Here is a 114,279-nt window from a genome sequence, read left to right on the forward strand (position 1 = left end):
AAAGAATATCAGTATGAAAAAATGTAAGCTTTATACTCCACCCACAACAGTTTAATAGAAACTAACCCACCCAACTCGATTTCCGCTTACCATAATATGGTTAAACAATCTAACGAGTACAAAATAATAAAAATACTCCTGAGATTAGTTGTATTATTTTTATATATACTCGTATATTGTTTTTTTATGATAATTTACTGTTTATACCTAAAAAAAAACTATAGATCATTATGTATACTTATGTTTACTATGCAATATTATTATTACAAACTCTATACAAATTCTATAACTGGTTATCTCTGTTATCCTTATGGTTTCGCCATTAGTGCGTACGATTCACATAGCTGATGTACATACGTCATAGATTACACAGTATATATATGAACATTTTAAATTATACATAATATAGAATTCATCAAAATTTTCCAACACAGTCGATGACTTATTTTAGTAGTTATAGAAAGACTATTTATATTATCATATTTCACATGATTACAGTGGTAAAATGAGTCTAATTATTATCATAAGGAATATTCGGGTGGTGGTGCGGTAAAAGGATACGTTACGCGGCCAAATCTAGAATATCCCATATGAAATGTGTTTCGAATGGCCAATTGTCCCGAAATCAAACTTTAGTAATGTAGAAGGTGTTCTTTTATTTTAAGATGACTTTTATTGAACATTTTTAGTAGAAAAATAAAAAACTAGTAAAACAATATTATCTCGGCAAAACCTCTCGTGTGTTTGTTTGGCACAACTTTTTTTAACCCAACTTCTTTAAAGTATAAAATTGAAACTGTGCTATGCTAATTATTGATTTTCACAAGATTACCATGTGTATATGAAAAAAGTTTCAAATGAGATAAACTTACAATCTTGAACATTTCATTAATTATATGAAGTGAAAGAATTATTTTAACTGTTAATGTAATATAATATAATATATACAAGTAATATTACTCGCGTTGTGCATTTATAGTATATACATTAATGCTTACCTTGTACGCTATACACAACGGTGTCATATACCTGTATAGTGTATAGTGTATACGCTTAGTATGTATCAGGGGTGGCGAGCGAGGAGAGACTCGCGAGCCACCAAATATATTAAGAAAAATATGGAAGAGTCAAAATGTAAAAAAAAAGAAGTCATACATAAATTCATATAAAAAACTTTTTTTGTAAAAATGTTACGATAAGATGCGAGCCGCAAAAGACTATGGCGCGAGCCATGGTTTGACCACCCCTGGTATAAATGCACTAAAACGATCGCTTCACCTAATGATAATTTTTTCCATTAAAATATTGAATATTATTCTTTTCCAATTCAGCACATTTGATTTCACAATTTTTATTAGCCCGGCATCACTACACTTAGATAACATTTTTTTACTTTATTGTATATAATAATAAATAAAAAAATGAATAAAATATTGGGTTCCTGTTATTTTTTATACAGTTGTATTGTTCTAATTGATCAATTTTTTAGATTTGAAATTGATTTCATAGGGTATTATCATGATGGATTAATTTTATAGATCTCATTGGACTCATTGCTTTTCGTGGTAATTATGATAATAATTTAAATATTAGCGTATGCTATGCATAATATATATTTTATTGTAATAAACCTAGTGTATACGTTACCTATACTTGTTTATAGTGCACTAGCGGGGGAACTCAAAAGATTCTTAGTGTCCTGCCGTGGGACTTTAAATAACATCATACGTTATACTATACACAAAAGTGCTTTATATTACCGTCACGTTGCAAACAAATCAGCTGACGTTCGCCGCCTCTAGCGCAGCATTATATGATCGTTTTGCGCACAACATTTTTATGTCTATCAACTATCATTAGTAATTTGCTTAGATCATAATATATGATCTAAGGATATTTGGCGACGCGTCTGCAGTTTTTATTATGTCCGAGTGCGCGACTTAATTATATAATAACATAATAATTAGTAATCGTTTTCTCGTTTTTTCATTTTGTTTTCTATCGCAGCTTAAGCGCGTTCGTGTCGATTTATGCTGCACAAACGTTCGTGTCTCCTGGTTTCGACAAAACATTCAAGGCACGACGGTTGATGGTATAAGTGATCATAAACGAATATTAAATTATAACGATCGTCGATCGCATATTTTACCTTACAAGATGTTGATATTTTATTTTACTTGTTCATTATCATACAACATAATACGTACCGAAATATTGAAATGCTTATTTGCTGTAATCTATTTTAATAATATGTTAACATGGAGCTACAAGACTTGCGGGTATTAGTAAACTAGTACAGGACAAGATAATTTCTTGGTGCATTTTTTTTTCAAAAGTACATTTTTGTAAAGCAATTCACTATAAATTTTAAACTATCCATGTGCAAGTATACATATACGCACTTAAAATTAGTTTACTGGGTATAACTAATCAATGAGATTATATATATTTGATAATATAAAATAACTAAAGTAACTGTTAATAATTAACTCCCTCTACCGACCCCACCAAAATATAATTTATATATATTCATGTAACAATATTAATTATTTTATTCTTAGTCCCAGTTCTTAATTTGGCTTATACTCCCAATGAGGTAAATTAATAAGGACCAATGTCCTCACCAAAACAAACTATGAAAAATCTATAAAATTATCTGAATAGCTATAACACTAATGTTTACAATAAATATATATACTAAAAATTAGATTTTACTTTTAAAGTTTTTAAAGTATTTAATAACAATAAAGTTTATTTTGATTTTAATTATCTTAGAACTCTTAAAATGTAGAGGGACCCCAAAAACATATCAAATAATGATATATAACTAACACAAAACGTAATACAAGATAGTCCACTATATGGATTTTAACACATAGCTCTATATATAGAGCACAATTAACCGACACGTGACAGTCCAAACGGAAACCGCTGACTCGCCGACTTGCCCTGCCCCTAATAGAGAATTAGTCATTCGTGATCACGTATACTAGATCTTCAGCATTATTAAAATATTATGGACAATAACGGGTTGATTAGGAATATGGCACGAATTCAGTGAGTTAATATTTTACCATTGTAACGACACGAATCGTTGAATATAGCAGCTTGCACTATAAACAATAAACCTATTATACTTCGATAGAATTTTATCACCGATTAAAGTATGTATATTATGGTTTTTTTTCTTTTATATATATTCTAATAAATTATTAAGTATTTCAGACTTAGTGTTCTACTGCACGTAAATACTGCACAACAAGGATTAATTAAAAAAAAAAATTAAATATTATTAACCAACAATTTTATAATAAATTACAATTTCCTTGTATAAATAATTAATAATTGGCCTAGAAGGGTTGCAATTTTTCAAATTTTTCATTGAAATTTTTTACTACTGGTCCAAACAAGCATTGTTTGCTGTTGCTTATACATAATAATTATTATTCTAACTATTGTGTGACGAATAACAGATTATAACAGAATTACTGAACAGGTTATTTTTCTTTTTATATTGAAATTTTAACATGAATTATTTTATTAAATAACGTTGCAGTTAATAGTTTTATACTCATTATATAATAAACATTTTTATTTTCATCTTTAATTGTATCACTTGTTTTTAAATTTTTAACGTGTACAAAGAACAGGTACTTAAGTCTTTTTTTAAGATATTTTCAAAATTTAAATGTATCAGAATGATGGGTCGTGAAGCAAATTAGATACTAGAGTGATTAACTCCGCTTAAACTGTCGTAAGCATTTGCTATTTTTACCACGTTTTTTAATTATAGTTATGAGAAAATGCAATTTTTATAAAAATTCTTTTATGCTCAATATTATTATAATTTAAGTCAAAATTATTGAAACTATTTTCTATTAGGTAAATCATGTATAAGTACTATATCTATTACGACGAGGTTATATTTTCTCTTTTAAACGAAACTTACCAATAGATACCTAATTGATAAGAAAACATATTACGTTTGTAATATTTCAAAAATGTCTGAACGTAAGTAACCTGCAATAGGTACATGTAAAGTTCTAGACACTTTCCTTGACAAAAATAACAACAACACGCTGCAATATATAAGACGCTATTGTACATTTGTATGGGTATGATTTGGTATGAAGAACCAATGTTTTATGATAATAACATAATACTTGGTACATTATAGTTGGTGTATGCCAGTGCTTAATTCACAGTATTTCTTTGATGTTTAACTATTTAAGAAGGATCAGTCAACAGAACGGTGAAATTTCAGAAGAGCGTATTATGATAGTTATTACGTCTTCCGATATATTTTTATAAAACGATAAATAACGTATATGTATATCACTGCGACGAAATTCTCTGGGGATTTCGTGTGAGATTCCATTCGAGCGATTAAAAGAAAACAATTAAAAAAAATAGTAATAATAAGAGAGCACTGAGCACGGGTAATATCGCAACACAAAGGGACAATGCTGCAGTATACTGGCAACGGAATTTCAAAATGTTCAGCGCAATAATAAAACAATAACATCGAAACGTATTTTCGGTACTTACATCAACTATAATATCTACACATTTTTTTCTCTCTTTTAACGATATTGTTTTCAAAAATAATCGTCTGGACCGAAAATAATAAATTATTATACGTATTTACTGCACTGGTGGATGGACTGCAAACTGCGGATAGCACCTGCATCATTTTTCACGAAAACAACGTAAACTAAATATAAAAACGTTTTAAGTGCACATTCACGTCCATACTTACTAGTTGTTTTTTTTATTTTTTATCACTGTAGTGATTTTTGTATTTTACCTTTGTTGCAAACAAAAAAATAAAAAACAAATAATTTTTATAATATATTATGTATAGGTACTGTATTAAATAGTAGTATAGTAGTTTTATATAGGTATTAAATAATTATAAATTATAAACCTTTTATATTCACAATATATAATTGAGGTACATTAAATTATAGATATAAATGTAAACCAGACCAAAAATACCATATTTATATGGTTGTTGCCATGTATTTTTGGTACCTAGTAACCTTTGACACTTTGTATGACACTATGATGGCCACATAGGAAAAATGAAAAATGTGAGCTGTTTGTACTATTTCAGATAAAAAAAAATGTATATATTTTACATGATTATAGTTAAAAATGTTATTAAGTATTTTCAGGTGGCCATATATTTTAACTATATAGTTTGACTGTAGATTTTAAATACTAATGAGTTTATAATACGAGTAGATATTATAAATAAAATAATAATATTATAAAAATTCGAGAGACCTAAATATCTAAAGTCTTGAGCAATCTAATCTATTTCATCTTTTAAAATACATTACCCAGTTTATTTTCACTGTCCAAAGTGTGTCCGTGGTATGCAAATTAAATAATAGATACTACAAAGTAACCGTTTACCTATTAACTATTTATACAGGCTTATTATTTCGATAAATTCACACGTGAGCCGTATAATATAGTCTTCGTCATTATACGTGTTCTATCTTCTATTCCATTCATGTAAATAAGCGATTTTTTTTTTCGTCTCAACATAATGTATAAGCTATTTATATAATCTGATTAAAGAAGGGATCAAGTCACAGACGCTAAGAAATTCTGTATGTAAACCACGTTACCCAAAATATCGTTCAACTCGTGACGATTGATAAATCATTGCAACGAAACGTGTTTAGGATAAGTCGAATCTCGGATTTATAACAAATAACAATAATTCATACCCAAAGTGGCCAGAGCACAATTTGTTAAATACAACTATAATAATATTATATAATATGTGAATATTGCGTATATTATATGTAAGTAATATACGATACCGCATTAAATATTAGTAATTTAGTATGTTAGTATACTGTATTATCGTTTATTTTTCAGAGATTTTGACTGATTCGATCGACAAACATCTAACAAACATTACAATTTATAACGCGTTATAATTATTCACAATCTCTACAATCATATATCCAAATTGTATTTTAATGTAGATATTTACGTTAAATATTATATTATGCTCAAGTAACACCGCTGTATTAAATGTTTTTACGGGGCCATTTATAAAACTTGCTGATTCCAATAATACAATATTTACCATACATTTTAAAAGTGAAAAATAAGAAATTTAAGAATAATTATTATCTCATTGTTTATTTTTATTTGTATTACAATATATTTTAAAAGACAAATGAAAAAAAATCAGTATATTTTAATTTGACTACATTGTGTAATTGTATTTTTTATTTAATTTAAAATTTCATTTTACGAGCTTTACACACTCAGCTATGACATCATCGAAATTTACTGTAGAACCGATATGTCTCTATAGATAAAAGAGTAATATAAATTTATAATTGTTTTTCACTCGTTATTGACCTTTGCCACGTATTCAAGAATTTCCAAACTTATTAGAAGACGTTTTTTCTTTTGTAAAATATAGCCTAGAGGCAGGTATATAAATCTAATCAATTCTTATCGAAAATAGTTATCGTCATTACAATCAATACGGGTATCCCCCTACAGTATACACGATTATAATTTATAACTATAATGGTTAATCCGCAGTTTAAAATATCAAAATTGCAATACATATTTATTATTAAATATTATTTAATATATATCAAAATTTCAAAAATTAAATTCGAATTCGTTTAAAAATAGTCAGGACCTTGTACTCCAGCACAGCGGCCCCCGTGGGTGCCCTGCACACTACACTTTCACTTACACACGCCATTAGGTTTTAATTTTAATTTTATTAACATGTATCATACAGTTGATTAATTAATTCTGTATCATAAAAAATAAATGTATACTAGTGTCTAGTACATTACACAATTTGAAAAAATTAAATTTATTACTTTATATTTTTCTTTAGCATGCATATTATTTGATTTTTGTAGTTTTATACACAATACCTACTAATAATTTTAATAATTAAATCTTCTAATAAACATATCAGCACAAACGTTCAAACTAATGCTTAATTTACGTTCTTACGTAAAACTATGTATAACTGATCGTGAAACACAATATACATTTTTGTTGATTATATTTTAATATTTACCCTTTTTTAGTAAAGAATTAACTTCAAACTGTAATTAGTTTAATAACAGATTATACTTCTAAGTTTCACATATTTAAATTATTGTAGCGAATAAAACTAAAAAACAAATTCGATATGTTAATATTGATTTTCAATAAATATAAACGCTAATACAATAATACACACAAATCGAATGTACCTATAATATAAGTATATATATTATATTATATATTCATTGGTTAACACATATTATATTACTTATTAGGTATGTTTAATGATTTTATATATAATTTGAATATAGTTTATTGTATGTATTGATTACCTAAACATTAATTCAAACTTTATTACTCACAGTAATTATTATTTATAATATGACAGGCAAACGACTCCTAAGATCCGTATTATATTATATTATTATATAACTCGTTCAAAAGCAACTCATATACACTTGTAATTAAATTTTGCTTATTATAAATGCAGTTGTTACATAATTTATTGTTTCATTTATAAACTCGGTCCTAAAAATATTCGTTTCAACTTAACGGCTTTCCCCCAAGGACATTTTTTTCTCACTTTTGAATCTTTTATCTTTCTATCGTTCTCTTGTAATTTCCCTTTTGCCAGATTTACGTGACTTATCATATGCATTTTTTCTTTATAACTTAAAGTTTTTCGTTCTTAATAATTGTTCATTTTTTATTGTTAACATTTTTAAAATGTCCAACACCGGCAAAACCAATTTTTATATACTTATATAATATAAACAACTAAAATAATTGCTGAGATATAATAATTTATAGTTAAAATCTCATTAAATGAAAATATATATATGTATTAACAGCCCACACACTTATTTGTTCTTTACTTTAAATCTTTCTATTATATTTTTAAATACATACAAATTATATTTGATACTATTCTTAAATAGTCTTGACTTATATACTTTTACATTACTTATTATAAAAATAAAATGGTTTTTACTTTTTAATATAAGTATAGGTAAGTATATATTTATTTTTTTAAAGTAAGATTTTTCATTTATTTATACCTCTTAATCGAAGCGTAGTAATATTTTTGATGTCTTAAAAATAGTTTTGGCACTTGATTTTCAAGTATAAATTAATTTAATGTCTACAAATGATACATTATCCTTTTAATAATATTGTTCAATAATTCTCATAATTTGATGATCAATAATTTATCAACTAGTTATTAAATCTGAAATCTCGTGAACATATCTAAGTAAAACCATTTAACTGGTATTCAATTTGGCATATCTAAGCTAATCTATATGTACATAAATAAATAAGGCGTAAATAATATTCAACAATTTCAGAACATTATTACAATCAATAAATTCACCAATAGTGAAATTATTCATTTTAAATATAATATCAATTTGTGTTCTTTAAGTTGAAGTAATACAAGATAACTGTAATATTAAATAAATGTTTTCATAATCGACCAAAATTATACAAATCCCCTCGTAAATGCACTACTTTGCTTATCAGTTATCATGCAATCCCCGTTGTCAGTTTAAGCATAGCTGGTATTTTAACTATAGTTAGAAAATAAAATAAATCTTCACTAATGGGGGTGCCTTCTTTAGTTCTTTATCAAATTAAATCATTGCTAATCACCATAAGTTAATTTTTCATTCAAATAATTAACTTATTTTTTTTTTAAATATATGTATTTATTTTAGAAAATGTACATCTCTTTGACTCGTAATTACATCGATGTTGGTTATTCATTATAACTATGATTTATTTTATAAATAACAGATCGGGGGGGGGGGGTATAGAAAACCTACAAAAAATTATTTAAAAAAATACATTACTTTAATATAACATATCCCGTTTCATTAAATTGGAAAAACTAATATCAACTTGCATTAGATTAATAATACCAAGCCAACCTGAAAATGGTCTGTATTGCGTTCCTTTATAAGATAAGAAATTAAATTTGTTAGATCCTACTGTATAAACTCTTTGTCCTCCTACAAACTATTTCGGTAAGAACCTTGGAAACATGAATAATTGAGTCAATTGTTCCATAATATAGTTCACAGTGTCCCCGTTCTGTAAAAGCTATGACAAATCTGTTTACAAAACATCTAACTCGTCATAATTTTGAACATACAATAGAATAGATTATTGGTAGAATTAAACAAAAATACAATGAAAATTTAATTTATTACCATCGTATTTTGAAAACTATTTACCAACATGTATTATTACATGTTTTTTCGTTATAAGTGGTATAATAAATTTAATATTTAAATTGTTTTGAAATACATTGACCATTGCAATATTATACATTTGTAATTTAAAAACTAATTTCTAATACCCATAATAAAATATCTACATGTTTTAAAGGCAGTATTTTTAAAATTACTCGGGTACGTTAACAAAAATTATTTGCAACTTCGCAAGGATCTTTGGTAAAGGTACTATAATTATCTATATTAGCTAATAGTAATGCGTATAATAAGTTAGTTGTTTGAAAATAATATTGTAATTATTAGTGTGGCTTTTATTTCGTGCCAACGTAATACAGTACAAATAATTATTAATTATACATACAACAAATGCGAATGTAAGCGAAAATAATTCATTATTTCTTTTTTATTTCCAAAAGGATATACTGTCATTAATTCTTGGATTAATGTCGTCCACGCAGATTTGTCGAATACAACGGACCATGCTGACGACGAGTTTCGTTCATTAGTCAAAACGTTTTAATGAATGACCGAGATGAATGCTCGAGGGAAGGGGGCGTCGCCAATTGTACCCTGTGGTTGGTAGTAATCATTACATTCTGCAGCGATTGATGTTCTCGTTTTGAACCCTTTGAATAATGTGCGAAATTATTGCGATGCCATATTAGTTTACCGTCGTGTTTCGCGAGTAATTTGAACCAAATCAAATATCTAGTATGGATATACTTATGCATACATAGCACCCTATTTCAGAACTTATAATTTATATATTTTTAAAGTTTTGAGGACAACGATAAACATTGCATGTATAGCCAATTATACAAAATGCTCGTAATAAATTCTATATGCATATTATTTTTGGTTGTAATCCTCTTCGTCAATGCGTTCATCACGCTTGCACGCGTTTGGAAAAACAAAAAAAAAAAATTAATAATGTCTAGATAAGTTCGGTTCGAGTTTACTGACTTAATATGTGCATTGTGCCGCTATGTACCTACCTATGTCCCTAGTGGGTACACTCTAAACATTGAATTGTGTCGGTGAAGCAGACGGTCACGAAGTTTTCAGGATATTGCTTGTTCCGGTGTCTGAAAACCTTAGGCCTGGACGGTTCCGGACGATAATTATCCGGAACTTAACGAGTCTTCCAAGGGCGTAACTGTAAGAAAACAGTTGGCAACGCACTAACTTAACGTATGTAAATATGCAATCCTATGGAAGTTGCGACGGAACTACGTCGAGCTGAAATAGGAAGCAGAGACGTTTTCTTCGAAACTGTTACCCAATGAAAAAAAAAAAAATGCAATATTTGATTAGTACATACCACTATAATCTATATACCTAGTATACTAAAAACAATACGATAATATGTACAACTTGAATATTAAATACGTAAAAAAGTTTACACATCTTATGATAAGACTTAACTACGTCAATACGATACCCTATTTCAATGTTCGTGATCAAATGCTTTTCTTTATTTTAATATGGTTGTCATAAACAAAAGAAAAATCGAAGATTTTAAAATATTTAGTCATTTTAAGATTATTTTTGTTAGAATTTCGATGATATACATGTCTAAATGTTAAAAGCAAACCGGTAACATCATTGAAATATTATATTTTGTTTAAATTGCATTTTTGTTAGTCTGGTGAAATTAAACGCCAAGACTGATATAAACCCACGCGTAACGTAACGTACGCACTCGAGCACGAGTGTCCGACAAATATACAATCTACTACACATCGGAGTCTTAGAAAACGGCACACGATGTAGCAATAGCAAACACTTGTTTTGGTGTGTAATTAAATTCCGTTCAGCCGTAAGTTAATTGGAGCACTTTAGATACATAATATCCTAACCTTACCGAACAACGAGCGAGTGGGATGACGGTGTGGTGCGTTTAAAATTTCTTCGCAAAGTTAAATTATCACGGCAAGCCCAGGTGTTTCGGCGAAAGCGTCTCGTCGTAGATAAAACCCACTGCTGCTGCGGCGACTGCGAAGGGATCCAGTCCATTTCCCACCCCCTTCATTATGGGGACCGAATAATTTATATGTGCGTAGCGTCGTGGCCGTTATGTGTATTTGGCGAGAGGGTGCGAGTTTAATAAGGGGCCAAGCTCCTGGCAATATTCCTCCTTACAACATCCGTACGCACGCACACACACATAGTGATGTTGGTAAAGAGAGAGATAGAAAGTAAGTGCAGATCGAGAGTAGTCGAGGAAGAAATATAGAACGAGAGAAAGAGAAAGTAGTATATGGGGGTGAATGCGAGATGGATATATAGGAACAGAGAGAACTGTGCGGTAGAAATAGAATTCACGTTTGTCTGCGTCTGTGTGTACGTGCGTGCGTGCATTCCCCTCTTGGTCGCTCATAAAAGCCACCCTAAAAAGCTCCGGCGCAAGCGCCGCACAACCCCTACACTTATTTTTTCGTATACCCTATATGCCATGGGGTAAGATTAACCGTATATACCTTGGAAATATCGTTGGAAATCTACGTTATACGAAATTTCTCAACACCGAACTTATTCAAACTACAGAGTGATTGGTGTAGCGTTGGTGCACTGTTTCACATTTATTCCATCTTATTATTATGTTACGTTCTCTTTGCTTTAATGGGCGAATAGTGTTTAAGGATTAAAATCAATTTCATTTTAACAACATTTGTCTTCTGCAGAAGGTCGAAATTACACATTGATTCTTGATTTATACAATCGAGCATCGTGTGCTATGTAAAAAATATAATACACGTATTTATAAATTATATGTAGCATTATTTTAAAATGTAGCCTTTATTTGTAATATTTGATTGATCAGCTCTTTTTTTATGATAATATCTCGTTTAATATGTAACATAAAACTATTATCCGGCGGCATTAATAAGTTATTATTAATTAATACTAAAATATACACATAGTTATTAGTTATTACTTTAGATAAAGATATACACATTTTTTTTTTTTTAAATATAATAAGTATAAAAATAATTCTAAAGAATATAAGAGTATTATTTATAATATGAGTCATTTTTTTTACGTAATCCATTTCGTGTGTTAGACGTTAGTAGACTATTAATAAAAGTTCGTTTATTACCCAGTGGTATATTGATTTTATACAAACTTTTAAATTTTCATAAAATTAATAATATTTTACCATAGATAAAATAATAATTTTAATATGTACCTTTACATTACTATACAGTTATTACTGATTATAAATATTATTAAGTGTAGGCAATAATTATTGTATAGATTAAACTATGAAATATTTTATCAGATTGGTGAAATTGCAATATGTCTAGTAAGACAAGTGACGTGTTGTTTTAAAATTCAGATCAAACATTTTGAGCTGAAATTTACTGATGGAGATTTTAAGTTAGTATTATCGTCACATTTTAAAATTAAAAAAAAAAACTCTTATGAGTTTGCGTTCAAAGTAATTTGTCATAACTTATCATTTAATACATATACTTATTACTTAATTATTAAATAATTGTTATTTAAAATAATTATGTTTTTACCTTTTTGAATGACAACACATTTTTAATTTCATATTTTTAAATCAGTAAATTTTTCACAGAATTTTGATTCATAAAAATCAAAATTTGGAAGTGTAGTTTAAAAGTTATAAGAAGCTTAGGTGTGTGGAGTAGTAGACCAACATTTTGTGGTGTTAACCACAAACCACTCCACTCCTGTAACCTAAACTTTAAATACTTATAAGTCTATTGCTCATGAACTATACTCGTCTGAATTTCGATTTGTACATGTATCCTAACCCGGTTCAGAATATGAAATTAAAAATATGACTTTTTTTAAGAAAATATTATTTTATTTCGACTGCGGAAGTTGTGTAAAATGAAAAATATTTTTTAAACGTTAATACGTTTTAAAATAATAATGAGTGTTGTTCGATAAAATAATCAGCCCGCATAGAGTGTATACAGTCCGACAATATATTATACAATCACCGTGTACTATTATGACAAGTTTATAGCTGATTAGACGTTATAATGATCACTCTGTGTAAATGTGTAATGCAAGATTGTACACTTCAATGTGTGTGCACAGATAGACTGTTACGGGGAATTATAACGGTGTAACGTATACGGCACACGTCTGTTGACTGTGTACTGTGTACACAGATATAAAATATATTGTACTATTGTCGTGATAAGTTAGAAGACAATAAACAGTCTGAAAAAAATTACGCGCTACGGCCCAGTGGCGGTGCCGTGGTGGTACATAATATACTGTTCTTGGTGAACTAGCCGGTGAATAAGGTTTACGGTTTTTTTAGACAGTTGTTCGAATTGTGGCTCATATGACCCGGGCGCATCGTGTAGAAATATTCTAAAAACGGACGACAGTAGTATAACAATATTATCGTAATGTTATTACTACGCATACACCTCTATATCGACTGCCGGTAAAGAACCTTTTTCCGTGTTGATATAGCTCGGCGTTAACACGACTATAAGGGCGATTGTGTACACGATATTCGATCGATACGATTTTGTGACGCGCACCGATCAATATGCGTGTATCGCTGTACAACAGTCGAGTACGGTGCACGGGACAACCGCGGATCGGGGCGCATTTACACAATAATAACAATAACAATAATATGCCCAGTGGCCGATATTTTTTATCATCACCGTTATTGCCGGCTATATTCGTACAGTCTTTACTCACCGTGGTCGTGATGAACTATGAATACGTTGTATACAGTACGCACGCTTATAATAACAATATTATAAACGTGCGCACGGCCCGCGGGTCGCCGTGAAAAAAGTTCGGCCGCAGCCCTGCCGCCGCCGGCGGCGGCTATAGCGATGTCGGCGCGGCGGCGAGGGGACGGGATGCGCCGACCGCGTTTTTGACATTGAACTTGGGCGACGCGTCGCGCACTCCGGAGTCGTGCTTTGTGCAGTCGACACGCCTTGAGAGTGAGAAGACGTTCCGTACGCGTGATAATATTTCACTATTACTATTATTATTATTATTATTGTTGTTGTTATTATTATTATTATTATTATTATTATTGTGCAGTCGCCGGCTGTTTTATCAATCGTATCACTCTACTGCGGTTTATCAGGATTTTCTTTCGCTTTCCTTCCCTCTCCCCCAGCCGTCGGTAGTCTTCGTTAATAATCACCGTGATCTATCCTACTACTCCACCTGTGCGCACGCGCGCTAATTTTCGTCCAAGTTATTGGTATTTTTTATTTTCATCTACTTCATTGTTTTTTACTAATCGTTGATTTGCGTATACATAATAATAATATGTAACAAACTAATATAACTAATAATAAGTATACCATTGCGATTCATTACTATATACAGTTGTCCGTTTCGCGTTACCGTTTCGTCGATTGTTGTGTTCCATTTCGCCCGTCGTCGATATAGGTAAGTGTATACAAATCATTATGTCACGGATACAATTGTTGTTATTAAAATAATATTATACGATTATATGATGTATTACCAATATTACCATACCAAAACATGTAAAAAACAGTGCACGATAAACCGCTTGTTGTTTGTGACTAGGCGGGCCTGCGAGGTGGTCTCAAACGCAAAGCGGATAAAAATGTCGCGACACCGTTTATACAACGGTTCTATTATTGTATTGAAACATTTTCTACGTTTGAACTTTTTTCCGTAACTATCCCAAAATATGCGTTTAAAATGTTTTCGCCAATAAAATGTAAAACAATATCAGCACGGTCGCGCGGACTATTAATTTAACACAGGTGCTTCGATTCATCAATTATTTTGGTTTTCACGAGATTTAAAAAATGTACGAATACGTTACCGTTGATTATTGCGATACAATTACGACATAAATTTACTAGGTACCTCTGTATGTATATAGTCTCTTCCTTTATTGATCTTGCACCGAGTACAATCATACAGTGACCGTCTGTCCAACCTCCAGGTCCGCCGTCCATGTTACACCGCGCACAGAAAGATATTACAAAATATAGCGTTAAGTAACTACTTATAAGTTATAAAAGTACCACTAGTGCGAAATTGTGCGCGTGCGCGTGTGCGGGAATGTCGGGAAAGCACTTAATACCGTGTGATTGGTATTGGTCATAAAAATGAATGCAAATTGTACTTGTAAAACTGTAAAGAAAATCAAACGTTGATGCTTCGTACTATTATATTTCGTATCATAAATAATAGGTAATGCATGTCATTCGTTATCAGTGCATAATACTATCGCGCGCATAATATTATGACATCGCCATAAAGTCGTCAACAATGAATAAACAAAACGGATGGTTCATTACTCCGTTCAATTCCAATGATCTCGACAGATGTATTCCATTTATACTGCAAATTATCTTTAATTTTCATTTTTTGGATATTCAATTACGAAGAAAAAAGATAACACCTATTCTTATTATGATATTATTATGTGTTAATTATGTTTAGATTTATCATCATAAATTTATAACATCATTTTAACAACATTGACAACGCGTGTATTTTATAAAACAAATAAATTTATCTACACAGCAAAAAATGTTCACGTTTATTATAATATATATACATAGTTTCGGTAAAACATTATTCACTAATTTTCTATCGAAGGAATCATAATTATATTTTTATTACATAAAATTAAGTCACTAAAGAATAAGATACAAAAAGTGCAACAATTTAATGTACTAACGTTTTAGTACAGCATACTATTATCATTTATCTTTTATAAACCTATACATATATAATCGATAATCAAATTTTATGCTAGGATGTACTTGTAATAATATTATTTTCTATTACACGTGTTGTTTATTTTAATTGCAATGGAGTTATTTTTAATATTTCTATTTGTGGTTCCTTTTTCTATATAATATAACTTACTGCATGCGATTTTAAGTAATATATTTTATACAAGGTTAGGTACTATTATACATTCATACTTTGCCTATCCAAAATAAATGGTGCACCAAATCTATTCAATGTGCGTGTTTCGTTAGATATTATCTTAAGGAATTAAAATGTTTTATAACACTAAAATACACTTAATTTTATAGTTTTGGATTACGAGAAAGCATATTCTTATAAGTTTCAACGGTTAAAAATTCCCAATGAATACATAAAGTACCATTTTATTATTTTAATATATACGCACGTACACATCAATGTTTCATATTTTACATACACAATAAACGGTTTGTCCAGACTCCAGAGTTCATAGATTTCAAAGCTCTGTATTTATGAACGAAATAAAAAACTGAATTAAACATCGTCATATTATGTTATTTAAAAATATTTATAGCCTTCTTAAATCATCTTATCTGAAAAATAAAAGCTTGTGTAAACTATATATTTTAATAAACATTTTTCAAACTATGTTAAGCAAGATAGAAATTATTAACAAAACCATCATAAGATTCTAAAAAATTGAGAAAAAAGTTTTTTTACAAATTAAAATCTCATTAAGTACAATTAAATTAGAACTTTTTTTTTAACTAAAATAAAAACTACGAATAAATAATATTTAAAAAAATGCTTTGTTTTAAAATACACAAAGTTGTGAATACTGCAAAATATAGATAATATAAAAAATAAAATACTTGTTTAATTAATTATGTAATTTAATTAGTACCGAAATGGGTTTCGCATATAATTGGTTAAAAATATTAGCGATCTAACCTTTAAAGTTTAAACTAAATATAATCCTCAACAATATGACAATTACAAATATTTACTTACATAATTCACTCATTAACGTTTATTTTACATAATATAATATGCAAGTATAACAAAAACCTGATTAAGTTATTGATTATAATGTCTTATTTCTGCGAACTTGACACCTATTTATGGTATATAGTTACATCTTACATAACATTATAGAGTACAGCATATTAATTGTTCTAGTAATAATAACATTGACATATTATCATTATAATATATAAATAATCGATTTTCGTGGTATGAATATATTTTATAAATATGTTGATTAAATAAAACAAAACCTAATAAGTAAAAATCTACAAAAAATAAATTTCTACCATAATCATTATTTCTAAGCATATATTATGTACCTATTTAAATTGATAGATTGTGTTTTAGCCGTGTCATTCAATTTCATTCAAATATGTGTCTGTAGACAATATTCCTCTATCAGACATAAGATTAAACCGAACTAAAATGACTAACTTATTTTTACTCATTTAAATATTGTTTCAAATGTTATGTTAAATTCGTATATATCGTCTTATTATACCTAAAGCTATACTTTTGTGAATAGGTAATGATTTTTTGAAATCGGCATATATTATTGTAATGTAATTAATTAACAGTTTGTCTAAATATCATCTATGGATCGATGATAATTATATCATTATATATATATCATTATATCATCAGTTTTATTTACTATAAAAATGACATACGATAAATTTATTGTGCTCATCGGAGTAATTTATGAATGTTATTCTAATTCGTTGAAATATATTTTATATGTATTTTAAAACGCATTTAAAACGAAATTGTGTATGATATAAAACATGGTTTATTAATACTATTTGCTTCAACGACAACCGCATTCACTTATTATTAGTTATTTGCATAAGTTATGACATAAGTATTTATTCAAAACCACTTCTGCCTGTACGCGGTGTAAACGCGTATTTCATTTTAGAAGATCTTGACATACTCATACCATTCTTACCTAATTTTCAGTATAATATTTGTTTTAAACTTAGTATAAATATTTTTTTACGTTGTCTCCTTGATAACAAATATTTGTTAAATTCAATTGTTAGAAAAACAGCATGATAAACAATTTTAAACAAAACAAACCATGCCTTTTGTATAAATTAAATTTTAAAAAATGTCTGTTATCTTCTACGACCCGAAGATAAATAACATTAAAACAAGCACAATTAAATTACTTGTACAATATATATATGTACCATTAAGAATATATTTGTATTAGGTTTTTTTTATTCTTTTAAAAAATGTTAATAGATTATATTCGATAACGAGACAAATTATTTTAAAGCTCATTATCTAAACTTAAATTCATACAAGATTAATGTAATTCAAACCAGTGTTTAATTTTATTAAAAACTTTAAAACGAATTATTTGTATCCTGTAGGACTGTTGAATGTAGATATGTAATTTCATTTAAGTATATAGTAGATTCAATGAATATCGAGTTTAACAATAATTTACTTAAGAACATTAAAAGACAATACAATTTTTACAACAAACATTAGTGATTGCAATGCATTTGAACATGCTCAAACTCAAAATGATCTTTCTAATTTCGTCATTTAACGTGTTAAATTATTATTATACTTTTACATAGAGTGGGTTTTGTCGTTTCATTTTTCGTCGGATAAATCGAGTTGTGTAGCAACACAATTATTTATTGGGCCAGTATAACCCAGTTAAAAAAATGTACTTGTGTGTACAATTCTGTTATTTCTTATCACACTTTGTATACTGATTCTAGGAAAGTCATACGTTATACGGAATATATGATTTAACAGCATATGAAAAGTATTAGTGTTAATATTCAAATCACTACCTTTTTTTAATGAGATATATATGGTATTGTTTTCGATTTAATAATCTGCTTGTAATAATTATTATAATAACATCGATATTACAGAATAACATTTATTTTCAATTAAATCATTTTTAACTACACGAAATCTCTTATAACTCATAAGTGGTTTTTTAATTATATCGAGAAACGACTACTAATCGTCGTCGATTGACGCCGAAAATATAAAAACTAAAAATTTTCTGCGTCTTATAGGTACAATTCGACTAGCCCGACGGTCGGAATTCCGTACACATTATATTCTTCGCACAATATATAAATAATAATAAATAACAGAGTGTAATGCATGTGATCAGGAGTGGAAATGGTACTTCTAAAATATCATATCGAATTACACGAGATAAAATATACAGGAGTATACAGGAGTGGTTTACACAATAGCCTACCTTGGCTTTTTTCTCTACATAAAATCGCGAAAATGCTGTAATGGTAGTTTTCAATGGATATATATGATGTATATTTTTATTTTTTATCTCTTATGAATTATTCTACGGAAGTTCCTAGTAAATAAGCTAATTCAAAAAAAGCTAACTCGTTTTACAAAACATAATATATATATATATATATATAAATAAACCCCCCCCCCACTGGAATTGTCAGTATGCAGTGTACACGACACTACTATTACATGACCCAACCTGCTGGGTGAACCGGTAACGAACACGCGGCCCACGGCAATAAAGGAACTATAGAATACTGAACACCGGTAGAAAACGGTTTCACAAATTGTAGCACTTGACTCGCAAAAAAGGCCTATACTCGTAATTTAATAGGAATCTTATTTCTTTTCCTGCAAATTATCAGACCCATATTGACTGTATTAATGCTATACTATGAAATATGAAACAATTCGATATGAACAAAAAAAAATGTCGTATCACAATAATATATAAAACATACTTACCAAGTATTGATAATTTAAAAAATATATTTTGGTTTTAAAAATTTCATTAAACATTCATAAACTATATACATATGCATTGTTTTTATTGTTCTTACCTGTGTTATGTAGATCTGTACGACTAATGGCTATACAGTAAAGGCTTCGTCCGACAGTAATACTAATAATGACAATCGCATCAATTTTCAATTGGTTATTTTAATCTATATTATCCGAGGTATATCCTACACCTACGAAAGTTAACGACTTGTCCGAAATATGATAATAATAAGTGTCGTGAACGAAGATTATTATAAATTATAAAACAGTTGGTCGTCCACCGTAGTGTCGTTCACGGACGTACCTATAGTTTGGTAAAAAAAAAAAAAAAAAAAAAAAGTATACGTATTACGCGCGGGGACGCAGCTTACCGTCGGTGATCAATTTTATTTTTTATGTTTTGTACCGTACTCGTTGTGCCGCAGACTATAATATCCATGCGCCATTATAGCCTGCAGTGATAATAATTGGCCGGACGCAACTTCCATACCGATTACGATTCGGCGGCAAGTGGCACGATAATAATACATGTGTGTGTGTGTACGCTGTGCACCGCCGCGCGCAATGTATCGAACGCGAAGTGTGTGCGCGGCGCGCGCGTGTGGGACGATGGCGCGCGCGCGTATACAAAAGAGAGACGACGACCTTGGCGGCGGCAGTGGTCTTGTTTACGCGGCCGTTGCACATCTCGCGTGCGTTTTATTATCGTATAGGTACACAAATAATGCGCGTTACGTATATCGCGAGACGCGCGCACACATGGCGTTCTTTTTGTACTTATTTATTTATTTTTTTTTTTTCTTCAACTCGCCGCTGGTCATCCAACTCTGTTACCGACACCGCCGTCGCCGTCACAGCCGTCTATACGGCGCGGTGCAAATGTCCAGGAGACTGCAGCGGACGGCGCGGGGTCGACTCGCGCGCCGCGGAGATGGAGTAGACGACGGTGAGGTGAAGGTGAAGTAGTAGTAGGATGACGTGCAGGTGGAGGAGAAAAAGAAGAAGAAAATAATATAAGCTCGCGAGCGGCGGCGGCGGCGGCGGCGTTGACCGGGTTTTGTCGTGCGGCGGCTGTGGCGGCGGAGGTGGGTGACCTTGTTGCCTTGCGCGCGCGCTCTCGCTCGCACACAGCACCTTCAGCCACCGCTGTATAATAATTGGATTGGCTGCTCACGATAAATCAACCTGAGCTCTCTCACGGTCGTGACGGTGAGATCTCATTATAATACACTCGCACACGCACACACACACACACACACACACACACTCATACATACGCACATCTACGCAAAGTCAAAGACTCGACTGCAGACAATGCAACGGTGGCACGGGTTTTTCGCCGCCCCGAACGTAAACACGGTGAAACTTTTCCGTGTTTCGGTGCGAATCAGCGAATCCCCCGCGATATTGAGGAGCTGTGGGAGACTAATGTCATGGCGATATCGGCAAGACGCCTCAAACGGAGTGAGAGAAACAACACACTAAATCATATAATAATAATATCGTGTCCGCTAGTGAACGCCCGCGAAGAGGTTGTCAAGTCGACTGTCGACGTCCTGTACGTGCACACGACGAGTCGTTTACGCCATCAATGGCATCAAACCGTTTAGGAGGACAGCTTTACTGTTGTATAATTATAGCCGACGATGTTTTCGTGGATTCAAGCCACCATATTATTTTATCCGTTTTTAATGTGCTGTGCGATAGGCTGACGACTTGTATCTTGTTTGTTTATTTTCAAATAAATTAACGCGCAATAAGAAAAGATTAATCGATTATTTTTTTGACTGGAGTGGAATTGACTCATCTCTACTTGGACTAACACTTAGGTGATAAGATACAATAGTTCTCAATTTAGCACCATAAAACTTACCACTACGATATCATTATCGTGTTTCTTTTTCCATTACTTTACTATCTGTCTGTCCAAACTCATAGCAGTAGTTTTAGGTACTACATGTATCGATATCATATAACATATTTATTGATATATACATAATTTTAATTTTTAATAATTTATCATGTTTAAGGCTTAAGGTTCAAAAACAGGTGACTTAACACATTAGACATATATATCTGCATTAAAGGGTTTTAAGTTATTAAATGTTTTTTTTTATACTCACAATGTAATTTGATATTTATTAATAGTAAAATTGTACACTTAATATATATATATATTAATCTACATAATAAATTCCTATTTAATCCTAATTGTTCTCGATCCTTATTTTAAAATATATTTCTTGTTACCTTAAAATATTTATCCTAGTTTATTTTAAAAACTCGACAGAATTTCCTATTTCACATGGAAATTACGTATGGCAGAAACCGTATTTTGTTATACCCTCTTCATAAAATACGTTCTACACAATATCTATTTATATAACATACTTATATATAGATTCCTCCCAGACCCCAATACCGGCAATACCACAACTAGGATTTTATAGCCCCAGGACGGCAGACATTTTAACGCTCAAATAATATATAATCTACCCAATCACCCCAAAATAAAACTGAGGCAATATAAGTACGCAGAGCTTATTTTATACTTGATTTCGGCTACTAGATTTATCGTATATTATGTAAGGGGTGCCTTCTCTTGACAGGGTGTCGTTTTTCAGTTCATTCACTTTCTCTATCCAACCATCAACCATCACCAATTGGCAATTATACTTGCATGCGAGGACTATACTATGATAATATTAGGTATTACCAATTTATTTCAATAGAACATTTTGTTAACATTTAAACTGACATTAAAAAATAAATAAAAATAATTTATTTCAGACGTCGTATATTTTTCTCGTTGCAAGATGTTGAATACTATTCATATTAATTAGTAGCCCACTCATTCCTCCTTATCATAATAAACCACTAAAATAGATATGCTTCTTCGACTAATTTGTTCTACGTTTTATAATATATAGTATACTACCATTATAAATAATTATAATATACCTAGTTTAAACCTGTTTGTGCGCGTCAACTTAGCAGTGTTATAATAATACAAATTAATAACTATGAATATATTTTGTACAAATTGTAATAATTGATCAGTAGGTACCTTGATTTTTGTGCAATAATGTCTCTGTCTTATGTTAACTGCAATAGGTAATTTAAGTTTTTGCAGGGGACGGCATCAAAATAATCAATAATAACAAATAGATAATAAATAAATAATCAATACCCCCTCTTATTAAATACAAACAACCAATAATATTTTCTGCATAACGATATTCTAAATTAATGGGCTTAACTAAAGAAAATCCAAAAATAAATAAACATAAAAAGAGATAAAACCTTAATATAATTCACTATATAAAATAACCTACAAAATAAATAATAGATTTTTTAAAATATCATTACGTCTAACTTCTAATTTGATCTATATTTAAAGACTTGTAGTACTATACATTTCAATTTAATAAATTCGCATTTTAAATATTTGTTCAAAGACATATTATGATTATTTATATAGTAAATATTACAAAAAATGTTATAGAAAACTTTAACTTACTCCTCTCTAATAGGTATTTTCGGTGCGTATCTTTATATTCTTTATATTCTTTGTATTCAATATAATTTTAAAAGAATATTTATTATTTATTTTATTGAATTATCTATATTTGAATAAATAATACTCATTTTTGTCTTATGTAGTTATTTTAAATGGGTTTTCAAAATTAAATTTGTCAGTACCTATATATACTTACATATTATGTATATGCAGTCATGTAGATACATTTATAGTTATTAGTTGTTGGAATTTTTCGAGAAAGGAAATAAAACAAGTTTCTTTATTTGTAAAAAAAAATTTAACCAATTCATCCATAGATACACCTGTTATCTAATATATACAATAAATGATAGAATTTTCAGGGAAAACGTAATATTTCTAAAGGTCCAATTGTTATGCTAGATGCGTCGTGGATAAAAATTCAATCAAAATCCGTTCGATGCCACAGTCGTGTACATACATATACAATATAAGAAGTACACAGCTTTTCAACAAAATGTTTTGATCCTTTAAGCAATAGGATAAATAGAAAAAAAATGAATTCCTCTTTAAATAACTTTCTCTCTTTAGGTGATTTAACATAAATATATCTAAGTTTTATAACAAAAATTGCAATGTTTACTTTAAAAATTGATTCACATATTTTAATATAAACGGGTACTTATACTAATTATTATTCTCATAAATTAGTCCATACATAAAAAACACATGATTATAATTATATTTTAATAATAACGATATAATAATAATATTATATATATTATAATATATTCATGTGGATTGTAGCCTATATTGTAGTGTATATAATATATTAAAATTCATGAGATGCTTACTACTAGTATTTTACTGAACGGTTGTGTACTTTCAATAATTCTATTTTATAATATAAAATTAAAATCCATACCTAATTTATTAAAGAATACAAATATTATATTACAAAACTATTTTAATACTAATTTAAACACAGGTGTTATTAATAAAATTAATGTCTATTGATATCGAGAAAGCACTCCTTGATTATAATAAAGCATGGAAAAGAAATTGCCTATATTTTGAAAAGTGCTACATTTATATATTTACACCATATAAAGAATGACGATTGTTTATTTAAAATTTGATATTGATGAGTCATACTATCAACTACTTCTAAAACAATTAACTAAATAAATTGACGTATAAGTAGAGATATTAGTTTCGTAGCACGTAAAAAATTTAAAGTTTTATTGACATCAATGACATCTTATGAAACAATTTCATAATAAATAAAACCAATATAATATATTAGGTAAATAATATATTATACTAAATAAAAAAATTTAATTTAATTAAGTACTTCTATATAGGTACCTATATGATGATATTCTATACTTATATTTTATTTATAATTATTTAAAATAATTAATTGTATTTATACTCATATTATTCAATTCGAATTTTTTTTTAATATTAAACAAACTTAGCTTACTTATAAACCTTAAGTCTTTAATATTAATAAATAATTATTATTATTATTATCATTAATTGAAATATTTAATTATACAGTATAATCTAAAATATTATTGTGTACATCTGTATACAAAGTAAGTATGATATTAATTATGTAATTTAAAATTTAAATTATCTAACACAATATTTTGGATTTAATATAAATTTAAAACAAAAATTACTACTTACAGTTTCTTATTTTTTATATTTAAGTAAAATTAAGTTTAGCATAATTGCAAACTTTGAGCTGTTGACTTTAAATTTAAGTTTTTTATTTTATACTAATTGTTATATAGGCTATATTAAAAGTGCATATTATAATTAATTATATACAATAATATTATATTAATAATTATATTATACTTTCACGATTTAAACTGATTTGAATAAAATGTTCAATCATATATACTTTAGCATATGATTTTTTTTTTTATTAATTATAATTTATAATCTATAAACTTCGACAAATGCTTACAGATATTTAATAATATAATAAAATACAATTTTAGTGTCCAACTAAAACAATATTACATGCCTACAGATTATTCTGATTTATTCCAGAGCTGCAACCACACTGTATAATATAATAAGCTTTTAACCGGGTTCAAAATCCATTTACTCTTTACATAAATATTGAAAATACCATGTATTCAACCAAATTAAAAAATACATAGTACTTAAATTAATACATTTGTGAATTATGAATTAATATTAAATAGTAATATAATATACTAATAATATTTTATATATATATATATATTTGTTTTACTAATATTACACAATATTTCATTATATATTCTAAATGCAATTTATTAATTTATATTATTAGTTTATTAACTATTGATATTAGTATTTGAACTAACAATAATTATTGGATGCCTCGAACACAAATTAAATAAGTACTTTTCAGACATATTTTGACCATATTATAGTTACACATGTATTCAACCGTTGTAATAAAATCACTCGATTTTTATTTTATTTTTTATAAACGTTTACTGAGGTGTTTTGAAGGCCATGTTCTCATTGGCCTCAACTACCGTACTGTAGTTTAAATTTGAGGTTTTAAAACTATTTTGACCTTAGAACCAATACCAAAAAAATTAAAACCACCATAATGTCATGAAAATAGAATAAATAATATAATTTATATTTAAATTCGTAGTTAATTTATTATTTTAAAATTAAAATATCTACTGAAATAAATCTATTCGTCAAGTTTACAAAAATAGTGTTAGATTTTAAATTATTGAACCATGTTTGTATTTCTGTTATGATATGTTTCAATAAGTTTTATTTACTTACTTATAATTTCTAATCCTTTACAATTTCTTCAAATCTAAGCTTTGACCTTGCTAGTCGTTTTCACAAAGTACCTTGATTGTTATTAATCAATTAATCTTCCTGTGTTTTACCTTCGAAAATATGATTCTAATAAATGAGAACAATTAGTAAAAAAAAAAACAAAAATCGGCTGAGTGATTTCTGTATTAGGCAGTATAGTTTCACTTCACTCGATTATGGTGGAAATTTCACGGGATTTATTACTTGTCTCCTTGGGTGAGCGTGTAATTGATATATTTATATATACTACATAAAAAGAGAGAATTTAATCAATTTAAATAGTTATGTTAAAAGAAGGTGAATATTATTAAAAAATGGACATTCACAATTTTGATAAATTTGAGTTCAATTAATAATTATTATTTTAAAATCACTTATACCAGTTTTAAAGAACATTTTATAGATCAATAGATTTTTCTATAGTTTATAGTTCAAATTTCAAATTAAAAATATTTGATAATTAATCCCATTAATGTCAAATGTATTAATGTTTTATTATGAAACAGAAACGATTAAGGAATAAAATATGTTGAAAGTTATTATGCAATAATAATTATTTATTTAATTAGATGGATAAAAAGTATGAATATAACTATATCATATATTATGATATATATATAACCCATACTATATTATTTATCATTGAAATTTAAAATAAATAAGCTTTTACAAAAAATTATTCCTTTAAATATTAGTTGGATAATATTGATAAATACCAATACAAATATTATTTATACTAAATTGATGATAAAAGTTTTATTTTTAAATTTTTAATTATACTAGATAATATTGGCTATATAATATGTATAAAGTAGAATACACATACATTATGTTTAAAATCATTTTAACATCGAAAGTGTGACGTATATTAACATGTTTAGTGTAATATAATATCTCATTTAAATTTTTAAATTATAAAATAGAGGTACAAGATTTTAGAATGAATATTTTACATTGTATATTATTATTGTTGAAATACAAATAGATATAATATTTTGAGAATTTAGTTATTTTGTAAATTGTCAACAACAACTTCTTTTTCGTAAAGATTTTTTAGATTTTATGTTTCGTTTTCGTTTCGTATAATCGTATAACCCCGGAAAATATATTTTAATTACCAGTCCATTTACCTAGTTAATTTGTTTAAATAAAATTAATTTTTTACTCGTTACAAAATTATTGATGAACGAATCATCAAATTATCGTCTAAATACCAGCTAAATAAAATAAAATAAAAATTTTATATTAAGTTTGTGGCGTTTTTTTAAGTCGTCTTTCTTAATTTAAATTATAATTTAATAATATAATATATATTATAGGTAGTTAAAATAAATTGTATCGATTTGATTTTCCTTGAGAATAATTTACAGTCTTTTATTTTGCGGAAATATAAATATCGTAACTTTGACTATAATTTGATATACGTAACACCGTCATGGCGTATTTGATCCAAGTCTCAGACCAGATGAATAACGAGTGATAAATAATCGATAGGGAAGGCGGATACTAACTTAACAGACTGGTGTTAAAAAATAACTAAATATAATTTTGATTTTATAATAAAAATCGTAGTGAGGTAGTGGTACTTTTTCTTTAGTATTTTAGTCGATACAGTAACCTCGACATGAACCATCATACTTTAAGATAAAACATTTCTGCAATTTTAGAAATATTACTTTAAAAAAAAATCTAGAGGAGGGGTAAAATAATGAATTTATAATACGTCCTTGTTTTTGGCGCAAATGAAACTGAATATAATATGAACTATGAATATTGTGTAGTATTCGTAGTATACACAGTACACACATTACACAGAGCTATTACGGGAAAAAAACTTGTATGCGAAAATTAAGTCGCCAAGAGGGGTCCTTGTACTCATTCAAGGTTCGAAGACCGTGGCTCGGTTAGGTCCAAGACTAATTTGATTTGTTCAATGTCAATGTTAAATCAATTCTGTCAATAATAACTATTCCAAGTTCGCCAACAATTTTTTAATTTTACCAACGATTATATTTTATAACCGGTAGACCATATAATATACATAATTTAAACATAATATAATGTTATAATATTTAATGCACGGCTATACGTATACAGAGTGGTATACCAAGCATGTTCACCCCCTTTTTTTCTTCAATAATGCAGTTATTCAAAATATGATTTTAGAAATTTTCAAATATGCTTAAAGTCCATATTTTCAAATACTTAAGAATTTTTGTACTACGAATATACTTAGGAAGTATTCCGTGAAGAATGAAAATGCGTACTTCGGTTTTTCAAACATAATATCCCTTTTATACTAATCTTTATGTATATTTAAAATTTCCAAAAATCAGAATTTAAATAAATTATTAATTCAATGAAAAAAAATTGGAAGGGAAATTGCTTGGTGAATTCCTATATAATATATATATATGTATAGAAACACCGCTGTTATTATCTATATCATATTATTGTTGGAGTTGTTGTTGTTGTCGTCGCATATGTCTTAACAAATACAGCTAGGATCAGGAATGTGGAGAGGGTAAATATAAGACAATATCAAACGAATCAAATAGTCCATAATATTATGTTGTTTACCGCGATTTGAGACTGTGCGACCTAATCTCGTCGAAATTAAATGCACGCGCTCTCCCGGCACCCAAAACAGACCACGATAAATTAATTTAAGAACAACTACAACTACACTATTTTACTATAATTAGTAATTGTATTATTTGTATTTATGATCTGATCTAACAATTATTCTAACATATTATTATTTATATTTTATAAAAGATAAAACGTAAGTATATACATAGAATTTGTATTTGTTTGTATAGTAATAATAATAACATATTTAAGCATGATTTTATTATCATCACTTTTCATTATACTCGTCTTCACAACACATATTTTTTGAGCGACTGAAGTGTACGTGGTGTACGATGATAGTTGTAAAATGGGTTACTATGGTTAGTCGGCTAAAATCGACCATAATCAATATTATCCGGACGTCCGGCACATTATTATCGATCGATAGAAACTAAATAAAAAAAAAACTATATAACATTTAATTCATATTTTGATAAATTAATGATGACCTCTACGAGGTACAGCGTGTGACTGTACACACGATCTCAACGGGTCCGACGCCGAGATGTCTGGAAAAAAGACGATAATCAACTTACCAAACTTAAATTGTTAATACATATTATTTAAGTGTATCTACAAAGGTAAAAATCGCACGCCGCGAAGGTTACGTGCTGTGCGAGCCATACAAGCATAATACTAATTAATAATTATTTTGCAAATCACTCTGTCCATCGTAAATAATTTGAAATCGATTTTTAATTGACGATTTATAATGTCAATAATCGATATAAATTGAGTATACGAGTTTCACGAGTGTTTTTATTTATTGCCCGTTGACAAAATCGTTCGCTCGCGCACATAAAATTTAATATAATAAATAAGTACGGAAATTATTATCCGTACACTAATAAATGCGGTTCATCGACTTGAGTTCGACTTCCCACAATCGGATGTGCGTATACTCTGGCCGATATTCATTTTATAATCATTTTATCTTCAGAAGCGATTTAATTCACATTTCACAAATGACAACATTCGTTTGTGTTAAAATTATTTGTAAATTTTCATTGATATGCAGATCAAATAGTATCGTAATAATGTATTGAGTTAAGATATTTATTATTAATTCAGCAGTATTTTGAAGACATACATATCGAAATCGCACCGTTCCCCTTTGTTCTCCACCATCGACGTTTAAATAGTTGAAGTTTAATTTACGGCAAAACGTATAATATAATATATATATATATATAGGTTTACGACCGCGGCGATAAGATTATCTTTATACTTTATTAAATTTGTCTACATTTTAAAATAAGCTATATCCCTACTCTGAACGCGATCGACCTGTTTTATTATTTTTCAAGCAACCGTATGAAAAAACAATTTCTATTATTCAATTTTCACATATAAAACCAGTTAATATAAATTAATATGCGACGTGTTCATTGACCATCGTCGTGAGCTTTTCCGCTGCGGACAATAAATATGTAACTGCCAAAAATAAAAATACTATGACGGTTTAGAATTTAGACTCAACAAGACTGCGGACATTCCGTTTATAATTTATATATAATATAATAAATGTAATTTCCGTGTGCGCAAATAGTATGTACAAGCGTTGGCGGTCGACGAATATAATAATATATGTTTTATATCATAAATTTATATGTGGATCGCGCGCTCGTGTGACAGGTGGTGGAAAACGCAAGTACATAATGTATAATAATGTTGATAGTATTAATAATGTCCCCGGTGGGTCGCGGTGGATGTTGGCGAGGTTGAGGCCTAATGGAATTGAACGCATATACACGACAGGTTTTAAATGTATAGTCGTTTTTATTATTTTATTTTTTTCTTTCTATCGCTTTTTTTTCGGAAAACGTGTCCGGCGCACGGTCGATTTGGTGCGGTCGCTGAGCGTTCGAAGTTCGATTTCACCACCCGCCGAACGTGACAGTTTTCCATAAACAGTAAACACCATGCGGTCGTAACAACTATACACGATATAGGCTACCTATAGCGTGGAAACTCTTTACTAGCACACATATATGATATAATGATAGACTTTATTATTAAATATTATTAATAATAAGGATGTGTCAAACTTTAATATTATCAAGAATTGGTTATTCGCTTGAATTTGTGAATTTGGCACTCTTTTGTGATATAATAACTCGGTGGTGGTGCAAATACATCTATTTTTCCTATAGTAGATTATGACGAAAAAAATTCAAAACTTGCTAACTTGGCGAACTTCAAGTGTATGAATATCTCAAAGTCCACGAATCCTCCTCAATAATAATTATTAAATCTCTCTCTCTCTCTATATATATATATATAATTATATTATAGTCTGCTCCGGTTAGAACCCGCTACGATTATCTTGATTTCTGATTTTACGGATTTTCTACATTAAATTAATTCGATCGTCCTATGGTTAACCTTGGAAAAAAATAACGCACGAAATTGGATGTTCACACGCGTTAACGCATGGCTATTATATTATATATTATTATATACAAATATAATGTTAGATACACAGATAGTATAATATAATGTATTATATTAACCAAGTGGCGTAGACAGTATACTATCGATTTTTATATTTTTTAAATATAATTACATAATAACAACTATCATTATTGCACTATTAGAATCATGTCGATTCCTCGTCAATTTCTCGTTTTTTTTTTTCGAAAAGCAAGAATAACTTGTAGAAGTGCTACGGATGAACAAAATTACCAGCACGAAAATATAACACGCATTATTTCATTATTTTATCATATAGCTCTCTGTATACTCGAATGACGAGTGCGTTTATCTCTGACGATGGTAATTTGTCAATAGCCCACTATCAGAAATTGGAAACAAATGACCCGACATTTAGATAAAGTAACGTTGTGTACACTTCTTTATTGCCTTTGCTGTGTACCTTTACTGTTAAATTTCCCGACCAATAACAAGGTAATTTATTAGTTATTTAATCAGGTATTCTGAATTCTGATCTCAAAATAATATATTGAGTTGACCCCATGTATGATATATGTAACTTCCTATACCAGCTATACATACTTTAAGACTGCCAAACGAAACTATACATTTACTCCCATTTCGGTGACTATATTAACGCGAATATAGTATCTACAAAAAAAAAAAATTATAACGATCTTTACTCGAGTTTATTACTCTAAGATTATGTCGATGATACTTGTACATTAGCATTAATATGTATAATTTATTTGATTATACGCCTCCATTATACACAGATATTATGTGTAAATACTATTTCGAAAACATTCAGATGCGTGTAATAAATAATTGTATTCGTAAACTTGTTAAAGAAGTATTATGAAGCCTGAAGCACATCGTCAATATCAACATAAGACATTTTCATTAGTCATTTGTCGCTGCTAATGATTTTTAGTGACCACCTGCCGTCTCTTTTACTCAATAAACAACATTTAATACGAACCTAATGACTAATGAGAAGGTAATTATCATAATATATACATTATACAAGCGCTTAATTTATTTATCGGGTACAGGCAGTTGTAAAGATAATTCTATTTCCATAGTACGATCTACCGTGTTTATTCAAAAATAAAAAACAAATACAATTTTTAGTTAGTTAACCTATGTATACTGCAGCACTACTAACAGCTACTTGTACAATATTATAATAATATTATACTATAGGTCTAATAGATATATATAGCAGACGGTAGTATATTGTATGGATTATTAATCAAGTGTAATCCCTATAATTGGATTTCTATAATAATTCAAGTATACATTATTTAGTGATACTATTTATTTTAATGGTATATTATAGGTACACTAAAATATTACACATTCGTATAGGTATTATAGTATGTTTCTGGTAATGAGAATAATTTATATGCGTATTCTGTATATGCATATTTTATACAACAACAAAATACTAGGTATATAGTAATTATAATACAAAATACTACATCACAATATAATCACACTTACTAGGTAGGTATTATAAAATATAACATCGAACTCAATCTAGAATGTATAATAAAAACTAAACAATAAAACACGACAAAGAGATAAATCGATATTATACAGCCAATGCGAGTACGACGGGCACCTTTGTCAAACTGTTATAATATGATATCAGATATAGCCAATAGGCTGAACAGGGACAGAGCAGGATTTAAATACATAATTCGTTAAGGTTAATGGTTATTGCTATACAAGCATATTTAAAGGGCGAGAGGACTTTGACCACCCAAAATTATTTATGCTTTCTAAAAAAACAGGTTTTTATTCTTTGTTTCTTACAACTAGAGTAAAATAAAAAAAAAAATGTTATATTTGATCCAAGAATAAATTAAAACGTAATGAGCTTATATGAACGATGGTGATATTCGAGAAGAATAAAATTCTAAATAAATTGGTTTTTGGTAATATTTGTATTATTATTAAGATCGTTACTAAAACAATTTAAATAAATAACTGTAAAATATTGCCATCAAATTATTAATTTTTAATTCCAATATTAGGTAGCTAATCGAAGAATAGCAATAAATTTTTTTTTATTATAATAGTTACTATCAACACTTGTTTTTAAATTTAATTTATATACCTTTATGATGGTTATAGAATTAAGATTATTGTAAGTACAATTTACACACATAAGACCTAAAAATATAAAATTTTCATTTCATCAGTTTAGTTTTAGTGCGATGATTAAAAATAATAATACAAGATAAAAGTGATATAACGCCGCCAACTATTATTTATTAATTTAACCTATTTGTCAATTAATAAAATATTATTACATTATTATAAACAGTAAATTAAACTAGCGTTATCACAATATACGAGTATGTCTAATGAATACTGTAAATATATATTATATTACATAAAACATCTTTATAAATATATTAAGCATACCTGTGATAGATTATTTTAATAAATAATAAATAATAATAATTATTATTATTATTTCTAATTATTCTATATTATTCTTACATTATTTTTTGTCATTCTTATATTTTTTTTCTACTTTTTTTAATCATTCAGCAACTGAGAAATCAGTAAGATGCAGTTTTAATTAGAAATTATTAAACGCAACATGCCAACATTTATAATATTTTACATATCTATAATTTATTTTATAGTAATTATACAAATTATACATAAAATTGATTAAATAAATTAAAATATTTAAGCGTTAAATAAAGTAGTTAGTTAAAATCCTCGTCTGCCATTAAAAAAATAATGGAGTATACAAATTAAACATGAATATTTAAAAAGATACATTTTTAATACTCAAAAGCGTATACTACTTTACTTATCGCATAGTAGGTATCTACTATCTATCCATAACAGGTCAATATATTTTGCCATTTTGGTAATGTATGAGATATAATGTGTAATAAACTAATAACTAATAAGTAACGAGGATTAACTGATGAATAATTATGAAATAGATCAAAAAGTAATTTGTTTGTCTTATCCTGACATAGCTAATAATGTTTTTTATAAACATTTTTATACTAGTAATTACATATTAATACTCAGTAGAGCATATATTATTATTAATGTTATATTCAATTAATATTGTCGACCCTGTAAAGCAAGAAAATAGTATTGAAAGTACTGCTTAGGCCTTATAGATTTTAAACTTAATACATTTTTAGGTCATGAATATTGTGTATTTGATTAACAATTCGCCACATAATAATATAATATAAGGCCATCAGTATGTTTTTGCCTGCTGACAGGGAAACCATGACCCATCACAGGTGGTTTAAAGAGAATATCGATGGCTTTTTTTCATTTAAAAAACGTATGAAAAAAAATTACATTAATATTTCAGGGTGTAGGTCGAATGGAAAAATGATAGACGGTAAATACTAATAACAACATTTTTTCCTTCTTAAAATACATAACCGGCAGCATACAACTACAATTTGAACAATCGATTCTTCGATAAGTTTCTCAATACTCCGTTAAATAAAACTATTACTATTATTGTCTCTAGCGTGTCATCGAATATATTACGTGTCCGCTACATAAGTATGCTTTAAGTATATACGATATAAACGATGCGTATACATCAATATTCACTTAAATAGCTAAATAATCGTTGGAAGTACTATTTCATTCTTTGTTTAGTCACTTGTTGATTGTATTGTGAGAACACCTCAATTATTAATTTATTTTTATTCGTATGCAATACATATAAACATCAGCGATGTGAATAAATGAGACAATCTATGTGCGTTATATATAATAGCCTCGTATATAACAATATTCGAGATATAAACAATTTATACGGCAATTTAGGCCCTGGTTTGCACTGCCATTAGTTTTCTATTCATAACTTCAACACGTTTCAATAAATCTACCACGCTGCGACGGTGAGGGATTATATAGTGATTAATCGAGAAGCTACAGAAGTTGAAAAAAATATTATGCGCACTATTGTAGCTCTTCAGCTGTCATAGCTCGGAGCTAAACGATGCGGTTATTGATAACCCGGGGCACGTACATAATACACTATTTAAACGCACACATTGTTAAATCGTATTCAATAACCATAAGTAGGTATATATGTGACATTTATAAATTGTTATACAATTTCGAACGAGCGGCGTTGGTAACAAATCGCTGGTATAGATTGCAGGCTGCAGCATCTACAACAGACAATATTATGATATAAGATTTCGCCCTTTCTGTGCAGGCAGTGTAGGCACTGATATAATAATATTATAAATAAACTATATTGCATACATTGCATAATGTAACACAGCCAGAGCACCAAAACGTTCCAAACTATTATCCCCGCGCATCCAACCCGCGTTTAAATCCCTAAACCGTCGCTGCAAACAATTATTGTGTCACTGCAGTATGATCATAAGTTTACTATTCGCTCTATTACTATTTACAACCGTAGATACCTATATTATTAATTATTATATATAAGTAGTATTAACTTACAATGATATATTTATAATTCATGTGTGAAATATACGTGTGCAAGGCGCGTGCATAAGATTTATCGAGACTAAACACTAAAAACCGTCCTAACTATAAAATCTGAAAACTTCACTATTCTATTGTAGCCAGTGCCATAGATTAAACGTACTGCTCACATATATAATAAACGTATTTACATATTATACACACATATTATTATAAGTTATAATAAGTGATGAAAACGGGCAAAAAGCAAACAACTTATGGGGAAAGATCGTCTAAACGTCCGACGACGGTCGTATTACGGTGTATACGGTCGGGCCGGAACAACATGTGGTATATATATGTGGCTTGGATAGCGGAAGTACATCAAACGCAAAAGTATATCTCTTCCGCCGCCAAACTCGTGGTCCGCGCGCATACAGCATACGCGTGATAAAATCATATATTATGCATAAAAGAGGAGGGATTGTACAGTTAGTCTATGCGCCGGGTTGGGAAAATAACGAAGAAAAATAAAATACAAATATGTGAAAAAAGTGTAAAGCGCGGTGATAACCGTCGGCTGGCGGGCGGGTATGTGCGACTGACGAAGGAGAGACGGCGGCGATAAGGGGATGGTTTCGCGTATCGACCGCGCGCGCACCCCTAACCAGTCGCGGGGCGGTGGAGTTTCCCCGGCGCGTCGGCCTGCCGCGCTACCACCACCGCCGCCGTCGCTGCGAGTCCCTGTCAATCGCGCTCGCGATCGTTTCACCCTACCGCCGTTGCTACCGCCACCGCCACCGCTACCTCCCTCACCCAAAGCACCCTGCAGGGGAGAGCGCCACCAACGCCACCGTTTCACGCATGGGGGTGGGTGGCCGGCCACCGTATCGTGGCCGGCTGGTGGCAGTGGCGACGAAGGGATCCTCGAAATCGGGTATAATATGTTTCCCACCCCACGGCGTCATAGGGGTGGTCGGGCGGGCGTTCAGGCGGGCGAGCGGGGAACGCGCGGATGGACTCTTCCCCTCCGCAACGTGAAAAAGGGGTGGCGGCGGCGGCGGCGGCGGCAGGGACCCCGTCGGATAAAACAACGCCGCCGGCAAGCAGTTGTCGTGTGCGCTCACGCCGATTTAGTCGTTCCCAACGCGAGACACCGAGCGCGCCGTCCGAAAGTTGCACACACAACATTCGTCCAATAAATATATATTGTAAATTATTATTGTAAACGTGCACACAGACTTTGTTCAGATAAAAAATCATTACAACAACAATAGTGCAGTAGTCGTCGCGAGTGCGTTGTTTTCGACTCGTACGTACAAAAACGAATTATTCCGCGGTACTTATATAATATTATATAATACGTTATTATTATTTTATTTTCAACCGATTCTAGTCCCTTGTGATCCCCGTACGAATTAACACTATAGTACAATACTTTTATTGTTGTTGCTGATGTTATTGTTATTGTAAACAAAAGAGTTTTTTTATCGACCGGTATCCGTTTTTAACGTAATCGTCAAGACGGAATAGCCGCACACAATATCTTTGGAATATCGTGGTCACGACAAACGTATTTTTAAATAATATCCGTTTTTCGGCGCGCGCGCGTGCGTATTCCATCGCCAGTCTCACACCACTGCGGTGATACGGATAAACACTGTTGTTTTCCAGTCAATTTCTCAGCGTCACTCCGTTTCCTTTTGATGAGTCAAGGTGAGTGAAGAAAACACAACAATAATAATCATAATCATAATAATAACAACACCTGTTCGACGTCGTACGCGGTGGGGGAGTCGTGTGTATGTAGTCGCTGCTGCTGCTACGCGCTCGCCGGCCGGCCGGTCGTAGTCCTCCCCCCTTATCCGCGCGTCATCACTCCTCCGCCGCCACCGCTGCGCGACGCATTCTTCAAAGCAGCGTTCTCCTCCGGACTTGAAACAAAAGAACGGATAGGGACCGAGTGTCAACGACCCACGGTCCTCGGACGTAATTTTTATTTATTTTTTTTCTACGATCCGAGTTTTTATCTGTTTATATTATATTATGTTTGTGTACACACAGACTCACGTATATTATGTGATATTTTCGCTCCGTATACCCATATTACGCGTGTGGTATCCGCCGGGATTTATTATCAGACCGGAATTAATAAATTGTTATTAATTAGTCATAAGGTCATTTTAATGACATCGTTTATGAAATATGAATTCAAAAATAACAACTGCAATATAATATATTATATTATTATGATATACATATAATGTATTTCGGTGGCATACCACGGGAGTTAAATTCGAATTATACAAAATTATACAAGTAGTTGCTTAAGACTATAGGTTATATAATTTTATCTCTCACAAACGTGATTGTAAAATTATAATTTTTTTTTTTAAATATACGCTTCGAGATAAGTCTGTTTATTGTTGTTTTCTTTAAAGCGGCAATCGTTATTTGATGTAAACTAAAAAGTTGCAATTAAGTATCAATCTGATGATGTCAAAGTGCAATTTAATTATTATTTTCGTAGACTAATTTCATTGAATGTTATTCAACCACAAATGATTTAACACAATATTTTATAATGATGATTATATGTTTACCAATTTACCGTTTTTATTATTATTATGACATAATATTATAAACTGCGATATTAAAAAAAAAATTGTGTGGATTTCAAGTATTTACTAAATCTCTCTGTGCTTAAAACCTTCGTGATCCGTTGAATGTATACCATGTTTTAATCTTTACAAATAAAACAGAATTAATATTTTTAAAATATCTAATGGTAAAAACGATTTTTTTTGTTTGTTGTGTTTTAATTGAATTTTTGAATTTCATATTTCTTTATATTATGACGATAACAAAAATCTCGATAAAGGAACAAAAACACGTATAAAACACACTAATTAACTCGATAATATTAACATACTGTGTGCTTGTAAATTAGAATTTTATAAACCACTCGAAAAGAAAATAGCGATCCAAGAAAAGAAATTGTAAATTATACAATTTTTTGTTCTATAAATCAAATATCATGTTTTGCTATGTCAATAAAAAAATTATAAGTTATTTATAATTTTATTTATTAAGCCATTTTGAGTTGATAATATAATATATATAATAATTTTATTGCACTTTATGTATTTGATGCGACTCTCAACGAGACGTCAACTGGTAGGTCTCGGCCACGGATCATTCATTCGTGTGTTATTATAATGATTTGCAGTTTTCGTGATGATGATTTATGCGTCGCCACTGTACGTATAGGAAAGTTTTATAAAGTTACAACTTGTGTACAGTACGAGAAACAGTGTACACTCATAATAATATCGTACCGATATATATATTATAATCGCGTGACTCCGCAATCAAACCGACTACACCATTAGTCCCGTCTAAATATATACGATTATGCACGCAGTGTGTACAGGCTATACAGTGAGCATTTTAGGTATATACAGCGTGCCCCAATTAGTGACAAACACAATAATATAATAAAAATTATAATTGTAAATAATCGGATCGAAATACCGCGGAACATGTTATAGTATTATCATGATCCAAATGTGTGTACGTATAGTATTGAGTTATTAGTACTTAATAATATTAATTTATTAAAATATCGCATATTGTTATTGTCAGCATCCCACGAAAGAAACGGCGGTATTATATAGAGGTGTCTAGAGACGAATCGACTATAATATAGTCGTGCTCGGCGAACATCGCCGATGGACACGTATAATACAAGTACCTACAATACACGAGCTCACGTGCTTAATAATAAAATAATAATATAATGTAGCTTTGTGATTTATTACCAACGATATAATATTATGCTTTAGTAATAATGATTATCGCTATTATTATTATGTGTCTGACGTCCGTCATTGTTTCACGACGCTCGTTCCTCAATCGGTGGGAACAGCGAAAAAAATATAAACAAACAGTCCGTTTCGCGTTTTGTTCGGGGTTTTTTTTTTTTTCTGTCGTCTTACCTGTTCAGAAAACGGAATGGATAAAACGACGTCTCAAACGCCGAGAGACGTCCCGGATGACGTACGACATTAAACGACGATAATATGACGACGACGGTCGTGTTGATAGTCCCTCGTTTTTTATACTCCCGTTGATCGATGGCCGCCGGTCGAGACATTTTTTATACCTATCAAGGTACTCACATATCAGCGGTACCGATCCCTATATATGTACATATATTGTGGTCGCCATATAAGCTATGGGTGGGTGGTGGTCGGTTGTTATCTACTCTGAACCCACTACAGGGAATAAACTTAATTTTTACAGTTACACACTTACACAGTGCTCTGTATAGTCTCAAGATAAGTAATAAACTAATATGGAAGTTCGTACCTATATTAAAATATTTTAAATTTTAATCGATGTTAATATCTTGGATTATAATATTATTATAGTAATCCGTTGAGATTCAGTTGATTGAGTATCTACTATCTCGAGTTGTGCGTCTCATTTTTCGGTATTTATAACGTGGCATATATTTAGGTAATAGTTAACCTATATGACTATATAAGTTTAAACAGTTTAATACAAAAACAATACAACTTGAGTAGATAAATATAATTTTATGTTATATTTATTTAACTTTTGACAACGTTTTTTCAAGTGATTTAATAAAAGGGTTAAATTCAGTAAAGTCTTGAGGGGGCGTAGTATGTGTTAAAAAATTAGCGGTGATGGTTTACGGATGAGTTATTACTTATTAATAATTGTTTTGGCGCCACTACTGCTACATTATTTCTTACCACATCGTGTCATATGGGTACACATTATGCATGTGCTTTGTTTAAATCAATTGGTTCACCCTGTAAAGAGGCAGCAGAAATAGCTTTCGCTTTTCCGCCACCGATTTTGTTTATCTCAGGGGCAGGACGATTTGTCTCCCGAGAACAATGGAGAACATGTTCGCCAGCCTCATTAGCCGGTCATCACTGTCGGACGGACGGACAAAAGAAAAAGAGATCGTGAAAACCACACATGTGGAGCACCACAATCACGTATAAAATAAAAAAGAACGCTGCAAAGTTTTCCATCAAAATTTATGGTTTACCCCAATCCCTCCCTGCCACTGTGACGGGTGAGTTGATTTTTTTTTTATATTCACCCGAACGGAAACTTAACGGATTTATAGTCTCGTCAACCAATCGACGTTTTTTTTTTTAACTGCAGTATACAATATACATATACATAAAATATTATATAATATTATGTAGTTGCTGCGGCGTGATAACAACCCGGGAAAAATACTAAGCGATACGGAAATACATTTAACGAGACGTTCTGGGATTCTTTTTATTCGAAATGTCTCAACAACTCCCCAGACTATTTCCTTTAGAGTTACGCGTATGTGTATTTATACGTCCAAATCAAATATTGCTCGAATGCCGCATACGGCATGCGTCCCTTTGAAACCGAATGCCATAGGATCCGTGTCAATAGAAATAAAACCGCAACAGAAAAAAAATAAAACATAATATCAGAAAGCGAAATTGTTTACATGCGATGTAATAATAATATTGTATTACTGTACCTGACGTAAATGGATAAAAAAAAACTATGGCGATAAACAACGTATAAATAAATGAAACTGTAAATCAAAAATCTCTATTATATATCGTAGTACTTACTTGAACCTTACTAGTTTTTTCCTATTGCGTACGGCCATTATAATACGAGTGAAAATTCGTGTACATGTTATAAATATATTTCCAACACACGAAACAAGCTGTTTCAAAAAAGGTCAACACCAATTTTCCTTATTATGTACATATTAATATTATTGTTTTTATTAATATTATCTTCGGCTTACACAATTTTATATTCCGTAAAATGTTCATGATAAATACGATGTGCATATGGAAACAAGCGAAATGAACGTTAATACGAAAGATGGATATCGCTTTAATTATTATTATAGATTGAACATTTTTAACCCGGGTCCAGATTTTTAAATTGTTTACATATTATAATAATAGTAAATTTGATGAGATTAAAAAATGTAGGCGATTCGTTCATGTAGAAAAAGTTTTTTTGAATAATTGAAAATATTTCGGGGGTTAGGTTTGTAAATACCTAATGAAAAAAATAGATACTTAAGCATAATTTTAATTTTGAGACCTACTTTTACAAATGTTTTATATCATTTACTAATAAAATATAAAATAAAATTAGCATAATATTAAAGCATATTTTTTGATGTTCATGAATTATTTTTACATAAAAAGTAAGTGTGTATCACTTGAGAGAATATATTAATGAGAGATTGTATATTTGTTCAGTGAATATTATCATAGTTCAACTTTTGTTGAACTCAACAACCAAGACCATAATTTTATAAAATATGGATGCATTACGAAATTATCATTTATATACTTAACAAAATAAATAAATAAATAAATTATAAGCTCTACGTTTATGGTTTTTCAATAGATATGTATTTAAACTTCGTTCCCTTGTTCGCTGGAACTGCCGTGTAATTATTTTGAAACAAACCACACGTCATGATTTGGATTTATAGTTACCCCAGCAGAATCCCACATTAAATACTCGATTCTCCGTACATACACTGATTACGGCATATGTATATAGGTAAATAGCACTATAGCAGTAATATGCTAATGGCACTAAGTCGATATTGGAGTATTATTGGAATCATTTGTGAACCGGAGATTCGTTCATTAAACACTGCAAATGAAACAGTTTTATCATCGTCTCCCGTCGTGAAGACGATTCGAGTCAGTTTATTTCGTGTTTGATGTATGTTAATAATCGTCATACTCGCATAATCGCGATGTGTTTAAAAAGTATTAATGCTACTCCGCAATAATTCACAGAATTTCGATTTCACTTTACCTAATTATTTGTTTAACTATTGTTAAGTCTTCAAAAATATTACGAAGGTAATATTAACGGTGGTAACAACACGCATAACGTCACAATAATAATACATAATTTCCGTGAAAGGGGTTGTTGTTTACAAACCGAAAATAAAAGGCGTTCCACGAGATTTGTGCAAACATCGACGACGCGCCTTTGTTGTTATTATTTCGTTTACACGCGCTATGTTTCAATTATTGTATTATTCGTTGTACGACGATAAAAACACGAAACCCACTCCTTAGCACACACCGAAACTAGCAAACGACATCGCGGGTCGAGTATATTATATTATGCGCGAACGTTCCGACGGGTTTAGTAGTACGGCACACGTAGGAGAAGCCCTTTGGCGGCGTATTTTTACTGTGGAAATAATACGTTGACAATAGGGATGGACTTCTGTGATTCTTCGAATCGTGCGGTTCGACAGATTTCTGAGATATAGCCACACAACAGTCGAGTAATATTCAAAATGCACAGAAGTTTCAATATTATTCTCTTCGATTCCGAGAGTCCCCGTCAGTATATTTGCACGGTTTAACGATTTTCTTGGAATTTATCCCGCCTAAGTGTATAAAAATAATATGTCACGAGACTCATAACAGTCGTAATGTGCAACAACTACAACGTCTAATAATATTGAATATTGTCCGAATCGTTAATATTGTCGATTGGTTTTCGGAATTATATATATTCGACATTATTTATACGTCAGAAACCGTAGAAGACGGAAAATTTAAAACGAAAACGCGAGTATTGTATATTTTATTTCTCTCGTTCCCGATCATCGGCACAGCCTCATTCTCAGAGATACCCATCCCATAATTGACGCGTTTTATATTCTAGAGATTGGTTATTGACATTGATTGACGCTTTTTTTACATAAATAATAACATATTGATGGTTTTAGACTATTTTAACGATAAGTGATATATTTTTAATTTCAATTCTATTAGCTAGATAATATATTTATTAGACAATAGTTAATATATATTCTGGTTGTTTTTAGAAAAAAAATTTTAATAATATTTTTTAACTTGCATTATGTATGTACCTATTTGCTTATTCGGTTGTATTTAAAAAATGACCAATTATTCAATTTATCAATTTTGTTATGTGTAATATTTTATTTAATCTATGACTTTATGAGCGGCTCTTATATTATGGTTGGCCAATGCTTACTATTTTCCATTATCACGGAAAATAATTCTGAAATTATATCGCTAGACACACAATATCGACAATTCGACAATATTTCAGCAATAAATCACATTGTGCGCGCAAAAATATTGTCATGACTCAAATGTCACAGAGATCCGTTCATGTCGAATCACTCGACAATGATGATTTACTCATATCTGTCCATTGATCGATGTATATGTATCCGCGCTCACGTCTTCTCTTATTATTATTCAGAAACCAGATTGAGTCAACGCGGTATTTTGTGCATTTGGATTACGTCATTTCACCAGAATTCGACTTGGCAACGGTCCATCGTGACAATTTTTGTTTTTTTTTTTTTAACTCGGGACAGTCGACTACGCCATTTTGAAGAAAATAAGTAATGATAAATAATATTTACCGACACGGTTTGAAACGTTTCCGGAACGAGAGATTTCCGGCCATCTATACGCGGCGGCCCTAAATAATACGAAAGTATAATATTTGTATGTTAATATATTGTTATTTTTATTGGCACCGAATTTCAAACGAAACCGATCGCAACAAGCTATAATACTATATTAGCTGAATGCAGTGTAGTGCGATAGTCTCGTTGTCTCGTGTAGTCGTCGCGTCGTCTTGAAGTAAACATATAACACACAATATTATTTCTCGTAGTCCCTCGCGCATATTTTATGTATAGATGATATATTATAAATCACGTATTGTATATTAGTATGAAGATTGTAGGTATATGCATAGGTGAAAATAGCCAATTTTTTTTTTTTTGAGGGAAGATTTCATAAATTTATAATATTGGTTTATAAAAACACGAGGTGAAGCTACTCAACTCGACACTTCCTTATTTAGTAACTTCTGATCTAAATAAATTTATAATTATCGACATAGTGAACAGGCATACAGGCTATATACTAAATTTTGTAATTTTTAATCAAATACAAGCTATGAGAAGTATTATTAAGCAACTATTATGTAGATCAATTATTACATCATTTACATTCAATATAATATCTATTTAAAATAGAAACAGCTGACAAACACACATGGGAAGGTGGTATATGTGGTACAATATTACATAACATATTATTCACATTTTCTATCGAAAAAATTTAAACACTTATCATCGGTGTGTTTATATCACCTAACAGATATAAATAATAATGAATCACAAAAACAATATTATTATAATAGATTTTTTTTATTTTCAATGATTTTTTTGAGATAAATTTTGAAACTAAATAAAAATGATTTTACTTAAAACAATACCAACTAAATAGTAAAGTTAGTTGGTATTGTTTTAAGTCTCACCTGCCCCCTTCTTAATCAATATTAATGTGTGTGTAATATGTGCACAAAATACAATATTGTAGTCTGACACAATCTTGTACGCGACGTAGGTATGACCTAAGACAAGATATTTTTAGAATACGCCCAGACACCAGGCAATTAAAAATAAAAACCGATAATTCACCTTTGACACGCGACTCCGTATTATAATATAACCTCGACATTTCAGTAGTTAGCATGTTATCATTAACAGCCCGCAAGGCTATATATTTTTATTTTAAGGAACCAAAATATGTATTTATTTACAATAATTTTAGTCAATACTGAATTCAAATGTTGACATTTGGTTCAACTATGATTTAAAATTGTTAATAATATTTTTGATAAACGTCCTTCCAGACACGTTATTTTAGTATAACTTCAGCTTTCGTCGCGGTACGAATGTTTTTCGGCACTGCGCGGCTTTTCATACACGTATAATATTATTAAGATATATATACAATTATACATATTTTTTGCATTTCGAAACGAGTTTTTCCCCGAAACTTAGAAACGAAATCCGTTTGGCGGCGGCGGCACTCAAGATGTGACGATATTGCCGGTGTCGCGGTTTTATTATAATGCATATTATATTATATAGGTATGTCGTTTATCCGCGTGTGTGGTATAAAGTCTACGGTATATATATATATACATTATATGTTAATATATAGGTACACATATATCATATAGTCGCAGGTAGACAACGACACTGCGTGTTTCGCTTCTCACTCCCATATATACAAACGGCACATGACTCGCCGAGTGAGAGAGAGCGAGAAAAAAACAGGGTACATAAATTAACGAGGACGAGCGCGTAGACATTGTATATGGGTAATATGTGCGCATGCCACTGCGGCAGTTTAAGCGTAGACACCGTTGTGCAATCAGGTCGAAAAATCCTATTGAATCAAGGTCGGTGAAGGGGTGGACGAGACGCCTTCATGAGAAAGTAAAGATTTCGGTTCCCATTGTCGTCGGTATTTGAGGTCGAAAAAATCGGAAAAAAATTGTTCACCTCATCGTTTCTGGTCGACCCTGCAGAATGAACACCGCGTAAACGTTGTAAAAATACAACATAATAAGAACACAGTACTGTCATCTATACCTAACATATACGTTTGTACATTCGTGTTAATATTACGCGGCGCGTACAAGATCATATTTTGTTGTTTTGGTCAATTAAAAACGTGTTACAATTGAGATGTCGATATAGACATGTAGTGAATTGTTTGCACAATTGTGACTTATCAAAATATCATCATAATAATATTATTATTACTATGTTATGCTGGGGCATTGTATTATTATTATACGTATACCTTATAACATTAAAACATATCTACCTATATATTATATTATATTATATACAATAATACAAGTGGCGGGTATTATTATACATTCATCGACTCATCATTCAGTAATAACTCCCGACTTTTATACATGCGAAACCGTACATACCTTATATTATAATATATATGTATATAGTATATAATATATACGCGGCACTTAAACTGTATATAAACCCACTCATGACACACACGCGCAGTGGATCCAAAAGACCAAATTCATGCTACTACAGTAGCGGCGGGTACATTATTACAGTCGAGAGTATTTTATAGTTGCAATTTCGTGATTACTGTGACATCTCCTTAATAATATACAAGTATATCATTGTATTGTATACTTGCAGTTACAATTTAATAGTTACATTATTATATACATGTTTAAAACATCCATCATTATCCAAGTACTTCATTCAGTCAGTCGTCTTGGCATCCGTAACGGCTGTAATTCGTATTAGTATTAAGTCACCATTTCCACACAAGCTCAACTCAATTTTATTATAACTGATTTCAGCCATTCGTACCCATATTAAAATTGTGTACCCTTTTCAATTGTACGCATAAAGGAGTTTTAAATACATTACATATATACATAAAAATGTGTATACCTTCTCCCCAGAGACAATTTTAAATTCGCCACTGACAAACATATTATATAATAGTTTTTAATTTAGCATATTTATTGATATGCAATATAGGTAATATATTATAGTTATACACAATATTTTACCGATAAATTGGTGTTATTTTGCAGATCCAATAAGCCTATTCGTATGTTTCCGATGTTTTGTATAATATAGGCACGTATATAATTAATATACGTTTTGAAAAACATAATCGCTCGATTCGCTCGTCACATATGTACATAGATAATATTAAAGTGTGTCTGATCCATCATGGCTCATATATATATATAATATGTTGAATACGACCCAACGTTACGCAACAAAGACGACAGTTATTGAAATCATCTCGAATTTTTTTCATCACATTACTTATTATTAATATTATTATTATTTAAAGTTAATGACGCGTTCGATATCGAATGATTGGAAAGTGGGTATATATTCGGTTGTTCTCCCTTTAACACGATATTTTTATTCGCCGGAACATCTGTGCGTATGTAACTGGTTTTGATGGAATGGCATGGAAAAAAACCAATCCATGCGTTTGCGCTGCGTGTATCGCTGCAATTCTGTGTCAAGTCCAATAATTATTATCATTGGAGACGTTGATCGATCTGGGGGAGGGGAGTGTCCCATTGTTCGGAAATACTGTTGGCGGTATAGTATTTCGGTTTTTCGTCGACATTTGTCACGGACACAATACCCTCCACGCTAACACACTACACATCGTCGCCGTCGAAATTTTGCCGGTTTAACTGGTTTACCCCCACAATAACAATATAATAATATGTACATGTATTTATGCGCTATGCCCTCCACAGTGTTTCTGTGTCTCTACCTCCCTGCCACCCAATGGCTTGCACGGTCGTCGCGCTCGACTCTCTCGTTTCCGAATAATGACGTTTTCGATTCAACAAGCTAAACGTTTCTATTATCGACCGGGTAGAGTCCCGCTGTGCAAAGGCCCACTGCTGCGGGCACAGGGTGTCCTAATGTCGGAATTATTAATGACGCCCCGAGTGCATGCGTGTATACATATTATATTGTATACACTACCTGCGTAAACCTAAATATAATATTATACCAGTTACATACATATATATTATATACAATCGTACCTCACGTCCTTACCAATACATATTATATATTTATATGTGTGCTGTGTTTGCCGACTTCACCTGGCCGCGCCACCACCACCACCACCGGGTGCTGCAATAATTTTCTGCGTCTCCCCCTCACCACCGTCAAAACCGTGTCGCGTATTACAAAAGCCGCGTTATTAATAATCGCCGTATATCCTATTGTAAACCCTGCGCTTCACCGCGCCGCTTCAGTTAATACCTATCTATCTACCTACCTATATAAATACATATTATATTATACATTATATAGAGACATACCTATATATGTGTATGCGGTGCCCACGGACCGTCAGCAGTTCCTGCTACCACTGCCGCTGTAGTGCTGGTTGTGAACAAGTCGTCCACAAGAATGCACACGCCAAAAAAATAAATAAAGTACTTAAAACACTAGACGTAGTGGTGTGTAATATTATACGTAGTGGTGCGGGTATAATAATACGCGCGATATGCTGGCCCGTCAAGCGGGAAGGGGTCGCGGAAAGACTCGACAACGGATATCGTACAATATGATGATATTGTGTTACCGCGGTCGTGCCGGTCACATACGACTATACCTACGAGTATCAATACAAGTTTACCGTGTCGTCAAAAATAATAACGCATACAAACCGACGCCGCGGTTTCGGGCTTTTCTATTATTATAGAGGTTATGTACTATTATTTTGTCGTCGGTCGGTTTCGGGGACAGTGCAATGATATGCAACTCTATATTATTCATTAATAAAAGTCTCAGGCCTCGACGTAATATTATATCTTTTTCGGGTCACATCGCTACTACTCTGCTCGCATCAACAAAAAAAGTTGCGGACACACAAAAAAATTATCAAACGAAGAAAAAATTGAAAGAATAAACATATACCTACTTAAATACCGACGCGATAAGTACGTTGAACTTGTTCACATTTTTCGTCTATATTTATGTATATATGTACACCTATATATATATTTATATACACAACACACGCCTGTACCTACACCTATTTAAACGTCTCCACGGAATATGTACATATATATTATACATGCATTTGTGAATTAGAATTAACCATTGTGTGGTAATGTATAATATGTAATATTTTTGTTTCGTTCGACTACTGCTGCAGCTGCTGAGCTGCACCGGACAATATGTTTTCGTCGACACCCGATCGCTACCGATACACGTACTTATATAATATATGTAGGTACTACATCCCAATTCCGATATATTATTTCGTTTTTCGTTTTGCGCTGTACACAATATTATTATAATAATATGTTCACTTGCCGTTGTCGTTTTTATATTTCTTTCACTACTACGGGCTATATTTACGTATTTTACAGTCGAATATTTCGTCACTGTTCAGTTGCAGTGTTGCAGTGGGCTGCACACGACGACGGGTGGGAATAGTGAACCCAAAGTATGTGCGCGCTCGCTTGTCTGTGTGTGTGTTTGTGTGTTTGTATTACAGAGCCAAAGAGTGAGAGAGGACAAAAAAAAACTATACGTATATATTGTATACATAGTGTGCTTGTAGAAGCCTCGTGCTCGCCTATATAGATTTGGTGCGTCGTACGAACAACAAGTGTGTTTGTATATGATTTACGTGGCGCGAGAGTGTATAATATAGAGTTCTGTGGAAAACGCGACGTCATTCGGCGGTCGAATTTGAGTTTAGACAAATGACCAAAACGCATATCTTGTTTGTGAAGTGTTAATACAGTATTACAGTGTTCATTATAATATTATATTTTTATTACGCTTTATAACGAACGGCGGTTATATTATTATACATACATGTTTACTGTCAGACAAAATCGTCGGGAGCTTTCTATAACGAGCTTCTACGCTCCTCTTCGCAGCACTACAAGTAAGGAGAATAAAGTGTTTTTAAGTTTTTGTGTAAAACTTTTTCTCTTCGTTTACATTTTATGAAGAGATTACTGTTCACAATCGATCTGATTTGATCACTTTTCTGATTCGTTTTAAATTTTAATATGCTTTTTATCTTATTCACAATACAATACAGAATTTACTTTTCTGAGTGTAGTTTGAAAATTGCCCTATGTACATTAAATATTTGATTATTTAAGTCATATCGGCGGTATCAGAAAAGCATGATAATCAAACGAAGATTGTCGCGAATATTTTCTTTTGCCAGAATCTCGAACAGTGCTCGAATTGGGGGGGTTGCATGGGGGGATAGAGCACAACTACTATTTTTTTCTTTTATTTTACGTACCTCAACTATATTTTTTTACTGAAACGGGAGGAAAGCACAAACTTATGTCCAAAATAATTTTTATTAAAATATGGATTTCAATTTACATCAATTATACAAAGAATTTTACTACTTTTAATATCAAAAACAATATGATTATTAATTTTGTTATCTATTTAGTATATTGAATAAATTATGTATTTTGATTATCCTTATTATTTTATTTTCTACTGTAACATATAGGACGTAGGTATTATACTATCAAAATATATTATACTTTGAATTTAAACATCTGTATAGTTGAAAAGTGGTGTTCAAAATATATAAGTAAGGTTGGTAAGGGGGTGTGGGGGTAAAGCTCGCTATGGGTCTGTGTTAAGTAATTATGCATTTGCAACGCAGTTTTTATATCGTTGGATTGAGTTCCTCTACTTAATTTCTCCAAATTCGAGCACTGATCTCGAAATAGCCATAAAAATTATATTTTAAGTCTTAGCGGCAACAGAGTTAAAGTTAAAAATAAATTTTTACATATTTTTATTAAATAAATGCACCAATAATATTCACTGTTGCTATATACTTGACAGTAGAAAAAAAAATAGAAATTTAGTACTATAGATAGGTACCTATCTTTAATTAAATAATAGTATTTTTTTTAAATATTTCTGATAGTAAACTTGATTCTGAAAAAAAAATATATTACTTTTTAATACTTTTAAACTGACCACAACCCGCCATTTTAATTATGACGAACCAACAACATGAAATAATTAAGATCATAATATTATTGTAATGTCATTGTCTTTACTATTTGTTAAATCTACGGTTATCTATACAATCTACTATAAATTATAATAGCACTATATTACTATGGTATGATAGATTTTAGTAGAATTATTTATTTTCTACGAAATACAGTCGTCGGTAACACAACAATAAAAATATAATAAACTATGACCGTCGATCGGCACAACGCATCATAAAAAGGCTCAAATTTCACACCACGCCACCAGTGTGGGACAACCTGCCTATAGCAGTAATATCTTATTATATAATACACCTATAATACAAATGGTTTATCGTCACTTCGTATAGCGACACGATTCCATATCGAATATAAAAAATATCGATGTTCGAAATCCTACTGAACGCGAAACAATCTGACGTGTTTATAATAATAATAATAATAATTTATTGTACGCGTTAACAAACTACAACGGTGCAGAGAAATTTGGCTTGTTTTTAATTAACGGCGCGAAAAAAAACGGACAGATACGACCAGTCCACCCCGTTCGCGATTGTCGTCGTCGTCGTGAATGGTGTGGCGGGACGCTATTATAATAATTAAACGGCGGCCGACGGTTTTGCTAAAGTTTAACGCTCTCCCCTTGCCACAACACCACTCCACCGTAACGCAGCCGCTTCCCCCAGCGCGCTCAGAAAGACAGAGATCGCTATAATATTACGTAGCTCTGCACACTCTCACACGCACGTATACCCTTCGCCCCTTCGCCCACTACTACTTAGTGGAACCAGTTGTGTTACCTACCGAGAATAGAATATTATTACTATATGTACAATACATATGCACTCGCGTATATCATTACATACATATACATAACCGTACGTTTATGTGTTTGGATAATAAATAAATATATATATATATACATGCGTGTGTGTAATATATTATATATGTAGGTACGTACGGAGAATACATTGTGAAAGGGGTGTGGTGGGGGATGGGTAAACTACGCTGTTATATTTATACTCACACACATACACACACATATTATTATATAAACATAAGAATAAAACGCAGTTACTGCAGAGCATTGCTCGCACACATGCACACACGTACACACGAGCACACGACTGCGTACGAACACATACAGATCATCTGCGGGCTTTGAACCCGCGAGGTGTACCCGCGTGCTCTGCTCGTGTACACCACCAATCTCTATACTATATTATAATAAATACCTAATATATATATATATATTATATTATGTCCTTTGTTCATACGTCGCCCATGATGTTATACCGTTTTGACGTCGCCGCCGCCGCCGCCGTCGTCGTCGTTGGTCGCACTCGCAGATGGCACAGTGTTATTGCGTTCTGCGTATTAACGTCGAGTGAGCATTAATGCATTATTATAATATTATTGTTTTTTTATTTCGGGGGCGGCTAGGAAAACCGGTATTTATGGCGGGGGAGCGATTTTCGAGGGTTTTCCTCTGTGCAGCGGAGCTGTGGGAGCTGCCCGTAGGGTCAGTTGAAGCTGGAGGGTCAAGTGGTATCTCCGGCAATACACGCGGGCTCAGCGGGGTGAGAGGAGCACATCACCCTGTGACCGTTTTCTTTGGGTGTTTGCACAATAGTGTAATCCGATATTATATAATATTGTAATATGTTTATGTCGAGGTCAAAGGGACGTGAGAAACGAAACGTTTCGTCGCGGCCGTGTGCACATTATTTTAAGCAGCAGTCGTATTATATACATGGCTAGCTCTTCGCTCGCACAACGTCTAAAGAAAGGGCGCGACCGGGATACAAATATTTTTCGCCAACCAGCTTGGATTTTAAATTTCATAAATTCTATTCATTCTGTTTCATGTATTATAATGAACTCCAAATGCACGCGCATAATATGTCCAACGACGGTTTTTGATGTGGGGTTATATAGCACCTTCACCATTCGCACTTAAGACTTCGAGAATCTAAAAAATATTCTTAATTCAAAAGTGTATAAAATAATATAGGTATATCTAGTATTTTTAAGATAGAACGATTTTCTATTAGTACATTTTTTTATCAAGTGTTCGAAAATTTCAAAATACTAAATAAAGTGCACAAGTCTGGACGTGTTTTTTTCGCGTAATAATACACATGTAACTGTGTAATATTTCAGTACATTATATATATATATTTTTTAATTGACCTCGGTGTTACGCGAACTAGTTCATCAGATTTGTAAATTAAATTATTCATTCGTTTGTTTGTTTGTTTTTTTTTTTAATTGAACTTGAACTATATATTTTTATATATAATCTCTATACATACACTGTTGTTATATACATTAATATTATAATGGTCATGACAATATAATCTTCGTTGGTATGCAATATTAATGCTAGCTGTAACCTGTAAGGTTTCTGTCAATCACCTTGTTGAATAGGTTTATGTTATGTATAATATTAGACTATAGTCACTTGTCAACACTTTTAATTTTGTTATCTACCGCCTATATGGCTATATCAGTCGTGATTAAAATAAAAATAATATATGTTCTTTTCTCCTAACTAAATTGACAAACTTGATCCCATTATTCATTTTATATTGTATCCAAGAGCGTTCGCCATCACAGATCAAACCAATCGACGAAATACCTTTAGGTATGTGGTTCTCTTTTTATATCTCGGGTAAACATCAATATTGTTACGTTGTTACGTATCCTTAATCTAATTCATATATTATGCATAGTATGGTGCTCGTTACGTTAACTGTATATATAATACTATTATAATATAAACGATTGGTTATCGGTTTATTTTGGACGTATGACAAGTGCCAATTAACCTTGAACTACTTTGTACATTGAACTTTGGTAGGTTATTGGTTAAATGTAGTGTATACTATACTTAATATCCAATCCATTTATTTTTTATCCCAAAAGTTTCTTCGTCAAACAATTTCGAAATGAACAATAGCTCCGTTTGATGTGTACTAAAACAGAAATATATATACATCATGTCATGTTATTGCTATAGCGTAGTGTTGATAATATTATTAAGTATTAATACTATAAACTTTTAATTCAATTATTATGTCAAATAATGAAAGTAGTTTGAAAAACATTTTTTTTCAATTTGTTCTGAGGGAAAAGAGATTGAAAATGAGTATTATAAGTTTTTTTTCGTAGTAGTTTTTATGTTAAAACCATTTAAAATGTGAATATTAATAAAATACACCCTTGGCCCTTGGGTTGAGGGAAATCTATTTACCCCCCCCCCCCCGTAGATTTTTTTCTATCTCAAATATATTCTGACAAATCAATGGCGTTTGAACCACTACAATGCATGCGTACATTTTCCATGAAACATATATGATTATAAGATTAAATGAACCGGATTTAATGACGAAAACGGAATTCCACACCATTAAAAAGCCACGTTATCGTCAACCACTATAGAATATATTAGTTGTAAGCGCATAATGTAAGTCCACTGCTGCAAATATTCGCAATTTTTTATACCAAAGATTTCTCACACTGCTGCACTGTTTTTTGTTTGTGTACGCGATCTATACTTCCGGAGCCAAGAGCGAAAGTAAAATCAATTGACCGAGTCGCATACATTTGCATCTATTAACGAAATGAACATTATTATAATCATGTTGTATTATCGAATAAATTCCACTATTCCAGTGAACGTTTATTTTATCGTTTTCTTTCGTAATAGATAACGTGTTCAGTCCTGCAGAGAGCAGGTGTTGACGTGCAGGTTAGCTGGTTTTATTTCATATACTACGGTATACAAGATGATTTATATTATGCACGACTATTTTGTCGCCACTTTTTGTTTTCTATGTGTTGTGCAGTTTATAATAGTATAATGTGTATTCGCTCGTCGGATCAGAACCGGCGTGGGCGTCCAGCCAACTGATCAGTGATCCGACAGGATTCTTCGTATGTGAATGTTATTCAATGGTTCGGGAGAAAATCGATACTTCTCGTCTCGTCAACACAAAATTACGTCGTCTATATCCCGAAAAAAAAAGAAACTCGACAGACGACGGTTATTCTTCAATACCTATATTGTAATAACGGTCAATCGTTCTGGACGTTCTGGTCACACGCCTCCGACATTAATTTGCTGTACAACATCTTATAAATTATAATGTATGGTATATCACCAGGGTATGGATTTTGACACGCCCGCGGTAAATCGCATTAAAACCGATATTCTTTTTATACGATCTTCTGAACCCGAAATCGTCATTCGTCACCGATAGATCGATTATAATCGAATATTACCGGTTTCTTCTTGAGTCGGGCAGTCACATAATATACGCTTTTTTTTATTATTGATTAAGCATACGCCATTTTTTGTACTGTGTAGTTTCGTCGTCGTCTGCTGGAACGTACGAAATCATGAATCCAAAAAGGTCGCAACGGAGCACCATGTGTTACATATATAATATATATTTTATACGTTGTAAATAAGATATATATTATATTATAGACGTTCTCCCACGTACGGACCAAACCAAAGACCAGACGTAACCCGAACCTCGTCGTGCGGGTACCACACGTGCAGTGTTTTTCGGCCGACATTTCCTCTTTCGGCGACGTATATAATAATATATTATGTATAAGTGTATAACGCTGAAGAAACGCGACACGACGACACGTGTGAAATGCGCACCTCTCAAACGACCCTGTGGCGGTCGAACCTCCCCGTGGCACGCATACGGTTAAGTGAGGACTGGTGTGTCTCTTTGTCTCTGTCTCTCTCTCTTTCCGTCTCTCTAATGACCCACCGAGACACTTAATATTGTGCTATCCGTTTTTTGTTTTTACACTCAACGCGCGCCGAACGAGGACGTATAATATTAATATTATTATGCACACGACGAGAAACCTTGTGTCGCCACGAACTATATACGAAGACGACGATGACAACAAAGCCGGTTATTTCCGCCACCGCCGTGTAACACTATACATAGAATATTTTCCTGAGTATAACGCATTATGCACTGCACGCGCATCTTTTGGTTGCTAGCCGTAACATTGAAAACGACAATGATTATTATTATTATTTGTAGTTCGAAATGCGTACCTTTATTTTATAATAATCATTAATCAATAAATAACATTATGTCCACTACAGACGGACCGCCACAGGCACGTTTCTAAACAATGAACCGAAAACACACCGGACGCGAAGAGCGCGTCCATATCCACCTCCTTAGTCTTTACATTGTACAAATTTACAAATTAGGTATAATTTACAATAAACTAAATTACTATGTTATGATTGATATGTATCATATTATTATATTAATAAAATTGTATTCAAAATGGGTAATTTCTGGTTTTTTGTCGTGTACATGATTAGGATTTTCTTCTGCTGCTGTTTCTTTTCTTCAACTGGCCGTGTCATTTGCGAGAAACATTTTACTTCTGTCTATATATTTTAATATGCATTGTGTTCTTTAGAGGTAAAATCCACCCACCGACAGACACGTTTTTCCCGCACTACTGCTCAAAATCGAAATAATTACCATTTTTTTTTTTATTATATATTAAACTAAGGTAGTATATTAATAATAGATAACAGAGATTTTTGCGCATACATGATAATATATTAATATACGTCGTGTGTCGTGTAATATATTATGTACACTGAGTACTGACCGTCGATAATATAAACACTGTGAAAAATATGATAATACTATGACAATAATAATAATAGTAGGCTAATTTATTGTGTTGTACACCCGACTACCCGAGAGCCTAAGCACAATGTATAATAATTTCAATAAATACTTTTATCGTTCGATAAGAAAAAGTAAAGCAACCGAATAATTCACTTTATTAATTATTATATTTGCACGGTCGTTGTTTTCATTCATTATAATTATTATTTCATTAAATTGACAAACTAAATTGAGTAGCAACCATCAATTTATTTCTTGTGCAGTATAAAGGCTCTTCTACGTAAAACTATAATGATATTTTTAAATCAAATATAATATTAAATACGGTTATATGTTAGAGTATGTGTGCAATGTGTGTATTTATGATTCCCGTTTACCGCAAAGTCCGTCTTTGGTCGTATAAAAAAGGTGGCGGTGGATAGTGTTAAATTAATGACTCGTTGAATTGTTTTTCCGAAGAAGTCCTCTAGTCTATACACGGTAGTGGCACTGGTGGGGAATGATTTATCGCGCGGGAAAAGAAACGTTTCCGAATGTACACCGCTCGCGGCATATCTATATCTACTGCACGGCGAGACACCAAAGTATTAAAAACTTCTTGGTCTCGACTTTTTCTCCGGTTAAATCGGCGAATAGCAGTGTCGGTGAGGTGAGTATCGGCGGAGGATGCAAAGTGTAACAAAATCGTAAATCCCATCGGTGCGGAACGAAAAGTCGATCTTAGTCTCCCGAGCTTTATTCGTCGTATATACTGTGTATAATATATATTATTCAATTATTGTAATTGGCGAGCATTCTCACGTGTACATATTAGATGTTATGCTGCACACGATTGATGTCCGTAAGATAGGCATGGGAGGGGATCGGAGGGGTACAAGTAAAGTAATAGTACGCAAAGAGAAGTTTTATTATTATTTTTTTTTTTTAATTAGCATCGTTAAACATTACTCTGACGGTCGGTTCGTGCCAATAAACCACGTTCTCTCTCCGCTTTCTGCGGCAGTAGTTATTTCAATATATCAAAACATGCAACAAATGCGAACCATTTAGATTTATATTATAATATTATTATTGTTGTTGTCGCGCCGCCGCCAACGCCGCTCTATTGTCTCGATATTTCTCCATATATTATCATTGTTATTACTAAACTATCATCATTATAATTATTGTACAAGTTTTATTGTATGCACAATGTGTGTTCTTTGGCGTTTTAATTACGACAGTAATAATGTAATAATAATATATTATCGTGTAATATAAAATATAAATAGTATATAATCATATTATATAAAGTTGAATTTGTTTATCGTTACTATTATTTTTTATTGTAAATTGTCCGGATGTTTATGACTTGGCGTGTCATCGATGGCGTCGACGACAACGATGACAACGACGTATGTGCTCTGAGCGAATCGTAGGTACATAATATAATATTATTGTCACGAAAATATTCTTTCTCCGACTCTTTCCGGTTTACGTTGCGTACATTTTATTCAACATGATAATATTTGTACGTGTACAAACACGGCAATTATATTGTTTATGTGTATTACAATAATAGTGTAGTAGGTACTATATCTTATTTTTTGTATACTTAAAAGTTACTATGGCAGCGTACGCGCGTTCAATGTTCATTCGTCATCCTCGTTCTTTCGTTTCTTTTCCATATATTATTATAATTTATTAAACAATATGTGTGCTTTTCATATTATTTGTCATCATGTTATTTCACGAAAATACTTATGTAGCTATGTATTATAATTTATAATATTACTTTGTTATACAATAGTATCATTAGCGCTCGTTCTTTTTGTACCGTACGTGTAGGTATCTGCATACGTTTTTATTACTTCTTTTCGGTAGTAACTTTTTAGACCAAACCTGTACAAATATTACAAACTCAGTGAAACACTATAATAACATGCGTGTATAAAATACCTTTTGAAACGTTGTAGACGGTATTAAATATTAATCATTAGATATTATCGATAAGTTCGTGTTTATCCGTCTTATGGCACAGAAATAGAAATACTTTTATTCCACGTATTATAATATCATGTTTACAACTGTGTACAAATTATAGACTCTTGTTCTGTAATGATAATATGTATGTACACTCCCGTAGTCGCATATGCACTCGATATTACTACTCGTTCGATAAAAGTTGAAATGTCAAATGAATAACAAATATTTACATAATATTTATTTTACAAACACGGGAAATAAACCTAAATAACATCCAGATAACATGCAGAAATAACATAAATCAATGTATAAGTATAGCTAACAGCAGTATATTTAGTATCAACTAACTATTTAATCTCATTTTTAGACAAAACAAAATACTTTTAATAATATAAATATAATATTAAATATTTAATTATGTAAATAATTGTTGTGAATCCAAAATAAAATATTTTACAGTACAAAAAATAATCGTGTGATCTATGTTGTAATTACAAGCGTTAAGCATAATAGTATCTATTAAAATTATTTAGATTTTGTTTCAAATAAACACTTGGATATTATCGTAGGAATTTTATTTTGAATTAATTATTATTATGAAAAATATTGCTCGTTCTGACGCGATTTATTATTCAAATAAATTTAAATTGCACCGAAAAAAAATTTAACATTGCATCATAGATAGGTATAAATTTCGAATCATGAGTGGTGTAGATAACGAACATTTTAATTTCAAGATATTATAATTATCTGCTTTTATTCATGTCACGTGTGAAAAATTGAACTATAATTCCGGGGGAGGGTTTATAATCGAACATTCTCTCTTTTTTTACCGGCTCGCACTGCAACACCGCTGTAAGTCTGCTTAACAATACTTTACTAGTGCGGTGTAATGATGGATCGTCAACTAAAGTGTGTAAATTGCACGTACAGCCGGTTACCCATCCCAAGCGCGGATACAGAACATATTTTCCTCTCTTCATATTGCATACAATTCCAGTTTAAATATAAACCTTTTGCCAATTCCCTGATCCGCGCCATTCAACCGAGTTTTCGTATACTTTGCGACCGTTCAACTTGTGATGGCGGTGCGTAGTGTAACGGGTGGGCATTTGTTTTCTATTTGGATGGCGTGGAAATGAAAAATAATGAAATTACGTCGCGTAATCAATGGCCGGTCAAGCGCGGTCGGATGGTTTGTCGGAGCGTTGCGGCGTCGGCGGATGGCGGTTGCAACGGGCGCCGGTGGGGGACGGCGAGAGAAGAAAAACGCGTGTCCCGGTAGAGCGCGTTGCTGGTGGCGCGTAGCCGGCGCGCACTCGGTCCCATCACCTGGGCTACCGGGTCGCCGCCGTCACCACCGCGCCACGGCAGACGATCACGCAGTTTAGTTGATCGGCCGGTTCCCATACCGTCATTCATGCAGACGTCGCTTACGTGCGCGAGCCGGTTCAAAAAAAAAAAAAAATTCACGTTTATGTTTTGTTGTAAAGTAGATGGAAATAATAAGTTTTAATTTTTTTTAATTTTTAAATTCCGTACGTGTGTGTTAGTCCGCTGTTAAGTTTTTTTCTCATTATTATTGATTTTTTTTTTATTTTCCTCGTGATTTAAGAACAAAAAAAAAAATGAAATAAAAAATGTTCAAGTGAAACAAAAACGAATGGAAAAAAAAGGAAATTTTCAGTAATAACAAAATCGTCACGACCGCACGCGCGTGTGTGCAACAATATAGTTGTTATATTTTGTTTATTATCAAATAATTTTTCCTCACTCGTTTGTTTGTTTGTTTTATTATTATTATATTTTTATTTTATTTTATAAGTGTTAAGTGTTATTATTATTATTACTTTTTTTTAATCATTCGTTGAAGATCCGCAAGTGTGTTCGTTTCCGATCGGTGAGAGAAAAAAAATACACAGCAGAATAATAAGAATAACACGCGCGCACGCTGTACAATAGCGCACCACAGGACTTTGGTGGTAAGTTTTCGTCGCCATCGTCACCGCCGCTGCAGTCGCGTCGGCCGTACACACTTGCACGTACGCATCTATTCCCATGTTTTTATCGCGCAAACGGAATTTCCTTGTATCCCGCTTAAATTCACGCCGTGCGTGTGTGTATTTTAACGTTAATTTATATATATATATATATATATTCTGCGCGTGTATAGCGAACGACGTACACAACGATAATGTGACGTGTTATGATATTATATGCCATGTATATATTTAGCCTGACTAATGTGGAAAAATTTTGTTCGTGTTTCAGAATGGAATTGAGACGACCGAATTGCTGTAATTTGTTGAACAGTGTCAAAGGTAAGAGACGTTTTCATGATAATATTATCATTATTTAGTTGTTAGCTAATATAAGATATTTTTCCACGTTTAATTTCGAGTTAGCGTCCCTTTTAGTATATTAATAACCCTTAAAAGCGTGTTATATTCAACAACTGAAAAAAACGTTCTTTCGTACGTAATTCCTATTGACCACGACGACGAATCTACAGACGAATCTCAACCCTCCCGGTGTGCATTCCACACAAGGTGTATTGTTGTAGGTTTAGGGGGTAGTTTTTAGTCGTTGGCAGGTAAAAATCAGCTGGTCCTTTGTGCACGTTATGTACACGTCCTCCTCCTATTAGGCGACGATAGAGCGGCGCAGGGCCCTTGACACGTTACGAACACTCGTGGGGTTTTGCGCAGTTGGCCGTCATATTATTATATAGCCATGCCCTTGTATCGCCGCCGAGGAAGTAAATTCATGTTTTAATACCGTAGTTAGTAGTTATTACTTATTAGTAACTCGCGCACATATGCATACAATATCGTAGTCGGACGACGCGATAGCGAGCACGTTTTGTTATAACTGTGACGGACGTCGGCACATATGATAAAAACAAAAAAAAATCAAAATAATGTACACATTTAGAATAAAAAAAATAAAAAAAATATTAATCTGCAATATTTCGATAAAACAAATGAAAATATCATATTATGCGTTGTTTTTGAAATAGTATTAATCGTTTCTGTCGAATCCGTTGTTTTTATTCACTTCCCCTCTCTTTCAAATTTTCAAATCGATGATGCAACACATCAAATTGCTGCGCTCGTTCCCTGACTTTCGAGAACTCGTCACAAGTACTTAATCTATGTCACCCGTCGGGCGTTAAATTTTTTCTGCTTGAAAAACTAAATTCGAACAACGAAACTTGAAAAATTAAAAAACCCATACACGATCACAACGCCTCCATTCCAGTCACCTCGCCCCGCTCTTCTTCGCCGCCATCATATCATTCTCGTAGATGTTAGTTGTGGAGCAGTACAGACGAGTGTGACCCAACCGAGGTCACTCCGACCGAGAGAAAAGCGTAAAGCCTCGTTGTTCTAAAGCGGAGAGGGGAGTACTATGTCGGGGGAGACCGCATGGTGTGGGCGTGAGACACGTGGTCATTGTCTGCCGGCGGCGGCCTTGTTTGAGGGGCGCCGGTACAGAACATAATAATATTATCATTATTAATTATTTAACTTTTACTATTTTAAGTGCTCAACTCGGTCGTGTGTTGTAGAAAAATAAAAACTCGTGTACGACCGGTCGACAACCTTTGAGCGGCGCGCCGATCCGACGGTCGCGTGCGACCAGTTTTTCGTCGACAACGCTCGCGCGCTTTTTTTTTTTTTCTTTTGTCGTTACAGCGGCGGCGGTGGTTACTGGCAGACGCGACAACATTGCCAGCCGACCGACCGACCGACATGGCCGGCATATGCACGGGGTAGGGGCAAGGCGGCGGCGGTGACGACGGTCGACCGAGGTTCTTTGTTTCGGACGGATGCTCTCCTCTGCCCGCCGACCGTCGTCCCACACCAATTATTGTTACGGTCGACCGGTGCGGAGAGGCTCTCTGCCGCCGCCGCCGACGTCACGGTCCATCTCTGTCGAAGATATACCTTTGTCCTTCCAACAGGTCGACTACCCCACGTTTATATCTATATATCTATATCATACGCGCGGTACAGGTAATAACGATATTATGAATACACCGCGTTAAGTACTGGGTACTCCCACACACCCACACACGTTTGTCGTGAGAAAACCGGCGACGTCTTTTCGGTATATGATCGTATTTTTCAAAAGGTAACGAACATTTACGAGAACCGTCCGTGACGGGAGAAGAAGAGTAGTGTTAAGCAGTAGTAGGGGGCGGACTTTTAATGACCCGCCGCCAGCTCGGAGGTTAGGGTCATAGCGCGATGTTTTTGTTTTCAAGGACGACTAGACTTTCTCCCGCTGTTGAGTAATGTACTACGGACGATTTATACGCGTACATGTCATTATTACTATTTTGTGGGTAATGCATGTGTCATTTTGTAATCATCTCTTTTCGGCGCATTTGTATGATTATAATATTGTGTGTGCTTCGACCCGACCGAATTCTTATCGAATTTTGTATCGTCAAAATGTATATCGATTTTTATTTTACTTGGTTTTTCGACCGAACCTAGTTTTGAAGAAAAATCTACTTCACACACGACTGGTGATGGTTTTTGGACGTAGTTTATTATCCCAGATATTTTCCCGAGAAATACGTTAAATCGACAACGGTCCGAAAGCAATTTGTCGTAATGATTCGTCGTCTTTACTCGTTACATTCGTTTAACAAGCAATAACATAATACATTAGAGAGGTACGCTACTGCAGTGTAATAGCAGTTAGTTGTAAGTTGTAGAAGTAGTAGCAGCAGTAGTATTAGTTGTTGTACAATAAAGACGTATTGGATTTCTTATTCGAAACACAATCGTGTAATAATAACGAGCGCGTATTATTTCATCATATCCTTAACGACATTGTATAATATTATCATCGTCGTCGTCGTCGTAGTCCGCCGAGTATACGTTATTATATTTATTTTTCTTCTAACTTTTTAAATAATCGTATCGTAAATAAGAAATAAGGTACACACATTATATTGAATATATTTTATAATATTATTTTGTAAACTTCTTTATTCGAGGTGGCCCTGGTTACGGCCGTGTGCGTGTAATAAATAGAGCGACAATTACGTGCCGGGGCCACATGTGTGTAATTCGTTGGGTATATTATTCTTTTTTGTGCCTGGAGGGGTGTTCTTGACTAGAAGAGTGACGGAGAGATAAAAAAACAGAAAAGGAGAGAAAGATTACTACGATAGAGCGCGACGGAGAGTTAATCCAAACACATATTATATTCTTCTTTGGGCCAAAAACCAGCTGGTGCCAAGCGTCAGCTACCGGGTGGTACTCCCGTTTTCCTTCCTTTTATTTATTTATTTATTTTTATTTTACCCATAGCCATATTTATAGACGCACACGGTCGTCGTCTTGTGCATTTTATACTCTGGCGGCGTAAAACACGTGGTCCGTTCGTGTCGCATGTTTACATTGCAGTCCAAAACACCGTTAATTGGACTTTTTTATTTTTCCTCCGTTGCGGACCGCGGTCGTCGTGTTATGCGACGGAATTCCTTTCCATTTTGTTTATGAAAATTCAAAATAAAAACTTCATTCATTGTTTGCTCAACGCTCGTGGTTTCTATGCCATGTAATAGCCATGAGTTTGTGGTGGTGGTGGTGGCGGCGGCGGCGTCGGTGGTATGACGAGGGGAGATTTAGAACAACTGTGACGACCGTATGGCTCGACCTGTGCTGATGGTACGTTTCTGATCGCTGCATTTATTTTCATTATTATTATTGTTATTATTATCATTATTATACACGTACATAACGTCTGCTAGCGTTCGTGTGTTGAGAACGATGGGGTACAGTGGCACTCATACATAATAATATTATACACATAACATACACACGTGTTGTGTTCGACGGACTACGACGATGTCGTTTCTCTCCGTCTCGTTTTATTGATCCCCTTGCGTCGTCGTCGTCGTCGCAGCAATATATAATAATAATATGCGACGCGTCTGCACAGAGGAACCTGGCTGGCGCGCGCGTTCCCAAAATACCCAAGGGGTTCTCAAAACCCGTTTTTGTTTACAGTCGTTTCGATTTCATTGTCGTCGAATATACACGGTAGTACACATTCGAACTGTTGCTTGCGTTTTTCATTTCATATATTTAACTATAAAACAACCGATTTTTGAAGAACTAATGCTAATAATTAAAACATTATAGACAATTTTTTAGATTTTGTATTGTTGCTCAAGAATAACGATAATAATAATATTATTTACATGACATTTCGTACAGATATTTTACCCTCGTGACACTACTGTATTCATTACTCTAAAACCAGTCGACCACGCCGGTCTCTGTTGCTGATCCAGATGATCGTCATTAAAACTGGTCGGTAATAAACTCGATCCAACACTCGTAAATGAATCTTCTACGACGTTCGAGTTGTAATATAGTATAATATGGCTTGTTGCAGTAGTAACAGCAATACCATCGTTTCGGTGGTCAACATTATTGGTTATGTCGTTAGTATTTGTGAAAATTGTATTTTTTTTATTTACGATATGTTGTTTGTATTGTGTTTAAAAATAAATTTTTTTGTTATATCGGGAATTCCACTCGTAATATTTCCGGTCGATATTTTTCTTGGAAATAATGGTTATTTTTTAATCAATACGAAGATTTATGTCTAATGTTTTTATATTTAAAATGATTAATTAACATTAAAAATTTCTAGCGATGATAATGACGTCACGGATGACTCAAAATTGTTTTTTGAACTTTTAAACACATAGTTGCGTGTTTTCCACAAAAATTATACTCTATAGTCTATATAGTTTTTGAATAAAAAAAACCTTACACGACGACGTTTCGTACACTATAATACGCTTAAATACACATTATCGCAATCCTCTGAAGGTAGCGATAACACACGAACGATTTTTCCTTCCGTCATGTCGACGTTATCTGTACAAACCATCTAGCCCGGTACTTAGGATTCGGACGTTTCGCTTGACCAATTAATCTGGATTACCACCAGACCTGCCCGCCGGATACGTTATAAGTTATCTTTCGCGTCTACTCTTGTTGGGTTTATTTTGTTTATTTATATACTTTTCCGGCAGGTGACATGCACATATACACACACTCTCTCTCACACATACACGAGGTATATATAATATTATTTTAATAGTTGTAGGTAAGTTTAATTCTCCCAGTCGAGTTTTCAAACTTTCGTGACAGTGGAGTTTTAAATTTATGCTAATATATTATAGTCCGCTGATGCACATCGCACATGTAATATTATCTAACCCCTCCTCCGCCTCGCCGGTCGTTTACACGCGATTGTTGTTTTCTTTAAGATCGCATGGGCGCGCATGTGTAAGTCATTGTGACTCACCGGCGGGCCAACCGAGCGTGTTGTCTCGTTACTTACTCCTACGCGCGTGCGCCCGCTCGTATTAGCAATAGGTACTCGACAGCGTGTGTTGTGTGCAATTACGTAAATTATACTCGTACGTAATATTATTATTAAATAATGACCGCGTTGGCTTTACAATAAACATAAATAATAATATAATATCGGGTTTATAATTCGCACTAACCTATTTTGTTTTAATATTTTCTGTTATAACATTTTATAGTGATATTCAAAGAAGAATATTTAAATTGTATTCTTTCATAAACTTATCGGTTTTTCTGAAATACCGTTACGACGAGAATACTTAACAATATCGTTCATTTTTGCTTATGGTACTAATCGTGGATTCCGATCGTGCATTACGACATGCAAACTATGTTTATAAGAATTATATACACGCATACGCGTGGTATATTTATCACAATATGTCGAAACTCCAGCTCGTTTGTCGTTTTTTTTCACAGACAATCGTGTGCGTTCCACTGTATAGTGAGCTGTGCGCTAGTGCGCCTGTCGGTTTTATTATTATTTCACTGTCGTTTGCATGCGGTCTGTAATAACGAACGGTAGGGCAGCGGGACCACTTTTATTTTTTTCCCGGGCGTTAACCGTCGCGCCGCCGCCCAGGGTACTGGCCGCCGCAACCAGTATTTCCACTACTCGGCGACGGGTGTTGTCGTAAAGTAATATCATTATTCAATAATAATTGTAATAATGATATTTAAAAAATGAGTTTTCTGTTCGTCGTGCATTAATAATAATAATAATAATTTGCGCCCACGCTGTAAAAGGGGACTCCAGTATTACTGTTCCAAACATTATATACTAATAAATATTGCGTAACAATTTCGCCGGATTAGGTTTTATTTCAACCTCTCTACGATTTGAAGTTCTTGCGACGAACGCGGTTATGACATTTTGATGATATTATTATACTTTTATTGTTGTGGTATTATATGTTATACTATTGGGTATAGCGCAACTCTCCTCGGTTACACTGTATTTTAATAACCGGACGGAGAGGTAACGACGGTAGTTGAGTAGTGTGTGCCAAAAACAAAAATTGCGCAATCCGTATTATGACGAAAAAAAATTCGCGTTAGACTATGGTTTTGTAGACTTCGAGATATACCGAGAGGATGACTTATAACGAGAACGGCATTTATTTTGCTTCAGATTACGTCATTTCGTCTCGACGACCCCGTTTCTTCGACGCGTGTGTTCAAAAAAATAATTATTCTTACAACCACCTCTGCTCAACCCCACCATAAAAAAATATTTATTTTAATTTTTTTTTCGTTAATGGTTTATATAATTTGTTTTGAGAACCAATGCAGCAACAGCACGTGGCGGAAATACATTGTCCCGAATACACAATATCGTCAAATTATTATTATTATTATCATCATTTTTATTGTTTCTTTTTATCCATTACACGTCTCATATAAGCTCTACGTCGACGACGACCACCGCCGTTGTTGCTGTGTACATTTTTTGAAATTGACACGAGCTAACAATATTGGACGTGGTCCTAATAACACAAGTATTTTTAAAGCGCTCGTTATTTTGATAATGAATATTCGTACAATGTCGTCTTCGGCGATGATTTCTTACGTGGGTAGCTATATACCGGTAGTAATACCGATGAGGCAGTCATTGAAGAAAAAACTATGGAAATATAATATTATTAATAATAATAATTTAAACGTTCGTGTGGATTGTCACGAAGTGCGGTGGATTCGCATAATAATTCGTTTTAATACGTCACGCAGAGTAGTCCAATAGTAGGAACGTTTTCGTAACTCGTTCTTGAACGACCCAAATCTTCCGCTCGCGTAATACATTAATCGTATTTGCAATATTATTATATTTTTGCGTGCGCGCGTTTTAATTTCGAAATCGTCGTTGTCGTCATACAACAAACTATGGTAGTTTTTTCGTTAACAGTGTACAAATAATCATATCACACACATGACGTATATTTCTATTAGTATTTAATTACAATTTTAGGTCATTTAAAAACTACATTTTTGAAAAAAATATATCATTGATCATAGTTTTTATCTTTTTTTTATTCATTTCTTAATAGAATTTTGAATTTCCATTTCTAATAAAAATTGTTTTCAAAAATGTTAATAGTTGTTTTTGAAATAATTAATGTTCTTTGATAAAAGAATCACTCACTTGATACGTAATATCATAAGCTGGTAACGCCACGTTGAATAATAATAATTACTAAGACGGCGACAACGATGACGCGAAGATGATGGATTACACGCGATCCGTGAAGGCTGCAGAAGACGCGTGAAGGGTGGACGCGTATTATGGTAGTCATCTTATAGAAAGGAAAAGTCGTCGTCGTCGGGCGGCGGCGAGCAGGTCCGGACCGCATGGTTTTCCGGCCGAAGACCTTGCGCTTCGCGTGACTAATATGCGATTTCCCACTAGTTGCCGCGGCGGCCCGGTCGATCGCACCGCCGCGACGTGCACACAACATGTATTGTAGATACGTGTGTTTTCACGCCGTTGTCGCCTCGACGACGATGACCTTCACGGGCCGGCGGTCGCTTGGCTCTTCAGAAATCTCAAATTTTTTTTTTGTAATTTCGATTTTTTTTTCTTTTTATTGAAACGTATAGTATCGTCGTCGTCATGCCATGACAAACACACTACACACGTAACACTGTAAATCGTGTATTTTATTATATCTGGCAGAATCGAAAGACATAATAATATTATGTCGTGCAGCGCACACGCCCGTCGTCGTCGCCGCACACAATACGTAACCATAGGCGACGACGTGTATTTTGTTAGAAAGTAGTCCGATCGCGCTCGTCTTATTATCATTATTATTCTCATATTATTATTATGTATGTTGTATGTATAATATTGTATGCTAGCGCGAGACTTATCTGTGCCAATGGGTCATGTTATGTTGTATTATCATCGTCCGTCGAAGGTTGGTCGCAATATAATAATAATATTATACTTTACACGTACATTACGACGACGAGGCATATATTGGTTACATGGTTGGGTAATTTTCGCTCGCGTATTCGGTCGTCGTCCAGCCACGCGAATCTGTGCTTCCCGGTCGGGTTGTCAAAAGTCGCATTTACACCCTGTGTCCTCGTGGTTGATGTAAAACGCGTGCAGCAACAATTAATACGCGATCACGACGACCTCGATCGGTTTTTTTTTGATTTCCACTCCGGTTTTATAATTTTGCACCGTCCTTACATCCGCCGCGTTTAATTGTGCCCTGTGTCATTGAGAGATGACTTTTTTCCCCTCGTTTTTGCACCAAATTTCGCATGGTTTTTCGGACCTTGATATACGACGTCGACAGTCGGCTGACGAGGACACTTACGATTGTTTAACTGACGCGCGAAATACGTCCGACGCAACCCAGTGACCCAATTTGATCATAATTCTGCGCCGATTGACGTATGACGTACATCTATACTTGAACAAATATAAAGCATTCAGTTTATGTAATAATTTCAGTCATTAAACGTTAATTACCTGTACTTTCCTAAAGTCGGTAAAATATATGTTTTAGTGCGTTATGTTTCTTGGACGTGCTATCGTCGATAATTTACGATGTCTTTTCGTATATACATCTACACGCGAGGCAATAAATAATGTGTGGTTTTCTACTAAAAAGGATATGATACCTTTTTATTGTGCATTACTTATATTTTTATGTACGCTTTTGTCCGTGTTATGTCATCGGTTAATGTGTTGTATAATATCATAATAATATGTATATCAGACCGGATCTAAACCCTATTTATCGTGCGTATAGTACTTTCTCCCACCACGCTGCGATACGCACGTGTGATTTGTCCCTCTTTGGCGTCTTTAACGCGTGTGCACTTAAGTTGTTGTTATTATAGTTTTAATATTATTAGTATCATAGTAGGGGTGCAGTTTTAAAACGCAAGCAAACTTCAGGCTGTAATCGGGACGCCGGTCACTGCACATAAATATGATAAAATACACACACCACACACCGACGACCCAAATCGCATTTTATATGTTATTATTATTATTATTATTTTGTGACCAAACATCGTGTATATCGGCCGACGCCCTGAAACCGTTTTTTCGAAGTTTGCTCTCCGCCTTTCACTGCGCGAATCCCAACAAAAGACCGACAATCGAGCAGGTGACTGTTATGCTCGCCCGACCACCACAGCCGCCGCCAGGTGCTCCGGCACCCGCTGCCGACAAAAGACTTGCGTGCCGTGTTTTTTCCGTACAATTACCGCGTTGTTGTTTTGGCAGCGGTTTTCGTATGTCGTATTCTCAATTTGGCGCCACGGTGGAACAAAAGAAAAAAAGGTTTTTATCCTTCTCTTTTTCCCTTCGCTCAATAAACGTTGTTTCTTCGACGCACTTTCTCTAATATGCTATGAAAATATGTATCGCACTCGAATATTGTTTATATTATAATAATATGTAAAGGCTCCCCTTCCACCCACTCTATCATCGGCGTTATTTTTTTCGCGTGATGATCATCATCATGTATTGTGTCGTTTATTAAGCGGATTATGAAGAGACGAAGTATAACAAATTAAATATAGTATTGTAACGTTTTTGCCAACGTTTCGTCTTATAATAACTCGCCTCCACAGTCGGTCGTGCGCATGGTATATCGATACAAATAATATATGTACTATACATATATAGGTATACTATATATCGATGTAATAGTATATTACATTCGCACACGGTCTGCACGTACGCCACTATGACTATGACCACGTGTGTGCTGTGTACACGATTCGTTATATGAATAGTTTTGTAAACGAAGACCCCCAACCATCGTAAAATGTTATTCAATATTATATGTTCAATAGGATGTGGTATTGTGTATAATTTAATGGAGGTACCTATGTATGTATAATGTATATAAATATATAATATTTATAGCAAAGTTGTCTATGCGTAGCCGCCGGCGCAAACACGATGCGTAAAAACCGGATTAACACCATATTCTCCATCGTGTATGTGTACGAATTTTCTCATTTTCGACCTACCACAACATTTACGCACTCCAAGGTTAAGGTTCGTATGGAGGTGGTGATCGCTGTTGGTCACACTGTTTTCCGCCGCCACTACCATTGGACACACCACGCCTCCTGTGTTTCTTTTTCGGTTCAAAATAATCTTTTTTTTAATTATTCTAATCATCATAAATGACAGTATGGCACATGGATATATTATGTTATTATAATGGGGTCGTTATTTTAGTTTGGTTTTGCTCGACGCGCCTCCAATTGTTTTATAGTACTGAGGTGTGATAGATTTCGAAGGAAACAAAACAAAAATCCGGGTCAAAACTAAAACAAAAAAAATAATAAAACAAAATGAGAAAATTGATTGTTCGCTATCGGTATCGGTGTTTCTATAGAGGTAATGATCTCGGTACCCGGGTTAATTAGAAGTTTAAACATAATGATAATAGTGAAAAGTTGCTACTCCCTATCGGAGCCTGCAGTCATGGTCCCCATAAGATACTACCGCCGTTAGGCTTTAGTAATGTATTTTTGTAAAGGTTCTGGTTTTTCAAAATTTCTGTACCAATAATTAATCATTTGATTTAAATAAAAAACCGGAAACGTTTTACAAGCGCGTTTACTTGACAACGGTTAAAATATTCAACTAACATTTACCTACTGGCCGTATTAGACTTATAATAAGTCTTGGACAGAGATTGTTCGGAAGAAAAATAGAATTTTTATTTATTTCAATTATTGTCTTCAATAGATTTACAATACGTATTGTAATGAATAAAAACAAAAGTTTGCTACAATGTTTATTCTTTCTGATTTTGATAAATTACTAGATATTTTTTGCAAATTCTCCAACAATTCTTGTTGTATTTTTTTTAGGGGAAACGGGAAGTTTGTTTTTTTTTTTTAGTCGGGAATTGCGGTCGCCGACCCCAGTTGTCCACGCGAGCGCCCGGGCTCAAGGTCCTCCCCCAAGGCGAATCAATAATCCACGCTGTTTGTCCCTGTTGCTTATATACGGATATTACTAACCACATTATAATAAAAAAAAATATTATAATAAGGTACTCTCACCGAAAATTTGAAGGCTAATAAACTGCAGTGATATTTTTGATTTTTATTTATTGGGTAGGTGTATATACTATAATATTGTATTGGGAACTCACATGGTTAAATTTCGAATGTGCCGTTTATCTGCAGGTTAGAATTTTCCAAGAATCGCGCCAGACAACAATAAAAAAGGGCAATAATAAAAAAGAATCAAAGAACAACGAGTTATACAGCTAAATAATAATGTTTGTGGGGATAACCCCGCCCGCCCACGTTTTGTACATTGCAGCTGGACCAGAGGAGCCAAAAGAATATAACGTCTAGACACTCTACCAAGGTCGATTGTGCATGTGTGTGTATATTTTTTTCTTCGTTGTTATAAAATGTATTAAAGAAGCCTTCAGATTTCAGACCACCCGCAGCAAAAAAAAAATTATTTGTCGAAATTTAGAGCGATTGCTAATTATTATTTATTACTGCCCACGTGTCTTAACAGTAGGTCCTGAAGATTTAACATTTTTAAATGTTATTTCGAGGTGAAAAACTTCAAATTACCTCGATATTGCACAACAGGTAATTTATGATAATATTTCATAAGTACTTGAGATTATTGAAAATCTGTAAAATCTTAATTAAAGCTTTAGAGCAATGTTCAATATTAACTTCAACATTTTAAATTTAATAATATAGTCTTGAAAATATTTTGAATGCATTGCTTTATCGTAATTTGCTATTCATACGCATAAGCATAATATGTATATTTTGTATGAAATTGAGCTTATTTTCGTTATATTATGTTCGGTTTCCGGAGAAACGACCATGTATGCACACCGTGCATATAATGCCATTGTTTTAGTCTTATGTACTCGTACTAGGGAGCAACAACTAGTTGCCGTGGAAACGAAAGCAATCGACCACTAGTATACTGTTTTCTCGCCCCCGCATTGCTGCGTCGTATAATAATGTGTTTATTCTCTAACCATTCTCGCCGACCAAAGAAATAATATCATTCGTACGGTTTTTAGTCGGTAAATAAATATAGTAATATTAATGAGTAGATATAGTACAGTAACTTGTACTTGTAAGAACAACCACGGTATAAGGAGGTTTTTGAAAACCAAAAATTAGTAGTGGAGGGAAAAATAGCAATAAAACCGCTTAATAAAAAAAATCCGCGGGGCGTGGATCCTTTTAAAATATTTTTAGTTAATAAACATGAAAGGATAGGGGGAAAATGCACACAAGGGAACCACCTTTCAGAAGATGGGCCCCCCCGTTGTCACGTTATTTCTCACAAGTCCCGCCATATTATGTGTTTATACAGTCGCGTCCTCACCACCATGTAAAAGCGGTCTCATTACCCTACAAATTGTTTGGTTCTCATACACGGTGGTACAAGTTTGTGTATACAGATTTTCTTAGTTGTATAGAAACCCATGTCAGTCATGTGTGTGTCCGAAAAATTATGTTAATCCTTATATAACGTTAATCGACGTATTAACAAAAGCATTTTTTTTTTCAACATTTTATTATTTTCTCTCAGGTAGGTGAGCCATTTATATTTTTTTGTCGCCCCTTGACAAACGTGTTCAATCTATTGTTGTGTGGAATAGAAAAATAACGGCAAAATCAACAAACGGGCCACCTTGAGTGGTGTTTCTCGAGTCTTAAAATATGCTTTAATAGTTATAATACATTCTCGGGCATCGGGAGTGTCAAAAATGCAATGTTTTCTTTTGGTAAATAAATATCTGAAGTAGATTACCAAATTAAACTGAACTTAAACAAAGATACTTTACCCATGTATGTTAGAATACACATTTTGACCGCTTTCTGTGTCGCATGTATCAAAATATACCCATTTATTTATAAACTCTAAAAGTTATTTTATAATAACATTAAATAAAATTACAAATATATTAAATTATACTACCCATTAATTCATTTTTGTTTCTAGATTTTTTTATTATTATTATTTAATTATGTCTTCCCTTAAATATAAAATTTCAAGCTATGTTGACCTATAGTTATAGGTGTATATTATCTTAAATAATTTTGTTTACAAGTTTAAACGTTAGGTATTATTGTAAGAACATCAGAAGTTTAACGGTCGGAAATGTTTATGGTTCATTGACCCTTGTGGCGGTGTGTAGTCACGAACTGAGTGTCAACACAAAAGCTATAGGATGCGCGTGCGCTGCATAGTTAGGGCCAGTAGGTGGGTGGACGCAGGTGACGGTAGAGAGGTCAATGGCGGAAGTGTGTGTTTTCTCCCCGTGGAATCGTGCAGATGATGCTGCAGCGTCGGTAACCATAGTAACCCCGCACCGGCTATGTAGTTATCGTTCGCGATGACTCATAGTTTGAAAATTCAGAAATACACCAAACACATGAGTCTTTTATTATCCATATATTTATATATAATAAAATATAAACAAACAATATTAATTGAAAAAATATGTATATCATTGTTGTTAGTTGTTTTAATTGTATTATGTGACGAATTGCTCACTAGCGTAATAATAATTATATGGAAAAATATAATATTAATATTATATTCATCGCTTTACATTATAGTAGTATAACATTTTTATTGACCTGTCTATTTTAATGTGTTATAGATTTAAACCCGTTGGATTAAATGATGGCTTCTCCTACGCCGTCTCTAGATTCGTTATCCGGATTCAACACGTTCGGCCCGGACTACAATAGATCATTGTCATCTAGCCACTCACCAACCGACTCAGATAGCAGCGGTTCGGGCGTGTCCACAGGTGGCAGTGGAACGAGCAACAACACTGGTCCCCGCAAATGCCAGTTGTGCCATGAGATATTCTCAAACCCGCGAGTGCTTCCTTGTCTACACACGTTCTGTCACGCCTGCTTAGAGAATAACCAGGATCAACCGGAGAAAATCACGTGCCCCAACTGTCACCAGGAGTGCATCCTCACAAACCGCGGAATATCCGGACTGTTGCCAGACTTCACCGTGAACGGATCGATCGAAGTGAACCCGGACAAGTTTGCGGGCGTGTGCAAAGGCTGCAAGAATCTCAACACAAACGTGGTAGCATATTGTTACGACTGTCAGCAAACGCTGTGCGCAAATTGCATGATGGCTCATCAATTCATGAATTGTTTCGAAGACCACCGCCTGCACGGCCTGACGTTCGAGAATGGTGACGACACGAAGAACGCGTTCATACCGACCAGCGTGGGTGACCGCGTGGTGTTCTGTTCCCGTCACAAGAATGAGTCGCTCAAATATTTTTGCCGCACGTGCAACGTACCCGTGTGTAAGGAATGTACGCTCAGCGACCATCAGTTCAGCATGCATGACGTGGAGCACCTGAGCGACATTGGGGTCAAGCTGCTGGACATACTCAACGGAACGGTACAGGAGAGCAAGGTCAAGGCAACCGACATCCGCAACATGGTTAAGAACATTGAACACACATCTAACAAATTGCAGGTTCAGTACCACAAAGCACAGAACGAGATCAACGAGACGTTCGCATTTTACCGGTCCATGCTTGAGGAACGTAAACAGGAGCTACTGAAGGAAGTAGAGAGCGTATACAGCGCCAAGCAGCTGACGCTAAATGAGGCGTCACAGAAGGGCTTGGAGGTGGTGGACAAGATCTATCAGACAGGCGAGTTTGTTGACCGTCTGACCAAAAACGCCAATGTAGTCGAATGCCTGCTGTTCAAGAAACTACTGGACTCCAAACTGCAGTCGCTGATGAGCTACGAACCCGATAACAGCGTACAGAACATATGCGATCTGGAATTCGTGTCCAACTATCAGGCCATACAGGTAGGCGTACGGAACACATTTGGGTACGTGCGGTCCAGCACAGAACTGGGAGTGATCGGACCAGGCAAACAGCCACCAATCGCCCGTCCGACAAACGGGTCGTTGATGAACGGAAACTCGGCAATCATCTCCAACGGTTGCATGAATGGCGGTGGTGGACCCGCAGACCTGCTGCAGCAGCACAACGGTGGAAACTGCACTAACGGTGGAGGCGGCAACGGAGGTATCATCGAACGTCCGTACTCTAACGGACTGACGTCCACTAGCCCGCTGTCATCCGGCCAGTACGACACCAATAACATATTATCCAAGCGATTCAATAGCGTTAACAGTTTGGGACCGTTCTCGGCCAGCTCAATCGGTGACTTGAACTTGAACGCCATCGGCAACATGAATGGAATTAACGGCATGGGCGGTGGCAATGGTGCCAATGGCGGCGGCGGCGGCGGTGGTGGTGGTATGAACAGCATCAACCCGTACGAGAAATGGTCCAATGGCGGCAGTGGTGACATATTCCAGAACGGCAGCGCTGACTTCCCGCTGTCCATCGACAATAACGACTCCATACTGGACCTGTCCAGCAAGCTGTTTACTGCGTCTATATTCCCGCCAAAGTCCCAAATCAAGCGGCACAAGATGATCTACCACTGCAAGTTCGGCGAGTTCGGCGCCATGGAGGGACAGTTCACTGAGCCCAGTGGCGTTGCAGTGAACGCTCAAAACGACATCATTGTGGCGGACACCAACAACCACCGAATCCAGATATTCGACAAGGAAGGCCGATTCAAGTTCCAGTTTGGCGAGTGTGGCAAACGGGACGGGCAGCTGTTGTACCCGAACCGCGTGGCTGTGGTTAAGCCGTCCGGTGACATAATCGTCACAGAGCGGTCGCCTACGCACCAGATTCAGATCTACAATCAGTACGGACAGTTCGTCCGTAAGTTCGGCGCTAACATACTGCAGCACCCGCGCGGCATCACCGTCGACAATAAGGGCCGCATCGTGGTGGTTGAGTGCAAAGTGATGCGTGTCATCATCTTCGACCAGGCTGGAAACGTGCTGGTCAAGTTCGGTTGCTCCAAACACCTGGAGTTCCCCAATGGCGTGGTGGTCAACGACAAACAGGAGATATTCATTTCCGACAACCGGGCACACTGCGTTAAGGTATTCAACTACGAGGGCCAGTATCTGCGGCAGATTGGCAGCCAGGGCATCACCAACTATCCGATCGGTGTGGGCATAAACGCCTCGGGCGAGATACTCATCGCCGACAACCACAACAATTTCAATCTGACCATATTCACGCAGGAGGGCCAGCTGGTGTCCGCCCTCGAGTCCAAGGTCAAGCACGCACAGTGCTTCGACGTCGCCCTCATGGACGACGGCTCCGTCGTGCTGGCCAGCAAGGACTATCGGCTGTACATCTACCGTTACATTCAAATACCTCCGATGTTAATGTAGATCTCATTATTAAGCATTCCTAAAAATTAAATTGAATCAAGTCGCCATGAAAAATAAAAAAATGTCAACGGTATTTTTTTTTGTTTTGTGAAAAAAAATCTGTTAACATTTTTTTCTTTTCTTCTCCCCCACCCAAACTAAAAAAAGTTGTTCGCTCTCTTTGTGTCCACTGCTCATCACACATTATTTTGTTATGCAAAAAAAAAAATGTCGCAGGTTTGTGCGCGTTTATTATATACATACATATACATATATTATCATTATGTCCTGAGCGTTTAATGCCTGTCAGGAGTACAGTTACATAATTATGTTTTTATTAATTGAGTAAATTATTATTGTTTCATTTTAGCAAATTCACAGTGTAAACCTGTTACATTTTGAGTACTTAAACCCACAGAAAAATATATGTCAGTTAAAAAAAAAAAAAAAAAAAAAAAACCATCAACATTACATGTTAGTTTTATTATGATTTTTTTTTTTGTGTTTTTTTACCTCTAACTTTTAACGTTTTTAATATTTTAACTTCGCGGGGTTTTTATTCTTTGGATGTTTTTTTTAAATACATATTTTATTGTAACCAGGTTAGATTGAAATTCTGAGACTTGTAATTTGTAACTTAAGGACTGTTATTTTGTATTATTATTATGTGAATTAATTATTATTAAACATAACTTTTAAAAAGTAGTAGATGAAAAAAAAATAATTAGGCTAGCGAGTGTCTTTGTTCTCTTTAGTGCGCGAAACTTACTTATTTTTGTTATTATTTTTGTATTCATTAAAATGTACTGAAATCCCAGGATAGTTTTCTTACCAACATGCCTTTAAACTAAATTAATTTTAATTTTGTTTAATTGTTTTAATTTTAATATTTTTGTTATTACATCAAAGTATCTGCTCTGATTTGTTGAAGCGTTCCTTTCCATGGGACTTTGCTAGTCAAATTTCGGATTCCGAGTCTCCTATTTTTTTTTCGCCACTTAATGTACGGATACTCGCACCATATTTTTTTTAACCTGTATTATTTGAGATAAAATACCTACCTAAAAATATATTATTTAAGTTGTTTATCCTTTATTTTTCGTTCATTTCTATATATTCGAACTCAAAAATATTTTAGTACGTGTACAGGTTTACAATATTTTTTGTCCTAATTATACATTTATTATACATAATTACTTATACTAGAATTATAATAATTACTAAATCAATTTTTGTGTAAGTGTGTAATTCTCATATTTTGCGTTGTTATTTTATATTGATAATCAAGCGTTTAAAGCGAAATCTTAATTATAAAACGTACAAACAAAAAGTACTAAATCAACAAAAATGTATAATTTTTTAATTGGGAGTAATAATTGTTATAGTGGGATTGCTCACTAGTTTTTGTTTTTCTTTGTCTAAGTAGTTATTGGATATTATTATTGTTGAGTTTAATTTTAGTTAATTTTCATCTTTTTATATATAAAAAAGTATAATGTGCGGTATTCCATTAGACTTTTTATTCTTAATTGATTTTTTGTACTTTCGTATTCTTATAGTTAAGGATAATAATGTCTTCACAGTATTTAATTTTTTTCTTAATTTTTTTTTTTTTATGCACCAAGAAATAAAATTAATATGATAATGTAGCTTTAATGTAGTGTTTGTGTTTGTGTTTTACGCGTTTATTATTATTATTATTATTATTATTATTATTATTATTTTATTATTATTATTATTATTATTATTATTATTATTTTTGCATTTTTAATGATATTTTCGAATTTATTATTATTTATTATTGACGATTATAATATTAATTAATAATGAGGCATTTAGTTAGCTAATAATAGCTTTGTAAACTTGCGCTTGTCTCTCCATTTAAGTTACGTGATTAGTTGCTAAAGTTCGTGTTGTCTCGATTTAAAAACAAGTTAAAATAGAAAACGTAATAAATAATGTCCTCGTCATCGTAATATAAGTTAAACAATATGAACACTATCAAATATTATTATGTTTATCAATGAATAATAACACATTATATTATTGTCTCCTATAATTATTTTTATACAGCAATGCGCATTTTTTTGTTTTATTTATTTCTTATTATTTATTTTTATTTTTTTTTTGTTTAAAGATAATTAAAACTTGTTATACATTTTTTTTAATATAATTTTTATAATACATGATAATTAATTTCGAAAATATATTTCCAAATATTTTATTTTTTTACTTTCCAAGCGATGTCGCTTTCCAATCAGTAACATATTACTATATTTGTATAACGTATAAGTTCTTCCAAACGTCCTACTAACATTTTTATTACTTCCTCGTGTGTTTTGTACCTATATAAGTTTTGTATGTGCCCATACGTACATATACATTCCACAATTATTTTATTTTTCTTACATCTAAGGTAAAAAAAAAAAAAAAAAAAAAAAAAAAAAAAAAAAAAATTCTCTAGTCAGTGATTTTTTGTGTGTGGTTTTGAATTATATTTATTTATATTTTCTGTAAGTAGATTTTATTCGCTTGACATTAGATGATATTATTAAGTAAGTATTTCCCTTAACGTTTGTATGATATATTTTATAGTTCGGTTTAGTTTTTAATTTTATAAATTTTATTCCGTAGTTATTAGAACGTCGCACACTTACGACATATTTTATAATAATAAATATGGTAATGACATCGGTACGTCGTGCGTGTGTGAAAACAAACAAACCGTGCCTTTTCATATTGGTAATAATCATTCTTAGTAGCGTAAGGTTAGTGTTCGCCCCGCCCGTATTTGTACACTGGTTTCACGTTTCCTATGTATCGTTTATTATATATAATATGTCCATATAGAGTCGTCATTGGAACAGTATACCATTGACATCTACGACAAATGGCTTATATTATATTATAATAGTTGTAATAGTGCATTTATTTTTTATTTTTATCGTATATTATATATAATTTATTATTATTATTATTATTAATACTATTATCATTACTATTATTATTATTATTATTATTATTATTATGATTATTGATATTTTAGACTTGTAGACAACGTGTATTTTAATAATATTTATAAATATTATTTTTTATTACTATCTAATAATGACCGTGCCAACGTAACTTTTATAGCAATAGAATAATAATTATAAAAATATTACGTAGGGAAAAAGAGGAGAAATTCCTCCCCCCCTGTTTAAATTTACTATGTTATTATTATAATTATCATCATCGCCACCGATGATGTGTAAAGTGAATTTTTGTTCGTTTTCATTAATCATCGCTCACCATAAATATGGGAGCGTTTCCAATTGGTATTGGTAACAGACACTAATATTAAAAATAAATAATATAATATAGATTCCCGAACTCCGAACAATTTAATCAGGGTGCGTATTTTTCGACCGTGTTAAGTTTTGTTTGACATAATATTTACGATTGATTATATTTTATATATTTTACTATTTTAGACTACTAATGATAACAAATTACTACTTTCGGTTAATTCTGCTATTCAGTTATATTTTCCCCTCTGCCACTTCTATCAATAATAATATTTAATGTTTTGTTGATCATGTGCCATTATTATTTCTATTATTATTATTATTATTATTATTATTATTATTATTATTGTTGTACCATGATAATTAGTGCGCTTATCCTGCCAAAATCAACAGGCACATGCACAAATTCTGCGCGGTGTTCGTGACAGAAGTTTTTCACTTTCCTCTCCCAATGGAAGGTGCCACAACCCCCTACCCACTTACTTACTCTTTCGTACGTTTCGACCGTGATATGGATTGGTTCATACGCAGCGTCATCGTAGCATATTGTCGCCAACATAATTACTTCGCGATACAATTTTTAGGCATAATGTATTGCATATACTATTTTAAGTCTTTTTTAACCGTATTCATAATATAATAATAACAATTTTAAAAAACAACCCATGTCAATTATCGTGTAGGAGGTAGCCGTTTCACAACAATGTGTTATTAAATTATATTTTACCACGTTAAGAGTTCGATCTCGAACAATATTGCCCTCATCGTTTCACCGCCGATTAATGATCGATTTTTATCAGACACACACTCATGGATAGATCATTACGGTTATTATGATACGTGACGCTTTAACATAATAATGTACTTAATTGAGATCGTCTATACCAGTTTCAAAAAAAATCGTTTTCTTCTCTTACGTAGGTACATAGTCAACCATCGTTTGCTTCGCGTTGGGGATCGTTGTCGTGGGGCCAATAATAATATAATGTATTATTAAAATATATACCTTCCCCGTGTATATGACAATACATAAATACAATCGTTAAATGTGCTAACAGTATAGTATAACCTACTATCAGGGCATCTAAATTACTATAATAAATTAATATAATACTTCAAAATAATACATTACTACATTAGAGAGGAAAGATTAATCGATATATTATTATATATTATATATTCTATATTTCGTATTAATAATATAATATACCTATAAATTATAATAATATTTCACCGTCGTTGACGTGTTTATTTTTCTTATCACTTCGTAGTTTAGGGGTGTTGTAGTACCTAATCGTGTCGGCCAAGCTTATGATAATCAAATACAAAAAATCTGTGGCAAAGCACCAAAAAATAAAAACAAAAAAAATTCGAATAAATTAATTATGAATAATAATCGTTAATCAAATATAGCGTTACAATTTTGTGTATAGGTCTTCCCCGGTGTCGGGTCCTCAATACAACGGTTTATATTGTATAACGCATGTGCCACATCAGGGTCCAACTCCATCCCATTCGGGTACCTTTACATTATATAATAATATTATATACGCGCATATTATATTATTATGACAATAATTATAATATACCATATGTGCATTTCTATGTTAACATATTTCGTGTCAATTCTTAATGCGTACAATTTTTATTTCTCTATTTTTTTCGTTACCTATTTATTATCATTATCACTACTATCATTATTCATTATTACTATTATTATTATTATTATTATTATTATATTTTATAAGATATTATTGTGTTATTATGGTACATACCTATTTAGATGAAAAAAATGTGTCCACAGTATATATACTTACCTAGTCGAAACGATCGTGAAAACCGCTGCTTCAATGGTGGTCGATAGGTATTTGATAATATATATAGGATAAAAACGTATGTCAATTTTATACATATATATATTATGGAAGTTGAATGTAATTTTCTGTTTTTCGCTCACGATTTTAATTTTTTAAACATTTTCAAACAAACGAATCACATTATTACTCTACCACTTGTTAAGAATATAAAATTGAAAAAAAAATAATAATAAATATTTAACGTGTCGATAAAAACAAAATGTCAGTCGGACTCAATATAATAACTATGCATAATATACCTACACCATTTGTTCGTGTAGTCTACTTTATGTAAATATTTTTATACTTTTTTATATATTATCAACAACATCTATAATAGTACATATAATAACTATCTATATAATATACAATAATACATGTATTTCTATTTGTATGTTTAAATATATAATATATATGTATACGCGCGTGTGTGTGTGTGTGTGTGCGTACATATTATATATATATATATATATATATATATTTAAGTAGGATTTTAGTGTAATTGTTTAGCATAGTAATATATTAATAATTAATATGGTGTTTCACGTAGAATGGTATGCCGTTTGACATTATACCTGTATATTATGTGTTTTTGATAAAACCTTTTCGCAGACGACCATGTAAGCCAAGAAAGTTCATACGATTGCGTATAGGTCGATAATACTTATAAAAAGACAAGAAACTTATTGAGCTACACTTTATGCATACCCAAATATACTTCTAGTCACATGAATAATTTATTATAGTATATAATGTGTGTATGCGATATTTTTTCAATGTTTTGTCGCGGCGTGGAGGTCCCCTCCCCCCAAAAAAAGCTAGGAAAACTGAAACATACATATTACATATTTATGTATTATAGGTACTTGTAAAACATAATATTATACTCTATATGTATACATATCTTGCGGGTGGAATCCACACCTGTAGTGTATCGGTGTCCATTTTTTTTTAACATTATTGTAATTTTTTTTTTGAATTTCTATTTTATAGGTATATCATATTATACAATATATAGGCTAGCTATTTATTCAATAAGATATTAAGTTTAAAAATAAGGCGCGTTGTTAATATTTTAAGCGCACGTGTACGCTAGTGCATTTTATATATTATTATATTAAGTTATTATTTGTGAAACGTAAACAATAGAAAAACAAATTTGAAAAAAAAATGAAAATGATACATTTATTATATGATATTATGTAGACTTAAACAAAAACAAAGTTCATATATTGTATCGTAATTAATTTTTAGGTGCCTCACAACTGTTTTATTATGTATAAGCGTTGTTTTTGTTAGGACAATCGTCATTTTTTGTATCCTTCAGACACAACTCTTTCTTGTTCGCGTGGAAGTCTAACTGGGTGTTGTTCAGGAAAACCGATTAATGTATTAATATAATAATAACAGTAAATCAAAAAACACTATGTCGATGCACAAATAACGAATGTTAAAAAATATATATATAATAATATTATAATACTAACAATCAATACTGAATGTTTTACATCGAAACGCACTTGTAGACATTATAATATACGGTAGCGCCAAGAAAAATAAATTAAGAATTTTTTAAATGTTAAAAAAAAAGTACTTGAACAAAGACTGATGATGTTGTTTTGGCAAAAAAGTCTATTTTTTCATTAAAACTATTTGAGAATTGTATAAAAGGAGTTAAATAATCGGTATTTGCTTATATTAGTGCTCAGATAATATTTGAACATTTTTGTTGTTGTTGATCAAAAAATAAAATAATAAATATTAAGTTATTGCAAAAAACGTTTTACTACTTGTATAAAAAAAATTGAAAAAATGGGGTTGAAACTACGCTATTAAGGACCAACTGTTTTCTTGAATACCTATTTTTACTTCTCTGTGTTTTAATAGGAGACCATATCTATATATAGTGTATAATCATATATGATTTTAAAAATAATTGCTTTATTGTATCCCTCTACTGGTTTCCTATATTATGTATTTAATGTATAACCTTCGAGATAGTTTCGAATAGTATTATACTCGTATTATACTTATTCGAATAATAATTCAAAGTACAACTGTGAAATTGATGGTCGCCGTTCGCGGCTCAATAAAATATATAATAATATAATATAGGTTGTAGTAGAGTCAATCTTATCCGAACACCTAACAAAAAAAAAAAAAAAAACCAAAAAAAATTTACAATACAATAAGTACATCATTTGTTTAAATTAAAATATTAATTATTTATTATTATTATTATTATTATTATTATTATTATTATTATTATATTATTATGTTGTGTGATTAGTCTTTATAGTTCGTGTACTCAGACATACATTAATTATAAGCGACTTTTTATCAATAATTTTCGTTTGTATGCATGTATACTTAATTTTTAAACAAAAAGTTGTGTTGAAAATAAAAATGTAATAAAAAACAAAAACAAAGAGTTGCGTATTTTTTCATTTGATTTTCCTCGTCCTTAATTTATATTTTATTCTATAGTCTACTTATATTGGCTATATTGCTATAGTATTTTAGTTTCAAAGTCTAGTGTGTCCGTGTGTATGTACTTTTATACCTAGATATCATATTGTTTATACAATTTGAGGTCATGTATATAAAAGTATTGACGACATAATCGTAAATCGTAATTAATAAGAGTATATGAAACTAAACGAACTTACTCACCACATAAATGTTTTAATGCGGCAGTGCGGTTTATTTTTTCCATTGGTTGTTATTTTATTTAAAATCAATCTCCTGCTGAGTGTTGGTCGGTTTATTCACAGAACTGTGAATTATTCAGTTGTGATTCTACCGTACTTATGTTAGGATGGGCAGCTGCGTGGGTACCAAAACTTTTTAGTACCAATCTGTTAAAAATGCAAGTTAACAATAAAATAAAATTTTCTATGTTTTTTAAGGGATTTTTTTATATAAATATCAATTATTTAAATATTTATTGTTTATTACTATAGTTTACTACCTATAGATAGTTAAATTCACATAAATATCACTGCACGATTTAATAACAATCAGTAGTTTGATTAGTTCCAACTTCAACTGTGGTACCTATATGGTCAAATATATATAATATGTTAATAGATATATCTAAGGTGACAGTGGCTGTATTGTGCATACATTTTTTTTACAGTGAAACCGAAAAAATGGATATTATGAGTGTATGAGCAAAGAAAATAGAAAGAATATTGGACGTAAAAAAATCTGGAGCAAAATTGAAGCCAATTTAACTTATATAAATTATAAATCAATATAGCCATCCGCATAGGTCAAGGGTAGCCAACCCTTTTGAGATCAAATGCCAAATTTTCTCAATCAAAGTTTTGAAAATTTTTCACGTGCCCAAAAGAAATTAAATTTTCTAAGTTTAAAAATAAAATTACTGATGTATTATATATTATTTTATTAAGTAAGCACACTTTTTTTTGTTATTATAATTTTTAAAATGTATAAAATTTGTTTCTTTGAATTTCTTATAACAGTTATAATCAAAACATAATAAATAGAATAATTTTTAATAGTTTAAATTTTTTCACGTGCCATTGAAATTTGGTCAGCGTGCCACCTTTGGCACACATGCCGTAGCTCGTAAGTTCGCCACCCCTGGCATAGGCGCTAATAGGGTGGGGTTTGGAGAAGCTTAGAATTAGGCTCCCTCATAGAATTGCTATAGCCTCCCAGCTCCCCACCCGCCCCCCTAAAAAAAAACAAAAACTAATGATTTAACTACATAATACATTGGAAATCCGGTATAGATAAGCTTAGCTACCCACAAACTTCAAAAACTATTTGCGCCTATGATGGCTATAAATTTGAGTTCTAGAACCTGTTGTATATATGCTGCATGTATATATTATATATTATCGTGGAAGTTTAATTGTAAAATTTAAACATCTTAAAATTATAATTATTGATTCAAGGTTAAACTATAATTAGAAAGGGTACACAAGTACACTAGAATATTAAAAAAAATATTTACGAAACCCTTGAATATCACATAAAAATCTTACTATAACATTTCAAGATGATAGCTTCGTCAGGAATTATATATGGTTCACGTTATCGCAGTGAATACGTGGTGTGGTGAATTATTCCTTATAGAGTTATACGGTGCACACACGGCTTATGATGGATTATTCTAAAGTAAATTATTCTTCGTGATCAGGTTTATGCATTAATAAAAAAATAAAACACACGAAATGTACAGTGTGCGCGCGCTCGTCAACGCATTCTGATTGGTTGTGGCGTCGACTAAACGAAAACGATCTCATCCAATCCGTATCGTTTTCAGCACAGACGCTACATAATGCATCATCTTCCGCTGACCGGGTCTGGACAATATCAGATAACTGATACCTAATAATTAATCGACAAACCGATATCGTTCACCTGGGCGCGGTCCGCTTATACCAAATCCATTTTAGATCTTTTAAAATGAAGTTGGCAAGTGTTTTTCAATAAATTATTTTGAGTTTCATTTATCGTTAACCAGAAAAAACCACGAGAAACCAAAACACAATATTTAGTATGCAGATTCGTAGTTGTTGAGATCACATAATATATTTCGACAACATGTTACATTACATTTTTATCTCGCTATCGAATTAATGAAATTATGACTATTATGAAGGAATTTCCACATTGTTATAAAAGTTTCTGAGGACAGTGTTTTTAATCCAACATTAGGGGCGTGTAAAACTCGACGAGCATTTAATTAACAACAAATTCGTGTGAATCTCACTTGTATTACTTGTATACGAGTGTTTCACTCGTATTTTAATTAAAGCTTTTATTCTGATTCCCTATCAATCATAAGTTGGTTGAATATTTTACGCAATGATATCCATTCAGAAACTTATATCAAAATAAATAGTGTTGAAATTCCCAAAGAAACAAAAGTAAAAAAAAAAACGTAGGATAAACAAGAATACAACGAAAAACGTATACCTACGTTTATATTGCTCTGTCGAAATTAACAAGTATAAATAAGTGTAAAAAGTAAGTGTTGAAATTTAAAAAAATTACAATTTGTAATTTGCAATGACTTTTAACAAAAATGTTAGTAAAAAATAATGATATAATATTATATTATTAAAAGACCATTGCTAACTTAATTTTAAAACAACTAAAATGGCTTTGGTCTAAACGAGTCCCCCTCGTCGCATAGTTTTTGTAGTGAAGAAAAATAAACAATCGGTTATCAAGTTTGATTGTAGGTGTTCTTTACTTTTATAAAAGTATTTTACTATAATTTAATATCACTCTATAACACTTATAATATAATAGTCGCTGACCGCTGTTATACCCGCTTGTTATTTTATTTTTCCAATTTAATCATAAATTATGAATCAACATTTTCCGAACATAAACCTCATTATTGGGAGGTATTTAATGATTTTTTTTTTTTTGTGATTTATACATCTACCTTTGGACAATTTCCGTGACTACGTATTTCACAATTTGAATCAATGCTCGATTGAAGAAATATTTAAAACAGGAAATACCTACAGGCTACAGGTTACAACTTACTGGTATACAACGACAATAATATTTCACAATATATTTATACAAATAAACTTAATCGTATCTTGTACGATAATTGTCATTTAAACAATAAGAAACTGCTTTGATTCTTAATATTTCAATGAATTATTCAGTTTACATTCAATAATATTTTATACGTATTAGATTCACGATCACGAATCTATTTTTTAAAATATATTTTCAACTGTTAACAATATAAAATACAACTTTTATGTTTTAATTACTTTTTAATAATTCTACTGTACTATATTATCGTCTAATATATATATACTATGTAGACAATTTACCACTAAATTACTAAACGTAATATAATTGAAAATCTAACTAGTTTTGTATTTCATGTATTAATGTTTTATAAGTATTGATTAAAGTCTAATATATAATAATTAATAGTACATAGACCTGATATCCACATAGATTGATCGTTTTAACTGATTATTATTTGTTTATAAGTATTCATCGTCGAATAATCAAAATTCGATTAATAAGGGTGTTGTACTCGCATGTGTTGCTCCATCTTACTAAAGCATAATATATCAAAATAAACTTCAGCAGTTAAATTTTGTTGTTGTTAGCTTTAATATATAAATAAAATCTACTTATTATGATAATTAAAGGTAAAAACATTATTTGTGCTCTCACGTAAGATTTTTATGATATTTTAGTTCTTAAAGAAATTATAAAGTAATATTATATTAATATTATATTTAAATTTTTTATATACGTTAATTACGTTTATCACGATTTTACTAGCTTTTTTAGTCCTCAGAGAGAAATTTATTACTATACAAGAAAAAGAACAATTTACTTATTTACCTAAATGTATTTATGGTTATTTATTAGTTTTATTATTTATTTATTTTTCAAATGAAAACGTACTAGGTATACTATTGCTGGTGAGGACTAAGAACATGAGGTATATTTTGGCAATAACTATTTTTATATAATTATAATATATAATATAATTTAGTAATATACAATAGTCATAAACTCATAAAAGACATATAATTAAGATACGGAAGTCGAGGTGTTTTTGAATATTCTTAAGTACTGCTTACTTATAGCTAAATACGTGTTTTAATAGCATGTGAATTTAAATAAATAAATTTTATTTTGCATTTTCTGGGCTTTTTTTTTAATTTTTGGGTTATTTTTCAATATTTTTTTATTATTTTAATAATTTCCCACTAGTTAAAGAAAATAATGAATTAATTAAAAACTCATTATTAAATCATATCTTTCATCATTCGTCAAAATAATAACTATATGTATATGTATCTACATTTAATAATTAGTCCAAACGCTTCCCTTCTTATTGTTCTCGTTAACCATTAATGAAATTATGCAAAAACTTAGATATTAATATCCAATTTTATGTCATCAAGTAAATCGCTGTTGTCATGTTTCTGTTGTATTAAGTTGAAAACATATAAGTACATATTTTTATTATTTTTTTGTAACATTTTCGGTGTCACTGGACACTCTCCTTCTTTCAATGACTCAATACAATATGACGTTCTTTATATGTGTTATAATTTTTATTTATTGTATTATTACGTATGCATAGATTGTAATGAATTCTTTTAATAAAAATAAAAAAAAATTTTTGAAGTACTAAAACTTAAAATATATTGGCTTGTGAGCTTGTTTGGCCAATAAATTACTGTTTATGTTTGAAGAAGAGATTTGAAAAAACATTTTTGAAATGTCCATCACGTTTAATATTTAATCAAATTACACCTAAAATTTTTTCCGCCATAACCGATATTGACTAAATGAGATACATGGCTAAAAGCTGTTACTATTATTTTTAAATTTAGTTGTTTTGGGTCAAACAAAAATGAATAAAATGATGCTACATCAATTGGAAAAAAATTAGGATTTTATGGAAGATTATAATGTAAAAAGTATTTTAATTTATATTAACGCTAACTTTCAGACTCTCACTGATATTATTGCCAAGTTAAAAACTTTAGGATTTAGTCTTTATGACTTAATACAAATCATAAAATTGTCAAGATTAAAATTGAATCATTTGCAGTTAATTGTATTGGATATGTAATTAAAAACAAATTGAAGGCTATACTTGAAAAAAATACTGGATTTCAAACGACGTTAGCAATTTTAATGTTGAAGAAGCTTCAAACGAGTCTGTTTCTAATGACTCCAGTGCTAAATATTAGGATCATTTCAAATTTTCTCATACACTTCAGACACTCCAGTGAACGTGGACAAGAATTTTCTAAATACAAACATTTACAATTTAATAAATGGCATTCATTTAATTTTGTAAATCAAAATATACTCTATTAGTATAAAAAATGTAATCAATTCGAGTAATTTGTAGGCTTATAAAATTTGTATTTTATGAATCTTTAATAATTAATTTTAAACCATTATTTGCATTTTTAAATGTTTTTAAGGTCATCAACTTCCGAACTCTATTTATAACCAAGTAGGTAATACTATATTACTATAATAGGTGGTAGGTAACTACTAATATAAAACAAAGGCTGCATACTATAGCTGTGTCCTAAAGATAGCTACGAAAAAGGTCTAATCAGAATTTACATCCGGGTTTTTATATCTATCTTAATCAGTTTCAAACCATTTAATATTTACTATTTTAAATTGTGTCTTACATACCTATATAAAAATTACTTTTGCGGCCCATTTAATAGTAACGACTTCTACATGAATTACTAATAGATATGATGCTTTTCATTTAAAGTACAACGGCATGTTTTACAACAGTGCATTTTGAAATGTTTTAGTTTTCATCGATGTTTTGAAAAATATACAATGAGAATACCTATAAAAAACTATTAAATACGTACTTATTTAAATAATCACAAGACTATTTAATAGACAAAGAAAAATCCATTAGAAATACTATGGTAAAATATTAGAAGAAAACCAAATTGAAAAATTCGAGTTCATTAAAAAAATGTAAATAAGTTTTAATCAGTATGCCACCACAACATGAGAAGCTGCATCTGCATCCGAATTGCATTCCACCTCTTAGAGGGGCATGTCGTGTACCCACAAGTTTATTTACCATGCATGATGTTTAATCGACTAAATATAAAATTAATAACGTCACTTATAAATTCGTTTAAATATTCGTTTAATTGTATTATACTACTTTTATTTATTTATTAAACAGATTTTTTTTAACTATCTATTTGTAGTTCGGTTCTGGTATACGCGTAAACGTATACCTTATTTAGCTACTTACGAGTTTTTAATTTTTACATAAAATACGAGTAGGAAAAACTATAAACTCATACCTAAACATAGCAAGAGTTAATCGTAATAAGTCGTGGCTTCTGTGTAATGAGATTTATCGTTTTATCTAGATATTTGTTTTGCGTTTTATAAATCCGCACAAGCAGTGGCGGCTCGTGGGGTTCATTGAAGGTGGGGCACAAATATTTCTTTCTTTTTCTATTATGACAACTTTGAACTTACCATAAATTCTTGATGATTTTTTAAATAAAATAAAATAAATTTGTTGGTACCTTTGATACAAAAACCTATACGCTTATAAAGTATCTTGCACAACAAATAATTTTAAAAAAATTATGGTTTAAAAATAAATATTAAATATAATTGTTATACCGTTATAATATTTAATACAATATAATTATAAGTTATGACATAATATTATGCAATAGTTATATTTTTGAATTCCAAATCGATCCGTCTGTCTTTTTTCTTCATGAATACTTTGATGATTAATAGAATGAACAAATAATGATTAATTATTATCATGTTTTCAAAATATAAATTCCTTAAAAACTTATAAATATAAGTTCCACGGAAAACGGTTGACAAATAACAATACGAAGGCGATAAGACCGACAAAATCTTATAAATCGTAATAAAAATAGAATTTGGGCACAATCGGATTGTGCCCACAATGCCGTATTAACTCGTGTCGAAAAGTGATAACTTTTCACAACTTCGTTGTGCCCGCCGCCCAATGCGTATAATTTAGTATGCACTTATTGTATCTAGGAGCACCTGTATTTGATAAAAAAATGTTTTCGATAATGTTCGATAATATACCAACTATATTATGATGGAAGAAATACCTATTCAATTTTAATTTTAATAATTTAATATTAATTTTTCTTCTTTCTTCTCAATTTTTTAGATGAGGCACGTGCTCGTGTGCCCTTTAGCACGAGCCGCCACTGCACACAAGCTAAAAACATAAATCAAAAATATTATAATAATATTATTAAATACATTTCATTATTTCAATCAAAAATAAGTATAAAAATTTTATTATAGCATTTTATTTTACAATATTTTGATGTATGATCTAATTTTTTTTTTAAGCTTATTTAAGTATATGAACCATGGGACACGTGTACGTACTTTTGTGTACTTTATGTAGCTATACTATGTACTCGTATATTATACAGTTTTATTCATTGCACAGATATGTACGTCTTTTAAGAATTAAAGATATCATGTAGTTGAATATATATATATGTGTGTGTGTACTGGGGTACTTGTATTATGTATTATGTAAGAGGGTTTATAATATAGAAGTATTAAATATTAACTTGTAGTAATAATATTAAAATATATAATAATATTATATTATAATATTTATTCGATAAAATAAAATTCTGCAGTTACCACACGTGATACATAATATGTGTAAAACAATATAATGGTTTTTATTTTTATATCCACATAACCGAGTAAAAAAATACTGAACAGAAATGGTTTCTAAACATTATAACACATAGCTTTCCTTCAAAGTTTTAACTCCCATCACATGTATTTTTAGTATTATATAATTCGTCGATTACTCATATAAATTAATTATGATTTACAACTAACAACTTACAAGTAATTTTTTAAACAAAACTACAAATAAAATATTTTTCATTTGACATACCTACTAAATGTATTTATCTTGTAGCCTTTTTTAAACTTTAAAATGGCTGGCTAATAATATGTAGGTATATTGTATACCATTGTGGTTTGGATAGTTTTTAATCATTATTATAGCTATAATTTAAAAATAATTTAACTAACAAACTCAAAAAGGTGATTCACGATATCTAACTATTAATATAAAATGACCAGTGACTACAAGTGTCGCGGGTAATATTTTAATAAATATATATGGGTCGAGTGTCGACAATTTATCTAGATTGAATAATTTATAAACTTTAACTATTGCATAATATTTATTACTATTTTAAGTATTAACAAAGAAAATATTCAAACATTATAAGAAATATATCTTCATGTTAAATATATTCTAGTGATTAATACATTTTTACAATTCATGAAATAATTGGGAGTAAGTTTTATAGTATATTTTACTATACTGCACTGTCTGCACTAACACTTGTTTTACAATTACAGAAAAACCTATATCTATAATCTCAATTTTAAAATGTAAAATATTGAAATATGTTTAGAATTTTGTTAATCAATAATAGTAGGTAATCAATCCAAGAATAATTAAAAGACGAATTCTATTAAAATTAAACTAACGAAATTAAATTACCTTTATAATATACTATAAACGATGTAATTATTTTTATATTTAATTTATTCAAAATAATTTATATTGCAGTGGCATAGTCTGATGTGGTAGTAAAAACTCCTTCCTCGCCCTTATTTTTTTTTTTATAGGCCGTTCTATCGTAGTGTAGTACTGCAGTGTAGTGTACAAAAAGTTCTTCTAATTTATATAATTAATTAATTTAATACAAGGTTAATTTTTGATAAATTAGGTATTTGTAATTTATATTTGTAAATAGTTTCATTTTTAAGTCATTCATAACAACATAAATGATACAAATCAGAATTCATTAATGAAAAATAATATTATTAAGCATGGAATTTAGATAAGAAATAAAAGTTATATATAATAATGCAGATATCTATATAATACAAATTGGTATTTCAACATTGTAATTACACTAAAAACTATGGAAAAAAAAATTAGTGCCCCTCCCGAAAAATATGTATGTTTGATGTATTTATAAGCAGTGTTACAGGACTTTTAAAATTATAATTTATACATAATAGTAAATGCTGTAAGCAGTTAGTTTGTAATATTTGTATATACGTACCAACAGTGTTTTAAATGTTTTTATGCAACGCCATCAAAGCATATAAATACCTATATAATATAATTTATTATGTTTGTAGCCTCATAAACTTCAAATGTTATATTTATTATTTATACATTTATAATCAATGGCAGTATTAAATCAAAACTGGATGATGTACTAACCAACGTCTTTACGGCAACAGCCTCAGCGATAAGCCGTCGTATAACATTAAAAGTATCAATGGTATACAAATTAAACCATCTCTTAGATGTGTAATCGATGACGATAGAAATAATCATAATGATGACTTCAGAATCTCAAGAATTTGTTGCTAAAAGCTTATTTAAAGATTTGGAAAGCCAAATAATTGAAAAAAATCAAAAAATTTTAGTATTTATCAAATAGAATTACTAACAAATATTTGATCGCTTATAAATAATTTCAATGACGTTTAACGTAAAAGCAATGTAATCGAGTTAGGATATAGATACTGAATATAGATAGTAAAAATTATACTTTGTTTGCAGTAAGTATGATTGTTATTCGACGAGTTTTTTTTATACTGCATTATGATAATATAATGAACTTATCAGATGATAATTTGTAATAAATAATAATGACAATTTATAATATTAATATTTATTATATTGGTAAAACATATCAATGCTTTTGACGTACAACGACTATTACTAAATTAATTAACATTTTAATAATTTAAAGATAAACATTTTAAAAATTATTCAGTTGGAGAATTAACTATAAATATATCGTATATATACCAACACTATGTAATAATATAACTAGTAATACAATTTTATTTGTCAACATTGAAATTCGTAAGTTAACACTATTCAACCAAGCCAACCATGTAGTAGTGTATCTATATAAGTATATATAAATATATAAATATTTTGAAAACTATGCAAAACATAACGTTTTATATTTCAAATCTACTCGCAAATAATTTAAATGTTAAAAGAGGTATAATAAAGTGATACGTCTTAAAATAATCACTCTGTATACATATAAATATATTGTAAAATTACTAGAATTAATGGTCAAAAAAATATAATTAATTAAGTAAATTAAATTAATTTACCGACTAAAATTTAAAGGAGAGTTAAGAGTTATTATTTTTTGCATGGGTATATAAATATATAATAAACGTAATTAATGTAAAGAGACTTAAACCTGTCCGTCAAATTAATTGTATTGTTCAGCTTATTTTTTTTGTTTATACTATAGCTTTGACACGCACACCCACACCCACAGACTAACAAACTAAACCATTAAAATGTGCAGGGAAAATACGACGTTTTCTGAACTCTGGATTCGATTTGAATAATAACTAAAATTTACGATAGGCAATATTTTTAATAACTAATATTGCTGTTATTTTGATTTATAGTTACGAGTACATAATATATACTATATATTATGTGGTTCCAGTTTATACACATTCTGAGAGGAGCAGCAGGTTCTTATGATGTAACCTTTCCTAATTTCTTCTAAAAACTTTTTTAAGCTGAAAAATACCAAAAAATGTTATAGTTCTTTTATGGACTTGAATTTTACAAAGGTTGAAGGTAACATTATAAGTATACATTATACATTTTTCAAAAAAAATTTCAAAGTAAGTAGGTAGTATTTTCCGGTAGGTTTTTAATTCTGAATTAATTATTAAAATTAGAAATAAAATAAAATTGTAAAAAAATATGTTAGAAAATTATGCCTTTCGCGGTATTGTAAAATTTTTATTAAAAAAATTACAAATAAATAATTAAAAAGCCTTTATTACTCCTGGTATGTAATTCATCAGTCATCACAATTGTGAATTAATATTTATAAATAGACGTATATGACAAGAAAAATATGACTGGGTAGTTAGTAGCTTATAAGTTATAATTTTACTAAATTATCAGAATAAAAATACTATATTTATGCGTAGGTATATGATGATCGTACATCACTTTTATTTTAATTTGTTATTGGTTTTTTTTTTTTTTTTTAATAATATTGTCGTTTGGTAAAAATAATTAATAACAACGGTCATGTCGTTGTGTAGTACTGATGTGTACCCATACATGGTTATATATATTATTTATTTATAATATGCAAATTTATTTCATTATTTGAAACGATATTACGCACAATATTATTATTATTTTCCGTATAATGTGAAACGCTGTGTACAGGACAATATTTATTTATTTTTTTACCACAAACCTGAAACCTTACAATATCTTGTCCGACTGTCCGAGCATTGTACGATTTTAATTTAATTTTTAAGTTCTTACAAGAGTATACTTAAATACACGGTTCTGACAATTGAAGTTAAAAATTAAATTCGTACAACACACGGCTGAAATAGATGCGATATTATGCTGAGTGGTTCACGATTGAACAACTATCTGTATATATTATATTATATTCTTGTTTGATACGGCCGTCAACCGGAATGAATAGGTATAACAATAATTAACAAAAACAATTTAATTGATTCTATAATTTTTTCTACACACATTGTCGATTGTATTCGTACTACGAAACGATTAAATATAACAAACACGACTATTTCTATGTGTTATATTAAAGATTTAAAGCGATATGTAACAGTAACATGTAACTATTAATTAGCGACCTAAGAAATCGTTTTGTATAAGTTGACGTTATTTCGAAATATGTGATAAAATGTGTAATAATAGTTAACTTGATAATAATTAATAACATAAATAACTTACTATGTAGGTACATCTTAATATTTTTGATGAAAATTTCCTAGTAGACAGTAGTGTTATTGTCTATTGTAAAATCCAGTTAATATTTTTGAAGACAAATAAATCGTTTCGGAACAGCAATGAAAAGAGACCTTTTATGTGTGTACACAATGTTAGTATGTCACAACAACTGAAATCTAAACCACGAATTGATGAACGGATGTACACTGGACCGTAATAAGCTATGATGAACGCGGATAGAAAACAGGTGAATGTGATCGTAATTTTTATTTTATTAATGAATACCCTCAAACGAATCTTTGATAGATCGTGGACGATTGACGTATTATTGTAGTGGTTAGTACTTTATAATACTGTACAACAACGCGTAATATAATGAGAATTGAGAATAACAATATTGTGGGTATAGATGAGAAAATGAATTGTATGAATAATAGATGGCGGCTGTACCGGCACGCTATCTGCCGGTCGATTATGTGCGGCAACGCAAGAGAGTGCGTGTGATAAAAACGGCGTTCGACTAGTCATCCAATGAGAATGAGTCATCGCAAACGCTATCAAGACGGAATTCGACGATAAAAAAAAAAAAAAGTAAAAATAACATTTAAAACAGTAAACATTGCTTTATATGAATTATAAATTTAATTAATAGGCGTTGTCGAATAAATTGTTCCACAAGTCACAAGAATCGCGTTGTTGTGACAACAGACGTTTATCGTTTTAAAGCGGATACTCGCAGTTTCCTTGGAATCATGGCCGCAGTGATGAACAGACCGAAGGTATGTGTTCTTCTGAGATTTTTTAATGTTGCCCATTCAGTGACACAGAGTATTTTATTTTACAACATTGTGTTACAGGTGGACGAGACCAACAAGTCGACAATGCGCACCCTCAACCTGAACGGACATGTAGGTTTTGACAGCATGCCCGACCAGTTAACGCACAAGTCTGCGCAAAACGGCTTCGTGTTCAACATATTGTGCATCGGTGAGTTTGAATAATCTACTCTCAGGTGGACAGACTGAATTAAAATCTGACACCATTTTTTTTGTTATGTTTTCAGGTGAAACGGGTCTAGGAAAATCAACACTTATGGATTCTCTATTTAATACCAATTTCGAATCTACCCCGTCCACACACAGTTTGCCAAACGTGAAACTCAAGGCTCACACTTATGAATTGCAAGAGAGTAATGTTCAACTTAAGGTATATATTTGGAATATTACTATTCATAAACCAATTATACTTATTAGACACCTATATAGATATATACTGATTTCATAAGTCATAACACATTTGATTATTAGCTACCTATTTACTAAAATATTTTTGTTATATTATTAATAAAAAATATATATGTGGGCTTCAATTTAAGTTTTGTTTAGGATTACTTTTTGATATATGGTTTGTCTATCTGAAATGGTTTTAAAATGTGAATGTTTACCAAACTAAAAAGAGTTTTAGGTATAAACAAAATTGTAGATAGTATACTAAGTTTCTCAATGTTGTCTAGTTAGCATAATAAAAGAGTACAATTGATGCAGAAATGGACAAACTAAAAACTACAAACTGTTTAAAACGACCAAAATATGAGAAAATAGGAATAAATAATACTATCTCATCAACTCATAACAGTCATTAAATTTTAATGATATGAAAACTATTTAAGGTTTTCATTTATAATAATTAAACGAAAAAAATATTGTTGTTAATTAAGTAAATTTTAATAAACTGTAATCAAGCAAATTATCTAATGTTAATAAATGTAATACTAATGATCCTCTCTTATGTCAAATGTATCAAATAAAAAAAAAACAATAATTAACTCATATTATTATTTATTACTAATGATTTTTTAATTGTATTCTATTTATTTAGTTAACGCTTGTTGAGACAGTTGGTTATGGTGATCAAATAAACAAAGAAGACAGCTTCAAATCTATTGTAGACTATATCGATACACAATTTGAATATTATTTACAAGAAGAACTGAAAGTAAAACGTTTGTTGTCGACATATCATGACACTAGAGTTCATACCTGTTTGTATTTCATCTGTCCTACAGGACATGGGTATGTTATAATCTTTACTTAAAATGTATTTTGCTTTAATTAAGTAATATATACTATTTTAAGTTACACGTGTCAACTATCAATAATACAATATTTAATTTATAATTACCTGTTATCTATACTCTTATTTGCCAAAAAAATGTAGTTACTTCGCTTATATGAAGAGTAGGAGATGGGTAGTTATTACTGGGTACATTGCATTTTGTTTTGTGTGTAATCATTTTCTCTCAGATAAAAGTGTATACAATATTTAATTGAGGGTTTTTATTATTATTTTATCATGATTAAATTTACATTTTTTATTGATATTTTTAATTTCATTCTCTTTTGGAAATATTGATGATTAAAAGTAATTCAATAAATTGATCATTTAGTATAAATTAATTTTGTAAACAATTTAATTTTGATTATTATCATCTTGTTTTTATAGATTAAAATCAATTGATTTAGTATGTATGAAAAAACTTGATACTAAGGTAAATGTGATTCCAATAATTGCCAAAGCAGATACTATATCTAAGTCTGAATTACAAAAGTTTAAGGTAAACTATTTTTATTACAATATTCTCAATGCTATCTACTGTAGTTAACTTTTATATGATGATTTTATGTTGGTTTAATATGATATTTACTGATGAAAATTATATTATCTTAATAATGTAGTATTTCTATTTTTTTATGATATCACATATTATATATTGCTTACAAAATATTTTTTTACTTATCTCAATCTTTATTATTTTTATTAACTTTTAATTTTATTTTAATCAGTGTTTGGAGAGTTCACTTGAAAATTTACTTTGTCCACATTCATCTCAATACGTCAAAAATGAGTCACTCGCATACATTTACTACATTTTTTACATTTTGAGTTAAAATTCTTAAGAAAAGTGAACAAAATCAGTTGATAATTTATTTTAATTATTATTTTATAAATCTTTGAATAAAACTGAAAAGATATAAATAATTTTTTTTAATGAAACACAATAACATACAATTAATTAATAAAATACATTAACATAAATTGAGTTTTAACAATGGGATACCAAATTTATTAAAATTCAGACATAAATTTATTGTAAAATATATTTTTAAAAATATCTAATAGTTAGTTTATATATTGAAGGAATCTATGCGAAAGTAGTTTTCCTCATATTTTGTATAACAATAAATAAAAAAATGTTACATTTTAACTTTAAATTAGATAATTAAAAAAAGTTTAATAAAAAAGTAGTACTAGAAAATAAAAATTATTTATTGATAACATTTTAACAGATTTATGAGTGTTCTATACTGTTATAATTAATCTGCATAATTACAATATTTTTCATTTTTAGTTTTAGTATATGCTTGGCATGTAATATTGACATTTGCGATTAGATAATAAATCATGTTCTATTTAAAAACATGTACATAACCTTCTATTTTGAATGATATTTTAATACAAATAATTTACAGTCATAACCTTTGGTATTATTACTATTATTACAAAAATTACAAATTTAACTTGTGCAATAACTCATTATACCTATGATCTATAAGAATCAAAATACGAGCTAATTTTTTTTTTGTGGTAAAATTTTTCAATGTACATTTTATAGCCATTATTCAAAAGATATTAGAAGGTATCTTTATTTTGACAGATACTATACTAAAGCCTTAGACATACAGTAAATAGCATATTGAACCCATACTTTTTTTATTTTTGAATAACATAATTTGTGATTTAATGTTTAAGAATTAAAATTACTATTTTAATTGTATATTTTTTAAAAACATTTACATAATTTAGACCAAAATAATCACCGAATTGCGATCAAATGGGGTAGAAATCTATGAGTGCCCAACTGAAGATGAGACTATAGCTGATGTAAACTCTAACATGAATTCTCATGTGCCCTTTGCAGTTGTTGGAAGTACAGATTTTGCCAAGGTTGCAAATAAAATGGTTCGCGCTCGTCAGTATCCATGGGGAACAGTTCAAGGTTTGAAAGAAGTTTAATTTTAAAATTTATTAAAATTTATTATTATATATTATTTATTTGTATGTGTAAATTAAGATTCTACTAACCTACTTAAATTATGTTAACAGTTGAAAATGAATCACATTGTGATTTTGTTAAGTTGAGAGAGATGTTAATTAGAACTAATATGGAAGATTTGCGAGAAAAAACTCATGATAAACACTATGAATTATATCGAAAAATGCGCTTGGAACAAGTAAAATTTACATTTTATTAAATAACTCAATGCATCTTGTGAACTTTAATATCAATTTTTTTTTTTTAGATGGGCTTTAGTGATGTGGACAACGAAAATAAACCACTAAGCTTCCAGGAATCTTTTGAAGCAAAACGTAGTCATCATTTACAAGAGTTACAGAACCGTGAAGATGAAATGAGACAAATGTTTGTTGTCAGAGTAAAAGAAAAAGAAGCAGAATTGAAAGAAGCCGAAAAAGAGGTAACTTAAAATATTGATTATGTATGCTCAAGTATGTAAGTTGTAGGTATAATATATTTTATGATACTGGGTAAGCCTGTTATGTTTTTTCCATGTCATTGTAGCAATACAAAATTGCATGTAATCCTCAGTTTTGGCTTCTTTTTGTTATAATGCTATCAATTTGATAAAATATTACTTTTTAATTAAATTTTAACCAAATGTGAATAAATAAACATACAAGGGATCAGTTAGTTGAAGAGTATATAATATTCAAAATTCTATTTAATGGATAATTTAAAAATTCTATACAAATGATATTGGAAAATAAATAAAATGCATTATTTATTAAAGAAAAAATAAATAAATAATTAATTGTGTCAGTAAATATTTTAAAATCAATTTATTCTGTACTTACATTCTATTACTGCAACACTCTAGTATAGGGCTACCAGACTATTATTACTCAAAATTGGTACATATTTAAAAAGAGAATAATAACAACAACTATGCCTAATCTAGATTCAGAACATCTTTCTAACTTTCTAACCCATCCATTATTTATTTTATCCTTCTATTGCTTAACATGTAATAAAATATAGTATGTTCATAGAGTAGTACTAACTTAGATCATATACTACGGGAAATTGGAAATTAAAAATAAAACAAATTTAATGTAATATCAAGTAAGATTACATAAACTGCATGTAAATTAAATGACCTGTTTTCACTGATCTTTACATATTTTTATAATTTATATTCATTAATTTTTTTATGCATTTCATTAAAATTAATATTTTTGAAACAATAGAATTTAATCTGGAACATTTTTATGTCTCAATAATTCTTCAGATGCTGAGACATATGGAAACCTAATCTAATAGTACTAGTCAATCATTTAAAAATACATATTTATATTAGTAAATATCATTTTAAATTACTAATTCTAACATATATTTTTTTGTTCAGAGTATTTCTAAGTACATAGTTAGGGTTAGGTTAACCTGTTTAATATAACATGTTTATACCATGATTTAAAGAATAATAATAATTATCATCATTCATAGCTTAATAATTAGTGTAATAACATTTATGTTAGTTGCTAACTAATCTTTCTCTTAATCATTAGACATTATATTTTATTAATTCATAGAATTTTCAATGTCTAAATGTGGCTTAATTGTTTGTTATACAACTGAATTTACAGTTAGAAGAGTATATTGACAAAATTAAATTAGTATATATTAGAAATATTTTATAATTTGAATTATTCTAAGAATTTAATATAGGTCAATGATTAGGGTATTGACACTGTATATGGCTGTGTTTCGATAAATTGGATAGTATAAAATTAAAGGTGATAAGTATTAGATGACACAACTTAGGTAGTTTTGTTTCGTCAATTAATTAATATGTTTTTTCATAAACACATTCCTTTTAAAATTGCATGTTAATCTATAAACAAAATAATATAAGATTTTTATTTTAAGAATGTTTAAGTTAACACTTTTTTCTGTCAAATTTGCATTATGCTAATTTTAGATTAATATTTTACAAGGAATCTTCTTTAACATCATTCCTTATTATGTAACTAAATTTTAACGAACCATATTATTATGGCTGTATGAAGCACTTAATATATTAAATATAAATTAAATTGAGATTGTTCTTCCTTGGCGCCTTGAATAATAATTATTATTACTTGATATTTAGAAGGGTGCCTTAGCTTAAATTATATCAAACTTTAATTAAATAAGTACAATTGCATGCATTATTTATCTCTGATCAATATTTAATGTTTTTGTTAAAAAAAATTGTTTTATCTATTTGTTTTCTAATGATATTTTAATGAATTATGAAAGAAATATATTTTGGTAGATAAAATTATAAACATTATAACTTTTTAATAACCAACTATGTTATGTTGTCAGTAAAAAAATATTTATCATATTATACTTATGTCGTTATGTAAATTGCAAAATTTGTAAAAAATGTATTTCTGTATAAACATCATATGAATTGCAGTTACATGCCAAATTTGATAAACTAAAACGTGACCAAGATGAGCAAAAGAAAAGGTTGGAAGAACAGAGAAGAAAGTATGAAGATGATCTAATGGAGTTCAGCAAAAGGAAGCAGCAATACTCTAGCATGGGACATCATACTCTAACTTTAGGCAAGAGTAAAAAAAAATAAATATTCTCTTAAAACGAATATGGTTAACTAATATTATTTGTACTTTATGAAATGATCATATATATTATCATAAACTATTTTACTTTTATTTATTAGACTATAAACTTATTCAATTATCTATTTTATCAATAGATACTGAGTAATAAATTTATATTTACTATCTTGTGTGAGAATAATCAATGTGATTAATTAATAATAATGATATAATAAATAAATAAACTGTAGATTTTTGGAATAAAAATTACATTTCAACATTCCAATAGTATAAAATTTAATGTATGTCTAAAAAATTCTCAATTATTTTATAGTTATTACAATTTGCTAGAATAATATCTTATTCAGAAAAAGTATATAATATTGTTACATTCTATTATTGTATTAAATTCTTAATTTATGCTATTTCTTTTATTAATTTATTAATAGAGGTTATTTATTATAATTCACCCATGGCTATATCTAATTATTTTTGTATTCCTTTATTTTATTATTTTTACCTTTATAAATACCAATCAATCAAAATCTATGGCTTATAATTTGTATAACATTATTTTTTTTACTCTTATGATAACAAATATAGTTGACATCACAATTACTTTTGTTTGTGCCAAATTTTAAATGCATCCATGAAATATAGTACATGTTTGTCTTTCTAAATATTTTATTCAACATATTATGAAATAGTTTTACATAGAATAAGTTTTAAATAATAATATTTACAGTTTTTTTTTTTATATACTATATATAATTGAGTTTTTTTAAGGTTGTGTAACGATTTTTTTTTGTAAATTTTTTCTTCAAATGTTTGTCTTAACCTTAGTATTGTTTGAACGGGAAAAGTAAGATTATAATTGAGTAATTTGGTATTAAATTAAATTTTTTACTTTTGTATCTACCTAGTAGATAAAATATTTGCATTTATATACATAATAATTGGATTTTGTATATTAAATATTTTATTTATCCTTTTACCAATGTACTATTTATTCTCAGCAGTTTATTTTGAATGATAAACTTTTATGTTGTATATGTCAAATCTGTGGCCTATATTTTACTAAATAATATGTGCTTGTCCTTTTTTTTTATCCTATTTCATATAAAAATATTGTATACTAATACAATTTGTATTTTGTTTATTTATAGACTTCTTCTAGGGTGACTTTGATACATTTTTTATGAATACCTAACAATATAGATCATTATTGCTTATCGGCCTCATACAGATACCGTATAAATTAATTATTATTAGCTTTCAGACTATATGCATAAATTAATTTGCAAACAAACACTGTGGCCAACTAATGTGTTGTTAACTGATTTGGATGTAGCAACTTGACGGTTTTTAATATAACATCAATGTGTGTAAATAGTAATATGATTTACTGATTAAACAGTGGTCGGCAACCGGCTGTTTACAGGCCAATTTAAATTATAGAACGACGAAGAATTTTTTTTTTATATATATATTTTGAAATTTAAGACAGTATTTTTTTTCTTAGTAAAAACTAAGAATATAACATTTTTGTTTTTGTATGGCTCGGGAGTACAAACAGGTTGCCGACCACTAGATTAAAAGATTAATGGTTTAGTTTAGATATTGTACCAGAACGATATTGACATGTGTGCTGAAACCAAGAAGAATAAGAACTGAGAAAAAATTAAAAATCATCCATTGAATAATTTTTTCTTGATTGATAATATATACCTATTATGGTTTATATAATCAATGTTATTATTAAAGTGTGGCTGCTTGACAAAATAGTCAAATTGCAACATTTCGACGAATTAAGTCTTGTACGATTTTAAAAAACCAAATAAAAATTTAATCAGTGTTTTTTTATGAAAAGTAATATATAATTGCATTAAGGCCTATAGGTATTTCCTTTTATATCAATGTGGTAATAAAAACTCGATTTGCTGTATAAAATATTTTTGAACGTAATATCTATTTAAAATGTCATTATAGTAATACCATTAACACCTTAATAATACTAATTTTGAAATTAGTTGTTTGTGATTTTAGACTATAATATAAATGTGCATTAGTGTATCCAGGAGGGGGATTAAGGCGTTATAACTCCTGAAATTTCTTCGAAATTAAAAAAAATACTAAAACTTAGTTTGAAAAAAGAATAAATTGTTATTACAATTAACCGTTTACACAAATAATAAAAATTAATAATACTATGTCCAGTACAGTGTACCTAGTGTATGTAGAATTAAAACTAGTTTTTCGTTTCATGAATAAAAATGTTTTTAATAATCCCCCCTCCGCCGAAAAAAATAACTTGATATGCCACTGTAGATGTGTATATTAAAATAGTAATCACTTGTCTTCATAAATTTATATTTCGCATTTCCACTAGTAATTTTTTTTTATATTCCATTTAAGAAATTGACGAAATGTTAGTGATTATATCATAAATATTATTTTCAATAATTTATAGTTAGATATAACTATAAGATAGGTGTGGTTGTTCAGTTTTTGAAATATTGACCTAGAAAAAGTGTACATAGTACGTCACATTACTACTTGAATGAACTTGACTTTAAACAGTGTTTTGTCCACCCGTGATGTCGTCCCTGATGTATAAATGTATGATAATCTGAAAGACTGAAAAGTCACAATATAATAATTTATAAATTAAAATACCAAATATTAAATAGTATTAATTGAAATATTTAAATTAGATATGTACCTATTATACTTACACGTAAATATCCATGTACACAGAAAATAACGATTTAATCAATAAATCGGTCAAGGTTTGTTACAAATTATTGTTCTAAAATTTATCTAATTATATTTTCAGAAAAAGTCGTGCATATACCATGATGCCTACGCAGTTAACATCATGAGCGAAAACCTCGTAGTTAAAAATGGAAAAATAATATTTTTCATAAGAAATAAACAGAATAGGTAACTCGTGAAAAAAAGTCAAGGGTAATAAATTCATCTGTAACTTTACACATTTTAATAATAATATTATCTTTACACACGCGTGGGTTAGGTAGGTTAAACTAAACTTTAAAATAAATTTGCTGAAATACGTGAGTACTACAACAACTTTTTTTTTTACCAAGTATAATAAAATCGGGATACTTCCTCGAATCAAAATTGTATGTAGAATGGTGACGTCTGAATTCTTTAAATTTTTTTATCGAAACGAAACGATTGGTTATTGTTAACTTTCACATGTCCTTTAATACATATTTACAAAGGTTATTGGGTTTGTAGTCTATACATTATACAACTATGCAATTTTAGTTAATAAATAAATTATAAATAGATTGCATACTGTTATAACATAAATATTATATAGATATCAGTGATACCACCACGTAATAAATCATATATTATACATAATTGATTGAGATTAAATAAATCACGAACAGAATATTAACTACATACGTACAGAAACGATATCGAATTAAAATATTATATTTTCTGCGAGACTAAGAATCTATGTATGTTTACACTCTATAGAAATTTATATTTACCTACATATGTTATATTTAAGGTGTATACCTAGTACCTACGCGGCTGTGTGAAGAAATAAATTAGCACACTGTATAAAATAGTTTAGAATTTAGATTATTTATTAGCAGTTTTAGAACAGACCAGTAGACAAGCCCGGATTATGATTTCTTAGCCACCATAGTTAAATTTTATAGAGACTTGAGGCTTCAAGATTAAATTAAAATAAATTGTCTAGGTACTTATTAAGTATTCAATTTAAAATTATTTTCTAGCTTTTGCTAAAACAAATGTTTGTACTTAATTGTATACATTTCTCATTCAATTAAAAATCATATTAAATCCCATGAAGGAAATTAAGTAGGTGATACGAAGTGTTTAATTTTTAAGATCTAAATATTTTTTATTCGTATTAATAATTGAAGTGAAGTTATTTACTATTTTATTTTATATACAAAATATGTACCTAATAAGTAATAAATTACAATATTATAATTTATAAATGTATGGTGTAAAAAATATCAAGTCTAGTGGCCCAAAGACCATGGCGCTTTCCTAAATCTGGGCTTGAGTAAGTGAGTACTGAGAGTACTATATAGCTGATATATTGTAAAGTAAAAACTAGACTTATCTTTTTTAAAAAAAAGCTTAAATAGTTTTATTATTATTTTGTTCCGTACTTTTATGTAAAACGTTATGAATATAAACGCTATAGACTGTGACTAGTTTTAACCATATAAGTTACGTGCGCATACGGTGTTCGTTCAATTTAAAATGTTATTTGCTCCACGGGAGGTGGGTCATCGAAAAAAAATATGGTTGACCGTATATTAATTATTACTCGATTACCTATATGACTATATATGTATATAACATATATATTCAATATTGTGTATTATATTTGTTTGGAATATATACATTCCTATAGCAGAGCGTTGGCACATGCCGTGGTATGTCGTGATGAAGCTGCCGAAGGTTAAGAAAACCTCATTATTTAAAAATGTTTTCGACTCGTCTCAAGCCTAGCGTGTCGAGAATATCACATGCTTTAATCTTGGACAGTCATAATACGTTATATTATAAGGCATTGATACACACCGCTCAAATAGTCGCGTGTCCAAATTGTAGGTATAGGTAATAATAGTAGTCTCCGAGTTAATAACAGATGAGAATATCGTCTATTTTGATTTTATTCGACATGTTTTAGGTTTTGATGGTTTAGCCCACACTGCAGTCTGCCACATCGCCCAGACTATTTTGAATTTTAAAATATCATCGCTCTTAGTCTTGCGCACTGCAGTCCAAGTGCAAGACGCAAGTATACTAGTAATAATTAATATATAAATACCTACCCGTATTGAATGTAATTTGAATTATTTTGTTCAACAAACAATGTACACACGGGGGTAAGTATTGTGCAAACAGTTCACCCCCATGTGGCAATACCCCAAGAAAAAAATATATAAACTTACCCGGACGGGGGTAAGAAAACAGTCCGGTAAAAAAACTTTGATTACACCTCATGCACTCTCAATTTTCTTTTTCGTTGACATAGACTCCTTGCATGCCAAAATCAACCCCCGGGAGTCGAGATAGACCACTTTGGGAACCTTTTCCTTGGTAAGATTATGATAACATTGATAACATTGGTAAAATGGTACCTCATTCATCATTATGAAGAACCGTTATTTTAAGGTAGTAATGGTAGTATAAAACTGATGTATCATTGGACCTACATTTTTTAAGTAATAGCTACAAAAATATATATAAACTGATACCTACTTACAAATTATTTTTATTTAAAAAAATCTTTCATGGGGAACATGCTACGACTACTGGACGATTCCCAGCGTCTTTCAACAATTTTTTACTATTTCGACTTCATAAAATGTCTTAGTCAGGTAAGTAGGAAAAATGTAAATTTTTATTCCAAAATAATAATACTGTTTATGCAGTTATATTAAAGTGATATTCGATTCGTTAGGTAAACTTTGTTCGAGTTTATAGATAGTATAGTACTCTGGCACCAAATTAATTACTTTTTGATAAAATTGTCTAAACCCCAAGTTGGTTTTATGATGTTGGCACTAATAATTACTAAGCACCAGTGCTTGAATTGGAAAACAATAGAAGGGGGGATGTGCTATATTTTCTTAACATAGAAAAGTTGTTAAGAGCCGAGTTTGAGTGTCTATAGTTGTCAATTTATTCACTAGTTACTTGAGCTACTTTTTACTTGAAAACTTTTGTTGATGAATGAAATTCAATTGATACCCGAGATAATAATAAGTAAAAAAGAAATAATATTTTTAACATTTTAAAATTTTTTGCCAATGAGTTTATGAGATTTCTGAGTTAATTGTAAATGTAATATGAGGAGTGAAGACACAATTATAATAAGACGTAAGCATAACAATAAAGTTCTTGAAATTAATTTTTTTCAAACCACTGAAATAATAGAATTGAGTAAATTATATTTCTTATACAAATGTCGCTTGGTATTTTAATAATAATAATATAATAACGTAATGAGTAACGACACAATTTACTTGTAGGTAAAAAAATTTTTTTTGAAAAATATAGAAATGAATCAACGCCGTTTACGGTTGTTGGACGGGTACCTTGTAATAACGTTTTTTCTGTAGATTATGTTATAATTATTATAAGATTCAGTACCAAACCGTAAAACCTATATATACGCTCGCCAGTGGCTACTGCAGCTGAATCGAAACGATTGAACTAAACTATTTCTCTTCCTTTTTGAGATCATATAATAATATTTTGGGCGCGTATTTGATGACAATATATCATGATGACGACAAGGAACCGTCCCAATCAGTCGAACGTGTCGCACATATGTTTTAATACTGTACTGCAGTCTAGCTGCAGTGATATCTGTCTCACGTCTGTGCCTATATATATTAATATTTTGTTTAAAGAAAAACCTGTATGCGTTATTTTGTTGGGACCATGGAGCATTTGTCTACTGTGGGTGCAGTGTAGTGATTATAACCGGCTAGACAGTCGGGATTACGTGTCCTGCAGGACGAAGTGCGCTCTGCCTCGCCTTAGTATTATGTACACGAATATTTTTTTTTTTTTTAAATTGTTATTGTGGTCCGAGTCTGTCTTTTATTAATTTTTTGTTTATTATTGTCATCGTTCAACAGTTTTTTTTGACCTACCCTTATACGGTTTACTCATATAATAATAATAACATTAAAAATAATTCCGTTTTACTGAATGTATATCATATTATTTTCTCTTGAGTTATCAGTTAAAATTGTATTTGTCCAGTAGTGCCCACGTCGTTTACTTAGTAGATAGTGCAATTGCACGAGGGCACAGTGGTGGTAGGCGAGTTTTATTAATTATGGCATGCACAATGACGTATAACATTTAGATATCTATAAGTTGTAATAAAAAAATATTGCTTCAAGTTATAAATGGCTAAATAAATTTACAAGTTAGATGTTTGTGAAACTATTATTATTTGACTTATTTCAGTGGTAGGTGGTCAAAATTATTTACTGCACGGGTTAGTGGGAAATGTTTGGGGACCACTGTATTTCGCCGTATTAGTAAGAAATTTTGTTTTTATCGTTGTAATTTCGAAAAAAATATTTTCACCAACTTTACTATTATAGGCTGGTTTAATAGTTTATTTATTTTTGTACTTACGAATTATGAATAAAATTATAGACAGTAGAACACACTTATATAGTTACGTATGTTAATGTTTAACACATATTTTAGGAAAATACATTATTTTACATTAATGAAATAAAATGTGTTAGAACTTAGAAGTTTTTATCGTTTTTTCTGCGTAATTCTGAGGCTGGATCGCGCTAAACACACGTGACATGTGATACCTAAACGTATACCTTACCTATACCGGCTATACCTAGTGGTTCTACCCCGGGAGGGGGAAGGGTTAAAGCTTCAACCTACAAAAAATACATAATATCTTTTGTATTAGATTAAACATTGAATATTGTTTTGTCACAAATATATTACAATTTACAATGATAATGTTGATATTAAAAAAAAAATTATTATTCAAATTAGTAGTAATGTTTTCCTTTTTGTGTGTAATGTGTAAGGAAAGTAGAATAATTTTTTAGCTCTCTCCCGAAAAAAATCCTAAACGCGCGCTTACCTATAGCTAACGTTAGTTATCGCGTATATTTTTCGGATACGCTGTTGTACCTGTAATCACGTGATGATGTTATTGTAGATGCAAGTGCACCGTGACGGGAGAGAAAACGTATATATACTATTTATAGGGTTTGTAGACCACGGACGTAGCGGCCGACAATCGGGATGATTGATGGGTTTTGTATATAAACTGTGTGTATGTGTGTACCTACATATGTACGTATATAATAAGTATAAAAGAGAAGAAAACTATTTAAGTATCTTATACGCGTGTAAGCACACCCACCCGGAGATGATCATCCGACCTTGGGTCGTCGAGTCTCCCGGTTAGTCGTCGACATCGTCTCAGGTACGAGTTATTTTCTGTTTGTCCGTCTCCTCTTACTCACTCATTCACTCTCTATCTCTATCCGCTCGACATCTCGGCGGTACACAGCGGGGACAGGATCGAATATATATATATATATATGATACGCGTTAACCTGTTGTAGACTGCACAGCAACATTTAAACAATAATGTACAATATTACATATACGTTATACTGTTATTAACCCTGCGTAGGTCGCGTACCTTAATAGAACGTCTGTAGTCACGTGGATTACAATTGTAATCCATTTTTTTTTTGTTTTTTTTTTTTTTGATAGGTTCTAAATTAATATTGAAAATTTAAATTATAGTTATAAATTAAGTACATACTGACAAATATAGTGAGATGAATAAAAAATTTATATTTTTACTTTAGAATATGAATTTTAACTTAATGAGAATAAATAATAATTTATTAGAATTTGTTTTTTTAAATTGTAATGCTATTCAATGTAATTAAATTCTTATAATATTCCTGTATAAACATATTAATATTTAACTATTTTACATATACCTTATCTCTCTATAAAAAAAATTACAAAAAAACAAGAGTACTTTATAACTTTTTACATTTTAAATCTTTTAATCATAAAAAAAATACATTTTTATTGAATTTAATTATTTTAAGTTGATTCCTCACTCTGTTCTTGATGCACAACACCCAATTCAAATGTATTTCAAATGATCTTGACACATTCATATAAAACAATATACACATGATTTCCTTGTACTTTTGTTTTTTAATAATTATGATTAAAAAATAACCTAAAAAATAAACGTGCGTGAAAAATCGCGCGGCATACAATGGTAATCCAACAAACTTTGAACTCCGATAACAACGACAACTCCTGCAACCCTTATTTGAAAACGAACTAATTATAATAGGCAATATGTCATTCGAAGGTACTGAAAAGATGAAATAATTCCATTGGTTTTACAATATATCAGATTGTAATCCGTGCGACCTATGCAGGGTTAAACATCAATATGATTGAAAAATACTGCAGGAAAAATAATGGCATGACGTGTCGACTGTCGAAAACAACGTTTTAGTCAGCTAGTAGTATAATTTATCGAAGAAAAAAGTATGCACATTGCACTTATTACTTACTATTGAAAACTGTTTGAAAATCTAATTTTCGTTTGAAAACTCTGAGTATTTTCCATCGATTATTCTTGCTCGAAAAAACTTGTTTCAGGGGCTATGATGAGAGTACGAGGACATTCGGTCACGTTCATTGTATCGTATGTCGACGAATTCCAAATGCTGAATTCCAAGGGGGGCAAGGTGTATGGCGTGATGTGTATATAATATAACGTTGTAACTCGTAAATTGTATAATACACGCACCCTGTTGTCGCAGCAGCGCGAGTATATCCCTCCGGCCTTCCCCCGTATCTTATGAGCGGTTTCTGCACCTGCCGTATTTATACACGTCGGTTATTTTTTTTGCTCCATTCGGTTATTACTTATTATTGTATTTTTGTGTTTGTGTGTGTAGGTTGTAGATTGTAGGCGTAGGTACCTCGGGAACGCGGCGAATTCCGAAACTGGTTTAATACGCTGATGCGCACATTTTTTTTCCCGAGAAAGCCAAGAAGATCTCGTTCCACGCTACGCACAAACATACATGATACATCAAATATTTAATAAAATAATCCAAATTTTATACGCGATAATAATAGTACGTTATTACACAATGGTATGGCGTTATGCACGCATAATGCATTATACACAAACGCTTATACCGTATCGCAATATTATTTCGTATAGTATAATATATTTTATACAATATCGTGGGCGTTGTAAGAGCACTAAGTATGTGAACTTCAAGACACTGTTGTTTCTACATTTTATAGAAGTGCAAAAACATAATAATTATTAATTACATTACGTGCTTTCATCTTATTGTTGGGAAGCGCGTCTATCAGTTCAATATGAATTATAAATTATGTGCTTATGATTTGTTAATTAGATTATTTATGTACTAAATACTAGAACATAAATTTTTTTTCAAATATAGATAACATATTTCAAAATAACGATTTTGCATGTTTTATGTATTCAACAACTTACTTATTTAAATGCACATGTGTATGATACTAGACTGAGAGTAGTAGTAAAACAATATTTTGTGGGATATCACTATCTGCTCCAAACATAATCCGCTAATTTAAATTTTAAATACTTTATGATAATATAATGATTATATTTTATGATTAGGTAATTAATTGCTGTTCAAAATTTTAATTTTATAAATTTATATTATCAGAACAATATTTTAGTTGGGTATAAATGGTATAATATAAAAGAAAAATGTATGCTGTTAAAAACGTTAAAATTTGAAAAACCACTAAGATAAAAAATAGTAAATGATTTATCTTTTTTCAACAATTTGCAGACTAAATTATGTAAATAAATATTTTCAAAACCGTTAATACTTTTCGAAATAATGAAAGTTAACCGTTAAAAAATCACTTTCTATAATATATTTATACATAGGTACCTATATCTTTCAAAAAAT

At 31.1% G+C, this 114,279-nt stretch overlaps 2 protein-coding genes across 7 annotated transcripts; both read left to right on the plus strand.

The window, feature by feature from the left end:
• Positions 1-14,585: 14,585 nt before the first annotated feature.
• Positions 14,586-77,981, plus strand: LOC113555508 (brain tumor protein). 5 transcript variants are annotated; one of them, XM_026959863.1, is made up of 3 exons: positions 14,586-14,696; positions 61,098-61,147; positions 74,887-77,981. In XM_026959863.1, exon 3 carries the CDS (start codon positions 74,907-74,909, stop codon positions 77,541-77,543), a length of 2,637 nt encoding a protein of 878 aa, XP_026815664.1. In that variant the 5' UTR covers positions 14,586-14,696; positions 61,098-61,147; positions 74,887-74,906; the 3' UTR covers positions 77,544-77,981. The 5 variants fall into 5 exon arrangements, with proteins under 5 accessions (XP_026815664.1, XP_026815663.1, XP_026815666.1 ...); XM_026959862.1 differs by lacking the exon at positions 14,586-14,696 and adding an exon at positions 36,830-37,410; XM_026959865.1 differs by lacking the exon at positions 14,586-14,696 and adding an exon at positions 49,983-50,072.
• A 19,636-nt stretch (positions 77,982-97,617) lies between these two features.
• LOC113556495 (septin-2) lies at positions 97,618-103,864 on the plus strand. 2 transcript variants are annotated; one of them, XM_026961464.1, is made up of 10 exons: positions 97,618-97,636; positions 97,698-97,824; positions 97,903-98,032; positions 98,109-98,251; positions 98,924-99,117; positions 99,548-99,659; positions 100,910-101,102; positions 101,210-101,337; positions 101,407-101,580; positions 103,585-103,755. In XM_026961464.1, exons 2-10 carry the CDS (start codon positions 97,798-97,800, stop codon positions 103,753-103,755), a joined length of 1,272 nt encoding a protein of 423 aa, XP_026817265.1. In that variant the 5' UTR covers positions 97,618-97,636; positions 97,698-97,797. The 2 variants fall into 2 exon arrangements, with proteins under 2 accessions (XP_026817265.1, XP_026817266.1); XM_026961465.2 differs by lacking the exon at positions 97,618-97,636 and having other exon boundaries at positions 97,798-97,824; positions 103,585-103,864.
• Positions 103,865-114,279: the final 10,415 nt, after the last annotated feature.

This window comes from Rhopalosiphum maidis, chromosome 1 (assembly GCF_003676215.2).
Source record: "Rhopalosiphum maidis isolate BTI-1 chromosome 1, ASM367621v3, whole genome shotgun sequence".
Lineage (NCBI taxonomy): Eukaryota > Metazoa > Arthropoda > Insecta > Hemiptera > Aphididae > Rhopalosiphum > Rhopalosiphum maidis.

Excerpts from the sequence above, each read along its gene's own strand:
- LOC113556495 (XM_026961464.1), top strand. The coding sequence starts at position 97,798 with ATGGCCGCAGTGATGAACAGACCGAAG. Across the intron at positions 98,033-98,108 it reads GTTCAACATATTGTGCATCG|GTGAAACGGGTCTAGGAAAA; the intron begins GTGAGTTTGAAT and ends TTATGTTTTCAG. Across the intron at positions 101,581-103,584 it reads TGAAAGAAGCCGAAAAAGAG|TTACATGCCAAATTTGATAA; the intron begins GTAACTTAAAAT and ends TATGAATTGCAG.
- LOC113555508 (XM_026959863.1), top strand. The coding sequence starts at position 74,907 with ATGATGGCTTCTCCTACGCCGTCTCTAGATTCGTTATCCGGATTCAAC.